The 131,776-nt window shown below is 41.9% G+C and overlaps 7 protein-coding genes across 22 annotated transcripts; 3 read left to right on the top strand and 4 right to left on the bottom strand.

Moving 5' to 3' along the window:
• Positions 1–12,922: 12,922 nt before the first annotated feature.
• LOC125884913 (helix-loop-helix protein 2-like) lies at positions 12,923–14,751 on the bottom strand. The gene is made up of 2 exons (XM_049570194.1): positions 14,180–14,751; positions 12,923–13,442 (listed from the first exon to the last, which is right to left on the bottom strand). The coding sequence occupies exon 2, from the start codon at positions 13,395–13,397 to the stop codon at positions 13,026–13,028; it is 372 nt and encodes a 123-aa protein (XP_049426151.1). The 5' UTR covers positions 13,398–13,442; positions 14,180–14,751; the 3' UTR covers positions 12,923–13,025.
• Positions 14,752–47,307: 32,556 nt separating this feature from the next.
• hpxb (hemopexin b) lies at positions 47,308–53,119 on the top strand. The gene is made up of 10 exons (XM_049570225.1): positions 47,308–47,456; positions 48,376–48,422; positions 48,583–48,663; positions 48,870–49,030; positions 49,114–49,267; positions 49,548–49,763; positions 49,872–49,964; positions 52,108–52,238; positions 52,340–52,487; positions 52,665–53,119. The coding sequence occupies exons 1-10, from the start codon at positions 47,392–47,394 to the stop codon at positions 52,889–52,891; spliced, it is 1,323 nt and encodes a 440-aa protein (XP_049426182.1). The 5' UTR covers positions 47,308–47,391; the 3' UTR covers positions 52,892–53,119.
• A 10,492-nt stretch (positions 53,120–63,611) lies between these two features.
• Positions 63,612–71,227, bottom strand: LOC125884786 (gap junction alpha-3 protein-like). The gene is made up of 5 exons (XM_049569975.1): positions 71,183–71,227; positions 68,700–68,761; positions 67,173–67,261; positions 65,668–66,230; positions 63,612–64,645 (listed from the first exon to the last, which is right to left on the bottom strand). Exons 3-5 carry the CDS (start codon positions 67,239–67,241, stop codon positions 63,808–63,810), a joined length of 1,470 nt encoding a protein of 489 aa, XP_049425932.1. The 5' UTR covers positions 67,242–67,261; positions 68,700–68,761; positions 71,183–71,227; the 3' UTR covers positions 63,612–63,807.
• Positions 71,228–73,633: 2,406 nt separating this feature from the next.
• LOC125885122 (gap junction beta-6 protein-like) lies at positions 73,634–78,337 on the bottom strand. Of its 3 annotated transcripts, XM_049570579.1 has the most exons (7): positions 78,274–78,337; positions 78,110–78,158; positions 77,347–77,518; positions 77,043–77,195; positions 74,283–74,431; positions 73,985–74,191; positions 73,634–73,861 (listed from the first exon to the last, which is right to left on the bottom strand). In XM_049570579.1, the coding sequence occupies exons 3-7, from the start codon at positions 77,515–77,517 to the stop codon at positions 73,783–73,785; spliced, it is 759 nt and encodes a 252-aa protein (XP_049426536.1). In that variant the 5' UTR covers position 77,518; positions 78,110–78,158; positions 78,274–78,337; the 3' UTR covers positions 73,634–73,782. The 3 variants fall into 3 exon arrangements, with proteins under 3 accessions (XP_049426536.1, XP_049426537.1, XP_049426538.1); XM_049570580.1 differs by having other exon boundaries at positions 73,761–73,861; positions 73,956–74,191; positions 78,110–78,301; XM_049570581.1 differs by having other exon boundaries at positions 73,782–73,861; positions 73,979–74,191; positions 78,110–78,301.
• A 3,990-nt stretch (positions 78,338–82,327) lies between these two features.
• On the top strand, positions 82,328–84,449 carry sap18 (Sin3A-associated protein). Its single transcript, XM_049570577.1, has 4 exons — positions 82,328–82,505; positions 83,664–83,773; positions 83,922–84,044; positions 84,158–84,449. Exons 1-4 carry the CDS (start codon positions 82,434–82,436, stop codon positions 84,312–84,314), a joined length of 462 nt encoding a protein of 153 aa, XP_049426534.1. The 5' UTR covers positions 82,328–82,433; the 3' UTR covers positions 84,315–84,449.
• Positions 84,450–84,886: 437 nt separating this feature from the next.
• On the top strand, positions 84,887–87,729 carry rtraf (RNA transcription, translation and transport factor). The gene is made up of 8 exons (XM_049570582.1): positions 84,887–85,052; positions 85,552–85,676; positions 85,944–86,043; positions 86,342–86,422; positions 86,556–86,644; positions 86,736–86,804; positions 86,945–86,993; positions 87,131–87,729. Exons 1-8 carry the CDS (start codon positions 84,992–84,994, stop codon positions 87,283–87,285), a joined length of 729 nt encoding a protein of 242 aa, XP_049426539.1. The 5' UTR covers positions 84,887–84,991; the 3' UTR covers positions 87,286–87,729.
• An 88-nt stretch (positions 87,730–87,817) lies between these two features.
• Positions 87,818–130,362, bottom strand: nid2a (nidogen 2a (osteonidogen)). 14 transcript variants are annotated; one of them, XM_049569891.1, is made up of 42 exons: positions 130,046–130,362; positions 128,608–128,793; positions 128,249–128,365; positions 118,006–118,107; positions 117,549–117,688; positions 116,298–116,430; positions 115,860–116,192; positions 115,157–115,268; positions 112,650–112,689; positions 112,370–112,479; positions 112,110–112,243; positions 111,891–112,002; positions 111,253–111,453; positions 110,936–111,166; positions 105,742–105,888; positions 104,863–104,991; positions 103,062–103,187; positions 102,613–102,749; positions 102,415–102,520; positions 102,145–102,278; positions 101,918–102,023; positions 100,905–101,038; positions 100,692–100,797; positions 100,345–100,478; positions 100,122–100,227; positions 99,399–99,532; positions 99,190–99,295; positions 98,831–98,964; positions 98,644–98,749; positions 97,900–98,033; positions 97,682–97,787; positions 97,080–97,213; positions 96,883–96,988; positions 95,260–95,389; positions 95,075–95,175; positions 94,803–94,975; positions 93,584–93,713; positions 93,314–93,485; positions 91,275–91,432; positions 90,562–90,685; positions 90,353–90,465; positions 87,818–88,886 (listed from the first exon to the last, which is right to left on the bottom strand). In XM_049569891.1, the coding sequence occupies exons 1-42, from the start codon at positions 130,250–130,252 to the stop codon at positions 88,876–88,878; spliced, it is 5,595 nt and encodes a 1,864-aa protein (XP_049425848.1). In that variant the 5' UTR covers positions 130,253–130,362; the 3' UTR covers positions 87,818–88,875. The 14 variants fall into 14 exon arrangements, with proteins under 14 accessions (XP_049425848.1, XP_049425850.1, XP_049425851.1 ...); XM_049569893.1 differs by lacking the exons at positions 97,682–97,787; positions 97,900–98,033; XM_049569894.1 differs by lacking the exons at positions 99,399–99,532; positions 100,122–100,227.
• Between the last annotated feature and the right edge of the window lie 1,414 nt (positions 130,363–131,776).

Here is a 131,776-nt window from a genome sequence, read left to right as displayed (position 1 = left end):
CATCTTATGCTTGAACTGTTGCCAAACCTCAATAGCAGAGCCTCGTCTGGAGTCTTCCTCACTGGTTAGCTATGGATGCCAAATCCAAAAAAGTAAAAGTCTCTGAATAAAATAGAGAATTTAATAGAGCATGGACAGGTTTGTTTGCTCTCACTGACAGCTCTGCAAAGATAAAGTACTAAATAATCATAAAAAGTGCCCTGCAGAGTAGCCACCTTGTGATAAACCATGAATGCTCATTTAGACTATTAGTGTACGCTTTTTTAGACTTAATAACCTGTTTTACCTTCATTAACCCTTTGAAACCTGAGCAAATTGGCTTGATTTCTTTTAAAAACATGGGAGGAAGGCTATGAACAACAAAAGAAGAAATAACCCCCAAAACTGTCAAGAAATGAAAATGAAAAACAAGAAAATTAGTAAAAACAGTCATAATAATTTTGTAACATAATTCTAAAATGTAATAATAATAAGAATGATTATAAATATTTCCTCCCTATCTTTTTAAATAATTTTCAAAATATTTTATTTATTTATTTGCAATTTGTGGGACATTTCCTGACAAGTTGCTCATTGCCTTTTTTCCCCATGTTTTTGAAAGAAATCGTACCTATTTGTTGAGGGTTCAAAGGTTTAAAAGCCTCAAATGTGTTTTGCAACCCCACACAGATTTTGGCTCTTTTAATAGTAAAGGTTGCTGACCCCTGAAATAAAGCATGCAGCAAAATGTAAAGCAAAATACTTTCTTCGGGTATGTTTTCAGAATATTAAAATAATCTGTTTTAAATAATAATTTGTGGCTGAGATTTTTCCACAATTAAAGTTTAATCACAACATGGAAAAGTCTTAAAATTTAAATAATTTCTTTTTCATTTGGCTGCAACAGGACAAGTTTTTGAAAAGAGAATTTTTGTCCTTTTTTAAGTTTTTCTTATCCTTTTTGTAAAGTGATTTGAGTGTTGTAAAGACACACCCCAACATTTTTGGTGTTCTAGTTTGTATCTGTTTTTCAGACCTGTATTTTTATTCACTTTACTGGACCTTATTTGCTTCTGTATTATTTACTTTGACTCACTTTAATTACCTTTTGCTTTAGCTGTGTTTTAAAGAAGGGTCAGAAAACGGTTATATGTAATGTTATTAAACTCTGTGAAGGTGATGACGCCGTCTGTATGGACTTTGATATAACTTCATAAAAAAGAGAAATTAACAAAAAAGCTTTCAAATAACATCATCTGTCCACATCACAGTTGTGTAAGTTTCATTCATATTTGACCTTAATTACTTTCCAAACTTGTGATGTGTTATTAATACTAACAGTTCTAGTATTACGGTGTACAGCAGTTGTGCATGTTGATTTATTGTATATTCATATAGTGTACTATATGATTTATGATGAATAATATGATAGGAAATGAGTTGTTATCTATTTTTTTTCTTGGGGGCAGACGGCCAACAGATTTATTAGATTTATTAGATTAATTACTGGTTACCAACTGGTGGGTCATGGTCCAAAATTGGGTCACGGCCCACTGTAAATGGACCACAAGTGACTTTAAAATGTGTCAAGTTTGTAAAAAAAAACACACTTTATTTCTAAGTACAGTCAATTTCCAGCATGGAGCTGTCTATTTTGAAGTGTTGTTTCCTGCTGTAGAGTGAGTGGCAAACAGACAGCTACTTGACAGAGACAGCAAACTCACTCAGTGACATGGCCAAACAAGTATTAAACTGCATGGGCCTCAAACTAATGACGAAGGAAAAATTCAGACCCCGTGGCTGGACCAGTTGGGAATCAGTGGCCTACATCACCATCATACTTTCATGTATGAACAGCACTAATTTGATCATATTGACCTCTTAATGTTCGCCCCTCATGTGTATAAAATTCAGAAGAACGAGGTTCCCCCAAAAGATGTAAGTGGACATATAGCAGTCCATGACCTTGATCCATTAACCATCACTTTCCACTGGTCATTGTCTGGCCAAAAAAAGTATTCTGACCTTTGACCTGAAGCTTAGCTACTTAAAAGTGGCTGCAAATGTAAAATAAATGTCTATTTTAATAGGAAATAAAGTAATATTGCAATTTTTTTTGGAAATGCTGATGATTTGTGATCGATTATCCCCTAAAGATCAAAGCCATTAGAAGCCATATGTCTGATCAGTGATGTCGCTGTAAACAAGCAGATGGGAGCAGAAAATGGCAGCATCTCACAGAGCTGCTGTTGCCTCAACAAGTCGTAGATCTGCTTTACATGGATGTCACACGTTCAGGAAAACAAGCTGCAACATCTTCTGTTCTGTCTCCAAAGACAGCACTGGTTGCATTTTCTGTACTCAGCAAGCACACATATTACATAAAACCAAACTTGGTTTTAGTGGTTAAATTCTGTTGTATAACAGCATTGCGAATATGAAATTCTATTCAGCTCACAAACTTCACAAAAAGACTTTTTCCAGAGAGGTTTTTTAAATATTTAGACAAGAGCCAAAGCTCCCTCTGTTCTGCCATCCGCCCACGCAGAGGGAGTGTTTTTGTCACAGCTCATGAAGTTGAACAAGGTAAACAGTTGTCAGTGATACAAGCGCTCGCTCACTCAGAGCAACAGAACAAAACAGTGGAGTGATAGCAATCTGGCCTGGACACAGTCAGTGAATGAGACACAATGAAGTCACTGAGGCCTTGAAGCAACCTCTTAAAAGAAAATGTAAACAAATATTTCTCTTTTCCGTCTGTAACTTCCAGCCCTTTAATAACGGAGGACATTTATTTGATATGTGACACTGCCCCTCCCCTACTGCTTTACTGCTGTAACTCATTGTTACAGGAGGAGCTTGGGGGCACTGGTGTTTTTATTGACATGAATACAGGAATGCGTTATTGTCCAAGTGTCTCCTGAGGATACACTTTATTTATTAAGAGTTGCGATATGCTCAGTTTTGGAGATATTTTTAAATAAACTGTGGCTTACAAGAATCTATTTGGAGGAGTAGTTTCCATCTGGAGGCCAGAGCCCCGCGAGCTACTTCAAGATAAACCTCAGTGTCAGGATACATTAAAGGTACAGCTGGTGGCTTTTATTAAAATAACTTTTTTGGTCATATTTGCTGAAACTGTCACAATATCCTGACAGTACATGAGACAGTTATTAAGAAAATCATGTTTCTCTGGCTCCTCCCAGTGCTCCTAATGGCATTTGCAAGAATCTGCTGTGCCTAAGTAAAATGACCAATCAGAGGCTGCAGGAGAGTCTTTACCACAGTGTCAGTCACTGCTTGTGCTGCGTACAGGCAAAGATAAGAACACAGAAGAAGACCCGCTGTCACTTTAGCCCCGTTCCCACCAAACACTTTCAGTATGGTACCCTTGGCACCAAAAGTAACCCTTCAGACATTTCCACTGCAAACAGTATGCTTAAATATGGGTGGTGTTATTGTCACTCACTGCAGCATCCAGCGCTCGGGCTAGGTACCCCAACAGAGGGGTGACCAAAAATGGTAACGGCACAGACCAGTTCCATTGATACCATCCACAACTTTTTGCAGTGGAAACAGAAAAAAAGCGTACCAAACTAAACCGTACCGTACTGCTCGGTGGAAACAGGGCTTTCCAGTGGTCTTGGGATGGGCAGTTAGTTGGTAGTGGTTGTTTCTCAGCCATCCTCCTGAAGTCGTGCTCTATAGATATTGAGCTTGACTGAGTGAGAGCATGCTGGTGGAGGGGGTCAGCGCAGTGTGTCCATGAGTGGTGATTGACACTCATTAGAGACTCCTTCTGGCTCTGATTGGTTGTTTTCATTCAGGCGCCGTGGGTTCTTGCAAATGCCATTAGGAGCACTAGGAGGAGCCAGAGGAGTCTGATTATTTCAAGGTTATCTGTCTCATGTACTACTGTCAGGATGTAGTACATCAATTTTTGCTCTCACTTCTTGTGAATAACTGAATATTTTTACCTTTTAGGTCAAAACACTCTTGCTTGACCTGATCATGAACTAAACACAGTAATCATTGCTTCATTTCAAAAGGAATGGTTCAGTATTTTGACAAATGTGCTTAATCATTGTCTTGCAGGGAGTTAAATGAGAGGACTGAAACCATTCTCCTGTCTGTACTGTAAATGTAACGCTGCAGTCAGCAGCATTTTAGCTTAGCTTAGCATAAAGACTCTCATGTTATTCAAGATGCAAGAAGGCGAATCAGCAAATTTCCTAAAATGAATGAGCTTCAGTGGGTCACAATCCAAAAAGAATGGGAACCACTGAGTTAAAGGAATGAATGGGAAAGTTCTCGCAGCTGGAGCAGTCCAGATGCTGCACCCTGATTGGCTGACAGTGCAGCCAGCATAATTAGAATTACACAAGAGCAAAATGCCTGAAAAACTGACAGTTTTTTCAGAATTACTTTTTCTTAAATATTATTACAGATTCTGCATTTGAACATTTTGTGCGTTTAACATCTGATGTATGTACATAAGTAGACACATTTTCCAATTTCTAGTGCACCTTTGACCTCAGTAAGTATATCTGCTTATATAAAGGTTACACAAAATCAATTAAAACATACATATCCAGCAATTGATTTCACATTACTCTGCTGTTGCTGCCATCCGTCCTCTATTGTGTCACGAGACAAAGGGGGTCTCCGACCAGTTCATTCAGACTCCAACACACACACGAAAGTTCAAACCACAAGGCAACAGATGCCTGCAGCAATTACACGGCTGTATATGAATCAATATTTTGTCCTCCTTTGAACTGCATCCTCACCCCAACACACACACACACTGCACACACCCTTAGATATATCTCAGCCCCTCCTGAATACAATGGAGGTCATGACTGGGACACGACCCCTCTGCTTCCCCATGAGAGAGAGCCAAATAAACAGCAATGCTGTGTCAAAGGATGGGGGATGGAAGATGAAGGATGTGTGTTTGATCTCTGTCTGTATTTGTGTAGAGGCCAAATTTAAAATTCAGCAGTGGTTATGTTATGTTTGCATATTTAAGAAAGGACTCCTGCCATTCAACAATTTGTCTTCATTTTCTATGGATGAGCAGCTTGATAATACTGATGCTCTCTCAGAATCTGTGTGTCTGCAGCTGTGAGGCATCGTAGTTTAAGATTAGTGCGCCATCATGTGGCACTCGGCCGCCATTACATGAGCTCAACGCTAAAAAAAATAAAAATTAAAACAGTTATTTGCTCTGTCTGCTTATTTTGGTCAGAAGTAATTTCGTAATTATTTTAGCTTCTTTAAAACTTAAAAAAGTTCATTTAATTAACATAATTGTTAAAAGTACTTAAAAAATCCATATGTACATGTTAACAAAGACCTGGATGCCCGGATGTGTGAATCAATCAGCTGCAGTGAAAGCAGTGAAATCAGATTACACAGCTGAATGGCGGCGCGAGGTACCCTCTAAGGCACGCGCGTCGTGTGACGGCGAACAGCAGCAGGAGCAGCACGTGCTGTCACTTTTTCACGTTTATTCAAAGCGGGAAGCGCGCGCAGATGGCCCCTATTGAAAAGGCAAGGTGGGGGCCCCTGAGATCAATTCAATTTGGTGTCCGGAAGATGGATGGATTCCTCCCCAAAGACACGGAGTTTATGAGTTTAGAGAGGTTTTTTGGTAAATAGGGGAGAAAAATGAACGTGCGTAAAAATGAAGACGAAGTGGGAAGAAATGCGGTTTATGAGACCACACGCATGCATGCATACACACACACACACACACACACACACACACACACACACAGGGAGAAAGAGAGAGAGAGGGTGGATGTCAGATTTTTCAGACCACTTTACAGTCAGCCAGATGAGATTCAGGGGCCAATTACATTCAGTGTGTGACAAATAAGGCTTAAAGGCCTAATGCCAGTAGGTGTGTGTGTATGCCACTGTATGGTTATGTGTAAAAGCTGGCTATGGAGATGAAATGACATTTAGAAAATAAATAAATAAAATATTATGTAGTGTAGATTCATAGGTTGCATATAGATACACATCCCATTTATAGCAAACTTCTCTCCTTCAAGCACACAAAAAAGGAAAAGTTCAATTCAAGATTGACTTTCAATTTGTAACCAACTAGTATAAAGTGTCAGCAGCATAACAAAAACATAAACAGATTTAAAATACTCTTTCAAAGCAACATCTGCTGTTCCACTGTATAATTATATGAATGAAGCATGGACAAAATGCAAAATAAATAGCAAGTTTTCAGTATGAGACAGGTCTCAAAGAGCCAGGGCTGGACCAAAATGAGAAAAATGACTCAGGGCCCCAGACCCCCAGGAGCCCTAAAGGCCTCAGGATGACTAATTGTGACAATACCTTTCGTTTAACTGGTAATTTTTTTTTTGCAGAAAAATGCACCACTATTATAACAATATAACCCGAATGATAAGGGCCATGAAGCTAAAATAAACTCATACTGAACACAGGTAATTTTGCCCAGAGGGCCGCACAGCAGGTTGAGTAAAAACTGCAAATAATGTGAGGAGACAAGAAGAATCAAATATGGTAAGTGCACTTGAAGTGTTAAGATATGAAAGCCGTTCTTCTTTGATGATAAATCAGTATCTATTTTGATGATCTATATACAATTTAAGTATGTTTGCAAGCAAAATTCACTGATTCCAGCTTGTAAAATGTGAATGTTTTCTGGTTTTCTTTGTCTTTCCATAGTGAGCTGGATCTCCTTGGGGCTGGGACTGTTTGCCAACCAAAACAAGACATTTTAAGACATTATCATGGGCTGTGGAAATGTGCATTTTTCACATTTTGCTGACAATATTGCAGCCCTAATACGACCACATAGGTGCAGATTTAGGAGGACTTTTATTGTGACAGTATTAGAGACATTTACCCCATAAACTGACGCAGAAACTGCACAAATTGGTGCATAGAAATTCACCAATGCAGTTTGATGCTCAAAATTTTCTGGCGGAGGACCCCCCCAAACCCTATGTTTCATTTCCCCCTTAATTTTGAAACCAAATCTACACCCTTGTGACCATTCTGTTCTGCAATACTGATAAAACCAGGAATGCTAAAATATTTTGATGAATTAAGTTCAAGACAGGGCAGCGATGAGCAAATAATTCATCTTTCAGTCATAATAACAGAGGATTAAAGTTGAGATAATGTCTTTATGATGCAGTAATTATAAATCTGCATCTTCCTGTATGTGTGTGTCCTCTGAGACTCAAAAAAGGGACAGCAGGATGTTGAATAAACTCCGCTCCTGACTCACAGTGACTCACAACCAATGAGGCGTCCACAACAAAGGCCCAACAATTGGATTTAAAAGATCTTAACCAAATTGAAACCCAATGAATATCACCGTTTTAACTCGCCAGATTGGGCCGTGTGCCGGGGCCTAATGCATGCACACACACCTTATGACAGGCCGGCGGTACAGATGGTCAGAGCGTGAGTCTGAATGAGAGGGGGACCATCCACGGCTGCTGACGCATTGTGGGGGGACGTCGTCTTCAATACAGCACTTAATGAGAACAGACTGACTCTTTCTCCCTCCCCTCCCCTCCCCTTCTCCTTCCTCCGTCCATTCTATTCCTCCCCCCTCCTCCTCCTCTCTCTCTGATTCTCCACTTCTCCTCTCCTCTGCCCATTTCCATCTGTTTGGAGACAAAGGGCCACGAGCCAGCTCGAGCCCCGGGACCCTGCTGGTGAAGTAGGCAGGGATAATACGGCCCATCCCGGGGGCTGCATTTCAACACATGGACCAGGCTTTGTACTTCTGCTGCACGAGCACCCTTCAAACACACACACACAGGGATGTGCACGCTTCACACACTCTCACAAGCACACACCTCTATGAGTGAGGCAAGGGGAAAGAGTGGGGGGGGGCAGAGCTGCAATATTGACGGGGGAGTTCTCGCCTTGAACATGAACACTTCCATAATACCCAACGACGTGGAGAATAAAAGAGAGGGCGAAAAAATGAGGCAGCACCAAAAGCCCCAAATGTTGTTCCTCGTACTGTGAACATATGGCTGTTTGTTGTCATACTCTTTCTCCCTGTCCAATTTACACAGAGCTAGTGAGCTCTCAGAATTAAATGGGTGTGTGTAGAGCACTGTGTGTGTGTGTGCTGCTGGCTTTGAGTGTACCTGAATGATGATGAGGAGAAGGATGTCCTAACGCCGATAATGGCCGCTGTATAATCCCCTGCTGTCTGCACACACCTCCTGACATATGGTCACTCCTCGGCCTCCACCATTACATAAGCCCACAGTGCAAAGAGGGTGGGGGGTTGTGGTGAAACGTGGTACTTTCTCACACACACACACATACACAAGCATGCACCGGCCACACTGTCAGCCAGGCTGTTCAGTGCCCTCAGCAGTTTGGGCTTCGCCTGTCACTTTTCTCTCCCCTGCCCCTTCTGGGGGTTTGTAAAGAATAAATTGAAGAGGACTGATGCTACGGAAGCTTTTGGGATGAGGAGCACAAATGGCCTCGTGGTGCTTCACGACGACGTACAGATGGACCCCTCCATTCAATAAGCTTGAGCAGAAGTCTATCTCCTCGCCATGCCAGAATCGCAGAGCTTGTTTTGTGTTCTGAAGAGGACAATCTGTTGATGCAGCATATTGGGGTTCTTTTCTCCTTTTTTTTCTGTTTGTGTGTTTTTGTAAAAAGCATTGACAGAGCGGTCTGTAATATTGGACTAGTCAGGTTTGAACGATGTACAACAAATGTTCTCATGAAAATCAAATGATTGTCAAACATTGAAACGTAGGCAATTAGTGTTTCTTAGATGATGCAAAGTGCTGTCAGAGCCAACATCAGTTAAATGTGCCACCTTTATTTTTGGACTTGTGGGATGGCCGTCTGCTATTGTGACATATTTTTACTTTTTGCGTGTGTTCAGACAGAGCAGGAAGCAAATTTTAGAGATGGCGTGGCAAGTGGGTGCAAAGTGACGGGAACTAGCAGTGGTGGATCATACTGTAGCAACATAGGTGGCCTCTCCAAGTGTCAAGCCCCTCAATGTAAGAAAAATATGATCCAGGTTGCCAACTGTGCTAGGTCCGGCACTGGTTGTCAGCTAGCTTACAGCTAATGTCTCTACAGTTGGTGTATTGGCTGCTTTGGACGAATACAAAAGGTCCAGCGGTTGAAATTGGTTTGAATCACCTGAAGCAGAAATTTGCCGAACAGTGGCCAGTTTGGCGCTGCTGTAACAGGATGATGACACAGTGTATTTCCCTGCATCTCTTTTCAGTCAGTTGTTTTAAACCAGCCCCGAACTTTTCAGCTACTATGACGAACTTGTTGGGAAACAGTTGCTTATTTACACGCCCAGCAGTTACAGAGTAATACTGGCGTTCATTTTTAGGCTGCGTTTCTCGCCATTTCATTGTGTTTTTGGTCTCTACCAACTCCTGAGAGAAACATCTGCGTCTTTAGCCGCTAAATGCTCCGCCATGGTCACTAGCTGGTGGCTGACTGTGTCTGTCAACTGGTCTTTGGACCTTTTTGAGAGTGAGAGTGAACCAAAACATTGAAGTTGGACTGGACAGCTAAACGATAAACTGAAACCATGGGCAAATAATGAAACAATAGGCCCCTGGGCTGAGATATGCAAAAGGCCCCACCACCTCTTCTACATAAGAGCAAGACGCACAGACTTTGTGGTGTCTTCGCTTTGTTTTTTTGTTGTTTTCTTGCATCTCTTTGCAGTCGTTCTGCATCTTTTTGTGGTTTTGTGTCTCTTTAAGGTACATTTGTATCTGTTTTGGTTGCAGCTTTGTGAAGTTCGTCTCCGAATTGTCAGCCTGACATGTAATAGCAGCCTTGTCGCCATACAAACTTTCTCAGCCCGTGTGGGTGCAGCTGAAGGTAAAAACAAGACAGTCAGGCAGATGACTGACAAACTGACAGATGCGAAATAGAAAAACCCGACACACAGGAGGCCCTTGAGCTGAAAGGCAAAGAACATTTCATGCTACCTTCAGTCTTCAGATAAAAAGATTTGAAACGAGAAACGTGGCTTGCTAAAACCTCACTGCAGCTGCCACCTGAGGACAGACACATAGATAGATAGATAGATAGATAGATAGATAGATAGATAGACAGACTTTAATGTTTCTAATGGTACATATTTGCCATAATGCATTCTGCATTTTGCCGTCAATTGCAGCAGCTTAACTGGCATTTCCAGGGTGAGGGGTTCGATTCCCACTGGGGCCCCCCGTGCTCGTGTAAAAACAGAAAAGCTTCACTCATGATAATCTAATGTGTCTTGGATAAAAGCATCCACACATCCTCCACATCTCCTGTTCTGTAACTCGACTACAAGCTTTTTATAGCGCAATCGATGCGACCGGGCGTATATATCACAAATGAATATAAATATTTGGATCTTTTTGTTCATACCATTTGGCAATATTACATCTCGGCGCTCGCTTGCTCATAAATTTCCATCTCTCCCATCCCTCCTCTCTCCCCGGGTTTCCCACGGGAGGTGCCAGACGGCCAGTAATTTGGTTGTCTTGGCTCGTCTGGAGTAACACCTGCCCCCTCTCTGGGGAGGGAAAGAGCCTTTCAGCCAGGAGCACACATGTAGGCTACCACTGCCTTTAGCTGCTGACCACTGTGTGTGTGTGTGTGTGTGTGTGTGTGTGTGGGAGAGAGATGGAGAGAAAATGTGTGTGTGCAGGGTGAGTTTTCTGTATGGGTTTGCACTTATTTTATCTTGCATTGTGTAAGTGTGTCTGTACAGTAGGCTAAACATGTGTGTGTGTGTGTGTGTGTGTGTGTGTGTGTGTGTGTGTGTGTGTGTGTGTGTGTGTGGGTACAGTATTTTCATCTGTATGCTAAACTGGGTTTGCACTTATTTCACCTTGCATTGTGTGTGTGTGTGTGTGTGTGTGTGTGTGTGTGTGTGTGTGTACAGTGGGCTAAATGTGTGTGTGACTGCTAATTTGCATGAGCACTTATAGCGCTCCGCGTGTGTGCATGTGCCCGCGCGTCAACGTGAGCCTGACGTCATCCTGTGCCGTATCCATCATTCCAATCAGCTGAATATTAGCAGCTGTCGCTTCTAGCTGTTGGCTCATTTTTTCTCTCTTACATTTTCTCCTACAAACACACACGTGATTTTCTTTTCGAAATATTTAGAAAACAAGAAAAGGATTTTTTTTTTCAAGTATTTCCGTTTTAATTAAAAATAACACCGGAAAATATGAAAAGTTTGTCCATTAGAAACCAGCTGTCACACGACACCTCTACTACAAAAGATCTGCATAAAGCAACAAGTAGCCTACACAACCCTGAAGAGACAAAAAATCTTTGGATAGAGGATATGTTTTTTTTTCTTCACTATAAAATTACTTATTGAATTTCGTCATACAAAGCAGAGACAAATAAATAAACCAAAATATAACATCAAAACATTGAAGAGAATAGATTCAGGCTATTTTTCGAAATTATTATTATTTTTTTTTGGTAACAGCAAAAAAAGAGGGTTGCATCTGAATGATAACCCCCTTGGTGGTAGAAACTGTTTGTCATAATTATTCTCCACATTTTTTTTTCTTCTTAAATTTAATGCAAATTTCTTAAGCAGCCCAAATTCTTATTCTATTCGAGCAACCTCTGAACACAACAATTTAGGGAAATAGACATTTATGGGGCCACTGAGCCCCATTTTGAAGTGCTTATCGTTGCTATTGATAGGCAACAGACGTGACATTAAAAACAAAATGATAATGACATACATCAAACATACATCAAACAAATAACTTATGCTATGGATTAACAGAAAGTGCCATTTTTTTTAAGAGTAGAACACCATCACTTTCCAAGTTTCACAGCCTAAAATATAGAAGCAACAAACAATATACATTTATACAAAAAGACGCCAGCCTATGATATCAACATAAATAAATAAGCCTTAAATATTAACACAATTAAATAAATAATTCCATACACTTTTAAAAAATGATTAAGGTCACAATTTTATATGTCATAAGTGGCACTTACGCATTTTTTTCCTTCCTTTACGGAAAACATCGTCTAAACTAGATCTAAAGCAGCTATCGTTTACATCCTTTCATTTCGATGTGGAAAATGCCCCAGTGTTTGTTTTATTAGACCTCAAATTGACACAGCGAGGGGAGGAGGTCGTTTTGAATATTTCAAATCATTTATTGGGGTGATTTTTTAAAGTTTCCCTGAAATCCAAATTCTTGATGATAACCCTCCACATGTTTCTCTCCCCTGCATCTCCTCTGGGAGGGGGAACATGGATGCCTGCGGGGCTCTTGCAGGCAGCCCATCCTCCCCCACTGTACGTCGCATAATAATAATAATAATAATAATAATAATAATTATTCTCATTATTGCATCTAACAGCTCAAACGACTCTGCGCTTGTTGCTTTTGTTCAGTGAGCGGTCTGGACTCAAAGTTGAGGCTTTCACTCGGAGCAGTTTTCCCCTACAACTTTACACCATCACCGCCATCAGGATAACCAACACTGGACTCACACTGGGGGTCAACTCAGTCAGCTGGAAGGTATGGCAAAGCCCCAGCATCCGGGACGAGATGCTTTTATTTTGGTAGGAGAAAGTGTTTAATTTTTTGGCCCTTTTTTTTAATCAGATGATTTTATTAGAAATTAAAACTGCAAAGATTTGATCATGACACGTGTGTTAGACCGATATCTCAGCTGATATTGTCATTTTTTATTTGCAAGTTGATTAAAATCATGCATGAACAAGGCTATATATTATAAATTAAATGTCCAGTCAGCCTTTTTTTAAATTTCTAACTTGTCTTATGTGGCAGAAAAAGTTCCTGACTCATTTTTTTTCACCTTGCAATTGACATATTTCAATATCAGCTGTGAAAGGCTATAAAAATATCTGCTTTAAACCCCCCCATTATCAGTCGACCCTATCTGCCAACCTCGCCATACCCAATTGACGCCCAGCACGCGCCTGAGTCCAGTCAACCCAAACCAAAGCACCTCTGTCTCTCTCACTTTTAAACATCCAACACGTGATTGAGATAGGAGATGTAGCATATAGCCAGTCTGAGGATCTCGATCTTGGAGAGTTTCTTGTCCGGGGGCAAGGTGGGCAGTAATTTCCTCAGCTCCGCGAAGGCCACGTTGAACGCCTCCACCCGGATCCTCTCTCTGGTGGCGTGGGCCGAGCGGTACTTGGCCGTGGCCCTCCGCCTCCTCCTCTTCTCCTCCCTGCTCAGGGGCTGGTCGGCTTTGCATTTGGCCCTCTCCTCACCCTCCGCCGGCTCGTCTGAGGTGCAGCCGGCCGACTTGAGGCCGTTGAGCATCGTCTCCGGGTCGGACTGAGTCCAGGAGAGGTCCGCCTCAGCCTGGTCCGGGCTCAGCATCATTTTTATTCTCCGGTGTTGGCCCTCTCTCGTCCTTAGGAACCTGTACTGTGGACACAAGCAACTATTAAAACACTGATTTCATCCCAATTTCAGGTAAATCTGCACCTGAATTACTATTAGAAATATTTTTAAATACTAAGTGTCTTCTGTTCAGGATCGAAACTCACAAAAACACACAACAGTGATGAAAAATATAAATTTAATTTAATCGTTTTTACTGTTTTCTGCCACCCCGAGGCCCCAGCATGACAGACCCCACAGCGGGTGCCCGTCTGGGTGCCAGGGCCCCCCATAAATCCAAACGCAGACTACATTCGTTGCATAATAACATTAAACTCAATAAATAATGAATGCCTCGGAAAAAATGGCGGTTTTTTAATTTATTAAAGCCTAAAAAAGAGCCGAGCAATTAAGGAAAACATCACGTTTTCAAATTGTTTGTTGCACATAATTATTTATTATTTGATAATCCTTAAAAAAGAAAAGAATTATGCAAGTTTTAGAAGGAGAAACTCCCTTTTTTAGTGAATTACCATAATCAGAATTGGCCATCTGTCACAGTGTGATGAACACATCTGCTTGGCTGAGGCCACAGTGACTTGACAGCATGGAGGCAGAAGACGGCAAAAATAATGTTGACATCTGCTGGACACGAAATCATTGGAGCTATTGTGCTTTTATAAAACGAGGAAAGTAAAGAAAAAACAGCTGATCGAGGCGCAAACATTTTAAAACAAAGTGTATGTGTGTAGATTTCTTTATTTCTAAATTGGAGTACTCACCTTGACAAAGAGTTGGGAGGCAAAATCTTCTGGAGAGGAACTTAAAAACGCTCAGCAGCGGAGCCTCAACTCCAAATTAACTCATATTCCACAGTCACAACCATCAGATGTTCAAGAGATGCACCTTTTCACGGAAAAGAAATAAATAAAGAAACTAATTTGACTTTTTTTCAGGTTGAAACTTGCAGCATGGGAATCACGCAGGGGTCAAACGTCAAGCAGGGGAAATGTTTCTGCACATCAGAACAGTTCCGAAGTCTTACAGATGATTAGATCAGAAAAAGATGGAAGAAAATAAAGATAATGATGATGTGAGCAGGGATCAGTCAGCCCCCCCCGTGTGATCCCAGCGATGGAGAGACAATAGAAGAGATGGGCAGATAGTGGAGAAAGTGCAGCCGGGGCTACTGGTCCATGCGCCTGTGGAAGATGGGGATAAAGGGGCGAGATAAGCGAGGCTCTCCCGTGTCAGGATGGAGCGGATCGGAAGGCAGCTCACAGGTAATCCCCTCTCTCCTTTTTCCTCCAGTCTTTCTTCCACCGAGTGTCATATGCGAGATAAGATCCAAACGATCCCGACTAATAAAGGCTCACTTCAGGGACGGAGGGGATGGAATATATTTGAGGAATGGTATTGTCTAACGCCGCCCCCTCTCTCTCTCTCCTCTCCTTTCCCTCACACACACACACACACACACAAACACACACACACACACACACACACACACAAACACACACCTCCTCCCTCTCTCTTCACGCCCCTCAGCCCTCAAGCGCTCAACCTCCCGTGGGAGTAGTGGGCAAAGGGAAAGCAGAGATGTGTGCATGATAAAAGATGGGGAGAAAAATAAATAAATACGCGTGTCCGCGTTTGTGAGTGCGTGCACGTGCACAGGTTTTTCAGTGAGCAATTATGATTAAGAAAAAAATAACGTTTTTTTTTTAAGTGCAGGTTGAGAGAGGAAAGAGAGGGAGATATTTAACTTTTAGTCCATCCTAACATGTCTTTATTTTTCTACATTTATCATTAAAGATAAGATCAGAAGATAAGGGATCAATTTCCCTTAGGGAGGGGACGATTTAACAACATTTTAGTGAGGGAGGCTGATGGAAAATTCAGACATAGCCTCCCTGTTTGTGTAATTTTGGCTTTTGGAAAATAATAAAAGTAAAAATCTCTTTTTAAAAATTATTTTACGAATGTTTTTAGCCAGCATCTGTGTTTTAGATGTATAGTTTTGTCTGCTGTCGAACATTAAAAAGAAACTTTATAAAAGATATTTGATTCCTTGTTTCCATAGTGATATTGTGAATTCACTCCTTGACATGCCCTTTGAATTGTCACTACTAGTTTTTAATTATCCATGACATAGGTGTAGAAACATCAAGGAGTAGAGGACTTTTATTTTGACAAATTTAACGCAGCAAATTAAGTGTTTGATGCTCAAAACTGTCTGGCAGAGGGCCCCCAAACCTCCTCCTGTCACATGTGCCCCCTCAGCGTTGAAACCACAGTACGCCCTTGATTACTGATAATTCAGACTTGGACATGTGCAGTTTTCTGTAACCACACATGGGACTAAGACTTTTGCTTCAGTGGCACACACCTGGGTCTGCTTGATTCCAATTTGAGTCAATTTGGGCTAAAAGTGTTGATGATAAAGACTTAACAGGGGCAAACGTCAGTGTTGCGAGTCATTTGAAAGACAGATGAGATTAAGAATAATAATTTTACCCCCAAGGGAAGACAGCAACAGTTAAGAGGAAGATAGATAGGAAATAACGAAATGTTAACCTAACCTTTTTCATGTTTGATTTATTTTTTTCTCCTTTCATCTTGACATGTCACTACCAATGTATTTGAGACAGAGAGGAATAGAGAATAGGGAAGAGAAAAAGAGAGATAGAGGGAAAATCTGATCTACACATAGTAGATCACCTAAAGCCACCTGACAAGCTCCAGGCCGCCGCAGACCACCGTTCAAGGCCATAAAACAACAAAACTGGTTGTTTTTAGTGAATCATTGCTGCGTTTCCAGTGCCTTTTTTAGGTGACCTTTGGTGACCTGTTGCTGTTTTTCCAGTGGGGATAGTGCCCTGAGAAGCCGATGCTTTTTATTGAGACATTGCTGCATCTACAGCAGAGATTGTGCCCCCAAAACCAGGTATTTTTAGCCACAGCATGATCTTTTCCTAACCCTGACCACGTGGTTGTTATGCCTAAACCTAACCACACATTGCTGAAACATAAAGAAATATTAAATATATTTCAGTGTATCCGTTACTGCTGCCAACATGTCTTGGCAATTGGGTTTTCAGGGTCCAAGGGTGAGGGGATAAATCTGAGGGGGACAGAAGAAGAAAAGCAAAGTTGGAATACAAAAGTTTAGCCTATGTTCATCCTGTGGACTCTTCACTGGTCTTTGCTTTTAGGATAATTCGACCTCTTCACTCCATAAACAGCACTAAACAACAGCAACAGTGCTGACTGAGCTAACTGTGCTAACCAGGGAGGGTGGGCACTACCCTTCCAAGACAATGTTATCCTCATATCAGCGCTAACCACTATGTGAGCACAATGCGGAGCAGAGACGATGAACTAGCCAGTGGGATCTGCTCACATATTGCTTTTAGCAGTGCTATAGTATGTTAGTCTATATTAATGTAAGGCTTACTGAAACAACCCTGCAGGGCCAGAGTGACACTTTTTAAAGGAAACTTGATGGAAGTTTCTCTTCTCTTCTCGCCCTCCTCCCATCATGCATCCCTGTGCCTGGTGGCACCACCAGCATCGGGTCATCAGGGCACGGTTCCAGAGGAGGGGCAGTGGCCAGTAAGTGTGGGGACTAGCTGCGCCTAACGAGGTGATTAAAACGATAAGGGGAAGCACGGATGACTTGCCGTGGCCCGCAGCCACCGCCATGCTTATTGCCACCACCACCACACACACACACACACACACACACAGTGAGTGAGAGAGAGAAGTACTACCACAGTGCCAGAAGGACCATATCAGTGGAAACTCAGCATGTGTGTGCGCCTGAGAGAGAGAGAATGTGCGTGTGTGCACATGTGTGTGAGATGACGGACAGCTAGCCTTGGGCTCCGGCCGGGTCCGCGGAGTGTGTGTGACACAGAGAGACTCACAGCAGGGTGTATCGGAGACATGTCAGGACCAGGAGACAGAGGCCTCCTGACAGCTGGAGCCCACGGACACACACACACATACACACACGGCCCACCACCCTAATTGCTTTACAGACAGAGAAGTGGAGATAGTCTATATGCTTGGTGGTCTGCGTCGTCCCGGACCCCTCCTCCGTCCGCAAGGCCCTCGGCCAAAGACATGAAGGACCCCTCCAAGGCTGTTTTGTTTGTGCCTGCTGCAATTACATCCCACAGCTGATGTACTGACTGTGGAGACAGCGAGGCAAACTGCAGGGTGGTGTAGTCACCAGAGGATGGTCATTTCAGTCAGAGGGATGACGCCTGGTTTAGTCATGACGTTGCTGGTAAAAGCTGTTTGTTTGTGCGCACTGAACCTCACATTAGATCATAGCTTTGTTTTACTGCCACTTTCAGGAGCGTCGGGAAGTTGAATTCTTTTTCACTGAAAGGTGAAACAGTTGCATTTGTCTCATTTGTATGTGATTTTTTTTAAATAACCCATATGATGTGAAAAGCAGATGGCCCCCACTCATCCATGAGTAGATGCATGATTCCTTCTGCGTGTTGATTCTGTTGGCAGGTGTAGTTCGGTAGAAAGAAAATAGTTCCTACATGAAACTGCTCACAACAAGGTCTGTGGATTATCTTAAGTAACCAGGTTATGATTTCTGGAAAGAGACATTGATGTTGAGTTTTTCAAATGTATTTTTTGGTGCTTTGAGCCGCCCAAGCCAAGTGCCATCTAGTACTATTATATTGGAGAGAAGGCATCTCTATAGTTGGCAACGCACACCAAAACAATTTGGACTGATAAATAGCACTACAGGTAAGAGGCAAAATATGTGTTTTTGATTTGAGGGCGAACTGTCCCTTTAAGATTGTGGAAAACTTAATTATCTAGCACCTAGAAGACAAAACACACACACAGTATACCCATCTATTGACAGCTGGTCCTTTTCGCACAGCTCAGTGTGCTTAAAGAGACCATTACTATTGCATTATTGCAATATTTAGACCCCCTGTGGTTATTTGAAAACCACGGTTGTTTCATTTCAGTTCTGGCAAGCTATTGAAATGAACAGATCCAACTTTTTACACCTCTCGAAACAATCAAAAGGCTCCATTTATTCATTTTAGGGTGAAATATTCCTTTAAAAAGACCACCTCAGGAACACGAGTTTAGTCTGGGTTAAAATGCCCTCTCACTGGGGTTCCCGTAATCATTCAGAGGTGGGAGACACACAGGAAGCAGTAGACTGATTTATGGTTATGATTATTCTTCGCAGGGCTTATATCACCGATCCAGCTGAGGCCTAATATTGCAGAGTTTCTGCGGAAATAAGATGCAAATATGAAACCTGAGTTTTTGGAAAGGATCAAATTGTATTTCAGGCCACGGCAAAAAGACCATTAAAATGCTTTTGTGTGTGTGTGTGTGTGTGTGTCTGTGTCTGTGTAGGTGGACGTCAATTTAAAGAAGCTGTCAGCAGAAAGTTGCAAAGTGACGAGACGACTGTAATGGAGTTATTTCTCTAATCAGTCAGAGCTCAGTAGACCCCGCAGCTGTCTGAGCCGCTTGTTACAACAAAAAACACCTTGAACCTGCGTGACACACTCCCACCTGTCACCTATCACACACGCCACACACACGCGCGTACACACAGTTTTGAACATTCAGGGAGCAGTGGGATGGAGCTGTGAAATGGGAAGGATTAGTCACTTTGTCAGGAGATGTATGAGGCTTCTCTCAGGTGGACGGCGAGCCACAGGGGGCATCTGGGAGAGGGAGAGGGGAGAGAGAGGAAATTAGAGGCCGGAAAGAGAAGACAGAGAGGAGCAGACATGGAGGAGAAAAATGAAAGTGTGCAGAAATGAAGACGAAGGGGGAGAAAATGCAGTTGGTGAAACACAGAAAGGAAGTTGCGGAGCGTTTAGCATCAGGAACTCTTAATTTGACAGCGATGTAGCTCTCCTCGCATTTGCATCACTTACATCACTCGGACACACACTCACGCACAGGGGAACACTCTGGGCAGTGTGTGAACGCCAACTTGTCCATGTGTTGTGGTCTGTCTTTTCTTCCAGGGTAATGAAATAGGCAGTGGCCTGGACCCTGGCCTGGTGTGTGTGTGTGTGTGTGTGTGTGTGTGTGTGTGTGTGTGTGTGTGTGTGTAGTAGGGGGTCGGTTCAGGCCTGAACAGGAGGTGGGATCCAGAAAGCTGGGGGTCTCATGTGAGAATGTGGCCATCGTCAGTGCTGCAGTGGCAGGCCTCGGCACCATCTGTGCTCCCAGCAGGGCACCCAGCGCGTTCTCCGCCACCCAGACACATATGGACACACAAAGGTGCTCACTTTCTCTCATGGACGTGCAGTCACACACGCTCACACACACACATACTGGGAGCAAAGCACTTGGGACTGAACAGTGTGAGATGGGAGGAAGGATGATGAGTTTGTTGATTGCGCGGTGAACAGGATGATCGTCGTGTCTTGTTGATGATGCTGACATAAGTGTGATGACTTTGGAGAGCAAGAGGAGGAATTATTAGTCAGCAAATGACCCAGCTGTGCTCGGCAGTTCATACAAAGCCACGTCTTTTATTCTCTCATCACACTGTTAAAAGTTATGTTCTGCATGGATATGGATTATATGTTGTCTGGACTTCAGCATTTAAATACAAAACCAAGCCAGTCTCTTTCTTCAGGGATAGTAAATGAGTTCAGATAACTTAGCTTTAGCTGTTAACTTTAGTTCTTAAGGTGTGGAACCATTCTACGGTGGCCCTGAGGGTCAAAATACAATATTTTTCAAAATTAAAGGTAGATGGTAGGTAGGTATGTGGAATATGAAGCGGCTGGCGAACATAGCTTAGCCAAAAACACAGTAAACAGTCTCTAATGCTGCTCATCTGAACTCCATTTTGGAGCCACTGAGTCATAAATCCAGTCCTTGCCTCCATCTCTTCCTCTCCATCCCTGTTCAGCACAGACCTACATTTTCTATCTCCACAGCCTCCCATACCTCTTCCTCCTGCCCACTGACCCTCCTGTCTTGGCCCCCAGCCCCCCTCTGAAGCTGCACCTGCCTCATTTACTATGTTGGTGAGCTCTCCTCGGCCGCCCTGAACCTCCATTTTCCTCATACCTAGCACCCCAGCCGGCTGCCCCTCTCTCTTTGCCTCCCTCTGGCCCCGCAGCCTCCCCCAAGTGGCCCCTGTCCCTCCATCCAGGGCCTCCAGCTGGCTGATGAGTTCATTAGGCCCAGAGCTCTGCCAAGGAGCATGCCGCTGTTCGGGCCAAACCGGGAGGGCATCAGGAGGCCCCTGGTGGTCATTGGGCACAGGCCATGGCCATTGGAGGTGGGACAGAAAAGTCCCAGAATGTCCCACATGTCGATATTCAGCTCTGTGTCCATTCTTGGAGCCGCAGACTGTTATTTTGTACATTAGCAATCTGGTTCAGGGCTTGTTTCTCCCTGAAACTTCAGCGGGATGAGCGCGAGGCGTTGTGGTTTGAAGGGGTCCACATAAACAATGAGGGAAACAGATTTCTAATAATCCCCACAGGTCGCAGTGACATCTGGCCCCACACTTGAGCGTTGGCTCAATTAATTCGGGAAACACAAAACAAAAAGCGCCGGGGGCAAAGATCTGGGGGGACTTAACAGGCCGCTTTGTATGTGTGTGTGCGTATTGATTGTGGCATTTGATCAAGTCAACTGCAGTGCATGTGTGTGTGAATTTTGTTCAAATTAGTCGAGGTATACAGCTGCTTTACTGACAGAGATAATCATGCTCCTCTTTTTCATGCAAAGATCTTGTGAAATAACAAAGATGGAAGTTAGTGCGAAGATTTGAACTTTTCTTCCATAATCCCTCTCTAATAGCTATACCTGCAGCTTTCCCTCGACTCTGCGTCCCCTCCACTCTCACCTTTTCCCTCCTCTGTCCTCTGCCTCCTTCTTCTTGGCGGCGGGTCAGCTGGGGTCGGGGCCTCCGTGGCTGGGCTCAGGTGTAGCCTCAGCTGGGCAGGAGGGGGGAGGAGTGGGAGAGGAGAGGAGGGGAGACAACAAGGATTCTGTCCCACAGGCGACCCAAGAGGGAGTCTGTCAAAAAATAGGAAACAAACACGTGCATTCACGCAAGTAAAAAAAAAAAAAAAAAAAAGAAAAAACGACAACAGCTTTGTCCCTCACCCCTCTTTCTACACCTCCCCCATCTTCTCTCTTCCCCTCTTTCTCTCTCACTCTTTCTCTCCTGGGAGAGGCCTGGCCGGGCTTGGCCTGAACGCCATCTGCTGCATAATGTAACGGGATGGAACTCCAAATCCTTCATTTCCACTCACTGCCTGTCATCTGCGTGTGTGTGTCCACTCGTACAGTTGCATATGCACACGTACGCTGAAAGGGTGTGAATGTTTGCGCGCGTGTGAGATCTCATTTTACGGATGTTGTGACATTAGCTCGTCCAGCGATGATGTTGAGTGATGGGTTTGATGAAATAAAAGGTGACGCCAAATGTGTGTGTGTGTGTGTGTGTGTGTGTGTGTGTGTGTGTGGGTGGGTGGGTTTTGTAGAAGGATTACTCCGCTGTTTCGAATATGCAAGTCCAATGGTTTTCACAGCAGAGTAAAGAGGGACGACTCATCCTCAGAGGCGACATCATGGCACGGCTGAGTTGTTTTCCTGATCCATTTTCAGATGTAACAAAAAGTCTTTAAACGCGACAAACTCCTGGGGAATCTTACGAGTGGCACCTTGCCAGAGATGTCACAAATTTGCTTTTTGTTTACAAGTCAACAAACAAAAGTGCACACACACAGAGTCGTGTTTAAGTGCCCCACCCCTCTCTGCAGCGCTGGTAACCCGGAGGTGCAAAGAGTTGTCCCTCCAGGTCCCCGTGGGGCCACTGTGAATTGGGGGGCCATCTGTTTTCTGGTAATAAGCTTTCTCTTCATTCATCCTTCCTCTCTTTTTCCCCTCGTCCTCACTTCTACTTCTTCCTCCTCTCTGTGTTTGATTCTGCTTTATGTTTTTGGAAGGTTTTCTGTCTCCGCACGCACACGCACAAAGACATAAAAAGACGCAGACAGACCGAGAGATCTGCTGCGAGACTGCTTCTGGATATAAACGCGGGCTCTAACGCTGCAAGTTTAAGGGGAACAGAGACATGGTGAAATATCACAGTGTGAACCCTGAACCCTGACCAGCTATCCATGGCTGTTGACATAAAGTAAACGTGACACATCCCTCCTCACATAAACCCGTACACCCCCCTCCAGCTGCTGGGCAGGCACTAAAGTCTGCACTACATTTCTTTGTGTCTCTGGTATTATATGGTGACTCTGGCAACATTCATAAAAAACACACGTCTGATTTTTCAATCTGTATTTGGTTGTTTTTCTTCATTTGATTCTGTTTTCTGTTTTGCAGCACCTATCTGTATTTTTGTTGTGTGTACTCACTTTGAAGTGTACTGGGCCTAATGGGTTCTCAAATTGGCAAAGATGTTTTCTTCATTTGCTTTTGTTTAGTGGCATCGCATCGAGCTCTCAAGGCCACAGGGTGTATTTTTCAGCAGTGCCAGACCTAGCACATTCAGCATGGTCCCCAAATATTACTATTATTATTGTTATTATCTTTTATATTCATTTTATCTATTGCGAAAAGGAACAAGAACTAACAAGAAATCATCACAAACACCGTGGCTAACAAATAATGATAAGGGCTGTTTTGCTTGTTTTTTACTTGACCATTTTCACAGCTCAACTTTTCAGTTTAGACAGATTTTGCGCATAAACTACCATCTGTATATTGTATTGTCTCCTTACAGTCAAATACTTACATGACATTAGACAATAGTGACATACATATTACCCAACAATCATATTTGTATGTCTGTATATGACAAAAATATCAAAGAAAATAAGAAAGTATTCATTTAACTGAATGATTTTTTAAATAGTTTATTTATAGTAATTATAGTAAAAGCAAAATAAGCATACAGATTTGTCACAGATTGCTATTTCACCCCTCAAAAAATCTGAACTAGGTCATTACAATGACCCAGTCTTCACCCGACACATTGTTGGAGGGCCTGAAATCTATTTTTTCTACAAATAGTTTTTTCCCCAATTCTAAATCAATAAATAAAAACTAATCAGTTTGTGATATTGTTGCGATGATCAGTTGTATTATTCGTCTGCAAAGCACATCTGTAGCACAGGAGTTGTATTGAACTGAATGCACCATCTTGCCACTGCTCACAATAAGACTGACAGCCTACCCTGCTCCCATCATGCTCCTCTGCTGGAGCCGTCACCTCGTCTCTGACGACTGCCTGATTGTTTAAGTTTTGGTTTGGAGAAACATTTGGTATTAGATGGCACTGGATCGATCAGAATAGTTGCCATGGCTACGGTGTGATGTGATGGGGAGAGGCTGAAGGGGAAGGGAGCAGGGAGGAAAGTGGATTTAAGTTCACATCCACAACACACACACACACACACACACACACACACACATATATATACACACAGCCATACATAAACACACAGCAGAGAGTGGCAATTGAGTGTGAATGGAGCGCCGTCCAAGGTCCAGCTTTAAAAGTGCACTTCGCTTTTATAACTTCCCCTGCAATCTGTATGGAGCAGGACAAAAAAACAACGTGTTTGCAGCTGTGTGCTGCTCCTGCATGGGGGCACCAATTCAACATCACACAACACACATTTATGTTTCATTATGGGCTGTGCATGACAACATCCATATGTCATCTGATATTGTTCATTATCCCGGCCGTTGCATTATCCGATTTATGCCTTCCTATGGCAGGTTTCAATACAGCCGAGTGTTATATCATGATTATGAGCGGTCTGGGTGCTGGGATGCTGTCTGCATCTCATTGAGGCAGAATGAAGTGGATCAATATACCAGAGGGGGCTGAATCAGGGGGTCTGCATGTGAGTGTGTGTGTGTGTCTGTGTGTGTGTAGACAGACAGCCTTGGGAGATCAGAGTGCACAACTGCTTGCGGCTTCAAACAGTGTCTCTCTTTCTGTCTCTCTCACACACACACACAGCTGTTTTTTTTTCACTGCACACACAAGCACAAAGTGGACTGTTTTGATCGGAGCAACATTTCGGCGCAGAAACAATATAATCACACAGTATATCAGCCTGCGACTGCTTCTTTCTCCCCCTTTTGTTGGTTGCAAACTTCATGAAGCCATATTTCTTCGGTGACGCAGCAGGCAGGCAGACAGGCAGGAGTCGGGCGCTCGCTTGCTCTCATTTAAGTGCAGATTTACAAGCTGTTTGCGACAGGAGCTTAGGTGGCTTTTCAGGATGTGTTCTGCCTAGTTGGGAGGAAGCTGCCATGTGAATACATCTGTCGTGTCATCCAAAGTGCGGCAAACAGGCTGTCTGGCTTTCCATGTTATGAAATTGAAAAATCAGAGCCCTGTAATAGCTCAGGTGCATTGTTGGTTTGTTCTGAGGAAAGGATTTGTTCTTGTTGGAGGGATAGTTTTATTACCTTTGCACACACACACACACACACACACACATATATATGCATGCACCGCTGTTACCTCGCAATTACACTAATTTAATGCCCCATTCCCCTCTATTAATCCCGAATTCTGTCCACATTTTTATTCTTGCTTTAAATGAAGGGGCTGCCACATGCATCACTCCAAACAAAAGGGAGGTTAGATTTATTCTTCATTTGGGGCAGTGTGGGTGGGTGGGTGGTGGTGGTGGTGGTGGGGTTCATGCATGGGCATAACCCGGCCCCTAAAGGAAGGCCCCCGCTGCCAGCTGCCAGCCATAATTAAGCAGCCCTGCCGTGTCTATCACTGATTATGTTTGACCTGGCTAATAAGGCAAGTGTGTGCCACCTACGTGTGGCAGGAGAGCACCACAGCCTCCGTCACAGCCCCCATTGTCCTCTTTGAGATGAGGCTATTAGATTGATGTGTTGCTGATGACAAAAACGCGTGTGTTGGAAAAACATCAGCGGCAATAATATTGTAATGCAAATGTGATGTGTTAAAAGAAAAAAATTCAAACTCCAGAATGTCAACTTTTCGGTAACCAAAGTTATAGTCCTTGTGATTTACATGAAATCAAACCCCATTTTGATCATTTTTATGGCCATAATTTTTCCTGTAATAGCCATTTAATGTATTAACATTTAGTAATTACCTCACCATATATTATATTTCAGTATTAGCGGCGGAGTCCGCCATTCCCACATTTGACCCAGACTGCTTACATAAGAATGAAGGATTCACAGAAACCAATGCAACATGTAATCCAATATTAATTTACTGCTAATGTTAAAGGAGCTGTATGTATCATCCAGAGATTCAGAATCTGGGAGCGGAATTGTCTCCATATGGCTCTCAACATGGAGGTGGCTGATTTGGCGGCTAGCAGCTAACAATAAGCAGTATTTTACCATTGTTGAACCCAAAGGTGGGCACTATGCTTCTGTGATGATGTTGTCTCGTTATCAGCAGTAATTATCTTATGAGCATGATGCAGAACGGTGGCGATCAGCTAGCTAATGGGATACACCCACAGGCATTCACATGGACTAACATGCACATGTTGTTGATTTGTCTATGACAGAAAACAACAGAGTAGCTCGGATTACAACACTCAGAAGTAGTGTGACTTCATTCTCTGCTCAGGACGCCATTACTCAACTGTATCTCTACTTAGCAAATAGTCGTTTGCTGCTGTATTAATCTTCGGAATGTAACATGTAGGTAGGTAGTTTGCTTCTTTTCTTTGTCTCATGTAAAAGTAATGCAAAGTCTTTGGCTTTTGGACTGGTGGTCAGACAAAACAAGATATCTGATGATGTCACCTCAGGCTTTGGGATATTGTAATGGCCATTTTTAGTAATTTATTTCACTACTATTTTATAAACATTTTGAAGACCAGACAATGAATCGATTAACCATGACAGTACATGCAAGAAGTATCAGATTGGATTAAAAGCCAGGGAAAGATTGTGAGATCTATCAAATGAAGTGAAAACTTAAAACTCACCAAACCTGTTTAGACAAAGTGCAGATATTTACACAAAGAAAAGCTTCATTCTTACTTATGAAAAGATCACTGTCTTCCCAAATGGCAGTCCCAGGGAGGGATATCCTTTAGTAACTGCCTTGCCTGCATGTACGGCAACATTGCAGCAATCAGTATAAATTAATAATAAGTGAATCAAAGTGCTTAATTTAACGGAGGCTATGAAAGATTAATACCTGACATTATCCAAGCTGCTGTGCTGTAAGGGAACCACCCATGCCTGAGGTAAACCAATCACATTTCTATGAATATGACATTAGACACATTGATGTGATGTGTTACATCAATGTCAGCCGGAGTCTTGAGTACAGCAAGTCTGGATAGAAAGTCCACTGAGTGTGACTGGTCTATTTCTGTCTCTCTTCTCTCCCTCCCTCCTCAGTGGGTCTAGAGGCGAGAGATCAGTTCAGGGTGGAGGAGAGCTGGTGTTTGGCCTGAGGGGCCCTTGGACACAGATTCTGTCATTGTCCACAGCTGCCACTCCGCCCCTCCCTCACTCCCTCCCTTTACCCCCTCCGCTCTGTGGCCATCCTCACCTTAAGGGCATCCCCTGCTACCCCGCCTCCCTAATGAAGAGTGACACGCGTCCAGAGGATCTGATCTAGTCTGAAACCGGGCCCTTGCCTCCTCTGTTTTGTCTCCTATTATTGACTGCGGTGGCTCACACTGAGTTGCGGTGATGAGAGCGCCATATACCCAAGAGGCATAGCTCCCAAATCAGAGGGGGAGCTCAAAGGGCAGATGCAATTGTATGGAATCATGAGGACCTAATTGTCTTTATTCATGAGCTGTATGATTGATATTAGGGGAAAATGAGACACTCTAATTGTCCTCTTATATGAGAATTTCTGACTGGACGCTGTGTGTCTTGTGCATGCATCTGTAAGTGTGTGAGTGTATGTGTGTGTGCACTACTGGGTGAGATATCAAATTGACAACTCCTAAAGGGCATCTATGCAGCGGTCTCCCGACATATCACTTGAAATAATTCATGTTGTCCTTTCTGACAGTTTCTTGCCTTTCTTACATCCAGAGAATCCAGACACAACATTATATCAGGAAGAAATGGATACAACGTCTTCCGTTTGAAAAAAAAAAAGGATGGCAAGCACCTGCTCTGCTTTCCCTATGGCCTGTGTTTACATACAGTGGCTACTCAGGCATGGAAAAGGACTTTAATAGGAGAGTAAGATATAGCCTCCACCTTTTGTTTTCCCTTGAATTGAATTGAATTTCCCTGAATATTTGTGTATCATCAACAAAGAACAAAAAGTACAAACCTGGTATATCCTCTTCCTATACACTATAGACTTCCACTGTTGTTCAAAAGAGAATAAAAACACACCATTAAGCCACAGTGTCACACTGGGCAATATGTTTCTTCATAACCATGAACACACACACTGTAATTTTGATTCAATCCAACATCCACAGCTAAAAATAGCCCCCAACGACTGCAGTATTTCCCCCTGTTTGTTTTTGTAACTTCCCCAGAACTACAGTAACCAGCAAATCAATAGATTTCACTACATCCATGTGGTGCAACACTCTCACGTGCTGCCAAAAATATGTGACTACATGCACTGTACACACTACAAGTGCCAAGACTGTGAGCGCACTAGATGATGCGTGAACAGAAAACTAATTATGAGACCAAGTGATCTACTGTTAGCAACATCAGCATTAGCACGAGTTTTCTGGACACCGCTCTCAACATGGAGGTCCCTGAGCTGGCAACTTGCAGCTAACAGTGCTAATTCCATAAACAGTGCTAAACAATGTCAATAGTGACGAGTGTTAACCGGGTAGGAACTGGAGGGTAGGAGCTAGGCTTCTGAGACAACGCCGTCCCAATATCAGTGGTAACCAATGTATGAGTGCAGGGCAATACAACGGCAATACCAGTTACCAGCTACCTATCCCAGTTTACCACAACAAACCACAGAGAAGCTCAGATTACATCACACACAGGGGTAACATTACTGCATTCTCTGCCTCATTGATATCTTTACGTAGCAAATGTTTTCTGCTATATTAATGCTCTGAATTTCCCATACAGAAACTATATGTGGACATCTTTGACTGCAGGTTGAATCACCATTTAATTTGAAGGTGGAGTCAGTGATTCTGAAGAGAGGTTTGGGTTATGGTTATTGGGCTGTTGGGTTTTACCACCAATCATGTCTGTTCACAAAGCTCACCTGAGACTCTCAGTCTCAGTAATAGGCCCACTGTGGATCTGCCTGTCCGTCTACCTACCAACCTACCTACCAACCTATGTGTTCCACACGAGGCATCCAGCTGAACCATAATTGGAATCCATAAGGGAAAACACCTTGACTGGCTCAGGTAAGTGTAAACTAATGTGTGCGTGTGTGTTTATGTGGGCCAACGTGCACACAAACACACACCAAATGAAGATGAAAGCGCGGTGTGCACGTTTATGCATGTATGTGTGTGTGTGCAAATGTGTGTGTGTGTATGTGCACTCACCAGTGTAATGTGATAAGCTCCAGCAAAGCACATACCTGATGCCATTAAATGCAATTTCCCCTGTGTGTCAGCTGAGCCATTTGTCAGCTGCTAACACTGCACGCTTTATTAAAAACCTCATCCGCTTCAATTAACTGCGCCCGCAAAGCAGTTTAACTCCACTCTAATCCTGTAAAGATGTTTAAACAGGCCTCGCGTACAGTAGGTACATCATTTCAAACCCTGTCAGTGTGTTTTTTATGATTTCCTTTAGTCCCTTTACTCATCACTTAAAGTTAGGGTTCAGCTCAGGAGGGAGTGAGTTTAGTGTGAGTGTGCAGATTTTGTTTTTTTGAGACAGCTGAGAGTCTCTGTGGTTCGGCCTCTGCAGTGACATAAGTTGTGCTGGGGCATCATCCTGGTGCTGACACATGCTTTCATGTACACCCTTTTCAGGTAGTCCATTGGCTGCCTTTATTTGCTCCCTCTACATTACACGACAGTCGAAACATTATGAGGCATGTCATATAAAGACTGGAGTGAAATTTAAGGCTGTAACTGTAAAATTAAGCTTTAATTTTTGTCTAATAGCTTGCAGCTGTGTCCCTCTATGGTTTGTCTCTTTGCTTAACTGGGTTGTGACTGACAGACGGCAGGGTCGTGAGCAAAGTTACATCATTTTGTGAAGGAAAAACAGGAATCAAAGAAACAGAGAGGAGAAGGTAAAGGACTGTTTATGTCATCGCAAACATACAAGAGTTTCAGTGAAACATTTCCTTCTTTCTGAAACCACCAGTCTAATCAGCGCTCACTTTATACGCTGTTTTCGGTTGTCATCTGGCCCAGTGGCCAGAAAAAAAATGTTGCCTTTGCACATGTATGCAAACTACAAATATGTTACATTTACTCACTATCACTATGTTTCCAGCAGCTTTTAGGCATGAAAAGTGGTTGTTTTCTGCAGAGACATTGTGCTTTTCCTGCTGGAATAGTGGCATGAAAAGTGGTAGTCCTTTAACCAACACATCAGTGCTTTTCTTGCAGGCAGAGTGCCACAAAAAGCTTTTCTTTTTTTTTTTTTAACAGAGACATTAATGCTTTTCCCGCTGAAATAATAACATAAAAAGTTGTTGGTTTTTTTTACCAAGGCATTGCTGCTTTTCCCGCTGGGATTGTGCTCCCGAAATAGGTAATTTCAGGCTGAAATATAATCTTTTTCTAGCCATTGTCAAATGGTTTTTGTGTGTAGACCTAACCGCACATGAACCACAGCATTATTGAACCATAAAGTTTTAATGTATCTGCTACATAATAACATGCAAATGTAATGTAGCTGCAGACAACTGCAGAATGTTCCCTTTATAAGGTGTTTATTTTGTACCCTGTAGCAAACAAAGTTAGTCTAGACTTGCAGTTTTCTGCACTTTGATATCAGATGGCAGGTTAAAACTGCCTGTGTCTAAAGTAAACATCAAAGTTTGTATATGAGGGTCAGTCCAAACCAAACCCATCATCAGAAAAGAGCATTGATTTTGGATGATTCTACAAAAACCCAGAATTTCGTCAGCTGACAGTCATATCTGCACGTAACAGCCACAGCAGGCCTGTTAAATGAACTGTCGCCGGGACAAAGTAGGAAAATTGGCACAAATACCAATCACACCCGACATCTATCATATATTTAGTCAAAATAAATGTAATTTGGAGCTTATTATTTTATAACACTCTCATGAGATGCGGCTTCGCACCAATGTGTATTACTGTGAGCCAAAAGAGCAGCAACAATGAACTCAGTAGAAAATTTGGATCAGCAGCCACACTACTTTCCGTGCTGGCACTTAACGTTGGCACTGGATGTAAAACATTAGGTGCAGAATCGTCCAATATGGATGTTATTCCTGGGGATGCCATGCTGAAATACTACCCTTGAAGAAGAGAGGAGGAAGGTCTAAAACTGCTTCCCACAAGGACACCACACATGCTCTTCTGCTTTCTTCTCTCTTCTTTCTCTCTCCTGCACACACATATTCACACACCCTCTCTTTCTTTCTCTCTCTCTCTCTCTCTCTCTCTCTCTCACACACACACACACACACACACACACGGTCATGCCAGCAGGGAGGTGATGGTTAGCATGGTGCTGTCACTAGGGGATCCTGGGTGGGGTTTACAGGAAAGGGAGAGGTGTAAATTGGGTGAGCGCTGGGTGCAAAGCCTTGTGAGTGAAGGCTTGGTCCTCTTCCTCTTGATGCTTTGTCACTCACTCACTTACACCCCGAGAGATACAGGTGGTGGGTAAGGTGAAGATACGGGGGGGGCGGGGGGGGGGGCTGTGAGCTCCTTTGTGTCTTTCTTTAACCCCTGTGCCTGCTGTCCTTGTTTTTCAGTACTGTATGATACATTGGATTTGATTTCAGAGCAGAAAAACAAGGCAGAGTGAGGGTGCAAAAGTCCAGGAGAAAGATGGGACTTGGGCTTGTGATGGTTGACCACGAGTAAACAGGTTTACCCATAATTTCATATCTATCAACTTGACGGTGATGAAATTTGAAAGTGTAATCAGCGAAACGAAAGCTAAAGGCGAGCAGGTGTGACTTGCCTTTGATCATAACGGAGACCAATTGCAATTAGACCCAAAATGGCTTGACGGAGGTATCAGGGGGCCGCTTGCAGATTATGTATTTTTAATCAGAGTTGTTAGCATCTGTGATGGATGCCCATTTTACTCACACCAGGCTCTGATGGCATACGTCATGTTTGCTAGCTGTGAATTACTTCGGCGTGTATGCTGTCCATTAACTGCATGAGGAAGTGCACATCCCCCATCAAGTCACCCACGATCTCAACCGGGGTATGCTGAGCACCTGGGAAACAAGAGAACTTGTTATTGAGGTTATTTATCTTCTTCAGGCCAGTTTTATTCCGGCACACCTTCAGCACAATTAGAGCTATCAGAAGTCATGCTCTTTTTCCATTTCCTGCTTTTCATTTTGTCCAGTAAGTGTCACAGAGTCTGCATGACTACATAAACCATTACAGTAAATGTAAACGCTTTGTTTTACACAAGTACTACTTAAGTCAAGCAATGGCAGAGTCACACTATCTACTAGTCACACACGATCTGATGCTTGATAGAAACCCCAACAGCCAATTTTGTCATAGCTAGAGCCCAAAGGGTGTGCTTAGTGTGGGCGGCGCTCGGGTACAGCCTAAACCTGGGCTTTGACTACATGATTTTGGAGCCAGTATATCCCTGATTTACTCCCGACAATCGGAGGACAAATCCGGTCTGGGACCTTGGTCAGTACTGATGTTCAGCCCAGATTTCCTGGTAAAGTGAAACATTTACAGATTGAATCTTAAACCTCATGAACTGCTCACAGGCTTATCAGGGCCACCCCGATAATTTCAAACATTTAGGATTTAAAACCTGGATGATTACAGTGATGATTAGGTTGGTACGGAGCAGCTGATGGTGTTGCCAAACAACGCTAAACATTCTAGCTGTTGAGGCTAATGCTAGCTAGCATACTACCACTGACAGAAAATAAATCTGACAGTTAAAGTTTCACCTCCAGTTCTCGCTGAAGAATAGACAGCCCTTGTTGACTATTCTCTCATCCACACTCGTTTTGCCTTCTGCTTTTGTTTTTCACACTAAAGGTGTCGCGACACGTCAGTGTCCATTTGTCTGCATCTGCTTCCCCCTGAGATCACATGAGATGATGCATTTATGCTCCCTGTGGCATGATGATATCCTGTAGTGTGTGATGCCCCAGTATTTTCAAATCTTGCAGTGTGGGCATGTTTGAGATTGGAGAGAAGAACATCTGGATTTTGAGACTCCTGCAGTTTGAGCCTGGCTTTAAGTACAGCAGTGGTGTGAGCTAAATGCTAATGACAGCAGGCCAACATGCACTGCTGGGAGAAGGTTGCCTTCTTTCTTGGTTAGGTTCAAAAAAAAGATCGTGGTTTAGGTCAAAATGCTTGTTCAGGAAGCCCTGAAGGCAAACTTCTCTGATGTGCCCATAAGACCCAGAATGATAATGCTAACATGTTGATGTTAATCAGGCATAATGGTTACCATCTCAGGGTAGTGTGTCAGCATGCTAATGTTACCCAGTTAGCACTAAACAAAGTACAGCTAAGGCTAATGGGAAAGTCATCAGTTTTGCAAGTATTGAGTCATGAACCAAGGTACTGCAAAAAATTGAAACTGAACCTGATGATGGTGCTGGATAAAAAGTTGACGGATCAAAAAAAATGTTGCAGTTAATCTTTAGGGGACCGTTAAGGCCAAAACACACCGGCAGCGTACGACGCACGTCAAAACAGCCGCCCCCATTATTTTCTATTTGCAAACCCACACCGGCGGTGGCTCGACGTGCATCGACGATAGCGGTACTTTACGCTATTGTCCTATTCTTCCAGCGTCTCCGCCCTCGAAAAAGCGCTATTTTGTACTTCCCAGCCTAGCAGACTGGAGTGTGCAATAGACATCTGGTTGATGCCCCGCAGTGCAACACTTTTTGTGTGTGTTGGGGGCGGCACTTGACTCAAGTCAATGACGCCGCCGGTGTGTTTTGGCCTTTAATGTCTAAACCAAATTTCAAAGCAATGCTTGTTGAGATATTTCTGTCTGGACCAAAGTGGTGGACCGACCAACCGGCACATATTGCCATACCTAAAGCCACCCCTGGTAAAACCTGTCACACCATACAGACTTTACATGACTGAGCTGCCATTCTTTTAATCACAACTAAACGGCAGGATTACATCACACCTATTTTAGCGTTTTTACGCTGGCTCCCAGTCTGTTGTGGAACTGATTCTAAGATTCTATTGATTACATTTAAGCCCTTTGGCTTCTTGCTGTTCTTCATACTGGTGCCTTATGTCAGTATGTCTGTCTGCAGAGTCCCAGCTTGAAACATTTAGCTGAAGGTAAATGGTTCAGCTGCAGATTTCGCTGGTTTAAATGCACCTAAACTAAACACAGATTTGATAGGCTCTCCAGCATCAAGGCTTCACACCTCCACAGTGACCTGCCTGGGTAACTGAAGCTTTCTGAGTCAGTAACATCTTTTTAATATCTTCTTAGCCATGATGAAATGATGCCTTTACAGAAATCCCTTCATGTTTTGCAAGATCCAGTCATAGGCTCTCTCCAGAGTTACTCTTCTTCTACAAAGGCAGCAAGTGCTGCACAGGAGGTCCTGATGCAGTGTTAAGTTGGAGAATAACATTGTAAAGTAGTGTATAGTGTCATATACACATCATCATTTTATCTATTGCTGTCAAAAAAAATATAGAGTAAAGCTGCCTTGAACATTTGGTGGATAAAATGGCAGCTGCAACCTTTTTCAACAGTATTTGAGATTCAGTCTTTGAAAACCATCCAGAGAAAATATTCTCATTAAGCACAACTTATTATAGTTTACGCAGCATAAATATTCCATATTTACAAAGACTGAAGGCTGTGTTTGTCAGTGTGAGAGTGTGTGTGTTTGTGTGTGTGGCCCCTAACTCGACCATGTGCTAACCCCACACAGCTGCAGAGTCCCCTTGAGGGTTTGTCGCACAGGCAACAGAGGAAGGGTGGAGGAAGGGGGGGGGGGGACATGGACTGAACACTCTCATTTCCATGCCGCACTGTTCTGGCAAAGACATTGTACACCGCTGTGGATGTGCGTCTCTTGTGCTATTGCTCAATCTTTTTAGGCCTGTCAGTTAGGGTTTTCATCAGACAATTCTCTGGGCGCAGAGGTTGGAAAGCTGATTGTGTACTTCTGTGTGGCAAATGTGTTCTGTGTGTGTTAATGCATGTACAGGAGATAAAGATACTCTTCACAGGGAATTAAGAGCAACAAAATCTGATTGTTTTCTTTATGCCGCATCTGAAATATGGACACAAATTAAGTCCAAGTGTCTTTTCATATGACTTAGCTGAATGAAAATGTTTGCTGTGATGAGATTTGGCATTCAATACCTTCATAAAACTACACAAATCTTTTTTCTGTCGACTTCTTTTGGGCATAAAGCAGCTCAGAGTCCAGCCTGAGAACAGTAATGGAGAAACCAAGGAGTCTCAGGTTCCTCAAATATCCCTGTCAATCAAACGCCGTTTCCTCTGAGTGCGTTTTCTATCTGTCAAGGGTCATAGAGAGTGAGGATGAGACCCATTCCCTCCCTCCCTCCCCCCACTCCTCCATCTCTTCCATCCCCATCCCTCCCTCCTCTCCATGCTCCTTAGAGGTGTATCTCTACCTTGTGCATCACGTCTGGGCATGACCTGTTGCTAGGTAACCCTGGGTCACAGCTGCACAGTATGGCAGACCCTTTTTTTTATTTATCAGTGAGTTATGTGGGAGACGGGGGCTGTAATTTATTAGTTTGATATTGGGCAGGCAGCGCAAGTTTGGGATTGTAAAAAGAAGAGACGGCCTATAGCTCATCAAAATGCTTATTCTGATCCCGGGCCTCGGTCCGCTGAAGAGATTCACAACAGAGGGGATCACAACATTATAAATTCATCTGCTTTTTACTAAGAAAATCAAGCATCTCCAACAACAAAGCCAATGATAATGCACTTTCCATGCTGGTAATTGAACAGATGTGGTCAGAGCTTTGAGGACCGAGAAAAAGGAATTCATCTCAGTACAGTATGTGACTGATTCATGTCCAAGGATGAAGTGGGTGCCAGTGGCAGTTCTAGACTGTTTCAAAAGGAGAGGCCAGACTGAAGCTACATGCAATTTTAGGGGTACCAAATATATTAAGCAAAACTGTTACATACCACCACCACCCCTGTGGGTTTGGTTTGCCAAAAGATTAACAATACACACCTAACAATAATTACAGTTTTAATATATATTTATTTATCACTTCCCATGAATAATTACAATTTCCTATCTCTGTAGATAAAGTGGGATAAAAATGTACAATTGCAATATTTAGATTGATTCAGTTAACAAATTTTGAAATAAAGGACATTCAAATAAATAAAAAGCCAAATTAACAGCAAGATATGGTGAAAGTGTGATCTGGCAATCAACTGGAATGTAGTTTACTCAGCTTTTTAAGGAATAGTTAGCTCAGTTTAGCTTTACATACAGCTGGAAACATGGAGGAACAGCAAGGTGAGCTCCATCTGATGTTAACAAAATGAGCCAACCAACACCTCTGAAGCTAATTAATTAACATGTTATGGTGATCACAAGATTCCAGGAAGTCCTAGCTATAAATAGTACATAATAGCACATAATCCCAATTAAACCACAGCTTGTTATTTTTTACACTTTGGTATTTGTGTGGATTAAACAACAAGATATAACGTTTTTATTTGTGATCTTAATAAGTGTGTTAGGCAGATTTTGCAACCTTCAGACGGAGCCAAGCTAGCTGTTACCCCCTCTATCTAGTCTTTATGCTAAGCTGGACCAACCAGCTGCTGGCTGTATATTTACTGGACGTATATGAGATGGATGTCAGTCTTTCCTTGTCCCAAAATATGAAAGTATTGCATTACAAGTTAGTAGATGAGGAAAAAAATTAATGTCTTATGTGCAATTCTAAATCTTATGGCAGCGAGGGCAAAAACAACTTTGTGTGGTACTTAATAGCACATGCTAACAACTTACAAGCTAAAGTATGGTGGCAAACATGGTAAATACATGGATGTATAAAGAGAACTGGACACAGCATTTGAGGCAGGGCCCCATTCATTCCAATGAAAGATGCCCGGTGGCACATGAAGCAAGAGTTTGACTTTCCGGGTGAAAAATTTGTCGCATCTTCCACATTATTGGGCCCACTGGGCAATCGTACTACAGACTTTCATGGCACAATTTAGCCCTTCAATAACTTGAATGGGGATAAAATTATAAAAATAAAAAACTTTTGAAATGTTATTGGACCAAAGGGATCAGGTGGTGATGCTCTATAAACCTGTAAGTCGACGGCAGTAGCTCAGTCCACAGGGACTTGGGTTGGAAACCGGAGGGTCACCTGTTCAAGTCCCCGTCCGAACCAAATATGGAGGGTGGACTGGTGACTGGTGACCTCCTGGGCACTACCGGGGTGGGCACCGAACCCCCCAACTGCTCGGGGCACCTGACCAAGGCAGCCCCCTCACTCTGACTTCTCTCCACTTTGTGCATGTATAGGTCCTGTTTGTGCATGTGTGTGTCTTTCGGACCTGATGACAAAAAGAGTGAAAAAATTGAATTTCCCCTCAGGGGGATTAATAAAAGTATATAAAAAATAAAATAAAAAAGTCTATGAGAAAAGGTCTTCTTGGGCCCAGTGGCTTCACATACTAGACTAACAAGTGATAATTCCACTATTTGACCTTGATGAAAATTGGCTTCAAAGCTTGACGCTGTTCCTGGGGGGCTTTGTAAATATACTTGCTGCACAGAAGCACAATAGCATTGTCACTGTGAGCATGTTAGCATGCTGATGTTAACCTTTAGCGTAAAGCACTGGCAAAGCAAAGGCCTGAAAAAAACAATCCTGTCTGAGGTGGGCTGCAGTTGGAGATATGCCTTTATATATCATAAGTATATGGACTGTTAGATTTCGTAATATCAGCAGTTATTAAAGCAATGTTTTGCAAACTGGGCATTGCAAAATAAATTGTCAAAAATGAGAATTTGTAGTTTTACTTTTTGTGGCACACAGGTGAGATTTAGGCCTGTTATTGTTGAATCTGTGTAACTCAGAAGGTGTGTAGCAAAATACTGAATTAAATAAATTTGTGATTGTTGCATATTTAAAGGTTTGTGCTTATAGTAGTATCTGGAGCACATTAGGCATTCAGTTATAGTATGTAGACTGTTGAGTATTTGTGTGTTCAGAGGAGACTCCCTGGGAATTTCTTAAGATGTTTCCACTGTATCTGATTTGTGAGTATTTAAAAAGATTGTTTGTTGGAAGACTGTAAAATAAGACATTTTGGAAACATGAAAAAAACTGTACTTATTGTTTCTTGGAGGAATAGCAGATACTAACCAGTTTATTATTATTATATCATTTACTCCACAGTATTCTCATTGTTCATAGTGCCACTTTATCACAAAGCCCTAAAATTAGGTTGGCAAATGTTAGGACAGACTGCTACCATCTGAAAGTTTTACAGTTTTTGCAACACTTCAGTGTGATATTAATTTGCAATGCATCTGCTGCCGTTGACTCAACCACAAATCTACCTCCTCACCCTGACGAAAGCTCGCCATCGCATCCCGGGTCTCACCCACAACACTTTTGTTAGATTCCTCTCCCTAATGTGTGTGTGATGAATATTTCTCAGATGCTTCCTTTAGGCCATATCTGATCAAAACAAATGCACCTGCACTTTTTTTCCTCCCTTCTTGCAACTGCAACTCCCCCAGGACGGGTAAAAATTGACTCCCTGGCTTCCTCCACCAGGCAATTACGTGCCATCTGTTCCCATCTTGGTTGTTCCAGCTCGTTTTGTTTCTGCGATTGTTCGTCTAATATCATAGGCCTGAAAGTGTTAGAGAGGAAGGGGGAGCAGAGGAGGGGGACACAAAAATGAGGAGTGGCATGAAGAGGAATTAATCGAATCTAACAGCAGAACCAGATCTTCCCCTCTGAAAGGAGATAGTCCCACTAGAACGAGGACCATTACCATATTCATCACCTAATATTGCCTGCTGTATGCAAAGTAGGAGAGAAGAGTGCAATATGACTTTCTTGACCGCTTTTCTAATTCCATCTGTGAAAAGCTTGCAGACTTGTTTTTTAATTGTTTGTTGGCAACAAGTCCACTTAGTACCTGCTCTGCTGTGATGCTACCATTTGCTTGGGAGTGTTAATAATACCCCATTAACTTCCCTGTCATATATTGCACTGATATTTATATATATGTGGTTGTTATGCTGCCATGCTGAATCACATTATTGTTTTGTTACAGTAACTATTGGGCCCATTACTCTCTGCCACGCACACAGGCTGGAAGCCGTGTAGATTTAATTGCAGTGATGTTGCAGGCGAGGCGAGCAGCTGGATTGGAGAGTTTTAACAGTGATATCAATAACGGAGCACCACCTTAGGCCGATATAATTTTCTGTCTCTCCTGACAGAGCGGAAGATAGAAATAATCAGTCACAACACCAGCCAGGCAGCCTGTAGGACCTCGTGTGACATCCAGCAACAGTGATGGCTCAGGACCCATCTGTGTCCAGGGGGCAACGCTGAGTGTGTGTGTGTGTGTGCGTGTGTGTGTGTTTGTGTGTGTGAGGATAATTGGTGAGAAGATGTTGGATCCTATAAGAAGAGGAAATCTGTTACACTGCTTAAAGGCTTATACAGTAGATACCCATGTGATCAGTGGCCTTTATGTTGTGTTATATGACTTATAAACAACAAGTTCTGTGCCATCTAAAAGTCTTGTCAGTCCTAATCAACATTTTTACTTAAAGCTTGGTTCTTAAAGTCTCACTCCCAGGGTGTCAGCTTGGTCAATGGCCCTCAGTGTCAGACAGGGACGCACAATGCACCCTTTAGCGCCTGCATGAGATGCAAAAGGGGATGAAATGTAGCCCAAAAAATGAAGAGCAGCCTGATAACAGAACACAAATCAAGGAATTTTATTCTTTTCCGAAGCATCCTCGCTGCACAGATTTTAAACTCAGTGTGAATATGGAATAATACAAGCAAACATATGAAGGTAAATCTGTGTGATTCTCTTGTTGAGTCTAAACCTTGTTAAACAAATCTGTTGTGATTGTCCTGTGCAGACCTGCAACAGACTGCGGATATAAAACTACAGCTGAGAGAACACCACCCACAATGCAGGCAAGTCAGCCATCTGCAACATCTTATTCAATGTGAAAATAACTAGTTTAAGTACCTTCATATGATAAAACTTAAATTTAAGAAGTATTTTCTTTCATTAAGTTAGATTTTGATTTTTTTAGAGGACTTTGCAGCACTTCTGCCTTTGTGCAGATGGACGACAATGCTATATGATTGCCCTTCATGAAGGCCTGCTTTAGTGTGAATCAGTCAGATTGGATTGTTATAACTGAGAAGATTCATTAGATTTTACTGACATGTATAATTTCTTATTTAAAGCATATTTGATTGGAGAGAACACAGTGCAAACACTGTGCAGGTCAGTCTGTTTGAAGCTTTGTGTTTGCTGACATCTAGTGGTCAAATAGTGAAACGTGAATTTAATTAGTTAATCTGAACCAATCTGTCAGTAAAACAAATGTGGACAACAAGTGTCTGCCTCACAATAAATCAATAAATTCAAGTTCATTCATTGTACATTCGATGGTAGTTATTACTTATGTGGCTTTAGACTGTAAATCTAGAGAGAGAATCTAGAGAAGATCATTTCAGATTTTCATTTTTCCAAAATATAAAGATAACATTTGTAAAGGTTTGGCGTTTTTCCAGTATTACTTTTCATTTTGGGATGGAAATCTGTCTCAAGACCACATTTGAAGGACACATCTTGGACTCAACAATCGTTTTTTGTCTTGGCCTCAGACAAAGACAACTCTGGATTTCAAGACCAACCAAGACCACATCTGCAGGCTATCACCAAAAAGCCTTCGCAAAAAACCTCTGCAATGCTTTTTGATTATTTTATCAAGACATTTCTCATGATAACTTTACAGATACACACTTATATACAGTATGGGGATAAGAGAGGTGAATGACGAGGAATCTGCATTTATTTTCTGTGGGTGTTTTTATGGGGATCTGGATCTTTTAGATCAGTTTGAGGAGTGCCTATTGGTTACATGTTCCACATTTTATCATAATTGTCATGTAGTGTGGGATTCAGACTGGTCTGGTCTTGGTCTTGACTCAGTCTGAACCCCTCCAAGTCTTGGTCTTGACACACTTTCGTCTTTGTCATGACTTTGTGTTGGTTTAGGTGGTCCTGACTACAAAGCTGGATCAACAGATATCACTCGACTTAAATTAAATCTCACATTATACTCAAGACCTTCTGAATCTGCTATCACTACCAAAACTAATTCATGTTTGCATTAGACAGCTAAATCTACACGATAAATATTTTCTGATACTATTTAAAGGTTGTTCACATCTATGTGCAACTGTTCAGTTGTGTACCACCCAAAGTGTTCATTTTTCATGTCCAGGTCAAATATTAATTTGTTCATCTGTGCACACAAAGTCAAACTGGAACATAAACCTGTGCAGAATGCAATGAAAAGAAAGAGGGAGGGAAGGTGTGAGATGGGGGAGTGACGGAGAGAGGTGGAGGGAGAAAGAACTGGAGGCTGCAGGACAGAGCAGAGAGAGCAGCAGAGGAAGACGCACACGCCTGGAGTTCAGGTAAGACACTTTTAACTTTGTTTTTAAAATGATATTTTTATGCTTTAATCTTATATTTTGCTGTTACATATTGCATTGTAAAATCTGAATAAAAACTTGTGTTATGCTTTTGTACTCAGAACGGAATTTCACAATAAAAAGCCTTTTGTTCGGGGCAGTTTGCCACCTGCAGATTTCTTTGTTTTAACTGCTTGAAGTATAAATTTCAAAGAGGCCTTTACCTGTGAGCAATATGCTGCGTAACTTGTGGTGAATGGCTCCATTGTTTAGTTTCGATACGCTGGAATGCTCCTGAACATCCTGCATAATCCTCTCAATTATGAATGGTATCATTTATTCTATAGTCTCAGCACCTCAGCGAAGGCCGTCCAGTAACTTAGCAACGAGCGCCTCTCATTCAACATTAAAGTGGGGTAACATGAGAAGACCCAGTGGCCTCACTCCAGGAGAGTGACAGGGATTTGTTACTGTCACATAACCTACATTTTCCCTCATTCCAACAAACAGATTGATGACTCTTTACCTGTTGACCTGTGAGTGTATTAAGAGTAGTTTTGACATTGAGATTGTACTCAAGATTATGTTTTCTGTGATTCCTCCTTTTAAGTTCTGTTTAAGGTCAAATTATCTGAGGAGGATAGAGCAAAAGTCACCAGCAGATAACATCTTAAACATGGTTTCTAAAACATGGGAAACAGATTTTATCCATTGACACTCTCAGGTCACATGTTTCCAGGGGGACTTTATTGTGAACATGCAGAGGTAAACTGACACCTCACCCTTTCATCCTTGCAAAAGCCTTGTTGTTTTGCTACAGGGGGTAAAAGGCCCTCTAACTAGGTCTACACTGTGAACATATACACACTGGTGCCCAACAATCACCAACTCAGAATATGATACATTTTGCGTGATCATAAAAAAAGAAAGAAAGAACTGACCCCCTTCCTGGCAGTGTTTCACATACCTTGTGCTGGTGGTGAAAGACAGACTTCAGTTTCAATGCCTTGAGCTGATAAGCGCTGCTGTTTCCACCAGAAGTGACAATGAGAGTCTTGTGCTGCATTCGGAAGCCACAATTCAAGACTGTTTCATGATGACATTAAGAGAAGTGACTTGGAAAAGAAGACTCATAAGCCTCACTGCCTCACCTTGGCATACAATGACCCTTCAATGACTTTAAAATGTCAAAAATAGCTATGAATAGTGACTAAATGATAACTGGTAATTCAAGGCAAATGGAGATTAACATTAGATGTGCTTCAACAAACTGTTGATTACCATCCAATTTAGGACAGTTATTGTTGTAGTAATCAGCAGCTGCCAACAGAGTAGAAGTCTGAATACAATGCTGACCTCAGGGAAACAGGACAGTGGTTACCTGAGAGCACTTTAGAGTCTCGTGAGAAACTGAATATTGTGTGGGACAGATAAAGTTGCAACGAAAGGGAACCTGTGTCCCAGTTTTAAAACAGTGCAAGAAATGTGCACAAGTCCTCGCAGGGTTTATGTGATACACCAGAGTCAACAGGTAGGTCAAATAGATTTCCCAAAGGACTGAGAACTGAATTAAGAAAACATTACAGGATGAATGTTGTAGTGCAGGGCAACATTTTTTTTTCCAAAGCTGGACGTGTTGACCAGTGGCGGCCCCAGAAATTTCACAGAGGGGGCGCAGAAAATCTTGGGGTGACACATCAAAACCAAAAGCCATTACTGAATTTTAGGAATTTTATGACGCTGATACCACTTCAATTTGACAGTACATTGACAGTAAGGAACAAAAAACAGAAGGGGAACAGGCCTTCTTAAATGTAGGGGAGATTAGTTGGTACCCATAGAGATATTTTGAGGTGAGATTTCAATGGACCCCTTTGTCAGTTGTTCCCATACCAAAATTTTGGCCTAACTTTGGAGCATTATTTCGCCCCCTTACCCAACAAGCTATGCCAACATGGTTGATACAAATTTATGACTTAAGTTGTCTAGTTCCATAAGGTACCACAACCTTTTTGCTTGTTTCAAAATGGGCACATCACAGCCTCTAAATGACAGTAATATCAGCCTCCAATTATTTTCAACTGAGGGGGCCAGTGGGGGGGCCAACAATTGTATCAAAGGGGTCCCCACCGAACTGAAATTCTGAAGCTGTTTTTGTAGAGTTTTACAAAAGCATCTAACTATATGTTATAATTCTTTGAGGTGCTTTGTTGTAAGGGTTTTAATTATTGTTCTTTTGGATTTTCTCTTTACAGAAATATACTCAAAAAGCAAAGAGAAGTGAAACCCCATTTGAAAAGAGGATAGTTCAAATCTACCATCCACAATGTTAATGCGGTCTCATTCAGAGAGAAGAGCTCTTCTTGGGTTCTCAGCCCTGTTGACACACAGTACTCCAAAGACAGATATCACCTCTCCACCTCCCCTATCCTTCAGCCCACGGGAGTCCATCTTTACACCCATGTCCCTTACTTCACCACCTCCATGGGTGACTCAGGCCCTTTCCAACCTGGAGCAGGGAGAACGAGAACTGCAGAGCCTCAGGGAGCGACAGCAGGCCGAAGTGGAGGGGATAAACCGTGAGTTGGACAATGCTGCGATTGAAGCTCAGAGAGAGGAGCGCCGCCTCCTTGAGAAGGTCGAGCAGGACCACAGAGAAGCCCAGCGGCACCTTAGTCAGGTGAAGAGGGAGAACGCTGCAGCTGTGCGAGTTGTGCAGTCACTTGTTGACCAGCAACTTAGAAAAATTGGACAACTGAAGGAGCAGATACAAAGATGGGGCAGTACGGCTGGTGGATCCAACAAAAATCAGCTCCAAAGAGGAGTGGCAGAGGTCACCCAACCTTGGGAGATCTCCCTAACAATGAAAAGGGTCAGTTTCTTACCAAGCCCAGAGTCCAAGACCTTTAGCTTGGGGGAAGTTGATGTTCGAGAGCAAGGCATGACCTACCCAATTGGTGTCTGTGGTGTCCAAGGACAAAAGTGTGCCTTGCACTCAGGGGATACAGCATTTTCAAACATTACCCCTCTTGAAATTCGAAAGGAACCACAACTCAACAAAGCTGGACAAAGGTACAGTCCAGAGGAGAGCAATAAGGCAAACAGTGGGAACATGCGCGTTGTCCGGAAACTACGTCTGTCAAGCTCTACAGAGAATGAGGAGGATCTCAAATCCCCCACTGTAAAGTCCCCCACACCAAGACATCGTGCTGTATCTGAGTCATCTCAAGATGAGGAAGTGGATTCAGTGTGCTCAGACACACAGGGGCAAGATCTTTTTCTTGCTATCCCACCTGTCTCCAGTCAAGGAGAATCTGAAGGTGATGAATCTGATAGTAGACAAAATGGTACAAAGAGACGCTCCACACTGAAGGGTAAGAGGAAGCAAAAGGCTCTTGTCTTGGTCTCATGTGAAGAACCATCCTGCCCTCCTGAGGAAATTGATGAAAAAAGCAGTGATGTGGCAACATCTCCAAAGACTGGGCGCAAAGGTTCACTCTACAGGCGCAGTCTCGGAGATCTTTCTACTGGAAATAATCATTTTTCTCAACACGCTCTATCCAAGAAAAAGACCTCAACTGAATGCTCAATGGACAGTGGAAGCCCTCCATCTCCAGTGGACAGTGAGGATTCCTGTTACACCTATACTGTCAATACTCCAGATAATGGATCCCTCAAGCAAGAGCACTGCCGCTCAATGTCCACTGCTGACCTCTCAGGTAAACGCCCTTTAATCAATGGTGACAAAGGGGAGCGTGGAGGAATCAGGAAAGTCAACAGAATGCGTCTTGCCTCTGAACCTTCAACTCTTGAACAAGGCCGAGGAAATGGCCCAGAATCTGACAGGAACATCATGAGTTCTGATGAACGACAATCAAGATCTCAGACTCATGTTACACAGGGTTTAAATTCAAACCGTGTGAGCAGATCTCTGTCCATGTCAGCCATTGAAGGCGACAAATTACACCAAGGCAAGGAATCACAGCAATACAGCAAAGACAAGAGAGGGGGAGTTGTGCCAGCTTTGGGGGAACTGGAGGAAGAGGGTGGTTCAGCTGCACTTGACTCCGCATATCTGGTCAAACAATTTGGAAAACAAGGATCTGGTCGCACTGACTTCAACCTACCAAGTGGTGTCCATGCAACTGTCAAAGGGCAACTATTTGTGGTGGATTGTGGAAACGCCCGCATTCAGGTGACTGATCTCCAGAAGAATGTTGTACAACAGGTGTCTCCTTCAGGTTCAGAAAGGTCTTCCCGCATCTGCAACTACTTTGATGTGGCTGTGAACTCAAAGGGCCTCATTGCTCTGACCTGTGCTGCTGAACGGGCTGTGCTGGTGTTCAGCCGTCATGGACGCCTCCTCCAAACATTTGGAGGCACACTGATTGGTTCCACCAATGAAGAACTGGATGCTCCCAGAGGGGTGACTGTTACCCGTCAAGATGAGTTCTTGGTTGCCGACATAAAGCGTGGCACCCTAACTTCCCTCAAGCTAGACCCCAAAACTGGGGCCAGATTGGAGCGCACAGTGGTGAGTGGGTACCACAGACCCTACCTGGTGGCAGCATGTCTCACTACTGGGCTCATGGCAGTATCCGAAAGAGGAAATGAGACTGGACGTGTCCCATGTATCCGGGTCCTGGAGCCAGGCTGGAACACTATCCGAATCCTGGGGGTGTGTTCTGGCCTGGGACCAGTTCTGACTTGCCCTTGGGGTCTCTGTATTGACAGTGATGGGGATGTCCTGGTGGCAGACTGGGGCAAGCAGCACCACCGTGTTCTTCTCTACCCATCCAAAGGTGTTGGCTGGCCTCTGGTGAGCGACAACCTGAGCAGCCCAAGGGGCCTGGCACTGCTCCCTGACGGCCACATGGTCATGTCAGACAGCATGAATCATTGCATTAAGATCTATCGCTATAAGTGAAGAGGATGACAAAGGTAGAGACAGAAACAAACATGGATAGAGTTAAGACTAATTGATGTGATAAAGTGAGAAGGTTAAATCTGTAATAGCAGGCAATATGCTAGGGAATTTATAATGCAAGTTTCTTTGAGTATAATTTACAGCCTCTACCTCCTACTTGCTTTAATTTGACAAGACCTTGTTTGATGAGATTTTAATTGGTGATGGTACTTTACGCTTTTTTCATTATAATAATCAGTAGATACAAGGCTTTTGTAGCAGATTAGTGTAAATTCTTTCCATCTACTCAGTACAGATGATACAAGTAGCAAATAAGTATGAATGCATGCTCTTAAATTACCCTTTAGTGTTTGAGATGTATTTTTGTCTTGAATAATCTACAGTAAAGCAAAGTAGCCCATAAGGCTGTGTGCCTGAATATATTGTGATTTATGCCCATATTGCAAAACATTTAATGAATCAATAATCAAGACACATTTGAGAATCAAATCTCACTGTAATCAGCAGATAAAACAGTTTAGTTGTAGTGTAATGATTTTTGTACTGTCAATTTCTCTGGCTAAAAGGAATTAAACTTGGTTTTAAATCTGTTTCTGCATGATTTGTTCATGATCTGCTATTGCCCAACCACACCTTACCACATTTAACCTCAAAGGCAGGTTATTAGCATTAAGTTTTTCTCTGACGACAACTTTTGCCGCAGAACGTCTGTATTTCCAGAAAAGTCTGTCACCAAATAAAAAAGGGAACAAGGGGGGCTTACTGGCCCTGTTCTGATGAAAGTGTAGTTAACAGATGCAGTTCGAAGTGGTGAAATCTTATCCAAACAGATCAATGATTTCATGTGAAATCCACATCAAAGGCAAAGTTAAGCTTCGCCTTTTACTTTCTGTCCACGTAGATTCTCAAACATTAAATCAGCTTTATTAAAGATAGATGTTGTGCATATAGAACACAGATTGCGTTGCACATAATACTGACATTTTTAGGAAACAATCATATCTTCAAATAACTAAATTGTAATGCTTGATCATAAATGATTCTGAGAAGGATCATTTGACAACGTGTTCATGCAAACGCACATACCCAGTTTCCCAACTTGTCCACCCACTCACACACTTCAGTATAAAAGGGCTGGTTCAGCTCCTGCACAGCGCCTCTCTCTAGTGAGACTCCACATCAGAGGACTTCATCAGGACTGCACACCATGGAGCTGATCTCCAAAACTCTGTTTCTGTGCCTAGCACTTACCCTCGCCAGTGGACTACCTACGTGAGTATTACTGAAGTCTTATGTTATGATGAATTAACACTCAGAATAGGTAATTCAGGTCAGGACGTGCTACTTATTATCCTGATCTCAAGATCCTTCCATGCTGACATCATGTGCATGTTTCAAGAGTTTTCCAACCTGTAAAGAAAGAGTTCTGTGTGTGCAGATTTAAGCTACAAAGACAAACCTAAATGACCTGCCCCTGATATGTGGTATGCAGCAGTTTAAAAGGGGAACACCATCGAAATAAAGAATTCCAATATTTTATTTCCATGGCCTTGGAAAGTTCAATCAATATTTGTGAACTCTCTCCCAAAGCCAGAAACCAGAGAAGTAAGACTCAAACTTGTGATGTCATAGGGAATGAAGTTTGGAGCTGCTCAGTTCCTTTTCAAGTCTCTTACTCGTTTTTCTGCTTTGTATTATATCAAGAAATACAGAGGTTAGAAAAAAATGACAAATATAACTTAATATAATGCAAATCAATACAACAGTGAATGGTTTCCTGTTTCAAAGAGATGTTTGAGTCAACTTATGAGGTTGTACTTTGTTTCTCCATTTCTTGGTATTTTCTCTTATCAGTTCAACCATGTCAGTTGAGGTCACAACCCGGTCTCACATCAATAGTGCACAATGTATTAGTTTCACAATCATGGCCTTCGTGAGCTGTCTACGGTCTTTTTTTTTTTTTTGGCTTATTCTTTACAATTGGTCTGCAGTGGCGATGTGCATGTCGTAACTCTATTTGCTCATGCACAAAGTTCACCAGTTGGATCAATTGAACAAATACAAGAGTGCAAAGTCATCTTATCACCTTGGCAGTGTGTCAGTGATTGAGTCCCTGTCATCAGGACTCAAGGATTTTTGAAAATGAGATGCGATGTGATGGAAAAATAAGCATCTGTTTTATCATCCACAGGCCCGCAGACGACCACGCAGGCGACCACATAGACGACCACACACATGGTGGGTTTTTAATTAGCATATCAAATCATAAGCCTTTGTCTGTTACATAGCAGCTGCGTGTCAGAAATAATCTCACAGAAACAAGCCATTCTGTCTGATGATACAGATTTTCTGTTTTTCAGTTGCAATAATGGTAACAAGAAATTATCTCCATGTTTAGAGGGTCTACCGGACCGATGTGAAGGTCTTGAGTTTGATGCCATCACTCCTGATGAGAAAGGAAACACTTTCTTCTTCAAAGGTGTGGAACCTTCTTTGTACAGAATGATGGACTTTATTTTCTCATGGCATTATTTAAGTTTCTATATATATATATATATATATATATATATATATACACACACACACACACACACACACATATATATATTAAATATATATATACATACATATATACACACACACACGTATATACATATTCAAATTAAACTGATGTTTTCTTTTCAGGTGGCCACATATGGATGGGTTTCCAGGGTCCAGCTCATCTCTCCAACGAGTCCTTTAAGGAGCTTGATGACATCCATCACATCGGCCATGTTGATGCTGCTTTCCGCATGCACAGTACAGATCCCAATGCAGAAGACCATGATCACATCTATTTCTTCCTGGTATGATCCACAGATACTTTAATTCTGTTAAAAATTTAGATCGAGAGCAATTTCTAGACTGTCCTGATACTTTTGATCTCCAGGATGACAAAGTGTTCAGCTATTACAACCACACTCTGGAGGAGGGCTATCCAAAAGCGATGCATGATGATTTTCCTAATGTCCCCGATCACCTGGACTCTGCTGTGGAGTGTCCCAAAGGAGAGTGCCCTGCCGACTCAGTTCTGTTCTTCAAGGGTATGTTGGCATTCACTGCAAAAAATATTCATCTCACTAAATCAGGACTATAATTAAGCTGTAAAATAGTGTTTAAAATAAAAGAAACAATGGAATCAGTTTAAGAGAGAAGAATTTAACAATGTTTGACTGAACCAGTGGGTTATCTCAGTATTATAAGGATAATTCTGCCCCCTCGTGGAAAAAATTAGCTGTAGCAGGAGTGTATTTTGTCATAATGTTTTCATGAGCACACTGTGGAGCTAACTGGTAAATCAAACTACTAATTTCACCCCCACAGGACATGATGTGCATGTTTTTGATATTGCCACAAAGACAGTGAAGACCAAGACATGGGACCACCTGCCAGTCTGCACCTCTGCCTTACGCTGGCAGGAGCAGTACTACTGTTTCCATGGACACCACTTCACCAGGTTCCACCCAGCGACCGGAGAGATTAGCGGTAGGGACTACCCCAAGGACGCCCGCAGATACTTCATGAAGTGCGCCAACTTTAGTGAGTTTATCCAGAAAAGAACTATCAAATTTATTTTAAATCATTTTGTACAAGAAAAAGAAACGGTCTCTTTTGGGTTAATGTGAAATCTTCTGTGTTTGACTGCAGGTCATGGAGGTAACTATACAATCCCAAAATGCAGTGACGTCAAACTAGATGCCTTCACCACTGATGATGCCGGCAAAAGTTATTTCTTTTCAGGTAAAGTAAAAAATAAATAAATAAACAAATAGAAAACATGAAAATAGTCTTGAAAGGAATAGCCTATTTCAACATTTTGGGAAATACAGTGGTCTATTTGTTTTTAGAATTGAAATAATTAAGCATGAAGCCAGAGCCAGGAGGCAATTAGCTTAGCTTAGCATGAATACTAGAAGCAAGCATCAACAGCTAGCCTGGGTTTTGCCAAAATTAGAAAACACAAGTAATTACTTCACAACCATGGCTGTATATGGGGAACTGGATACAGCGTTGTAGGCAGGACCCCGTCCATTCCTGTGAAAGCTGCTCAGTGGCGCATGAAGCCAAAAACATTTAACTGCCTCGTATAAATTACACAGATGATCAGTGCTGCTTAGGACCATAGATCAAGCACACAGGCTTTTGGTTTAGCTGTCTGCTAACTTGATTGGGGATAAAATGATTAAATTGTGCAGCTCTTCAGGGCTTTCCAAGTGTTATCAGAACAATGGATCAAATAGTAATAATAATAATAATAATAATAATAATAAAACAAACCATTTTGTGGGGGTTGGAAGGTTAAAAAAAAATGTATCCACTGATTCACAGATGCCTCTTTCACAATGTAAGTCTATGGGAAGAAGTCTTTTTGGGCCCCACGGCATCACAGGACAGACTCAGAAGTTGCAATTCCACTGTTAGGCCACTATGAAAATTGGCTTCATCGGCTGGCGCACTCCCGTGGCACCTGCACCTAACAACTAAATATCCAACCCGCGTGACATGCGTTAAATGCAAATTAGCAAAAGTTACCATGCTAACATGCTAAACTAAGATGGTCACCATGGTAAACATCATACCTGCTAAATATTAGCATGTCAGCATTGTCGGGAACTGCCCATTGGTTCGACAGCCCATTGGTTCAACATCCCATTGTTCCGACCATATTAAACCCATTGTTCCGAAGTCCGTTCCGAAATCATCATGATGCCCTGTGGTTAAGGTCTGGTTAGGTTTAGGCACAAAAACCACTTGGTTAGGGTCAGGAAAAGATCATGGTGTGGGTTAAAATGAAAAAGAAAGTGACAAACACATAAGCCGTGAGCCTGCTCTGCCTCAAGCTGGTCGCGGCACACCATACGCCCGCCGCGAGCCGTTCAGCACCGCGGACAGTCGGACTAATGGGATGTCGAACCAATGGGCTGTCAAACCAATGACATGGACCCACATTGTCAATGTGAACATATCAGCATGCTGACATTAGCAATTAGCTCAAAGCACTGTTGTGCCTGTGTACAGTTTTGTAGCTAGCAGCATCACAAACAGGACATGATGTGTTAATTAGTGGGCTGATTAATAGAGGTCCTGTGAGAAGTAGTTTTTAATTTTGGCAAGGCTAGTTGTTTCCACCTGTTCCCACGGTCTTTATACCAAGCTAAGTGCTGCAGGGATGACGTTTATCTGTAGGGTGACCTGGAAGTTAGCATCGCCCTAGTTCTCTGCCCTGGGGTTTTTCCAAAGGAGTTTTGATTATTGCAGAAGCCAAGACCTGAGGCAATAATCCAGCAATATCAATCCATGGTACGTACACATTTTGTTCAGCAAGATAAGTAGATGTACCCGCCAAAGGTAAAAAGCTAACGTTTAGGCTATAAAAGGCCTACACTGAGGTCGCATGACTTAACCTTGCCCCCACAGCCTGGCTGTAAAGCCATGTTCGGTGTGATGACGGCCTGTGGTCCGATTTAATCACTTTTTAGCAACCACCTTTTTTAAAGACGCATTAAAGCTGCAAAATTCAAGAGAAGGATATTTCCTGACGTATTTTCTGTCAAAACATGAAAGTCTCTTGAGCTTGTGTTAACATCTTATTTCAGGCATGTAAACAAAAACACATAAAAAAAACCCACTGACTTTGAGACAAGGGAACCAGAGGTGCAAAAATGAAAACTAATTTTCGCACTTAAGGATTCACTCCTGCAGCACTTTATTAGGGAGTGGTATTGATCCTCTTATGTAACGTTTGGCAAAAATGTAAAAAAACAAACAAACCCATATCTCCTAATATGTCAAATTATTTTTTTTTTTGGATTGTTTGTCCTGTGAAAATGTATTTTGAGCTTGCTGTAAAGCTTTCACTAAGACTTCAGTTCAATCTGCTCAGGCTCCATCTACATGCGTCTGGACACCCACCGTGACGGCCTGCACGCCTTCCCAATCACCAGGGCGTGGAAGGAGGTGGAACACGGGGTGGACGCTGTCTTTTCCTACACTGACAAACTCTACTTGATTAAGGTAGACCTTGAAGTTACCACTAAAAAAATCTTGAAAAACCTCAGACTATTATCTATCTGCATTAAAGTTGAAATAACTCCTGGTCTGTCAAACACCTGCAGGATGATCAGGTTTACATCTACAAAACAGCTGCTCCCTACACCCTGATTGAAGGCTATCCTAAAACCCTGAAGGAGGAACTTGGCATTGAGGGACATGTGGATGCTGCTTTTGTCTGCAATGCTGAACACACAGTGCATATAATCCAAGGTAATGTAACAGAATGCTTATTTATCTTTTTTGTGAGTTTCTGGGTTTAACTTGTTCTGAGTATCGACAAAACTCAGGCGGAAAAAAAAAGATCAAGATAAAAACAAATAGTACAGGCCTAAGGGTTATGTTTGCTCACAAGTGACTAACAAACACATATTTTTTTACTTCAAACAGAACAGCACCTTCGTGATGTCGACCTAACTGCCACACCCAGGGCTGTGACTCAGGACCGTCCCTTGCCCTTGTCCGGCATCGATGCTGCTACATGCGATTCTCAAGGAATAAAACTGTACAAGGGCTCACAATATTACAGCTTTGACAGTGTCATGTTAATGACTGCGGCCAAAATGATCCCTGAGGCCCACCCTATTACCAATGAACAAATGGGATGTAAAGATTAGGAGTCAGGGATGAGAGAATGTTTCACAGTCATCTGCTTACTTTTGCTTAAACTCCTCATTCCCCTCCTACACACAAAAGAGTTACATCTATCCATCCAAGCATACTGGTATTGTGGAATGGAAGTCATTTGTGAAGTGGGGAGTAAAGACCTAAATGTAAGATCCTGGAATAATCCTCCCATGCATAGTGGAGTTTGAGTTGTTCAATGAATAAAATGTGGGAAGCTACTTGTGTCAGTTTCAGTGATTATTATCTTTATTATAAAAAGAACATTTAGAATTTGTTTGATATTTTTAGGTTGCACATGTGAAACTGATCAAAAACAGTTGTGAGGAACAAAATCCAGATGACAGAGTTTGGCCACTAGAGGACCTACTATACAAATGAATGTGTCCCAGCAGAATAAAATGAGGGGATTAGATTCACTGTGAACCCGAGTCAGCTGCAGTAAGAGAGTCGAGATGCAGACACAGACTGAATGTGTGAACATCTTGAGGAGCAGGCCTTTTTGCACACATCACATTGAGACATTTCACCATATATATCCAGGTTGCAACAGTGCCTATTTTTTACCCAGGACATCTGTGCCATGATGATGTCACACTGGATGGGTACTTGTATACAGGGTTCTGTGCATCCTTAAAAAGACATTTGAATTAATGAATGAATGATAACACTGAAGGAATTCAAACCAGGACAAGTTTCAGATGGTTTTAATCTGCAATCCTCTCTGCTAGACACCATTTAATCTCCATAACTCTAACACACTTAAAAATGGAAAGATGTGAAGAAGGATTTTCTGAGTCTTTTTTTGTTTTGTTCCTGGCCGGGCTGCTCAGAGCAGAGGATCCACTGTCTGCTAGCTAGCTGTCACTGTATATGTGTAAAACTGTCTATTTAACCAAAAGTTTATGGCGTGGCTGAAACCGTTAGAAGGCAATGCATGAGTTTTAAACTCGACACAGTGGAAAACAAGGCAGTGGAATCTCACATGCACATTAGGAAACACAAAATTGCCAAGAAAACGCTGGATGTTTCCCAGTTTTGTTTTACCCTCGTCTCCACCATGAGACAAAAAAAGTCTTGTTTTAATGTTGATATAATGATAAACATTTGGGCAAACTGTCCCTCACCCAAAGTAACTGATGTTGCTTCATGTGTTTTTTCTTTTCTTTTGATTTTGGTTGTTGTAAAACTGGTCTTAAATTAATTCAAAGTGGCACTGAAAAGTCCTTAATCTAATTTGCCATAAGCTGTAGGAACCCCGTGTGTAGTCTACATGCCTCATTTGTGAGTGAGTTTTTGGTCAGCCCAAACATCCCTCTGTTTCCCTTGAGTGCTGCTACAGTGTGAACATTAGGGGCACACCCTCTCCACTCAAAGGCTGGGCAGCACAGATCGCTAAGGACAGCAAAACATCAGAAAGCTGCATGTTCACCGACACTCAAAGGAAATAATGCTCAGGTAACATCAGTTGCACATGTAGCTCTGTGCACTTGTGTGCACATTGCAGTGTCTTTGTCTTTTTGTGATCCCTGTCCTTATTTCTTGGCACATTGGTGGTCTTGTTTTCTCCTTTACTCGTGTTACACATGAACCATTTCAGAGATGTGCTGTTAAAGGAGAAGAGGTTGTTGGAGACATCACATTCAGCCGCAAAGTTTGGCAGCTCAGAAAAACTGAAAAAGGAAACTCCATTCCTGTGTTGAGCTTTTAATGATTTCCATTGACGAGTTGCAGGTGTGGGAAAAGGTCTGCAGGCAGGTGTGATGCTCCATGTCGTTGGCCTCAAATTGCTGGTGGCCACAACTCTATTTCTTACAAAAAAAGAGATTGGATTCCTTCAGTTATCACAAGTGACCCTGTGAGCAGCCATAGTGCTGCATAAAGCATAACAGACTTCATTTTCATGCAGACTGAGAGTGAAGCACTTCACCAGCTGAGCCACAACAGAATCCCAGACGGATTTGCTCCCAATAAAAACAGAACATTTTTTGATGTCCTCACTAAAAAAATAAAGTCAAACATTCCAGTGTCCTATAATATATATATTTTAATTCAACTTTAAATCAACCAAGCATTCAAGAACAAGGCTAATATGGTCTTTGTTGGCTATGTGGTTCATTGCTTTATTTATCATCTGCATGTGTGTGCTGGTGTTTTTTAAATCTGTCTGAAAGACAAAATCAACCTTGCCATTTCCACCCTCCCAAACTCAAAGCGTTCATGGCCAAGATGTCCAAAAACTGTTGGCTATTTATTTAAGAGTCCTGGTCTCTGTCATTATTATAATATACAGTATTTTAACAAATGCTCCATACTCATATTGGACCATGTGGACCAACAGCCTGCAAGAGTCCAGAGGTCGGGACGGCATTAGCAGGCATTCAAGCCCTTTTCACTCCCTGGAGAGGTTTTTGTTCAGCCAAAATCCCTGGGACTTTCAGCACGCATAAAGGAAGTGCTGGCCTCAGCACAGCTTAATGGGCGAGGCCATGGACACACACACACACACACACACACACACACATGCATGTGCATATAGAAACAGCACTGCACATACACACATGCATAGCAGACATTACAGACTGATTTCATCACACACACACACACACACACACACACACACACACACACACACACACACACACACACACAGCTGCCAGCCATCACATCATATTAATAAACAGACCTATAATAATGCTAAAACAGTAAAGATGCAGTTTATTTTACTTTATTTTGTTTGTTTTTTTTATTGGAAAAAAAAAAGACCTTCGCCTAAGGTAGACATTAGGAAAAAAGAATGGAAAGGATTCATCCTCTGGAGAGCATGAATCTGATCAATAAATCCAATTCCAATCTGCATATAAGAATTTCTCATGGACAAATTTTGGCCAGAGAGTGGTACGACAGCAAAGTGCACAGGGACACCAAAAACATGTGTCACATCCAGTCATTAGTTTTCAGTATCTTGATTTAAGGCGGAACTAATGTTGAATAAACCGGCAGACATCGTCATGTTAAGGCACTATCTTGTATTGTCGCTCCAGTAGCGCAGCACAATTGCTGTGTTTACATGCATAAAATATTCTGTTGTTTTTCTTCCCTTATTCCAAAAAACCCCCCAATATCCTCCTGAGACCCGAACTTTTGTTTGCTATGCTTTTTTAAATTTCTCCGAGCTATTTGGGATCTGTATAGACCCGCTAAGTATAAAAACCTAGACATTGTCAACAATAATAAAGTCCCAATGTCCTCATAGGAGTACTTACTAATTAGCAGTGTCTTAGCTTGTTATTGTTGCTAAAATTTGTCAAATTTGTTGCCATGTCAAACTCCAAACATTACTAATCATAAATAAACAAGTATCAACCATAAAATGTGATCAGGTTTTGGGACCTTGTCCACTTTTGTGTCGGCATCAGCTGTGGACTCACTTGGCAGAGATGGCTGCCATCTTGTTCTTACATGGATTAGTGTATTGTGCTCTTATTACCACAAGATGGCACACTAGTGTCCACGAACGAGGACAACAGGTCTGAGTTAAGTAGAACAAAGTATAAGGTCAAGTTAACCCAAAATGTGATGTCCTCATATGAGGTCACAGGGTTCCAGGAGGATATACGTATGAAGCTGTTTACAAGGCTAATGAAAATGAATATTCCGAGAATACTCCTGTTTACATGCAGCCATGCATACTCCAGTTGACGTGCCCAAATGTGTCGTTTATCACGTCAAAATGTGGAAAAGTGGAACGGCTGGAGCAACTTTTTACTCAAAGTTTTCCAGCAATAGACTTGTGACTGTTTGAACACACCCTCCGTCTTTCATTCTATCGACCACCTTCTTGAAAAAGTTGGCATTGCAATATTTGCACATATCCAAAAACCTGTTGATATCCAAGTTTAAAAGTGGGTGTGTCTCTCCTTCTGAACAGAAATGTGGGCTTTTCTTTTGAGCATGCATTTCTACCCCAGCCTTGCAAACTATTGGTTAGTTATTTTGTGTATAACGTATCCATGACAACACACAGAGCTGACCGTAAACAGTGGGGTATGTCACAAATTGCAGTAAAAACCTGAACATTTTTCGAACTAATGGGGCTTTGGCATTTTGGGCCATCGGGTCAATAGGATGGCACCATCTTAATAGGAAAATGCTACATTTGGAAAAAGGCCTAATTCGGAATAACCAAACAGAATGTGTTGCTTACACAACCCACATCAAGTTCAGATTATTTTCATATTCAGAATAATGATGGAATATGGACGTGCATGTAAATTGGAACACTTAAAATTCTTAGTCAATTTTGAAATCATGAGTCATTGATTTCACACAGAAGAAGAAAAAAAGGAGAGAACATATCAAAATAGAAAAAGCTAACCATGACAGTAAACAGGTATGGTACAAAAAGTTTATTCAGTAACAGTTCTGTAAACATCTGAGGTAAATGAACATTTACATCAACATGTTCTTTAACAAAAGGTTCAGACGCAAGGCACTTCTCTTCAAAGACAGTCGTTTTACAACGGGAGTGATAGCAGGGGTTGTTCTTCATTTCAAACACGTGGGAGTCTGGGAGTCTGTGTCCCTGCTTGTAGGGGCGCCGTAAAAATCCCATTACACAACTTTGGTTTTCCATCGTGGGATTTTTTATTCAAGGCACATCCGTGGTGTGAAAATTGGAATAGCCAAAAGTCTCTAAATCAGTATTCAGGACAGAAAAGAACAATCACTTTAGATTAATGTCTTGTCCATCCCAGGTCTAATTTGAGCATGTTATTTCCATAAATAAACAAAAATATGTTAATATCCCTCCCCCAAGGACACCCTTTTTCTTTTCAATATATAATATCCTCATCTCCTCATAACAGTGGTCTATAACTATCTGTGCAAATCTTTATCTACAAATCAAAGGTACTAAGAACAGCTTGGAACAATAAGGTTATGAAAAACATTTCAGCAATAGAAAAAAGTCAAATGAACCTCTTTTAGAGACGAAGCTCAACGTAACATCTTTTGGTTGGAGCCATGATTTTAAGGGTAGGGGTGAAGCAAAGCTCTTTAAAAATCCATCATGTATTGTGATATCTTTGGCACAAATATCTTTGGTTTGTTAAATATCTTTGGTTAAATCTTACACATCATGATTTATTAATTCTTTTCTAAAAAACAGATGATGTGCTTCAGCTGCCACAGTGTGCTGAAGTTGTTTATTGGCACCTAAGTTTGATCAGAGACATGTAAACATTTGACAGCAAAGTCAGTAAACAGTATAGATTCAGTTTATGGTTCATCCTGTCTTCAGAAAATGTATTGGACTTTGGTAAAAAGTGGCTGATGTACCATAATTTAAGTGCCTCTTATTGCATCCTGCTTCTCATCGGTCACCTCTTATTTAATAGTTAAATGGCTGCATTCATGACAAGCTGGAAATTTTCAAATCAAGAGTTCCACAAATGAATCTTGACATGCTACAGATCTCTGTGCCAAAAGCCTGGTTAATGAAGCCACAAACTTTCTGTTCATACTCAAATCAAAGTTGAGCTTCATAGCGCAGCTGAAGGAGGACCACACAGTGATCAAATGTAGCAAGACATTTTCTTGCCAGTGCTGGAGAGCACAGGTGGAACACATAGCACTAACAATGGCTCTGTTTGATTTGGGTGCTTCAATTTGCCATGTGAGTGAGCCAAACAGCACAGCGCATGTCCCTGCAACAGGAAGAGCTGAATGAAATGCAACAATTAACAGTGTCCGCAGGCTGGACCTGTTAATTGCATACTAGATACATGAAGCTTTAATTTTACACCTGTTGTTACTCTACAACAGAGAAACCAAAAGTTCTCTATAGTGATAATAAAAAATGAAATTAAAGAAATAATAGATAAAATACAAGCCAGTTGCCAGAAGCAAATCTTGGCATTGTATGTTTCTGCAAAAAAAAAAGAATATCTTACACACACACACATATATATATATATATATATATATATATATATATATATACGTACATAAATATATGTATTTGAGCCAAGCTACTTCACATGAGGAGGAGGGGATGGAGGATGGCGTGATACCAAGGCGAGCTGCCAAACAGCTGACAATTCACTTTTTAAGACCAGCAAATGTGACAAAAGCAGTTATTTTTTTAACAAGACATCGGGACAAGTCTGATCATGTTTGTGGCAACAAAAGTGAATATTTTTTAACGAGGCATTGGGGCATGTCCACCTGTGTTTTTTTGCGACCAAACTGGGTATTTTAGCCAAAACATATTTTTTTCCTAGCCTAAACCAAGTGGTTTTAGTGTGTAAACTTAACCACATGTTAATCTAACACATTCTCACTCCCAGCTTGTCATATGCCGACACTTTGTCAGTGGCCCTACACATCAAATGATGATGCTTTAGGTATCTCTCAAGCGTCAGTTTTGGATGCTTAGGGACGGTGTGTCAATTTAGGCTCAATACCTGTCTTGTGTCTTTTCAAAATAAACTTTTGTTTTTGCAGGAAATGTATAGTTTCCACTCGCTACATGCATGAAAGTAGGCACAAAACTCCACTATAAGGTTTGCGTCCTCATCTTAAGGCAACAAAGTACATGGTTGAGTTTAAAAAAATATATTATTCTTGGCTTTAAATGAGTATGTTTGTTACTAACATAGTCTAACATCACATGACATATGTCACATACCTTACGGGACATATGTCACTGGCATAATATGCTACACATACTTGCACACTATGTTGTTATTAAAATGACTCAATTGATTGACTGAATTGATTTCACATGATACATGGACAGTGGAGTTTATTTGACCCATCCACCCATCTTGCTCTTTATACTCTGGCAGTTGCTCGAAGCGTCAAAAAATGCCAGCCCCAAAGGGTGCCTCTATGCGTTATTATCTGACGCTGAGGGCCACTGAACAAGAATTGGTATTTGACGTGTTGGTAGCTTAACCAGGTTAGTTAATTACAGCATTGTCACGACATAAAATTGAAAATTGAAATGTAGGAAATGTGTGTGATATCTGTGGTTTGCAGAAACATACGATGCCAACATTTATTTTGGTGATTGGGTTGCGAGGTACCTCAACAATCAGCTAGATATGTTTAGGGAATAGTTGGGTTGAGTAAGGTTGATACCACTGTCATACCTGTGCATTAAATATGAAGCTACAGCCAGGATACAGTTAGCTTAGCTTTGCATAAAGACTGCAAGCAGGGAGAAATTTGCAAAAAGCCACCAAACTATTCCTTTTACAATTTCATATGTAAAAACATCGAGGATACCAGTTTTGTTAATGTGCAATAATTAACAGCATTAATAAGGTGTGATAGATTTACAATATGCAATTGACATTAGCAGTTTAGAAGTTAGCCTCAGTGCTAATTCTGAGCTACCTTGATTTACTTAGGCCCTGGCTGTTATAGCTAAAAGCTTTAAATGATTATTGAGCTCATACACATTTTCCAAGTTACCTTGAATGCAGATGGGCAGCATTCCTGGAACAGTGATGAGACCAGTTTTTTAAAGATTATTTTTGGGTGATTTTTGCCTTTATTGATGGGACAGCTAAGATAGACAGGAAAGGTGGGAGAAAGAGGGGGTAGACACACAGCAGAGGGCCACAGGTTGGAATTGAACCTGGCCCTCTGCAGATGACTCAGTTTATATGGGGGGCACACCCTACCAGGTGAGCTAGAGGTCGCCCCACATGTCTTTTAATTTGATTTTTTCTTTTTATATACTTTATTAATCCCCAAAAGGAAATTCAATTTGCATATGACCATTTAACAGTCAAACATTAATCAAGGCACTCTGATCAGATCTGACTCAGCATGACAGTCTTCTTCTACGGTGATCAAACCCAGGACAATGTTGTGGGTTATTTACTTGATGGTAAAACATTTTACCAGACCTGGACACAACTATAAAAACAATGAAGACCGTGAGATGTGGTTGAAAGCTTCAGAAAAAGCAAGTGGACCTTGAGTTAAGATTATATTGCCTAACCACAAAAACAACTTTTTGTTTATATTGAAATGTTAACATAGTCAATCAGACTTTTTTTTTTTTTTTTTAATTTTAGTTTGGGTATTTTGGTTGTTTAATGCTAATTCAGGCACGTGTGATATAATTAGTACGTGTCTAGTATTCTAGTCGTACCATTTCAAGTATCTTATGTATAATCATCTATCTGCTCAGAAGTAAACACAAAGATATACAAACCCAAAACGCTGTTTGCCCCAAACCACTATCCTTTGTTAACTTGCTAATGGGGTGCACTTTTATTCCTGAATGAAAACATTAACAATTTAATTTAATGCTAAAGCTTTAAAGCTGTTGGGAATTAAATCAGCAATTTATGTATTTTTTTTTTTTTGGCAGGAATTAATGAGAAGAACAGGAAAAATGAACATTCCTATGTGGGATGTCTGTTAAGAACTGACAGAGAAATAAAAGTTAGCACTTTTTGAGATCATATTACTTTCTCTTTTTTGTTTCAAAAAATCTAAAAGCTACTGTATAATCTACAGCTAGTCTAGAAAATTAACTCCTACACAGAACAGCTAGGGGGAACTCGACAGTTCTGTAACACACTGCAAACACAAGCATCAGAAAGAAGGTGTACTGGTTTTAAGCTCTGTTCAAGCTGCAAAGCTTAGAATCGTTGTAAATGTAGTTTAAGCCCTTGACTGTGTACTCTTTTGAAAAAAATTCTTATTAGTGGTGCCCCCAGAACTTTTTCATTGGGGTGGCCAGATGGGGCCACTGAAAACCGTGGGGTGGCACACCTTGAGTTAAGGAATCACATAGTGATATACTTTGGTGTCTTATCTTACAGTTCATGTTATTATCTGATGTGCAGAGACTGATACTGGTACAGTTAACATTTTGAGTTCTTGTTTTCATGTGTTTGTATCTTTTCATGTTAGGCAATTCATTGTTCTTCAAATAGGCTGGTTTTAATTTTCCTTAAAAAGACAAATATGCAGCTTTAATTTGAGGGAGTACATTAATTATACAATGAACAAGCCCTTTCAAGTTTAGGGGAGACTCATGGGTACACACAGAACCACCCATTTTAATTCTGATACCTTGAGGTGAGAGTTCAAGGGACCCTTTTAAAAATGGCCATGCCAGTTTGGCCAGCCTAAATTTGGAACATTATTCATCCCCCTTTCCAACAAGCTATGCCAACATGGTTGGTACCACCAAATTAGCACACAACAGCCTCTGAAATTCAGCTATGTCGGCCTCTAATTGTTTTCAATTTTCAGGGGCCAGTGGGGAGAGCAGGAATTGTATCAGGGTGGCCACCATGGCCCCCCCTTAAGGGTGCCACTGATTCCAGCTTTGGATTTTTGCATAGCGACCTGTTGGTCAGAAAACGCTAAAGCACTTTTGGCGTAAAAGTCTCTATAAATTGCAGCTTGACCAGAACTTTTTAAAATGCATCCTGTGGTGCCTATCAATACTATTATCATTATATATTTACATATTTATATACTTTATATAGTTTACCCTGATGTAACTGCAGAGATGTCATTTTGTAAACATTGAAACATGATTAAGGGACCCAAACACACACACACACACACACACACACACACACACACACACACACACACACACAGCCTGTGAAGCCTAAGGACCATGTCTCAGGGTGGGACTGCTTCATTGCTCTCCTCCAGTCGTCTGCTCTGTCCTAACGTCAGTGCGTCCCTCTCTTCATTGAAACTACAGGCCGGGTGAGCGTACCGTACATGCAGACAGACAGGTTCAACGCGACACATGGACTGTTCAGCTCCATCATCACGTCACAAGAAAAATAAAAATAAAGAAACAAAAGTGCAAACCTCTCCTCTGATGTCTCCCAGCAAAGAAAGATAGATGAAAATAAAAGAATATAGTATTGCTGCCTCTACGCTCCCAAACTCATTAGTTAGTCCAATCATCATCATCACCACCATCATCATCATCATCATCATCACTAGAACCTTTCCTTATTTGTGTCTGTGCTGGCTATATGTATATATACGGTGTATGTGTGTATGTGGGTGTAAGTGTTTGTGATCCCATTTCATGGGCATATTCCTCCCCTGTCCAACCTCTCCAAAGAAGAAGTGAGAGTATGGCCAGTATGGTAAGCAGCAGTCATGTTGACTCTTATTTTCTCCCTTTGCGTCAAGCAAGTCATCATTTAAAGAAAGAATTAGGTGCTGTAACACACCTTCTGGCAGCCATGTTGGAGAGCTTTGGCTGAGAAAATGCTGATTGTATTGCTTCAAGGAATAGTTACAATTTTTTTGTGTGCTAACATTTCAGCTAAAACCATGAGTTGATTAGCTTAGCAGAAAGACAGGAGGCAGGGGAAACAGCCAGCCTTTTTATTTTTATTACTTTTTCCTTCATCCTTTTTTTTTAGTTAGTCTTAGTCTTTTTTTAGTTTGAATTGGCTTCCTTCCTCCCCTACACATATCAGTGTTGCTGCTGCCTTTTCTAATAACAATTTTTGTCGTTTAAATTTGATATGAATAAGTATGATGCTTCTGAATATTGGATGGACCCACTGTGTGCACAGCATCTCTCCACTGCTCTCCAAAATAACTCCAGATGTTTCTGCAAAGCCCCTATTAGCTGATTGATGTCTTACAAATTGAGAAGATTGTGTCTGGCCAAACTCTCGTTAATCCCTACTTCTAGTTCATAATACTGAGATTTAAATAAGCAGCTGCCTCCAGCTGAATGTGGTAACGCGTTTTGCACGTTTTCCTTGCAGGCATGTCTTTTGCTGGAGGCCATGCTTGTGTGTGGTTTTATGCTGTTGTGGAATAAAATGTAGGTTTTCTATGTGAACACAGCATGTTTGTGTGTAGATGTGTGAGTGTGTGTGTGTTTTAGCTACACTGCCAGGTCATCGGGGCGAGCTCGGACGCCACTGCTCTTGCTGGCCCGATTTGGCTTCCGGATGTCTCTCGCAGCAGCAGGAGGCTTATGCATCTCCGCCTTGGTAACCACGGTGAAGTCGTCATGTGGAACCATAGAAGGTGATGTGTTCTCCTCATCCACTGATGTCTCCTCCGGTGCGATCGGGGAAAGAGGGGTGTGACGAGGGAGTGTAGGAAACATGGAGTGTTGCTCCCCTTGTGGAAGTGGTGGGGTGGCCTCCTCATGAGGGGAGGAGGAGGCGGAGGTGGGAGGAGAGGGAAGAGGAGGAGGGTAGGAGGAGGAGGATGAGTTTTTCCCATCCACGTTGTTGAGCTCCAGTGCCATGTTGTTCCAGTTCTGCTCCATTGCCCTCAGCTGCCCGTGGCTCCCGACACGCACTCTGTCGCCATAATAAGAACTGGGCAGGGCCTCCAACAGGAAGTCATCTGGGTGGAACGCTGTGCCGTCCATCTTCAGTCTGGTGGTGTTTGGGCTTACGGGGATCACTGCAGGGGAGGCTTCAGTTGGACTGTAGGCTCCTCCCTCCGCTGCTCCAGCCCCCACGACATTCACGCTGGCGTACGCTGGCAAACAGTCGAGCACTGATGGAGAGGTCTGCTCAGGGATCGTCTCTGCGTCTCCAGGCTCGTCTCTGCCCAGCATCAGCGACTCGCTGTCAGGTACAAACTCATTGGTGACCCCCTGCTTGACCTTCTTCCAGCCCAGGTGGTATATCTCCAGCAGGTTGAGGGCCAGCGAAACACAGGCAACCACCAGCATGAAGATGATGAAGATTGTCTTTTCAGTGGGCCTGCAACAACAGATGGACAGAGACAGATTTAATTCACAGAAAATGCATGAAGAAATAGCATCACAAAGGAAAGGAAATGTACAACATTTTACGCACATGGTGACAATGCTTTTTATTTGAACTGACTGTTCCCAACATGCCCAACAGAGCAATCATTGCTTAGCAACAAGGCACAGCCGGCCTGTCAGGCTTCGGTTTTTGTGTGTTGTTTAATGCTGCAATCCAATGTACTCAAAACCTGGAAAAAAACAACCTCCAACACGGAAAAGTGCAATGGAACGGCCGCTCAAGTGACCAGTTGAAGTGGGGCCAATTCCAAGTGCGAAACTTGGGCAAGATCCATCTAGCCTTAGTTTGCTGACAGAAACGCACCTGACGTCTCAACATGGTGGCACACACTGTAAACTGGCAGAAAGACCTTTTAATCAATTATTTTACTTTATGTAGTGTTTGTGTTGTGAAACGTGCTGTAACAATGTTGTAGCTGACATTTCAATGTAGTTGATTTAGGCTTGATAGAAGTCTTTACGAGGATGTGTATCTCTTTCTCCGTCCAAATGAATACACCCAGCAATGTGATGCTATTGGTGGTAGTTCACACTATCAGTTTACAAAATTACAACTTCCGACTTACAATGGATTGCAGCAAAATGTACCAGTAAGACAATGAAGTGCGATCCGGGAAGTTGGAGGAACCAATTAATGTGTTTAAAGGCTTGCAACAAGCCAAAACACTGCACAGTGAATTATAATACTGCAACATTTCAGCCAGGACTTCTCTGTCTCCTTTTGTGGGAAATCAATGACCAGTTGTTTCAGAACTTTCAAACAATAAGCATGATAAATCACTGTGAATGGCCACTATGTCGTGCAAGAACAGAAAGCTTGGTACGTGTAACAACAGTAACTACGGGGAACAGGGCTAGATGAATGGTCAATTTAAGCAAATGCACAGAGTAATATGAAAACATTTTTGCATTGCTAATGAACAAGCACATAAAGATAAAATGCTACTCTCTAACCTGGAGATGAAGCAGTCCACAGTATTGGGGCAGGGCCAGCGGCCACATTTATAGAGCGGCCTTAGGTGGAAGCCATAGAGGAAGTACTGTCCCAGGATGAAGCCCACCTCAAACAGAGTCTTGAAGATGATGTTGAAGATGTAGGTCCTCAGTAACGCCCCGCGGATCCGGATCTTCCCATGCTCATCACGAATTGGAGGCTTCTCCTTTTTCCCACCACCACCTCCTCCTCCATCCCCGACCCCGTTGTGATAGAGAGGGTCGTGGTCCTCCTGGTGCCGTCCGGCCTTTCTGAGCTCCTCCTCCCTCTCCCTTCTCTTCTCCTCCATGCGGACAATGTGTAGCACATGGCCCAGGTAGATGAGGGTGGGCGTGGAGACGAAGATGATCTGCAGCACCCAGAAGCGGATGTGGGAGATTGGGAAAGCCTCGTCGTAGCAGACGTTCTCGCAACCGGGCTGCTGCGTGTTACAAGTAAAGTCAGACTGCTCGTCACCCCAAACCTCTTCAGCTGCTGCGCCCAGCACCAAGATGCGGAAGATAAAGAGGACGGTCAGCCACACCTGAGGAGGAAGGAAGTGAGGGTTAAAAAACAGAGCAGGTAGCCAGATATCCTAGGAACTCCAGCTAAACTTAGTGTGGCCAAAGTCAGCTGTGCAACCCTGTCACCGGGCAAGAATGGTGTCTAACTATTGTCCATGTATCTCACAAAGATACATGCATTTGTTTTTTTCATAGCAATAATATTTCTTGGTTTGTAAGAGAGGGTCGATAATGAAACCGTGTCACCATCTGGCTGTCTGCCCCACAACCGCACTTTTTGGCACCCAAATGGGAACATTTTTTGCCAGGGACACGATGTCACCATCAATACAATGCTTGCTGGATACCCTCTAATGTGACCCACAGGAGCATTTCCTGATATCGCACCCTTAACGCTGTCATACCTAAACACCACAAATGATTGCGGCTTCAAACACATGATTAACATTGAGAAACATTGGGAAAAGTACCTAGTTAGGTTACGAAAACACATCAAGGTTTGGGTTGAAATAAGTACACTTGTTACTAACATAACATGGTGTAACTTAGGTGACATACGACACAAATACCACATGACATACTACATTACATAGTTATAATAACCAAGGCTGACTTTTCAGTCTCCTGGGTGAAAGTCCTGTGTTTTTTGACCCACCTGTCCACCCTGATATCTTCTCTTCCCAGACTACCTAGTTATGTATACTGTGTCACCTGACTTCCTCCTTTACTCCTGTCATAATTACTATGGCCATTAGAGGTCATTGCCTAAATATAACTGTACATGGGTCATAATATGCTGCTTGTACAAACAACCTATGTGGTAGCATATTTGAGGAGGACAGTCCTACAAATTACCAAGAAGATGGTAAAATATTCTAAATTGTGGCCATTTAAGGATAATGTGAGAATTAGGGGTAAACTCATTTAACATTCATCGAGTTAATCAATAGTCAATCAGTCACCTTTCCAATCACAGTGGAGTGTTCTTGAGCATTCTCCAGCAGCCGCCCTAGAAAGCTCCAGTCACCCATGCTTCACTCGATTATCTAGCCTGGAGAGGAAAACAAGAGTGTGATGAAGAAGACAAGACGCAAAACGAGAGGAGACGCAGGAGACAGAGAAGATAGCACAAGTACTGTCTGGAGACAGAAACCAGAGATAAACAGATTGTGAAGTGATGAAAACTTTTCCAATAGTTTTCTTAACAAAAGACCAAAATCATTGCACTTTGTCTGTAGCACTCTGCAATAAGCCCATTTGTTCCCACTGAAGAAAAAACATTTAAAAATTGGGTCACATATATACTTTTATTGTGAAATAAAATATTCAGCGGTGGACTAATACACACTGGGACTAATGATGGCACCAGAATGGGAGTGACTCAAAGGAATGCCATGTTCATTGTCCCCCGAGGCAACAGCTTAGCTCTTTGGTTGATGATAGGCCACTGCCTACCTAAAAGTTACGATAGTTTATAACAAATTAGTTTTAGGAGACTCATTTTCACCAGCCCCATGACTACTCTGTACTGAAAACCTTTTCAGTAATAGAACAGACGAGGATCCAAATGAAATGTCTGTTACAGGTTTTTAGGTCAGAAGGGACAACAAAATGCAACCTGATCTCACCCTCAACTTGTCAAATACTGACACTCGATCAGTGGCCTTCGGCATCAGATACTGACATACCGAGGCACCTTTTAGAGGCGATGTGGGATGCACCGCCATTTTTTATGCACCAAATAACTACCATAGCATAAAGAAAGTCCTCCTATGACGGGTTGGAGGAGAGATGGATGGGTCAAACAAACTCCGGACTTTCATCTCTCATTCATCTCAAAGTCAATTGAGTTATTTTAATAACAACATAGCCAGGGATGTACGCCACGTAACGTTATCACGTTAATAACAAACATAATTATTTTAAGCCAAACCATTACTTTTTTTCAAAACCTAACCACATAATTTTGGACTGACATCATTGAACCAGTCAAAGTGCTTTTTACACCACTAGTTACATTCACCCTTTCACACACTGGTGGCCAAGGCTATCATACAACCACACACCGATGGAAGCATCATCGTGAGCAATTTGGGGTTCAGTATCTCTCACAAGGATACCTCGACATCGAACCGCTGATCTGCCGATAGGTGTACAACCCGCTCTACCTCTGAGTCACAGCCGCCCCAGTGTTGGCAAGGCTACCATTTTGTTCTCTGAACCTAAGGAAATTAATCTAAAACAGTTTTTTTTTAACCTATGTTCTAAGTTTGTTTTGAAAAGAGACTGCATGCATTTAACAAGTGGGAACTCTACGTTTCCTGTGAAAACAGATGTTTTTAAAAAAAGTTACATTGCATGGAACGAGTATAAATTGACATGCCATCCCTGAGCATCCCTTGACATGCAGAGCTGCTGACGAAGTGCATTGCTCTTTGACAAACTGAAAGTGAAAAGTATCAAAATAAGGAAAGGGAAGGCGGACTTACTAAAATATTGTTGTGTTGTCAGTGATAAATCCATCGACCAGAGATCAGAAGAAAAACTATATCTGTAAAGGAGAGACAGAACACTCTTGTCAAATTCAAACAGAAATCACACAAAATTCTCGTTTATGGTCAAACCTCACATACAGCATGGATTATCTCACTGCTTTTAGTTCCTGAAACACTTATTCTTCATGAGCTACTAAAATAATAAACCAGAGCCAGTCAAAGTTTGAGATCTGCACGGAGTCAATTTATCATAGCACGCAACAAAACCTCACATTTAGTGACTCAGTACCTACTAAAATAAGGACTAAAATTTGTATGCATTCATCCATCACAAAATATAGGGAGGACACTATGGTTGTGGTGCTTTTATGAGGAAGCTGACCTACTGAACATAAATCTAAAGATAGATTAAAAGTGTATCCATACATCTGTGTGTCCTCTGCAGATGTAGATGTATGTGTATTTTTGCACGTATGGAAAAAGTGCTTTGTGTTGCCTTTCTTACTTTTTCCACATATACATTTGCTTGCAAACGTCCATGTATTTGTGTGTGTGTGTGTGTGTGTGTGTGTGTGTGTGTGTGTGTGTGTGTGTTGCAGAGCTGGCTGGCTAGTGGACAATGGCTGGCCATCTGTGGGAAGTGAATGAGTGGATAACAGGTTGTCCCGGTTGAATGCTGGACTCATCACATCCCAGGAATGCTGAGGAGGGCAAATGTTTGCCTGGGATCGACTGATATGTACGGACTCACAAACACACACTCAAAGTTACAGTAACACACACTACGCCACCAACGTGAGGGCAATGAAACTTATATTTTACTTCTAAAATAAAAGTTACGATCACAGCTTCTGTCCTAGAAGTAAATCAGCAGTCTGAAAGTCCATAAAGGAAATATAATAGTCTCAATGAAGTTGAGTTCTGTTAATTCCCTTTACTACAATAAATGTTCCAAAATCTACCTCAACATATTCAAACATCTTTGCTAAATTCACAAATGTTCAGTGACTTTCCAAACCTTAGAGCTGAACGAAGGGAGAACAGTCTCAGTAAATAAATGGACTAGTTACTGTAACTGTCTACTGATCTCACAGCGGCATGTGTACATGTACATGATGTGTTGACGTGATGAAATACCATCTGTCACGACAGACAATAGCGAAGCTGCTAGATGGACATTGTCCTGGCTGGGGTGTGCTTTTGATGGATCAGAGGTCTTTGTGCTAAAACAGCCCAAACAGTTAACTCTTGGCCTGCCGCTCGCACCCTGAAAACCTTTTTTAAGATACGCAGACAGTAGCAATGTTGACACCAAAGACTAGTCTGTTAATAAAGTCAGCCTGATTTTGGTTAAATGCACATCCGTAAACATAATATAAGTCGGTCAGATGAACCGAGGTAAGCTTAGATAATGTCAGGAGCTGGGTTACTCCATGAGTAATGTTGATTCTTGGAAGAAATGATGCTACAGATTAATAACAGCTCAGGGTCAGCAAGTGTGCAAGGGTACACACAAAGTGCACAGTGTGTAAAAGTGCATAAAAAGATTTTTAACGATGCGTAAAAGTGTGTAGGCATGCTTAAAATTGCACAAAGGGATGTAATGAATACAAAGAATAAATAAGTATAATGTTATATATAATATGCAATACCATAAATGTAAATAAATGACTAAATGTGTGTGAAAGTACAGAGCAGTACTATAAATGTAGATAAAGATAAAAGAAGGCAAACTGATGGAAAGAGTTCATCAGCGTGTCCAAGTGTCGGACCCCAAGAAAGTAACATCCATCCCAAAACATCCCAGAATAAACAGGGAATATGGTAATGGTCATTTTAACAAGAGAGTAGTTAAGAGCAGCAATATGTTACTATGGGAACTGCAACAAAAAAACATTGGTTGCCCATTAGGAGCACTGGTTTTAAGCAGGTTGTGTACATTTTAAAAACATAGTAGTATTAGCCGATGATAAATAATAAAATGACATATTTATTTTTATATTGTAAATTGTGATAAATGCAAAATTGTGATTTTTGATGCTTTACCAATCTAGCTTCTTTGAATAAATACAAAAATGACCAAAAAGTTGCTCCAACACACTTCATGAGGCAGATCAAGAAAACAGGGCGGCTAACACTGAGAAGACAAGCTGTCAATTGGCATTGTAGGTTAGCTATAATACATCCTAACTGACTGTCAAGGGCTCAGGTTGATGTGTTTTAATTGATTATAGTAAAGGAAATTTAAATAAAAAAAAAAAAAAAGGAATTTCAAAGATTTTATGTTCAGTTTTTATCATAAAAAAATATCCTAAATCAATTCCTGAGATATTAGTGGCTTCCTGTCTGCCGTCTTTCCCACAGTGAAGTGAACGCAACATGAGAGGTGCTGATAATCCAGCAGGTGGAAGGATGATAATCCCTCCTCTTCCCTCCCACTCCAACCAACACCATCACTCCAGCATCCACCTGCTTACCGCTCTCCTCTGAAACACGTCTCCCTCCCGGCAGCGCGCTTCTTCTTCTCCTCTCACTTTGTTTCCTCCTCCTTCTTCTTTCTTTGACTCCCACGGGAGGGCTCGAGGCGACCAGGCGAGGAGTAGGTGAGATTAGTGGGAGAGGAGGGGGAGGGAGAGAGACACAGAGAGAGGAGTACAGAGAGAGGGGGAGAGAGAGAGAGAGAGAGAGAGTAAAAAAGACGAGAGGCTAGTCTAGTCTAAAAAAGAGCGCGTGTGGAACCTGTCCCGCGAAGGCGAAGCGCAGCGGCTGCGTCCCGCGTGGCCAAGGCCATCCGCCACTGTCACACATTGGTGTCCCCGTGCATGGGGCGCACGAGGGGGGTTGTGGTGGGGGGGAAGGTATGTGCTTGTGTGCGCGCACGCGCGTGTGTTTGTGTGTGTATGGAGGTATGGACAGGGGGCAGAGGCGACTCCATCACTTTACTGACAGGACAAATTTAATACCACTTTAAAACTGTTTACAACAACTACTACTGCTACTACCATTACCAGGCTACTACTGCTACCACTACTACTAACACTACTATTACCAGGCTACCACTACTACTACTAACACTACTAACACTACTATTACCAGGCTACTACTGCTACTACTACTACTACTACTAACACTACCATTACCAGGCTACTACTACTACTACTCCTCCTACTAACACTACCATTACCAGGCTACCACTACTACTACTACTACTACTACTACTACCACTACTATTACCAGGCTACTACTATTGCTACTACCATTACCAGGCTACTACTGCTACCACTACTACTAACACTACTATTACCAGGCTACCACTACTACTACTAACACTACTATTACCAGGCTACTACTGCTAATACTACTACTAACACCACTACTACTACTGCCAGGCTACTATTACCACTACTACTACTACTACTACTACCACCAGGCTAAGTATTACCACTACTACTACTATTACCAGGTTACTACCACTAGGCTACTATTACCGGGCTATTACCAGGCTACTACTACTACTACTACTACTATTACCACTACTACTATTACCAGGCTACTACTACCAGGCTACTATTACCAAAGTTCCAATTACTACTACTACCAGGCTACTATTACCAGGCTACTACTACGACTACTATTACTACTACTAATACAAGTCTTCTACTACTACTACTACTAACACTATTACTATTACCACTAATTCTACTACCAGGCTACTATTACCACTACTACTACTACTACTACTACTACTACTACTACTACTACCACCAAGCTACTATTACCAGGCTACTATTACTACTACTACCACTACCAGGCTACTATTACCAGGCTACTATTACTACTACTACTACCAGGCTACTATTACCAGGCTGCTCTTACCACTACTACTATTACCAGGCTGCTACTACCAGGCTAAGTATTATCAGGCTACTATTACCAGGTTACTCTTACCACTACTACTACTACTACCACCAGGCTACTACTACTACTACCGGGCTATTACCAGGCTACTACTACGACTACTACTACTACTACTACTACTACTACTAACACTACTACTATTACCACTACTTCTACTACCAGGCTACTATTACCACTACTACTACTACTACTACTACCAGGCTACTACTACAAGGCTACTATTACCACTACTACTACTACTACCAGGCTACTATTACCAGGCTACTATTACCACTACTACTACTACTACTACCAGGCTACTACTACCAGGCTACTTTTACCACTACTACTACTATCAGGCTACTATTACCAGGCTACTATTACCACTACTACTACTACTACTACTACTACAATACTACTAATACCAGGCTACTATAACCAGGCAACTGCTACCAGGCTACTATTACCAGGCTACTATTACCAAGCTAGTATAACTACTACTACTACTAGGCTATTAAGCTTTTTAAGCCACAAACTGCTTCACCATGGTCACTTATTATGGGGTGACATCACCTCTTCACCAGACATGTTTTGTGACTGTCCCTCATAGGAGGAGACCATGGAGCTGTCAGAGGTGGTGCAGTTGCTGCTGGCCACCAGCAGAGGTCAGCAGAGGTTAATACAGTGGATCATTTGATGCCTCTATTGTCAATGAAAATATGTGTGTTGTCCTGTTCAGTCAATTTCATTCCAATACAATACAAAGTATTCCCTGACTTAGTAATTTTAGACCTCCAGACAAGAGCATTATTATTATCATGTCATTATTAAATCAAACTATTGGACTGAGACACAGTTACGATAAGATGAAACTTTATTTGAGGTACATAAAGTAGGAAATGGTGAGTGTATTTATATCCAATTAACTCAAGTACTGACAATTAAGAATTGACATACAATCTCAGACACTATAGTATCATGTAAAAATACAGATTTGAGTTGACACTGATTCCATCCTCTCCACCCTTTGAGGTTACATTTAAGGTATCATAGAAAATGTTCAATGAGTCCTATTTACACACGGTTTGTCATTCACATGTGTAGCACCTAAGCTTTAAAGATTTTTAAGTCTTCGGAAAATCTTTCTTCTGCATGTATCGCCCACCTTGCTGCTGCTTCCTCAGGTTGAGACAAGTAACTTCTGGTTTGTCTTATTCTGCTTTCTGCATGTTTTCCTCTCCTTCTGACCACTGAGACTCCTGAAAAAACAAGATGTGACATGTGGACTCAAGGACTTTCTGCATTTCAATAACCCACATGAAAGATGGAGGACTTCGAATTTCAATTAATCACCTGACTGTCTGACTGATTAATACCTCTACCTAGTGACAGCCTTGGCAACAAGATATGCAAGCTCAGCCATGTTAAGGACCATGCAGATAGAGGAGGAAGTGGCCATGAAAATGGTGAAGATGGTTTTCTCGGTGGGGCGTGAGATGAAGCAGTCCACCAGGTTAGGACACGGCCACTGATCACACTGCACCAGCCGTGGCATCTGGAAACCATCGTACACCACGTACAGAGCGTACCTGGAGAGACAAAGACACATACTGTGTGGAGACAGGAAGCATCTGATTATAGCAAACCCGAAATATTATGGAAAAGAGTGGCAGATCCTACATGAATCCTCCTTCAAATAGCAGCCTGAACAACAGGCTGCAGGCATATGTCCACCAGAGGGCGCCAGCTATAGGGAGTCTCCGTTTCTTTAGAGTCTCCAAATCTTCCTCCTGGCCTTTGTTGCTGAGGAAAGCAGCTCTGCCAGAACCCTGTCACACAAGATGACATAACATGACATGACAACACAACAGAGAAAAAAAAAACATGATAAAACAAGACATTACAAGATAAAACGTGACATGATGAAGTAAGACTTGGCAAGATAAAACATGACATGACAAGATAAAGTAAGACATGACAAGATAAAACATGACATGATATGACAAGATAAAACATGACATGACAAGATAAAGTAAGACATGGCAAGATAAAACATGACATGACAAGATAAAACAAGACATGACATGACAAGATAAAACATGACATGACAAGATAAAGTAAGACATGACATAATAAAACATGACATGACAAGTTAAAGTAAGACATGGCAAGATAAAACATGACATGATGAAGTTAGACATGACATGATAAAACATGACAAGATAAAGTAAGACATGACAAGATAAAACATGACATGACAAGATAAAACAAGACATGACATGACAAGATAAAGTAAGACATGACATAATAAAACATGACATGACAAGTTAAAGTAAGACATGACAAGATAAAACATGACATGATGAAGTTAGACATGACAAGATAAAACATGACAAGATAAAGTAAGACATGACAAGATAAAACATGACATGACAAGATAAAGTAAGACATGGCAAGATAAAACATGACATGACAAGATAAAACAAGACATGACATGACAAGATAAAACATGACATGACAAGATAAAACAAGACATGACATGACATGACAAGATAAAACATGACATGACAAGATAAAGTAAGACATGACATAATAAAACATGACATGACAAGTTAAAGTAAGACATGGCAAGATAAAACATAACATGATGAAGTTAGACATGACATGATAAAACATGACAAGATAAAGTAAGACATGACAAGATAAAACATGACATGATGAAGTTAGACATGACATGGTAAAACATGACAAGATAAAGTAAGACATGACAAGATAAAACATGACATGATGAAGTAAGACATGGCAAGATAAAACATGACATGACATGATAAAACATGACATGATTAACATGACTTGACAAGATAGAGTAAGACATGACAAGATAAAACATGACATGACATGATGAAGTAAGACATGGCAAGATAAAACATGACATGACAAGATAAACAAGACATGACATGACAAAACATGGCATGACAAGATAAAACATGACATGACATGATAAACAAGACACGACATGACAAAACATGGCATGACAAGATAAAACATGACATGACATGATAAAACATGATATGACAAGATAAAACATGACACGATAAAACAAGACATGACAAGATAAAACATGACATGATAAAGCAAGGCATTACAAGACAAAACAACAGTTGAGGGAAAATTAGTTAAATATAACTAGATCTGTCTATTCTAAGAAAATATAAAGCAGAGAGGATCAGAAAGTGTTTGAGGAGGTCTATTATGTCATATTTTTTGCTTGCATGAATAGATGAGTCCCAGATCAGGAGATTCATAACTCTCCTGGTTCTGTTGAAACTGAAATACAGGAAAAGCTCATTGTGAGAGACACTAGCTTGGAAGAGAGGCTGAAGCACCCCTGTCCCTGTGTGATAACTCTGTATCTTCTATACAGAGGTGTGGAGGTGAGATGTCTTACTTGTAAGGTGCAGTTGGTGGAAAAGGATTAAAGAAGCTCAGGGATGATCTTAGGTAAAACGATGAGAAACCTGTTGCTGACTACAGCTAATGTGTGTTACTTTAAAGTTTCCCTGAAACTTTACTGGCACATGATCTTGTATTTCAATTCAGTCTGAATACTGACCAATCAGGAACATTAAGAAGAGCATAGCATGGAAGGTTTAAAATGGAGCCAGAGAAAGTATTGTTTGTCTGCAATCTGGATGGAAAACTGGTGGTCTGATCCCAAGCTCCTCTAGTCTGGAGGTTGAAGTATCACAAATAGCCCTAAATTGCTCCACCAGTGTGTAAATGTCTGAGTGAATGTAAAAAGTAGTATAATAGCACTTTGAGAGACTAAAAGGGCTTATACAGTGCAAGTCCATTTACCAAGCCCATCAAGTCAGTCATCACTTGACTGACAGAAACCACCCAGCATGCACTTGTCAATTCATAGCCTCCCACTTCCAATAGGGCTTTTCCATGTCAAAGTCAGGTCCAAGCACACCTGATCACCTCCACACGGGTTGCACTGACGTCAAATGGGCTTCGTCAACGTAAACCTAAATTTTTCAAGCAATTACCGAAAGGTGCAAAGCAAAATCATGACAATATCCTGAAACATTCATGATGATCACTCGCTGGCTTCTTTTCTACTTCCAAGTCTACTGCTCGTGATCAGCACCTCACTACAACCCCTTAGTGTGTATTACTTTACTATACGGTAGGTAGCTGTCTACAAACAACTGGTGCACATTGCAATAGTGAACAGCACCAAAGAGGGCGCTGCTTGGAAACATCATCCATTCAAAGCAAGTGCGTCGTCAATTAAAGACACATTTTCAAACAGGTAGCCTTGTATGGAGATGCAAATCCCTGCTGAGCAAGACATGACAAGATAAAAGAGAGAAAAGACAAGACACAGGAACAGTCTCCCCCCAGGATGGCAGACAAATGAAATGGTACACACACCTGTAGGAGTGTCTTCTTATCTCTGTGGTTCCGATAGGCCACATACATTGCGACTAGGAGTGTTGGCGTGGAGACAAAGACGAGCTGAAGACACCAGAGACGGATGTGTGAGACAGGGAAGAACTGATCATAGCAGACGTTTTCACAGCCAGGCTGAAAAACAGACAGCAATATAACAGTTTAGTTGCTTTATATGTGTTGTATACACACACACAGGTGAATCACATCTTGATGACATGACATCCCACACAGCAAGATGACATGGTGAGAAATTGGATATATTACATGTGTCTGGGTGCCCTACCTGGAGAGTGTTACAGGTGAAGTCAGACTGCTCGTCCCCCCAGACGCTCTCAGCAGCAACAACCAGCACCATGACCCGGAAAATAAACAGCACAGAGAGCCAGATCTTCCCCAGGCTGGTGGAGTGACGGTTTGCCCCGACTAACTGAGCGTACAGCGCGGGCCAGGACATCCTGGGGAAACAGGCCGACACATGAGAATGCAATACTATCAAACTAGCTGCCTGTATAGAAATGGATTTATGTACCAGGTTTGACTGGTTCCTTTGAACTGCTCATCTGACAGAAACACAGATGGAAATTGAGAAGGGAGGCGGTGGCAGAAGATGAAAGCAGAGACAGGCGATGAAACAAAAGAGAAGTTTGACAGAAGAAGAGGATGAAAAGGAATGAAAGTGAGAGGAGGAGGAGAGAAGGCAAAGAGCCAGAGTCCATGTGAACTGATGAACCTCTCTGCCCACTGTGGACTGTACTGAGCAGAGCCCACTCAACTAAAAACACACTGAACATACTGTACAAACCCACACTACTACAGTCCTCACTGAGCCGCACCATTCACAGTCAACCACTGATTGATTATTGGTTCACTGATTACTGATTGTACTGATACAGCATGATGGTATGCATGGCGTGTTAATTAGGAGCAATTGTTGGTAAATGCTTCCTGAAAAAGTTAGATATGTAGAAATTGTGGGGATAAAAAAAGTTTTTATTTTCTGAAAATCCTCTTCCAGAAGTGATTTTGTCAAAAAATACTTGTCCTACCTTGTGTCTGCAGAGTCAGGGTGTTTTCAGGAAAATATTCCACATGGTCCTTTTCAGTAAAAAACAAACAAACAAACAGCTCACTGTCACATCACTGCTGGTATGATTCAAGTGAAGCAAAACTGAATCAAATCTAGGTCTAATACACTGAACAAAAAACAAACCTGCAGCTCCTGTTTCCTCTGCATCAAAGAAAAGATGGGTCTCCAACGTCAAGTCAGTCAGAACAATGTGAGGGGATTTCCTGTGCAGGTTTTCAAAATAAAACCTTACAGCGGCAGAGCAAGAGGCAACAGAAGTATTACAGAAGAAGACATGGAGATAATATTCATAGAGAAATGTAGCAAAGGCTGCACAGACATTGATAATAGACTACTAATACTATATATACTGTGTTTGTCACTCTGAATAAATGTGCAGACTACTAATGGGATTGTTTTGTGAGAGTTTCAGTAAATGATAAAGGCAGTGAAAGGCTAGAGGAAAATCTTGAAAAAATAATGACCTTAATGAGACCTTCATCAGTCAAGTTAAAGCCTTCTGTGAAACTTTAAGTCTCAAGCCCAAAGCAAGACAACCCTGATGACATCATCTGTTTTTTTTGTTTGTTTTTATTTTGCAAAGGCATTATGCAACAAGTAAACTTGAATTAACAAGGTACCACAATTAAAGCTGGGGTAGGCAGATTTATTTTGCACCTCCTCTTTGCCCTGTTTTAATGCTTTAGAAAATCCCGTCATGGGAGACTCTCTTCTCAGAGAGCGGGTGTTCCTATTGGCTGTTCTACAAATATACATCCATGTGCATGTCCTTTCAGTCAAAGCCTGATTCAAAGGCAAAGAATCCCACAGAGAAAGTTACTATTGCAGCATTATCAGCAACTGCCTACACTGCAAAGCACCCAGAAAGGAAGACAGACTTACCATAAAGAGAGTTTTAAAGAGAGTCTGACAATAAACAAAACAAAATATGTTTTAATATCTGCAAAGTGTTTCGGAGATTAAGAAAACATGTTGCTAATAGTTTAGCCTTCTGCTAACAGGATCCAAAGGCTCACGTGTGCAGCAAAGTCAAGTTCATGTTTTTGTAGCTAATGTTAACTAGAGCCTCACATCATTGTGTGTCCTTTGCCTCACTTCCAGTTGCTACAGACCACCTTGCCAAGAGGAGAGCAGGCAGCAGCCCTGGAGACCGACCCCAGTCAGCAGCCGTGGCAATCCAAATCCAGCCAATGCAAACTCCAGCTCCAGGGGACCAGACAGCCCGACTCCCCGATGGATCAGCAAACTTTCTGTTGCTGCTGTTTCACAAGTTAGACCCAATGGCTACTTGGGGGTTTGCACTGGTTGAATTCGAGCAACTATAGCTGCCGACAAAAGGTTCATCTCAGAGCTGCTGCCCGGTCCCCTTGCAGCAACAAGAAGACCAGAGCGAGGTGGAGGGACCGCAGGGTGGCTAGCTAGCTTAATCTTGTCTAATTTACAGTCTGACAAACACAGAGAGAGAGCGGGGCAAGGAGGGGCTGAGTGACCTCTACAGTGGCAACCGTAGAATAAACCAAGATTAAATAAAACACTAAGTTAATGTATGAAGTGCATGCATATGCCTGTGGTCGTCTAGTAGGAGGGGCTTAGGGTGAATATTCAAATTCTGCTGTTTTTTTTTTTAGTTTCTTTTCTGCCTACCCCAGCTTTAATGTCACAGTAAGCATTTTCACACATTACACAACTTTAATTATATTAAAAGGTCACATCTGCAGTTCCTACATGATGCCCCTGCAGGGTGGAAGTCAGGAGGTTGAAAGAACAACATTGCTTTGTAGTAAAAGGTGTGTGCATGTCTGTGTGCATGTGTGTGTGTGTGATCCCTTTGTGGCTGTAACAGGACACAGGTAGAGAGTCAAAGTTACTTCTCAGAGCCCAACCATCCCTTGGCAGCAGTCAGCCTGCCGGACAGTGCAGCTCTGTGTGCTGCTAATGACTGTGACCGATGAGCTTTCCCCACTGTTTGTTGATGTGTGGGAGCAAAACCAACTTCCTCAGTTTACACTGTGGGTGCTCACAAAACTGAAATGAATACATCTGAGGGGGCTGCGACATTTTCAGCATATTCTGCCTGAGCTAAAATGTTTGAATCGGCCTGTAGACATGGGTGTACCAGTAGAGTGAGTTTTCATTTATAATGAAGCAAGAGTTGCAGACGCCGTATCAAGACTCTCCTCTGAATCACATCACGCAACATGACCCTGCAAAATGAGCAGCGATGATGTGAAGGGGCAGGAAACCGTCCGGGGCTGAGACACAGAGGGCGTCAGTGATTCTAATGGAGTCATTAGGGGAATAACAGCAACACTTATTCTTGATGCATATCAGTGAATGGATATCAGTGTCAGGCCCAGCCTCAAAGAGCCACTGTTTGATCTCTCAGTCAGGACAGGACTAAAGGAAAAAAACACAGAGGGAGAAAGGCTGGCGGATTGTTTCAGGCGAGTCACACACAGTGAATGAGTAGGGAGACAGAGAGAGAGAGAGGTAAAATAGAGCTGATTGTTAGAGTAGCTCCTGATCAGGCAGCCAGCAGGAGAACAGAGGAGGCCAGTGTCAGGATACACACACTGTACAACACTCACATATGATACCCAGAGAGCTGCACACACGCACTCACACACTGTAATGAGTGAGGGGGAGAGCAGCATGTGACTGGATGGCAGATCTCAGTTCTGTAGGTGGACTTGGTGGACTGATCCTGGATCAGCCACTCCAGTAATTCTGCGAGACGTCCTGATGATTTGTGTAACTTTCAGGTTACTAACAAAGCTTGATACTCATTTTTAACAATCCCAGTTTCTCAGCAGATGAGAAGCAGGCTATGTAATTAACTTGATATTATTATAGCAAAATGTTATATACATAAAATGATTTGGCTTAAAAGACAACCCTTCTTTTATGTCTTTAAAGATACTGATTTTAAAATGTACTTGACTACTATTGAAAATTTAAAGGTCCAGTGTGTAGGATTTAGAGGGATATATTGGCAGAAATAGATAAGAATATTCATAACTCTTTTGCATTAGTGTATAATCACCTGACACTAAGAATTGTTGTGTTTTCGTTACCTTAGAATGAGCCATTTATCCACATGCAGAGCAGGTCCTCTTCCACAGAGTCCACCATGTTGTTTCTACAGCAGCCCAGAATGGACAAATCAAATGCTGGCTATACTTGACAGGTCCATTCACGTTTTCGCGTCGGCCACCCTGTTTCTCCGACGTGCTTTGCACTCAGGAGAAGTTTCTGTTGGTTGCAATGTGCAACCTCACCACTTGATGCCACTAAATTCAACACACAAAACTCAAACATTATAAATTGGCAACAACTATTAGATTATTTAGACATCTCAATTTTATTTATTCAGCAAACCCTGAAAGATTTTATTTTGTTATGTTTCTTTCTTTCACCTTAATCTCTTGCACACATTCTCTTATACATATTATTACTTATGTTTGTGCTTGCGTTGGCCAGATTTCAATGTTGAACAGGGGCAGAAGCTCAGTCCATAGGGACTGGGCCTGCGCACCGAAGGGTCACTGATTCAAGTCCCCTGTACGGACCAAGTATGGAGCGTGGACTGGTACCTGGAGAGGTGCAAGTTTGCCTCCTGGGCACTGCCAAGGTGCCCTTGAGCATGGCACTGGACCCCCAACTGCTTTGACATCTCTTCATTTAATGCATGTATAGGTCCTGTTTGTGCATGTGTGTGTATTTTGACCTTTTTCTATTTGACAACAGAGCGACTGATAAATGATATCTTCTTGTTCTTATTATTAGCATTATTACAGCTTACTTTCGTGTGTTATTCTATATGTGGGCTAAATATGTGTGAAGTTTTTCTTTTTTAAAGTGTGCATTATTGAGGATGACATATTTGCAATGTTGTTATGCTCGCATAATGACAATAATATTCTTGAATCTTGAATCTGTTGTAATTGAGCTCATTTTTACATCGCTTTTACATTATCTTAATATATTTTTTAAATATTTAGCTGAGTGTAATAAATATATTCAATAAAGTTGAATTTATTGAAAAAAATCTCTCAGGCTAGACTGCTTTAAGCCAAAATATTTGTAGCCATGCCAAACATGATGCATGGAGACTCACTCCGAAACACTAGGGGGCGATAGTTATCGCTGGCTGAACGCCACTGAAACGACACCGGAAACGGAAACGGCTTCGGTCCCATTCGTTGCTGCAGCTACGATAAAATACTCAAGCAAGGTGGCAAAAGTCGGTACCGAAGTGTATTATATATCGGTTAAAAATAAGAATGGCCCTTGAATCCCGCATCACACAAGAAGAAATCAAGAAGGAACCAGAGAAGCCCATCGACCGAGAAAAGGTGCATGGCGGGAGTTTGTTTAACGTTAGCTTGTTTACCTTATCAGCGCTATCGAAGCTAACCTGGTTCTGTTAGCTAATGCTAATGCTAACAGTTTAGAGACTTCGGGACAAACTCTGAACATTATATCATGATTAAAAAAATGTAGACCCGTATGTCTGCTTTCATTCAATGCCATAATAATGTTCTGGTAATCACCAGTAAATAAAAGGAGACTGAACAGTAGCCTCTGCAGCATGCTAATGCTAGCGTGCTAGCTAACCATGAATAACGTTATATCCCCAACCAACAGTTAAAGACAATTTGTAGCTCACTAAATACATTGTTTACCTTGAGACTTTAATAGAATTAGTTGACTCAATGTTACCTACGTGACCTGGGGAAAAAAATGCAATTTAAATACTTTATTCTTATAGGTCGACATACAAGACCAGTAACATGTAAGTCTCTTTCGGTGTGTTCGGATATATTCGGCATGAATATAATCACAAGCAACACCCATCTTTTTTTGCCACATTTGTAACTTACCTGAGCTCAGTTTTCCTGATGGGTTAATCGCTTTGTGTTTGTGTATTGCTCCTAATAACTACAATGGTACAGTTGGTATAATCGGTGTCATGAGAGGGATTTGAGATGACACAGGTTGCCTTCCACAGGTGTTTCCAATGTGCTGTCCTCCATTCATTTGGGTTTGATAAAGCAAGTTCATGGAGTACACTATGTGTACCTGTATATTTATACAGATACTATTTAAATCGGTACTATGAAGACTAATAACCCATTTCAACACTTAATGAGGATAATTATAATAGTGTTAATACCTACATTGAATAAGAATATGTTGTGTTGTAGTTACTCGGTGTGACCACAAAGGGGCAGCAAACTAAAGAAACCACTGTCACCAACCACTGTCAAACTCAAAACAAAAGAACGCTATTTACCGAAGACAGAGATATGACCCTTGTGCCTGTGTAGTGATTCATGTTGACCGTTGCAGTGCCACAAAACTGGATTACTTAAAGGAATCAGTCTGTCCCAATTAAAAATGAAAAATGTTTGTCGTTGTCAGATTGCCTGTGTTGTCTGGCACAGCCAGCTCTTACTTTATTCTTTACTTTTTCTATATACCTTTATGTCTGATGCTTACTTTTGCTGCAGACCTGTCCCCTTCTGCTGAGAGTATTCACCACCAACAGTGGCCGTCATCATCGAGCAGATGAATTCGCCCGTGGCAACGTCCCCTCCAGCGAACTGCAGATATACACATGGTGAAACTGCAAATATTTGGTTTTTTTCGCATGTGTCAGTTAAGCATTAGTTGAGTTTATATGACAGTAAAAGCTCCTTGTTAAAGTAGTGTGATTCTAATGTACAGTTTGGCATTGGAACAGGTCTCTGACTCTGTGTGTTTTTCAGGATGGATGCTACTCTGAAGGAACTCACCAGCCTGGTGAAGGAAGTGCATCCAGAGGCCAGAAAAAAGGGGACCAACTTTAGCTTTGCCATCGTCTACCCTGATCCTAGAGGGAAAGTGTACAGGTTGGTATCACACTCCATCTGCACTAGTTGGACTCATGGATCAGGCCACTTGCGAACCAGTCTGGTGAATTTGTCTGCTCCTATATTGACATATGTGGTGTCCCTCCTTACAGGTTGAAAGATATTGGCAGCACTGTGTCCGGCAGAAAGGGTCCAGATGACTCCATGACGTTGCAGTCCCAGCGCTTCCAAATTGGAGACTATCTGGACATAGCGATCACACCACCAAACAGAGCCCTGCCCCTTAACACACGCATGAGGCCCTTCTAATTCTAAACATGAAACATAAATCAACACACATCAAACTGTTCTTTGTTTGTTTGTTTTTTCCATTGCCTCATCCTGGATGGTTTTTGCCTCATTTTTTAAAATGTGAAGTGTAATAAAGTTGTGATTTTTTTCCAACGTTTCTGCTCCTTTCTGTGTAACATACTGTGAACTGTAATCTCCCCATTTGATCAGGTTTAAGATGGTCCAGATTCCAACAACACATAACATATTTGGAGTCAGAGCGTCTGATTTAGAAGTTTGTGAAAACAACTAATGCACTTAATTATAACTGCTGTGGGTTCTTGTAATTGGGGAGCGAGTGTGCAATGATTTTAAGTATGATCACTGCCTTCAAATATGGTTAATACACAGTTAGTTAAATGCTACGTAAAAACACTGGAATGTTACATTGAAGAAATTTCACAGAATATAATTGTTTTTTAAAGTACTGGAAACACAAAATATAGAGTTGGTCTAGAAAATTGGTGTGGCAGTGCCACAGTTGTTAATTCATTTTCGTGTGGCGCTAGAGAACTTTATTTTGATAGTCACAGCCGGAAGTCCAGCCGCGCATGCGCAATGCCACATATTGACAGCTAGCTAGCTAGCAGAAACATCTGAGCTAGCCGATTGTTAGCTGAAGAAAGCAGCAGCTTAGACACAAAGTATACGTTAAAATGTTTCGGAGAAAATTGACAGCGCTAGATTATCACAATCCCGGAGGATTTGACTGCAGAGGTGAGAAACAAAACTAGTAAAGGAGCTCTTAAATTTAGTCCGGTGAGTTAAACGTGGAGCCGGCTAACATGTAACGTTAACGTCATGCAAATGCTGTCACTGGAGACAACGAAATGCCACTCTATTTATAAAATATTGGCTTTGTTGTGCTATGTGGCTCATAAACCTGTATATCTGTTGGGACACTGGGTCTTTTACAACCAGTTATACACGACACTTTTATTCGGCAGTACTGATAACTGAAGAACGCCCTTGGTATTTAACCACCTATTGTGTCCACAGTTGTATTCCAATATAGTTTGAATGCATTTTTTAGAGCAATTTGGCAAGCATTATGTAATAATGTGAAATGGCATTATATGTAAATATGCTCACTTGGATTTCGGGTATATTGCTGGGCTACTGTTAAAGTAACGTTAAATGCTCAGTAAGTGCTAGCTAACAACATCTGCATCCTGTTAAAAATAGCTACTCAGCAGTGTCTGTCCTTTCTGCTCAGATGAGACACAGTTCAGGAACTGCATTGTGTGGCTCGAGGACCAGAAGATCCGACATTACAAGATAGAGGACAGAGGAAACCTGAGGAACATCCCGAGCTCAGACTGGCCCACAGCCTACCAGAAGGTGAGGCCACTTTTTCGTCCATTGCCAAACCACATTTAAAGGGACAGCATGTAAGATTCAGGGGCATTTAGTAGCATCTAGCAGTGAGGACTGCAGATTGCAACCGGCTGAAACTTCTCCTGGGTAGAAATCCTTCAGTTTTTATTGCTAAGAAAGTTTTAATTGGGAGTCACATTATTTGCAGAGGTCTCTTCCCCATTGTCATGGAGCTGTCAGTGCCTTCTTACATGCATGATATGTCATTGAATGTTTTGTTTGTGTGTGCAGTACCTGCAGGACCTGAACTGTCCCTTTGGAGTCCAGGAGAAGCAGGAGGCTGTGGACTGGTTACTGGGCCTGGCTGTGAGATATGAATACGGAGACAATGGTGAGCTGGCATTACGTGCTTGTCTGTTGTTATAATGATAACAATGGTGTCAGTGAAAAGTTTTGTAGGGTAGATAACTCTGGCTACAGGATTGGACTGTGCTGTAATACTGATGCTAACCAGTAGATGGAGATATTATAAAAGGAAAAATGTTTTCCAATGACACCAGCTCACCAGTCAAGTTATTCTTTCGAACACTGACAAATGAATAACGTCAAACAAGTTTAAAATAATCTGTATAAGCCTGTTTGGCTCCTCACTTGACACGTTAATATGTTCTCTGTTGGTCTCTCCTCAGTGGACAAGTATAAGAGCTGTGAGCCACTGGCAGCCTCTGGCAACAGCGACAAAGCAGTGGACCCTCTCGTCAATCTTGACAGTAAGAAGAAACACCTCTGCTCCTCTGCCTGTCCTTGCACTTTGATCTCACACATCTGTTCTTTTTCTTTTTGATTTCTTCTCCTCTGTGCTCCAGGTGAAACATGAAGTCAGCTTTTGTTTGTGTTTTTCAGGTAGTTCACCAGATTTCAAATCAGGAGTGATGGCGCTGGCCAACATCCTGCAGATACAACGACATGACGACTACCTGGTGATGCTCAAGGTGGGTGTGTGCTCATTTATTATCACTACATCCTTATTGAGTAGAAAATTGTCATACTAATCATTTTTCTGTCTGCATGCTCTCCTGCCAGGCTATTCGTATTCTGATCCAGGAGAGACTTTCTCCAGAGGCGATCACTAAAGCCAGCCACAACAGAGAGGTACTGTAAACTTAAAGAATGATATCTGGAGATTCTTCTATTTACAAGTCCTATAATTAAAACCTTAAAGTTAATTGGGTGGCTCAAATGAGTCCCAGTCATGTATATGTGTTACATGTGTATGTTTCTGTGGTTCTCAGGGTGTTCCAGTAACTTTAGACAAGCACATTTTGGGTTTTGATACTGGAGGTGAGTGCAGCTTTGTCGATGAAAGAGGTACAGGAAGGGCAAATTCTGGTGGGACCACCAGAGAGGTCATTGGTACAATAGTGCTTTGATGCAGAGCAGTATGAACACAAACTTAGCTGAAATAAATTTCTTTCCAGATGCCACTCTGAACGAAGCGGCTCAGATCCTGCGCCTGCTGCACATCGAGGAGCTGAGGGAGCTCCAGACGAAGATCAACGAGGCCATCGTAGCCGTTCAGGCCATCATCGCCGACCCCAAGACAGACCACAGGCTGGGCAAGGTGGGCAGATGAGAGCAAGGATGAGGAGGATGATGCTGGACGAAGGGAGGGACTGAACCACGGGAGTTTTAATTTGATTTTGAAAGGAAAAGCCTGTCTTCGTTGGACGTATGAGTTTGTTTTTTCCGTTGTTGCATGAGATGAGACCAATCCGATTGGGAACTCGGAGGAAATATGAGCAAAAGCCAAATTTTAAGATGCTGTTTTTGATTTTCGTATTGCAGCATAAATGAGTTAAGGCCAAAACACACACCGAGGTACTTATTACTGCTAATATGTTGGTCATTCAGAGTGGCTGCCCTGCAGTCTCCCTCAGCAGAAACCACAGAGAAGCTTATGAAATATTCAAACTGACAGTTACATTAGTGTCTTTTGTTTCAAGATGGAAGAATACGTTATTTTGAAATGGTTTACATTGATGCTGTGTGGGAAAATATATAAATACAGCTGAACACACTCTGGCTCCTGTGTTTCTTGTGTGGTGGTAATTTTCCCGAGGAGCATCAGAGCTGAAAGAGTAACAAAATAATCCCAAGAAACGGTGTCAAGTACCAAATCACATTTTATTGTTATAAATATCACATCTTATAAAAAGATAAAGATTTGAAAAGTAGTAGTAGTAAAAATATTTGGCAAAAAAAAAGAATAACGTCCTTTCATCACGTGTGAAATACAGATTAGTAGTGCAGAGAAATATGGCAGGACTGTCGTCGCTGGGATCTGACCGTGGCCACAGGGCTGAGGGGAAGAGATTATTACGAAGAATCAGATTACAGTAATCTGATTACACAATTTATTTCAGTCTCAACAGTGGCGGTGATTTTCCTCTTAACATGTTGCATGACATACTCAAACATGTATTTTCTTTAATTGCTAATTCTATTTCTAATCGGGTAAATTAATGATCCCACTAATTATTGAAGTACAAATTGTTGCCGAGACTTCAATGAAGAGATTGCTACCACTCATTTCTGAAAGTAATATCGATCTTCGCATCTCTCGTCAAGACTTGAATAACAATCTCCCCCAAAACAGTTAACTTTTCTGTTTCCCCGTTTTTGCATTTGTCCAGAATCTACTCTGAAAGCTTAACAATGATACTGAATATAAAAAGCCACTGTGGCCAGCGGACCAAAAAGAAATGTGATGCTCAGTTTCACAACAAAACTTTGGCTCGAACGGTTTAAAAGCTCTTCAGGTCATTCTTCTTTGGCTTTAAAAACAAAACAGAAAACCTACTCTCACACAAATTTTAAAATCTGATTCTGTAGGTTTAATTGGTATAAAACAAAAACTCACGTACAAAAATACAGTAGAAAAAAAACAAACTAAAAATGAGGTATAAAACAAATTTACAAAACATTTATTTTGGGGTTATATCTTTTAGGTGGGATAATGGGGTCGGGGTCAGGGTGAGTGGAGGGGTTGTAAATTTGCTCTGACGGTCGATCTGGCAACAGGAAGCCATCTTGCTCCCAACTGAGTGTCCTTTTTATTACCGAGGGACACTGGGGAGGGCACGTCTTGAGGTGGTCCTGCCCTCTGATCAGGAATCGCCCCAGAACTTTAGCACCAAAGGACCCTGCAGCTGCCAGTCTGTCGTTAGTGGCTCCCTGAGACACACAAAAATATAACGTTGACACATATATTACATTTCTAGTGGAAGTCTAACCTCTTTTTTTCTTTTAGTTGATAGCTCCAGGTGGAAATGAAGAGTCAAAGGTCTTCCTGTGTGAATCCAAATGTAGCAGGATGAAAGTTGGAGTGCTGCAGTGGTGTAATGACAGAACAAACACACCCTCCATCCTGAACAAAGCCCTACACTTAGCAACCTGAGGCGACTGAGAATTATCTCCGTAAAGAGCATGTGTGTGTCTGTGTTCATGTATTCAACAATAACAGCTTTTAAGCCTCTTACAGCCAGCTCCCAAACCCTTAACAAGTGTGTTTTAGAGCTGTCATCATGGTCACAATTACACCACACGTCCACGTCTTTGAAGCAAGCGGCTGTTATTTAGTCTGAGGCTTTGGAGAGCGTTAGAGGACGTGCAGACATGACATTTACAGCAACACACACGAGTGACAGCCATCATTCGGACGCACAAACTGAGCTGAACACAAACTGAACACAGCACGTGTGTGGAGCCAAGGTGCTACTTTAGGGATTATTGTGTGATCAGAGGGCTACTTTGTACTTTCAAGGTGTTTAACACAAAGCTTTGAAAGGACTCGAAGCCATCCGCAGACATCAACACATCAAACATGACACACAAACACTAAATACAAGTAGAGGGTCACACACAGCTGTGTAATCATTGTTCTTGTGTCTATTTCATGGCTGCATGTGAAGTCACCACACACACACACACACACACAAAGTGGAGTGGAGGGTGTGAGCCAGCTGTGTGATGACTGCTCTCTGGGTGCAGGGTGATGAAACACAAACTTGGCTTTCCTCAGACAACAAAGGTTGCATTTACATCAGCCGAAACAATCCGTTTTTTCCCCTCAGGGCTCGGCCTCTTAATGAAACTGGCAGATTGTGTTTATGATGCTGTTTTCCACCAGGACCATTATACATCCAATATTCTGGTAATTATTTACACTATGTCTAAACTATTTGTCTTCGATTTCTAATTTGATTTATGTGCAGTGTCCTTATAGTATGGTTCACATGAAACACTGTAAGATCCCCTCCAGTTATGTTTTGCTACGCCGTGTGTGCAGACATGGAGTAAGAAGTTCATATATCCTTTGTTTCCATGAGACTTGAATTCAACATTCTCAGCCACCACATCCCCGTGTAGGGTTAACCGTGTTTTCTGTCTCTGCATAAATGCAGCCTTCAGGGTTAAGGTGACATCTGGTGGGAGTTGGCTGATGTGATGACATCACTGCACACAAACCAATGAGCTCACTGTCTGGTGCACCTTAAAGTCAGCGTGTGTGAGAGAGGGGGCGTTTGGTTGTGATTATACAGGGCCAAAATTATACATCTCAACAGAGTCTGAAAAGTGTGTGCGCGTGTAAGTGACAGAGAGTGATAGTGTGTGTGTTTGTAAGACAGCGAGGTACCCACCTGATAGACATTGGGTAGTTGCTATGGCGATGCCGTACAGGTGAGAGCGCTGGTCAGGCAGGTATTCATCAGTGATCTGACTGGTGTCTTTGCTCACTGCGATCACTCCATCCCTGCGAGGCAGAGGACACAGACAGAGGCATTAAGAATGGGGAGCACTGATTGGTGATCAGTAATGGACAAACAGGAAGACAGATAAAGATGGCTACCTCCTCCAGTCAGTGTAATAGAAATGGTTCCTGTAGTAGACCATGCTGAACGGGTAGTTGAGACTGGGGTGGACCACTCTTCGACCCGAACCATCCGGGGACACACACTCTAAACGCTTTGTACCTGACGCACAAAACAAGAGAGGAACATGGATCGTTATTATCTGAAGCTTATTGCTTTTTAGATACTCGATACCTGCTCGTGTCTTTTGGGGAGAAAAATAACAGAGATAAAATCATTTTTAAAAACATATATAGGAGGTTGTAGCACTTTTTAGCCCTTTGCCTTGTCTGCAGATCTTACAAAACTATGATTTTGAAAAGTATCACCCCATCCCTAGAGAAAAATACTCCCTTGAGTATAAGCCACGTTTCCAACATACACTTCTCGTATAGTACCCTTAGAAACGTTACGTAACCTGCACAGATATGGACCCAAACCCTAGATTGGTGTAGTTTTTCCACCGTAAACAGTATTCTTAAATGTAGGCAGGTTGTTTCTCACTGGGTGTGCTGGGTACCTCAACAGAGAGGTAACGAGAAGACAGTAGGGAATGAAATGCTTCTATTGGTACCATCCACAACTTCTGACAATGGAAACGCAAAAACAACCACTAATATGTATAACAAACTGAACTGAACCGCACTGCTTGGTGCAAACGAGGCTCTCATGGCAGAAGTGGTTGACCAGTGGTAGTAGATGTGGTGTTTACCTGCATCAGCCCAACAGATTTGTCCAGAGGAAGAGTCATACGTAAGAGCGTTTGGTAAACCGATGCCGTCAGACACCACCACCCTGCGGTTCTGACCGTCCACTGACGAACTCTCAATCTTAGGAGCCTCTCGGTTCCAATCGGTCCAATACAGAGTACTGCAGAGAGAGAAACAGGAGGGGGGATTATAAAACTTATGACTCTTAAACTTCATTCTTCAAATCATTCAGCTTTATCTTGGCTGAATTTTTTGCGTCTGTGGGTTTTTGCATGGACTTGTTTATGGTTCTGAGCGCTGGGATCTGGCTAATATAATGAGACAAGAGGAAAACCACACACACACACACACACACAGAAGAGCGGGTATGTTAAGGTACAAGGGTACAGGACTCGAGGGACCAGCTGCCTCATGCTGATGAGGTCATGGTCAGGTTACTCTGAGCAACGTGCGACCTTTGACCCCAGCTCTCCCTGCGCATTCTTGTTTCATCTGTGTGAGTCAGAAAATATGGACCACACTGGCTGATGCAAATAGACACATTCCTCACTTTGAAACAAACTTATTCCTTGTATTTCTGACGGATATGTTTCTGTGATGAACCAGATCATATTTTATTGTTTGCAACATTTCAGCATTGTTTGCAACATTTCAACGATAGCGGAGCTTTAGACAGAGCGTGTGTGGGCTGTGTATGACGCCACGCTGCATTTCGTCTGTAGATGATGGTGTACATGTGGGCAGTCCACTGGGAACTACAGGTAATACACACCACATGAGCAATCAACTCACACACACACACACACACACACCGTGTGTTTATGAGTGTGTACTTTAATCAATTTCATGAATGTATGGGTGAGCAGATGTTGGTGTATGAGACACCGATACACGTGTGCATGCTTTCATAATGTGTGCGCACGTAATTTCGGCGTGTCTGTGGCGCTGTGTGTGGTTATGTCTGTGTGTATGTGTGTGTGAGGGCAACATGTGCAGGCTCAGAAATCGCAGAGCACATGCTCAATCATAAGTCTACCCGTGTGAAGCAGTAATTACCTTTAGGACTTGGCTTTCTGTCAGAACACACACACACACACACACACACACACACACACACACACACACGTACTCGGCCCTCAGTCAAAAAATAAACTTTAAATTGTCAAACCAATAATGTGCAACACACATTTGAGGTTTATGATTTAGGTTATTGCTGCTATGTTTAATTATTTGTATCGAGCACATTAACACACACACACACACATACACACACCTGTTGATTCTGTGATTAGTTGCACTGATAAAAAGCAGATGTTATTCCTGGAGAGCTGACTGATGACGGCCTCATGCTGTCGTTGCCTGTGTGTGTGTGTGTGTGTGTGTGTGTGTGTGTGTGTGTGTGTGTGCGTGTGGGACTGTCCAGGATTAATAGCACCAGTAAATCCAGTCCAGTTTTCTTGGCTCAGTTCGGTACAACACTGTCAGTGAGAGCAGTAAAAGTCACTTATACGACAGAATTATCAAACAAGCCGTACTAAAGAGAGAGACTCCACCCTGAAACCAAAAACCCATCGATTTTCTTGCAATGGCCCGCCTCATAGTGATGAGGTCATGTTTAGAAACCAGACTCAACAGGAATCCTTTCTGCAAAATGGCTTTAAATATAATCTGCACTGTACTAATGAATTAGACACAGGCCTTGTTGACTCATAGCCTGTCTGAGGACTTAAATATGTTTGTCATGGTTGTGGTAATGGGCTGAAAACCATCTGTGCCCTCTCCTGATAGAACACCCCTCTGTATACAGTGGAAGCTGTATCTTACTCTGCCTCAGCGGAGCTCCTCCAGGATGTTACACTTGATCGTGAAGGGAATGTGTGGGTGCTTGTTTGTTCGTGCTCAGGGAGGAGATTTGTACATGTTTGCAAATCCAGACTAAACTGTCCAAAGACTTCAGAAGTGGCAGGTTGTGTAGGTTGAAATCAACAAAACAGACAGAGAGGCAAAGACAGAAGCTGGTGGAAAGGCAGAGGGGCTTTACCCAGTGGAAGAGACCACTATGATGGCTCGAGGGTTGACCAAGTCTGTGTCAAACAGCGTCCTCCTCCTACTGCCGTCCAGGTTGGCGCTTTCAATCATGTCAGGGTTCGAGTCGACCCAGAACATCAACCTGCGTTTGACATCCACTGCCAAACCCTCTGGACTGACTAGATCTACATGGAGCAGGGACACCACAGAGAATGTTTTGACATCATCTAGAAACACACAACATTTGTTACAGAAATTAAGGAGTGTAAATGTGAGCTCTTACTTGAGCTAATGAGAATCTCTGGCTCGGCACCAGCCACCATTGACGCTCTGTTGATTGTTCTTGCAGACAAATCTGTCCAATAGACTTGGTTCTCTTTGCAGTCGTAGGCTATACCGACAACTATTGAGCCCTGGACACACACATATGAACATAAGCATACAGACTATAACATACGTCAACATAATTACAGCCCCATCATTATTGACCTTGTGCGGTTAGCTCCTGTTTGTGTTTGTTCTATCTCTGTTTTGTGTCTTAACCTTCTGTTTTCAGCCCCGTGTCTCTTGGATGCCTGCTGCTTACGATCTGGCACCTGCTTGCTACCTTTTTTTTAAAGCCCCAACTCACCTGAGCGCTGTGCGGGTACAAACCACTAAACATCCTGGACACAGAAAATAGAAGAAAATGAGAAAATACAGGCAGAGGCAGAGTCTCTGCAGAAGAATATACCACCACACACTAAGTGTGTACCACAAGTGATGATTGAGAGGGATTACTTCTGTATGAGTCCAAACATTATTTTTAGAAAAAATCCAGCGTAGTATATCTTTTGCACTGTATTAAAATGTAAAACAAGTCAGATATTTGTTGAAATGCATCTGTAAGGTCACAAGCAGGATATGTCCTCCCACATAACATGACCCATTCCCATTTCTGGTGTAGACAGGAAGTTAAAAGGTGAAACAATGGAGTCGGAGCACCTGTTAAAACACATGCGGTCCATCACTGTTCTTTTATGCTATTGTGGAGATAACTGGCTTTCAAATAGGAGATATTATCGAGTTAATTTTGTAACCTTTTTCATCCTTTAAAGCTATACTATGCAGGATTTTCCTATACAACACTCTCAGTGTGTGGCTGTGTATTTATCTGCAGAAACACTGCCCTCGATGCATTTTTTCTTATTTTCTGATGGGTGTGTACTCCCACAGCACTCATAAAAAGGTAGTGACCAGGTGCCAGACCATAAGCAGCAGACACCCAAGAGACACAGGGCTGAAAAAAGACAAATATAGTGAGGCCAAACACCAAATGAGAGTGAATCTGGGCTTGGCTTTTACTTTCACTTTCGCTGGCGAGCGTGTTCACAAACAGCAACTGACAATCGTGCATAGTATAACCTCAAACATCTTTATGTTTTTGTCGACTTAAAACATCTTTCTAAATAACTGAAGAACCAGTATGCATGTAAGTGTGTATCTATCCATTCATCTCTTACATGTAGGGTGAGTAGTGTTTTAGACCGGCTTGCATCTAGTCTGGTCCCGTTGAGAGGCAACGCTCCTATTTTCTGTCCCTGAGCATACAGCAGTGTGATGTCAGTGTGTGTTGGAGGGGTCACATCTGGGCGTGGCAAAGGGCGCATGGTGGGCGGGGCCACTGAGGGAAGACCTGGGACAAGATTTGATGTGACAAAAAAAAAGAAAGTGTCAGCCATGATTGGTGGCATTAACACTGGAACAGACAAAGATAAGATGTAAAGATGCTCACATGCAGGTTTGACGACATCATGTGATCGGGTGCCAGGGACCTCCCGCCCATCCTGGTCCACACACCAGCAGTAAGTGGTCTCTCCGTAACACTGGACTGGACTAAGGGACAATTCACTTTCTCAAGTAATTTGTCATTAAAAACAATTTCAACTACTGTTTGTGTGTGCGTGTGTGTGTGTGTACCTGAATTGTCCATCCGGCTCGCACTGAGGCACGTACTGTTGTGAGTCGGGCTTTCCACCATAATGCTCAATCAAACTGGTCCTCCATCGCTCACACACACTCTCAGGGCGCTGGGTCGGAGCCACAGGGACTGAGGAGCACACCAATCAAAAGACTTAACACTGTTACCGTGTTTAAAGTTAAATATAATGCCACGTGGTTTAACATCACAATTCAGATCCCATTCTGTTGTAATTTATCCTTCTTTAATTATATTCTTCGGGTGCTATCTAGCTGGAGTTTATATCACAGTGATAGGCAGAGTGTTTGATTAATGGTGTGGGGAGGCCCAGTGTTTAAAGAGGCACACACACATATACACATCTTGCTTTTGTCAATATTGTTTACCTTGTAAAAGCTCTTTAATAACTCACTTTATGGGAGAGCTTTAAAACTAAACCTGAAACCACTTTAGGCTTCCACTGATGTTTATACAGGCCTCTCTCTCGCTCGCTGTACATTCATAAGGTGAGACTGCAGTTGCTGGACTGAGAAGGAGATGAGGATAATATTTGAAAGCAGGGTGAGAAGAGAAAAGCTCTATTGTGAGAGATCACAGAGGTTAAGGGAGAAGACGACTAACTAAACAATCAGGCTGATGTCTTGGTAAGTTTTTCCAGCAGGATTTATCGTCGTGGCGGTTAGCATGCTGCAGTCCAGTCTTATGAATCACTTGGTTTTACTTCTATTTGCTGTTTAACCACATGACCAACTAAATTTAGTGGTCGTCCTTCCCAGAAATCGACAGCATGTGGATAGTCCATTCTATCAACGATATTTCAATCCTCTGGGTTGGCAATGAGTTGTATTACTTATGTGGGCATATAAAAAGAGTTTAATATGAGTGTCTGATGCCTGCATCACGTAAACTTCTACATTTGGTACAAATGTTATTCAAGAATCCAACTAAAATTGTCAAATTATGGGGTTGCATCTACACAAATAATGCTCCTTACCTCAGCTCCTGATCTGGAGCAGAGGATATGAATAACAAACTTTAAATGAGCAGGAAATGCCCTTGCCTCCCTCATCATGAACTATTACAGAAGAATCCTTGAATACGGCTCCAGTGCACTGACCAAAGAAAAAACACTGAGGTTGTGCTGTGCAGCTTCCAGGTGTGACTGAGTGCAGCTGAATAGAGGGCAAAGCAGAAACCAAGATATGTGTTCAGATAAGTTTTAGGCTGAGCAAACGTACAAATCTACAAGCATGTATTTGCCTGTGTAGCATCTGTAGGGAGGGTGTAACACGGTTTTGTCACTCAGCTGGTCAGGCAGCCTGTCTTGTTTTGTTTTGGTTGCCTGGCAACGCCGGCTGCTCATCTTACCACGAAATGACCACTTCAGATGTTTGAATGGTCATAAATGGAATTTATAGCAAGAACTGAATTTATAGAACGGCCTCTGTGTGTACATTAGAGTGTGAGTGAGAGGACCACAGGGTCACACAGAGAGAGAGAGAGACAATCAAGTGATGGAAAGAAAAGAAAATAAACATATTCTTTAGTTATATTTCACTTGGACGCCCAAATACCTGGCTGCGTCAAGATTTGTGAAACTCAAGCTGTGATAACAGTCTCACCTGGTTTGTCACAGTCTACACGTGGTGCACCAGGTGGTGTCCTGGTTCCTGTTCTCTCCTGTCCGTTACTGTCCACACACCAACAATGTCCAGTGGAACCATGACACTGAAATACACAACAATTAAAACCATTACTATCCAGAGGAAGATGAAGAGAAAACAAAAGAAACACAAAAGACACCTGTCTGTTTGCAGACCTGTCGAGGCAGATATTGTCCGTCATCATCACACTGAGGTACATACGCTCCAACTCTAGGATATCCCTCTGGACTGGTAGTCTGAGCTCTGTCTCTGCGGTGCTCACAGTGAGTTTTAGGACGCTCTGGTTCATCTGGAAAACATTTACAAGTTTACAAAAGTTATTAAGTAACACCCACACTGTTTCTAACAAATGTGAAGTTGCAGCTCCGGGTGATAGCTCCTAAATCCACATCAGCCCTGGTAAGTTATTAAGTTTTACTGAGTCAATAATGATTCACAGACTGGCCTTTTGGGTTGCAGTGAGCCTTGTTATATAGGGATCTCCTGTAGATCTGTACTATACAACATTTTAATCTGCTTAGAGGCTTGCTCAAGCTCTCTTCATATGCTATATAAACTGTTAGAAACCCCCCTCAATTATGTTCAGAAACCCCTACAACTCATGAAGAAATGATGTGTTATCGTCCTGCACCTTTACTCAGGCCTCTTGCTTCTTAGCTGAGATGTTACAACCTGATGCACATCTCCACCCTAAGAGTTTGGCTAAATCTACAAGTCACCCAAATGAGACTTGGGCAGCTAGAATTAGCAGTCTCACCTGGTTTGTCACAGTCTTTGCGTTGTGTGCCAGGTAATGTCCTGGTTCCTGGTCTCTCCTGTCCCGTACTGTCCACACACCAGCAATGTCCAGTGGAGCCGTGACACTGGAGCAATAAAGGAAGATGATTTAGGTGTTATGTCTACAATTCTATTCATGGTACTCCAATTAATATAAAGCCACAGGTAAAGCAGTGAAATCTGTCAGAAGATGTTTACCTGCAGTGGTGTGTACTGTCCATTTTCATCACACTGAGGGACATGGGCTCCAAGTATAGGGTATCCCTCTGGACTGGTGGTCTGTACACTGTCTCTGTGGTGCTCACAGTGAGTTTTAGGATGCTCTGGTTCATCTGGATTAGAAAGATTGATAAATATATAAGGGAACACATGTTAATAGCAAATAGAGGTGAGTCACTATGTTTTCTTACAGACTTTAGTAATATCTTCAAAGTACAAATAATTGTTTAAGATTATATGACCTCATTTTTGCTTTTGCTAATGGACTCTCTCTTTCCTCAGTCCCTGACCTCTTTTACCTTTTACAAGCTTTCCACTTTTAAAAAATTTTAAGAGGTTGAAGTCTGACTGTGTCCTGGCTGCCTGGCTGCATTTACTGAGAGCTGTGCATAGAATGTCTGTTTTTACCAGTCTTCTGCACCGGGGTACCACATGGTTCAGTACTGAACCCACTACTATTCCTCTCCACACTAGATACTTCAGCTCTGTTGCGGCAACCCAAAATCTTTCTGCTACTGCAAGATCTACTCATATCCTGCATGGACTACTGAGAATCCCTTTAGAGTGGGCTCCTAAAGTATTCTCATTAGTCCCTAAAGCTCATTTTGAAAGCAGCACAGTGTTTGACTTTACCTGCCATAGATTATCATCATCCCCTTCATTCCAGCTTCACATTAAGCTGAGACCTGATACTTAAACATGTCTATGAAACAGCAGTCTCACCTGGTTTGTCACAGTCTACAGTTGGTTCACCAGGCGGAGTCCTGGTTCCTGCTCTCTCCTGTCCTCTAATATCCACACACCAACAATGTCCAGTGGAACCATGACACTGAAATACACAATAATAGTAATCATATGACAGGGTACAGACAGAGGCAGCATGTCTCTATACATTAAAACCAGATTGTACCTGTTGAGTGGTGTATTGTCCATTTGAATCACATTGAGGGACAAACACTCCTGGTATAGGATATCCCTCTGGACTGGTTGTCTGAACACTGTCTCTGTGCTGCTCACAGAAGGTTTTGGGACGCTCTGGTACATCTGAGGATTTCAGATTTAATATTATAATAGTAAATAACAACGCACACCTGAGTACAAACCTTAAGACTGATACTCCTCAAAGCTAGTAGCTGACATGTAACCATTAAAACATATTTCACAAGGGAGCCTTAATTCCAGTATGCAAATACTTCTCCCTGAAATCATTCTTCAGTGTATGTTATGTTGTAGCATAAATGACACAGAGAGAATAGACCATTCCCTTACCTGGTTTGTCACAGTCTTTGGGTCGTGTACCAGGGGATGTCCTGGTTCCTGCTCTCTCCTGTCCCCTCCTGTCTACACACCAACAATGTCCAGTGGAGCCGTGACACTGGAGCAAAATTGATATTAAAATGATGGTTACATTTCTTCATATTACCCAAAGCCGCATGAAATTCATAAATATAACTACTGATGTGTCACCAGATGTTTACCTGCAGTGGTGTGTAATGTCCATCATCATCACACTGAGGGACATAGGCTCCAACTATAGGATATCCTTCTGGACTGGTGGTCTGTACACTGTCTCTGTGGTGCTCACAGTGAGTTTTAGGACGCTCTGGTTCATCTGGGGAGATGAAGACGACAATAACAGGATCATATGCATATTTTTTTACAGCATGCATAATAGGAAAACCTTCCTATCATTTCAAAATGGATTGGTAAGCATTCAAATTCACCAAGTAACACAAGACAACAATTTGTTCTTGTAGTTTTTCACTGCTGATATATACCTGTGTCAACTTTGGGTTTATAAAAGAAAAAATGACAAGATACGGTTGCAAGTTGAAAGTATTTTTTTGCTTCATGTAACTGTTTTACTTAGACGTCATGTACGTTTAACTTCCCACCACACACACTTTCTTGCAGTGATATCACCTGTTTTTCCAGGCATTCCAAGGCTGTGACCCAATAACCTCAACGGTGCACCACTTACAAGGTTAGACATACACTCACGTAAACGTGCTGTCAGTTCGACTTGTCATAGAGTTGAGGAATTACGGGGTTCACAGGTCAATGTTTAGCTACAAAGCCCTGGAGAGCCATGACATAGTACACCTGCTGACGCTGGTACTGTTACTGCAGATAACAAAACAGTTTGAAAGACTCATGGGAAGCTGAATAGAGGGAGAGATCTGTCTGTGGTTCTTTCTTACCTGGTTTATCACAGTCTGTTGGTGGTGCACCAGGTGATGTCCTGGTTCCTGCTCTTTCCTGTCCCCTACTGTCTACACACCAGCAATGTCCAGTGGAGCCATGACACTGAAAATATATACTTGATTTAACACATGCAGTCAGATTTATATATCAAGAAAAAAATTCAAACACAGTATCAGTTTATCTGCCTATCAATTAGCCGATCACTTATTAGATGCTGACCTGCAGTGGTGTGTACTGTCCTTCTGCATCACACTGAGGCACATAGGCTCCAACTAAAGGATATCCCTCTGAACTGGTGGTTTGTACACTGTCCCTGTGGTGCTCACAGTGAGTTTTAGGACGCTCCGGTTCATCTGGGGAGCAAAACATAACAACTGTTTACACAAGAAATCTTTAACAGATAACACAAATGACTTTGTGAAGGTGGAAAAAATAACTGTGCTGGGAGTTTCCTCAAAATTAGATTTAATTTGCTAAATTTGGTTTGCACGGGCAAAACAGCAGCCATTAGTCTACATGCAGTGTGCACAGGCTACCAGCCTGCAAGCTCTTCTAAGAGATCTCACCTGGTTTGTCACAGTCTTTAGGTTGTGTACCAGATGGTGTCCTCGTTCCTGCTCTCTCCTGTCCTCTTTCATCCACACACCAACAGTGTCCAGTGGAGCCGTGACACTGAAATAACAATAGCAGTAACCAAAATGAATTGATGTATTTTCAGCTTCAAAATTACAGTAACGTTACTGACTCTTTCATGGAATAGACAAATTGCAAACACTAACTTGTAACGATCTGTACTGTCCATCATCATCACACTGAGGTACATAGGCTCCAAGTATAGGATATCCCTCTGGACTGGTGGTCTGTACACTGTCTCTGTGGTGCTCACAGTGAGTTTTAGGACGCTCTGGTTCATCTATAACAAGAAAGAGGGACTTAAATAATAATGAAAATTACAAGAATCTGCTGTTGAACAAATGTGTAAAAGGTACGAATGCTGTCTCCCAGAAAATGGATTATGTGATGTCTCTGTCATGCTGGTAAGCTCATTAGCATTAACACTTGTACATACATTAGCATATACATCTCATACATCTTTTGACCCCATCATTTCCTATTCAACATAAGCTTCAAGACAATTTGTTTGTTAAATTTTTAGCATTTAAAAAGTGCAAAGTGATGTCTCTTTTAAAGTGAAGTTTCACCAGGATGGTGTCGTCTGCATGTGTGCACATTTTTTGTGATTTGGACAGATATACAACACTGGATAAAAATTTAGATCAGAAACTAATGTGTGAAAAGTACATTCTTAGTGCGGTGAGTCCACATTATTTTTTGCCTCACTGGATTTCAATTGACCCTTTATGAAGTCCCATCATCTAACACAGACTAGCAAATCACAGCATAGCATTGGCCAGCTCCAGACAAGGTCCGACAACTGTACAGCTGTGTTACACATTTCTACCAGATATTCTACATTACAAACTGGAGGTGTGGAGTTTAAAGGACATGGGTGTTTACCAGGCAGGGAGGGAGTACTTAAAGATGCCACCCAGTTGCATTAGGGGAAATGTAGGTCCCTGTGTTTTTGGAGCTTGATCTATACTAGCGACTGAAGTCAGGATGTCTCTGCTGCTTCGATTTTGATCATTTTTCTGTCTCTCACAATTTCCCTAACTTTACAGAAGTGGAAAAACTAAGTGATTTTGTAGATTAATCAGACCAAGTTGTTTTGCAAAGAACCCACTCAGAGAACATTTATATATTGGGATGGATCTTGAGGAATGTTCCTCACCTGGTTTGCTACAGTCTGTGGGTGTTGTACCAGGTGGTGTCCTTGATCCAGCTCTCTCCTGTCCATTATTGTCCACACACCAACAATGTCCAGTGGAGCCATGACACTGCAGTCAATAATATCAGCATTAACATCAGTAACTTCACACTGTATTTTAATAGTATTTAATTAAGTCTTTCAGTTGAAGGTGATAAAAAGTCCTTTCAAACTGTTAGTCTGTGACAAACCTGCAAAGGTATGTACTGTCCATTAGAGTCACACTGAGGTACATATGCTCCAAGTAAAGGATATCCCTCTGGACTGGTGGTCTGTACACTGTCTCTGTGGTGCTCACAGTGTGTTTTAGGACGCTCTGGTTCATCTGGGGAGATAAACATGAACAAAATAGAAGGAAATTAATTGATAAATTAATCTAGTTATTCTCTTGAAGACCCAGCTTCTAAGAAAAGAGTTTACAACAATGACTGTGTGTTTTCATCAGTGGGTGTTTATCTCACCTGGTTTGTCACAGTCTGTGGGTGCTGTACCAGGTGGTGTCCTGGTTCCTGCTCTCTCCCGCCCCCTTTCATCCACACACCAACAGTGTCCAGTGGAGCCGTGACACTGTAATTAATTACTCCATATCAGTATGTCACCTAACTTAAGTCATCAGTCAGCCATACACGTTACAGTCAGTCAGTGCCACCTGTACCCACCTGCAGGGGTCGGTACCGTCCATCAGAGTCGCACTGAGGGATGAAGGCTCCGACAATCGGTCGACCACCGTGTTCTGCTCCACTCTGCAGGCTGTCTCTGTGCTGCTCACACTGGCTCTTTGGGCGACCTGTCTGTCCTGTCGACAAATATTACGACATATATACATTTTATTATTGTGTTTTTCTTTCCTCCCATAACTTTGTAGTTCATTTATTTTGGATGTGTATTGTTATCAACACAGCATAGCTGTCAGTTATTTCCACATTGCATACTGTTACCCCAAAGCATAGATCCTCAAATGTCTTGTTTTGTCCACAGCCCAAAGATACTCAATGAGCTAACATAAATATTCACATTTAAGAAGCTGGAATCAAAAAAGAATTGACTTTTTTCCACAAAAAACAATTCTAAAAGTGATTAATTTAATTTCAGTGTCATTCTTACTAACCTTGCTGTTGGGAGCAGAAGAAACCATCACCATAAAAGCCGGGCTGGCACTGACACTGGAAGGAGCCCAGTCCATTGATACATCTGGCGTCGATGTGACATGGAGAGGTGCTGCATTCATCTACATCTAAAAAAAACAGAGAGAGCGAGAAAAAAATCAACAACCACAAATGTAGAACACATCATCAATCACACACTCATCAAATTGGAATTTGGGAATAAATATAAATCCCACTAACTCCGCAAATTTACAGTGATATATATATAATGGGCTGCTGGCTAGAAAATAATTCACTTCAGTGTATCTTATCAGAACTTAGTTTGTAGTTTTGGATCATTTTACGGCGTTATGTAAAGTATCTGTCGAGAAGGGAGGTAGGGAGGGTTTGAAAGAAGTTCATCAAAAGTTCACACTGACAGGTGAAAGGAGGACACACACCGGCAGGACCTCTCTCCTCCACACATTCCAAAGCAAAACACACATTGTGTCATTGCTCCATTTGTCTTTCACTTTCACCCCCTCTCCTGTCTTATCTCACCCTCTCCTTCTCACATTAGTCCTCTCATTCCCACTCTTGTTCTCACATTTGTCACCCATCCTCCCCTCTCGCTATTTCCTAGCTTTTGCAGCTGTGCGTTACTGTTGTGGAGGAAATTTTATGCCTGCACTTGGACAAATATGTGGATCTCTTCCAAATATTCAGCTCCTTTCGGAACATGCAGTACTACATGCTCTAAAAAATCTCTTATGTGACCAACAATTGTAACAGACAATGATGAAGATGGGAGAATGACACGGTTGCCATTGTGATAAAGTATAGGCTTACAGAGGATTCATATTTATTTGCACGTGAAGAACGTCACATACATCATGATTACAGTGTATGCAGGAAGACTGAGGCTGACACTGCTTCATTCAGCAGAAAACAGCTGGATGTTCGTGATTCTAAGTGACGTGTTTGTAAAGTCAAGCCTTTATGTTTAATGGCTTCAGCCGATATCTCTGTTGATATAGTTTTTGAGCTTTAAAGAATAATTAACAGGTGTTGAAACGTGTTGAAACAATTTTAACAGACACAAAACACATAAAGGTGGGGTGGGAGTCTGGGTGCTTCAAAGTATTACTGAGCAATTGCCTTACTGGGAATTACTATGGCACCTGTGATTACATCAAAGTATCAGGCTAGTATACATATTTTCTAGGTTAATTTTTAGCCACACTAGCTGCAGGGCCCCAGGGAAAGCAAAATCAAGTCTGTTAGTTGGTTGGTTCACTACTTCCAGACTGAAATATGATAACTTTTGGACGGATTACCACAACATCTGGTGCAGACTCCAGAGAATGAATCCTATTAATATTTGTGATCCCCTGATTTTTACTCTGGCATCACTATTAGGTTGACATTTTTTAGGTGAAATATCTCAGATTTAAATTGATTGCCATGAAATTTGGTACAGACATTCATGTTCCCCTTAGGATATATTGTCATAACACTGTTGATCCCCTGACTTCCCAGTTCATACCATTATCAGGCAAACAAATTCATATTTCCAGTGAAATATCTAAACATCTGGGTGGATAAATGGTGGATACTAGAATGTAATGTTACAGTAGCAAAAACAAAGCATCTAAAGTTAGCTAACATTTGCTAGTTACTATAAGCTACTGGTCATATGAGAACATGAGGCAAAAACAATGAGTGCAAAGGGTGTATTTTATTGCTTATGAATTCTGATTTGTGCCCATAGATGCCCCCGGAATCCCACACACTGGACCTTCAGTGCATTTCATTGCAACTCACCAACACAGGTACGTCCGTCAAAGCCAAACTCATAGCCGCTCTGGCACTGGCAGCGGTGGCTACCAGGTAGATTCATGCACTCAGCATGAGCACCACATGAACTCAGGCCCTCAGCACACTCATCTATGTCTGTGTGAGAGAAGAAGAGAGAAAGTGAGACAGTTTTTCTCCAAACTCATATGACTGCAATCCAGGAATCCCAATCTAACAACATGTGAGTGCAAACGCTGTAATTAAGATTCATTACTGGTGCTTTTAGTGCATATACATCGCCCGCCTGCTTGTTTGTGTGGCTATAACATGTGCCCCCACACCTGGATTCTGGACTGCACAGAATATGTGACCAGAGAGATACACTGAGGCCCAATCATGGGAACTAAGACCGAGCCTGGGGCTTTCCTAGTGCTGTCAGCAGGAGGGAAAGACCTGCTGCTGGGCTAATGACAGGACATGCATCACCTTAAAGCCATGGAAGTCCCTGTTAACTACAGAATTAAACTGGAGAAGGAGAGGAGAGGAGAGGAGAACAGAGAAGAGAAGAGAAGAGAAGAGAAGAAAAGAGAAGAGAAGAGAAGAGAAGAGAAGAGAAGAGAAGAGAAGAGAAGAGAAGAGAAGAGAAGAGAAGCAGATTATTCCTTCCATTCAGCCTGTACTTGACCCCTCTGCACTAGATGGAGAGATGTTGATGAAACACAGACACGCAGCCTTGAACTGTCTTGTAACTGTCTGCATGTGTTTGTATGTGTACATGTGTGAGGGAGGGAGACACCATTAGACAAGGCAAACTGGAGGGAAGCACCATAAAGCATTGTCAGTGTTCTTCAACAGCACGCTGTACGTGCACATGCATGCCCGTTTGAAGTGCTGACTGATAGATACCGTAACAGTTGCGTCCATCCCCTCTGTAACCAGTAGCACACTGGCACTGGAAGGCCTGGCCCTCCAGTGGGATACACTGGGCCGTGGTGTCACAGTCGTGGTTTCCAGCGTAGCAGGGGTTGACCAGCTCCAGTCCTGTTCCCTCAGCTACAGAGAGGAGAAGAGACAGATTAAATAACATGAGGGATAAAAGAGAAAGCGAGTGTGTTAGTGCTGATACTGAAGCTGCTGGTATAGAATAGTGCTAAAATAAACCTTAAGAGACAAACAGTAACAAATCTTCTAAGTATTATTTGTGCATCCAGAGACACATGACAAGAAACATCTATTGCACGACTGCACCAACTCCTCAACACTCCAAATGTCCTGAATTGAGATAAATTGAGATCTGGATTATCCGACAGTCAAAGTCGAATGATCACAGCAATGATCCCGGCCTAACCAAACACACATGTGAAATCACTCCACACCAATTCCCATAGGACGCTTTCTTCTTAGGAAGTGACTCCCTTCATGTTCTCAATATTCAACATATGGACAATGTTAGACACACGTACACATGAGAAAGACACACACAGACAGGGGGATGAGTGAGCGGATGTGTGTTCAGGGTTTCCTCATACCAAAGCTCCGCTCGGACACAATTTAAACGGCAACCCTCAGACTAATATCTGGAAAATGAGGAAGAAAACAGCAGAGTAAAGAAAACTGTGGGAGATCATTAGAAAAGAATGTGGAGGACTTATAAATATGCTTGGGATTATGTGAAGCAGTGCTACAAAATCAAAATGCTCCAGAGAGCACTCATCAGGCTGGGTGGCACAGTGGGAATCAAGCCACAAATCCTGGTGGTGATTCAGCTTGTGCCTTTCTCTACCAACTTAATCTGATCCACTGAACCACTGAAATAAACTGTTGTTAATTATAACTGGTTTCGAGCTATAGTGAAAATATTTATCTGATCATTCGTCTAGACTGGCTGTGGATTTGGTGTCCCATGACTAAAATAAAGCTCTAAAAATGTCAAAAGTAATGAAAAATAAAGTGTTTTGACTTTCAAAGAAAATTCTGTTGTTGCATTTGTGGTCAGATAAAAGAAATACAGCATTGGTGATGGACGACTGTTTTTACATTGTCTAAATATCTCCCCTAAATACCGCACAGTAGTGCGGTTTTCATTTAACAACCTTGTTGTTTCTAAATATAATTCCAAATATGGCATTTGTATTAAGTTTAAACTAAGCGTTTTTGATGTCTGTATATAGTTCGGCTGAATTTTAAGGATGCCATTGCCATTAGAGGTTTGGAGTCCAGCTGATCTTTGTGTCTACATATGCGCAGTTTTCCACAAGAATAAGAAAAGCAAACCACCAAAAAGAAAATTTAAAAAACTCTCATGACTAATATCTGGTTTTAATGATGTTTATGTGTTTTAGGGTGGATTTTTTCTTTACCATCAGGGGCATCATCCACTGTAAACAACACACACACACCTAAACAAAATTAAACACACAGACACAGCTTGCTTCCATCTCCTTAGGCCAGTTTTGGCTCGTTATCAAAGAGAGAGAGAGACTCTTCAAAGTCCTGAATGTGGCCGGGAAGAAGGGGAGATGAGAGGGCGAGATACACATGGATGGGAGAAAAGACTGAGGGATAATTAGAGAGAAAGAGAGAGAGAAGGCGAGCGGGAGAGAGGGGTGGAGAACACAAACACACGCACACACATACACACACACACACGCATGCATTACACACCATCAAAGCAATGACTGCAGTTTCCCACCTGTTGCTTCTTTGCTTCTTACAAAACTCCTCCACACACACACACACACACACACACACACACACACACACACACACACACACACACACACACAGGCAGCTTTTACAGGGGCGTAGCTATAGCCGTATCAGGCTGGCCAAGGTGCACTGCCTTCTCTTTTAATCCAGTGGAATCACCCTTTAAGCAATGCCATCTATCATCACTGACTCTTACTGACACATCGAAATGACCTGAAATTTAAGAGAGTGGTGTTTAAAGTGACGAAAGTAGCATCTTAATGAGCCTTCAGTACTTCTCAGGCCTCGCACTATGAACCACACGGCCTCTGCTGCTTTAATCTTGACCACTCTTATTCAAATCTGCCTCTCACAAATTCCCTCGCGGACTTCAGTTGCACATACTGTGACACGTTCATCATGTAAAGTCTGCTAGGACAGAGACTGCAAGCTGCTGACAGAAGGGCTTCAAGTCTGTTCCACTGGTTGCCAGGGAAAGTTTCGAGCAACAGCTCCAGCCAGTCATGTACACGGTGATTGCTGCTGTCATATTTCTTGTGGAAGTTGATAAAATGCCTCTACTCATCTGTACCAGCAGATAACATGACATAAATCTCATGTGTAGGCTGTTTTGTGACTGAACTAAAAGATATACATTTTTATATAGCATATAGGTTACACACACACTATACTATTACTAAATAATATTAAATTGGGTAGTACTTACATCGGAAGACCTTTTACTGTTTTTTGGCCGACTTTCTTAGCCTATATATTTGGCATTACACTGCACAGCTTTTAGTTTATAGGGTAGACTGCAACAATAAAATTACACTGTAACCTATTTACAACAAATAATATTGTACTTTTTGTGTAGCTGCCTTAATTGTCTTAATTAAAAATAAAGACAAAAGAAAAAATAATTTTGAGATTCATTAGAACCTCAGATTATATGGTATGACAGCTAGTAAGATATTGATAACACATTCTCAAGTCAGGTTATTTGTTCTCTCTGTCTGTTTCTGCTGGTTTCTCACTCTTTGTATCTCGCTCTTTGTGTCTTTATCAGTTCAGTGCCTTCAGTTCTTCTGCAATCTCTGATTCTCATGACATCAGTGGGCAGCTATTCTGCCCGGCAACCCCCCCGATAGAAAATCTGTCATTGGCCAGGATATTATTTCCCAGAAAGTGTAAGACCACTGAACACACACATGCTCCCTCTCTCTCTCTCTCTCTCTCTCTCTCTCACACACACACACACACACACACACACACACTCCACTTAACTCATGTTTACAAAACCCCCTGATCCCCGAAAGCTCTTCCAGCTGTGCTCTGGGTGTATCAGTGCGTGTGCATGTGCATGTGTGAGATGTGTCATCATAGCCTTTTTAATCAACGTGTTGACGTTTAAATGACAGAAACCTGGTCTGGATTCAAAAACTGGGGGAACAAAATCCAGTCTCTCTCTGCCTCTCATCCTCTTTAGTTTCCTGTCCATCTTTTGAGGTCTTGTGTCACTGTCTCTATCTGGTTTTCATCAGATAGAGTGGGTAAAGAAAGACTGACCGCTGTGTGTTGACAGAAAAAGAACATGACACATGTTCATGCAGTATTTCTATACACATTTCCATATTTGTATCGGTCTCTGTTTATCTGTTGGTATCTGGAGAAAGGGAGGGTGCAGATGATGCAAGAGAAGATGAATGGAGCAAAGGAAGAAAAGACAGAGGGGTAATCAAACATAATTAAGAAGAAGAATGTGTGCTTCTGTCTGTGCTCAACTTCCCATTGACTGGGATCTTTAGGAAACCTCTGTTTCTCTGGCTGATGTTGGTCAACTTTGAGAAACCAAACTCAACAATAAGGTGCACATTTTGCTCTACACACTCTCATATTTATTCATTTCTCTTCATTCTAAAATCTCATTGAATACTGCTGTCCTCCATTCGGTTTTCACTGCTCAACCAGCTCACTCTACACTTGTCCAGATTTAAGCCATAAATGCCACTCATAATGAACAAACCAAACTAGTCAAATATCCAAAGTCAGCTGTGACGCAAATCGCGGTTACAATGATCCCTAAGAGTGGTGTAGTGTTACTGCAGCCTTAAGTAGACAATGAACCCAGAACAGCAGAGGTAATACGGACATTTCAACATTGTTCTCTATGGTTCCAGTGTATAATTATCCCTCAGCTTGCAGCGTGTGTGTTTAAAGCTAAGCTCTGTCCAACTCTGCGCCGTGGTTTGGCTGAGGTTTCTGTGGCAGCATTGCAACAATTACTAGGTGGCCTGGTTGCTCGTTGTGGCCCTGGAACAGAAAACCTCACGTTTCAACGCCTTCAGTGTGTTTGCCCACTAACAGATTGACAGGGATTGTCTGGAATGAAATCAGGTACTCGGCTCTCAACATAAATTGGCCAAAGTTGGCGAGACATCATCAGGTAGCTGCTGTCCATGTGATGGATGTGACTCCCTGACCCCATGTAATCTTCATACAAGATTACACTGTTTTTCATTCACAATGTATATTTGTGTTTGGTGCATTACTGCCTCTTGTGAATGTTTTAATGACAGCTGGCTGAAAAACAAATTGTCACTCAGGAACTAATAGCTTCTTTGCATCTGATGTCATACATCTGTGCATTGTCCAGATGGAGGGCATGCAACTGGAGGCAAAGCCACTTTAAGTCCCACAAATAGAAAATAGCAGCAAATGTGGATCAAAAACCTTCATCTTCTAATGTCAAACATAAACGTTAAAGCATTGTGTTTAACGTGCCTCAGGTGGGATGAAATTGCAATGTGCTGTGATAGCTTCTCCATGTTTTTAGGCATGACACAGATTTTTAACAGCATTTCACCAGACCTCTGGGAATATAAGTTAGCTAACATTACCTAGTAACGTTAGCCAGACAGGGGTGCATCTATGTACAGAGTTTAAATACAAAAGACAGTTATACTCAAGCACATTCACTCATCTGGACACAAACAAGAAGGCACTTGTTTCAGTCATGGACCCAACTGCACACTTTAAAGTTATAGTCCACTAGACTCTTGTACGCTTTCATTGTGCTCTTTATGTAAGGTTAGGAGGTCTGGAAGGCAAGGTAGTTTGTAATGACGATTGTGTTCACACCGAGCAAATCAGTCAAGTTGTGGAACAAAAAAATAAGGTTAAGTTTAATCTAATTTCTTTCAACCCAGTTGTACACTCCTTGAAAGCCTCTGAAACAGTTACATATCTTTTCAAGACTAAACCTAAAAGACTTATCTTTGATTCTACTTATAATAATGTTGTCATTATACGTATTTGCCTTTAATATTAATAAGAAGACAAAGAGGAGGATACTTGTGTGCAATTAAGTATTTCATTAAACCAAATTCGATCTAATCCCAGTTTGACTCACCTCCAACTGGGCTGATCTTGTTGGTGATAGCATATCTCAGGATCCGCTCCTCCTTGACGTACATCACAAACACCCTCTCCATGGTGATCTGCAGCGTTTCCTGGACAGCGGCACGGTTGTCATGTCGACAGTCTCGGTAGGTGATGTTCTGCTTCAGCTGGAAGGAGAAGGACTCTGAGCCTCGCTCTGCCGAAACAACTGAAAACTCCCTGACAGAAGTGGAGGTGGCCACTGGGGAAAGACAAAATGAAAGGAGTTAGGGAAACGGAGGCATCACATGTAACACACAAGCTGTCTCTTCTGGTTGTTATGGTTACCAGATGGGTAGTACTGGTAGGTCTCCTTGAAGGGTTCCATGGTAACTTCAGCCGCAGGGGGCAGGAAGGGCACGTTGCCATTGATTACAGTATCCACAGTGAGGTGGTTGTGGTCATCAAGGCCACGGCCCGTCTGGATGATTGACAGGCGCTGGTTTCCGGGGTAGAAGATCACCTCTGCACGCCGAGTGAACTCCGCACCTGGTGATAAAATTATTCGATCGATCAGTTCTCTTCCTGTTTGCCTATTTATAGATTATTTAATTTCTTACTGCAGACACATCAACAGTGCGGCAGTTGCATATAAAAAGTGGAATGTCTGCAATGGTTAAATCTGTACAGAACACACATGCAAGCTCACACAAACACACACACACACACACACACACACACACACACACACACACACACACACACACACATACACACACATGCAGCTGCTTCCTATTAGAGAGGGGAGGTGGAAGCCTGATATCACATCACATCCCTGGAGACAATACAGCTGGCTGGGAGACCGACAACACACACACACACACACACACACTGTAGGAGTTCCCTCACCTCTCTACAGATGTGCTCAAGACTCAAAATGTACAAGGCAACACACTTAACCAAACACATAGACACACACAGTTTACCTGTGATTTTGAATCCTGCTTGGCTATTAGGCAGCTCCAGAGCGAACAGCCATCCAAACAGCTCTCCTATTGGTGCAAGTGGCATCAGAGCCCAGCCCACTGGCTCTGGTACCTAACCAATTGGCACAGAGATTACAAAGAGAACTCAGACAAACCAGAAAAATTAAATGTGGATGAAGAGAAGAGAATTCATACCAAGTTTTTAAAGCAAACTCCTACCTCACTGATGGCAGTGTACGCTCTCCCATCTCCCACCACGATGTAGGCATGAAGATCAATGTTGTTCAGCTCCACTGGTGTCGAACCCACAGTCACTGTTCCGCTCACCTTACCACTAACACGCTGTGGAGCACCTGGAGGGGCAGCACAGGGATTACAACGAAAAACAACTTTAACATTTAGAGAAATAATAATGCTACTACATTTTAAAAATGCAATAAAGTTAATGTCTCTGGGTGAGTTAATGACAGTGCTCTAACCCTCAGGGAGACAGTGGCGTCCATTTCCATAGAAGCCAGGCCGGCAGTGACAGCAGAAGCCTGTGGCGTAGTCGGAGCAAAATGCATTCTGGGAGCACTGCTGTTGGAATCTAAAATGAGAAGAGAGAGCAATGGAAGACATGTTTAATGCTATTGATGAATATTTGGATTCCATTATACAGTCACCAATTCAAACAATCAACCACTACAAATAGTTAGAATACATATTTCTTACACCAGCAGCAACAGGTAAATATCACACTATCTAGTCTTCACATACCTGGCACATGTTTCCTTATTCTCTGTAGTGTAATGAATCACTAAGAGACAGAGAGAAAATAATAATGATTATGAATGACAGACACAAAACAATAAATATATTATACTATTCTGTCTTGAATCCACGATTCTAGGAGGAGAAAAGTGTATATGCAGACCATTATCATCATTTGCAATCTTCACATCAACCTGTATTATTAATCTTTCTTTGCACTCTTTCTGCATTGTCTCCTACGGTCATATCTCGCTTGAACTACGCTACATTGCCTCCATGATTTCTAGTGGTACTGCTCCATTTCATCCATATCCATGAGCTTTCAGAAAATGTGCGTAATATGGACGAAAGGAAAGCATAGAACGAACAGAAGGCTCTAAATGTTAAGCATAAATGAGACTATTGTGACAGGCACAGGGTCCAATCCAGCCCACTGGATGACTTTGCACATCTAATATTGATGCACTTGTGAAGACCAAGATTTGTAAATGGTTTGTATAGCTGATAACTTAACTTGCTTCCTCACTTAAGTTTGATGTGGTGTTGCTAATATTACTACACAGGACTGCAAATGTATGGAAATATGCACATCATGACAGGGAGTCATGACTAATTGTGGAAAAACTGACGTTATTGTTGAAATTGCACATATTTTATGCTTAAGACATCTCAGGCTGTTCATCATCTGTTTTTAGGGTGTACTTCTTCTTTACACTGACAGAAAGAGGAAAAAATGGAAGTATTGTTATTTATAGGTTATTGTGTAATGGTTTTACTGGTCTGGCACACTTGAGATTACATATTGCCCATGAACTAAAATGAGTTTGACACCCCTGGTTTACAGTATTTACATCATACAGACATGCACGTGTAAATTGAGACAGAACATTAAAGGTTATTTCCATTTAAGTACAGGTGGACAGAAAGAATAAGACAGTGGACCAGACACAGGGAGAGGCACACACACACACTCTCAAAGACACACATGTCAAGGCACTACTTGGAGAAAAAACAGCTGTTGCTGCCTCCCACACCCACTAATCCACTCACATGCACACAAATTCACTGTTGCTTCATGAACTCCAAAAGACATCTGAAAGGCACAAGTCTAACCTCAGAAGGATAAAAATCACGATACATTGATAAAGTAATATATATATATAATGTATTGTACAGTATACATAGTTCATAGAAGTATTAATACATGTGCTGTTCTCAAACACTCAGGGATGATCATTTCTTCCTGAGAAAAAAATCCCCTGACAAACAGGAAGTGATGAACTCTGTTCTTGATTTATTCAAAATAAACAAAAAAAGAAGTGGATAGTCAGCATGAAAAGTGGCAGTCACCACTGCTGAGCAGACAAAAAGTTACATTTTCACCCACATATCTGACAATATTTCTCAGACCACTTATACACACACACAACTGTTAAGTCTCAAAAGGGATGAAAGACTTTAAATGTCTCTAAAATTACATCATTCGTGTAACTCAAGAGCTAAAACAGTGCAGTAACGATTAAAAAACAAAGATTTCTCAATCCTGCTTGCAGTAATTTGCACTGGATTCAAAACACCACATACAACTTGCATAACTACCGAATGAGTGCTTTGCTCTCTCCAGTATTTCTTTTTGTGTGTCTCTCTGTTTCTCTTTCAGTAAATGGCTGATTTGGGATCAAAATGCAGCATTCTATCATCCTACCGGGCATTACACACACAGACACAGACACACATACACACGCATACAGATGAACACAGGATGTCCAGTTGTTTTTACAGGAACTGTACAGATGCAGGAGACAAATGAATGTGCTTTTACACATATAAACACACACATGTGCCAATACTACGGAGTGAAACTCAAGTACCAATATCACAATGTATGTATGCTCTGTCTAAGTTTCATAGACAGCTAACCCATGACAGCACTTGACCCATGTATGAAGTCTTAAAATCTAGATAACCTTAAAACAACCAAGGATAATTGATTAATGTGATGCAAAACATCTTGTTTTAGATATGAGAGCTGTCTTAAATACTAGACAAGGGATTGGCCTTGGTCTTAAAATACTGTGATTCATTTCTGGAAAATGCTTAATCTGTTGACAGATATTTCTTTGCCTCTTCTGAGAAAATTTGTATTTCATCACTCCAAACTGAGTTAAACGCCCTAATAAGATAGGCTTTTCAACCCTTACATAACCAGGCAAGTTGACTGAGAACACATTCTTATTTACGGCAAAAGCCTGTGGGAGTAGTTGCAGGGGAGGGAGTGTTGAACACACACACACATACACACACACCTGGGAGCTGCCCAGCACAACGGTAGTATTGTACTGCCAGCTGCTGAGCAGCTCTGTGGCTGAGGGCAAAGTAATGCTACCCTCCTGTTTCCCAAAGTGACTATCCTTTCATAAGTTAAGCCGACAATATATGCATATAATATATATATAATAATATATATATGCATATACACAGATATTTATAAGGACACATAGTTTGTCTCTTACCTCCTGTGTCAAAATCAACATCGTCTTCATCCACGCTGACCACGTGACCTCCAGGGGAAAGAGGTGGTACACTTCTGTGAGGGGGGTAGACATCCACCACCTCCAGAGGAACCTACAGGGGGAATTGGCTATGTTTAACTTCAAATATATTTTTCCTGTTGTCTTTGAGAGCCAAGCCAATACTTTTTAACTCTCTCCAGATGCTATAAACCAGAGAGCTATGATCCGTGCATTCTTTACATATTCTGTACAGTATATAGGGTATAATGAGTGCAGTTGTGTCAGTGTTTCGTTGACGCCACTATACTGTCTCCAAAAGAGCATTCCATTATAACCACAGAATTTACAAAAAGCGACTTCAATTTCAAACCGTTATTACAAAACTCAGACAGCACTGCCAGTTTAAATCCCTCATTTTTCAAATCCACTACATGTGATGTTTTCAGAGAATTTAATCAGATTGCCACACAGCGCTGCTGTCTACATGAGCATTTTATGAATTCCTGTCATGCAACACAAATGTGATGTAGAAGCTTTGAAATGCTTGTATTTCAAGTGTTCTTTGATTTTAAAAAGCACTGAAATGCCAATAAAACCCTGATTCCCGTTTGTGTTAAAATGTTCCTTTACACAATTAGGTGTTTACAGTAACATACACACAACATGTTAATACATTTCATCTGCACGAAGGCTTTGGTGTTACCTGTGGTTGCTGTTCCTGAGTCTGCCGAGCACCTCCCTCTGATTCTCTTTCTGGATGATTAGGAGGAACATACTGCCTCTCTGCTGGCTCTGAACTGTACCTGGGTTCAGAGGTCAGTGGTACATCCTCGCTGCCATGTGACACCTGATGACCAGAATCCTCTGAAGGTGAAGAGGGAGCATCTGGTGCTGAGTGGTCACCACCAGCAGGAGCTGGCTGGAATGCAGGGTTCCCACCAGTCAGAGGATAATCATCATCTTCCTCCTCGTTATAAGGGTCAAGAGTGCCATCTGTATATTCCTCAAACTCACCATACTCAGGGGTGGTGGTGTCCTAAAAGTAGAAACCATGGAGGAGTCAAAGGGCTTTTCTGCACGTGTTCTCACAAAAACAACTCTTGACGGTACATAAAATGAATAAAAATAAAAGCAAAATTACCAGGGAGAGGTGAAATCCTCCAGTTGGTGGAGTAACAAGGAGGCCACCAGTGGATGCAGGAACAATGTTGTCGAAAGAGTAACGGTTTCCAGTGTGGAAAAGCCAAACCCCAGGAATTCCTGTATTACCAACCCTAGAGAGCAAGAAACCAGTAAAGTGTGAGCACACAGTCCAGTCTGAGTGCATTAGTAACTTCACCGGTTTATATTGTGCTTGTACTTTTCCTGCAATGACATGTCAGAATGTGAATTATTTTCAGATGCAAAGCACACGCTGGAAAGCATATTGGAAGCTATTAGCTCAAAGATAAAAATTAATGTTAACAGCTGTATTTTTTTAGCTAGTTATCAAATTGCAATCTTGTTACATAACTCTTTTGTTAGCTGACTCTGACTATAAAGACATTTATTTAACAATGTATTATATTAAAGCTAGCATTAGAGGTGTGTTGCTCGTTAGCAACAACAGCTAACAGTTAACGAACAACAGCTGCTTTGCTAAATTAGCCTGCTAGCCAGTTAGTAATTAGCCAGCTACTGTGCAACATTAACTTTTTTCCTCTGGCAACAATTTACAGTTTTATAGAAATGTTTATAGAGATAAAGATTCCAGTGTCACAATACTAACCTCAATCTTCTAAACTCAACTTTTACTTTCACAACAACAGTATTTTTTAGATACTTCAGTTTTATTCAGATATTTCTTCTTTTCTCGCCATGTGGCTGGCCACTTTTTGGTGTGTTGCTTGTTCGCAACAACAATTAACAGTTGATAAACAACAGCTACTTTGCTAAATTAGCCTGCTAGCCAGTTAGAAATTAGCTAGCTACTGTAGCTTTCTTCTTTGTAGAATGCAACGTTAGCTTTCCTCTCTAGCCACAGTTTACAGTGTTTCATAGACAAACTTGCTGAAACATAAATTTAAGTGTCACAATATTCAATCTTCTAAACTAAACTTAAACTTTCAAAAAACAGTATTTTTCAGATATTTTTGTTTTTCTTGCCATGTTGCTTGTTAGCAACAACAGCTAACGGTTAACTAGCTACTGTAGCTTCCCTCTTTGTGGAAAGTAATGTTAGCTTTCTTCTCTAGCCACAGTTTATAAATAAGTTTATAGAGATACAGATATCAGTGTCACAATATTAACCTTAGTTGTAAAATTTGAACTTTTATTGAAGCAACAACAGTATTTTTTAGATAGATTTCCATATTCTTTTTATACTAAAGAAGATTCAAGATATTTTGCTTACTGGTAGAGGTTTTTAACACTCTGCTCATCGCTGGTGACACTGTAGTGAGGTCCCTCAGTCCGGGAGAAGATCAGGTATGTGACTTCTCCTCTGCTGAAGCCAACTCTAGCATGAAGGTCTAGCTCAACATTATAAGGCTCCTGGAAGCAGAAAAGTACAAGAAAGTACAAGATTTTCCACAAATAATTAGATGGAACAGTAACAAGCTGAGAAAAAGCCTTTTTCACAGAAGACATTTTGATTTGTAACTGCAGGAAAAGCACAGGTGTAAATAATTGAAATTAATGATGGCTGAATTCCATTTAGCTGCTTTGATTTCAGGGGCCTGGTATCATGCATGCTGGCTTACTGTCACTCTCATTCATTAGTGTTATTTGTATCATCTGTGCTTTTTCCTACACAAACATGTCAAAATGTCTGCTAAGGAAAGTTAGGGCCATGTATTTAACTAGTTTACCTTGGGGCGGGTCCCAAAGAAGTTCAGGCCACCTTCAGGGTAAAGGAAGAGAACGTATGAATCCGTCTCATCGTAACCAATGACTGCCTGGAACGTATTGACCTACGGAGAGAGAAGAGAAAGAGCATCAGTTTAATCCAGAATGCTACTGATTAAGATAATATGGTCATTACATGTCCCTAAGTTTTTGCATTGCTAATTTTGTTTTAATTTTCATTTGCTCTCAGTCAGGTCACCCAATGTCTTCAAAGCAACTGAATTAGCTGAGTTCCCTCCATTATATGGTGGACGTGTGCATCTGAAGTCTTTGGAGATGCTGGAGAATTAAACATTAGGGGCTCCGCAACTCCTCTTTAAGGTTGTCAATAACTTTCTTAACACATGTTAGACCTTAAACACCTACTTTCTCTGGTCAAATTTAAGTATTTTGTTTTAATTTTCTGCCCCAATGGCAAAAAGTAAAGCAGCTTACTGGTTTGAAGATTGTATCTATTAATCATTTCCAGTTCTACGAGAGTCCGAGGGATGAGGTCACCTCCTGTGTGTACACAGTCGGCCCAGCTCAACCACCCTCAAATTATTCTAGCACTAACTCCTCATATTTAAACTTCACACCTCTCCTCGCACCTCCTCTCTCCTCCCCTTTCCTCCTCCCTATGTCTCCTCCTCTTCCTCTGCTGGAATTCATGTTGAGACTTCTCACTCCTCACAACCCCCTCCGCCAACCACCACCAATTACTGGCACACTGAGGGTCTAAATTTCTAAACATCTAATTTTCACAGATTAGGATGAAATAAATGAACTGAATAAGTATGAGTAAATGAATCGGGGCACTTTTCCCACCTGACCTTCTTTTCAACACAGCGGATTTGGGGAACTTTTTTTCTACGTGCATGCGGTGGTGTCCAGCCCACTCTAAAACCACAGTTAAAAAAACACAAATTTGGTGAATGAGGGGAAGACTGTGAGTGATCCCATGTTGTTTTCCTTAGGGACACAATCAGATTATCTGTACGCATATACACACACACACACACACACACACACACACACACACACACACACACACCTCGGTCTCTCAACCCCCAGCCCAGATGCTGATCTCCACAGCTGTCTTCCTGTGTGTCTGGGCATCTTTCACGATGATGTTACGACATACAAACCAGACATCGTTATAATGTGAGACGTGGGGTGTGCACACGTACACTCTTATACAAGCACAGATGTCCCTCCACCTATAGTCATCTCATGTGAATGTATGTGTGTGTTCCTAATTGTTTACATCAACATCTTTAAACTATCTTGTTGTTTGTGGGCGGGGAAGACTTTGTAGCCTCCAGGCTCTTTGTAATTACTGAGGAGGGGGTCTTTCTGTGTTTTTTTTTTTCTTTGGGAGGAGAGGAGGCTGGAGCTACGAGAGGGGATCTGCTTTTTCTTTGTCCTTAATATCCTCTCTAAATGTCTGTATTTTTTTCCCCCTGCTATCCCTCCTTTTTCCTGGGAGGAGACAGCGAGGGGAGAGAGATGAAAGGATGCGGGGGGTTGGCACAGTTGGGGGAGAGGCCCTGGGTCTGGTTTACAGTGGGAGAAATATGGGAAGACAGAAACGAAGATGCATTTTCATTCAAACACTTACGAAAAGTTCAGAGAACAAAAGAAAGCGTGAGTTTGTGTATGTTTCCATCAGAATTTTACATTTCTGTTCCCCATCTATATGTTTTAGTGCCTCTGTTAATGGCAGTGTCACTGTTGATCAACACATTGTTCCAGACTGAAATATCTTCACAACTACTGGATGGCTTGCCACACAGTCTGATACAGACATCCACGGTCCCCAAAAGATACACTGGTTTATCACCAAATACATGTGAAACTTAAGACGTTCCCATCAGTTTCAGCTGTACTTTGTGTTTAGTGTGAAGTAGCCAATTTTAGCACTTTTACACACTAAGCTAAGATGGTGAATGTGCTGAAAACTCTACTGTGTCATTGTGAGCATGTTAGGTGTTGACATTAACTTCCAGCTCAAATCACTGTGCCTCAGCACAGTGTCAAAGAGCTGCTAGCATGACCATGGACTCTGATGCCACATTTCCACAGCATGGTGACTCGACATTTTTTTGGTACCACCTCAGTCAAGGTTCCAAGCAAGCTGAGCCAATACCAGGTGGACTTGAAACACCGCAGACCAAGTGGTGACCTCCGATACTGAAAAATGAAGCAATTGTGAAAGTGCCAAGAGTGAAGTTCCTCTAATGGCTGGAGGCCAGGGAGAATTCCCATAGACATTTAAGTTTAAAATGCACAACTTAACAGCAGAAATAAACAGGTTTACAGCCTGGTACAAAAAACAGTTTTGGTCTTTATAACTAAAAATGCTCCCAGCATGTTTCTATGGCAACAATATAGTAAGGTAGCTAATGCAACGCTACGTTAACAGAGGGTTGACTACACAGTTCACAACAAGCTTACAACAGCACGGTAATAAAATCACAACACTCACAAGCAACATCCTGTCTCTGCTGGACAATCTGCTCTCACAGATGGACTTTTGCAACTTTGCTGTGATAGTGGCCTAGCTAAAAAAGCTGCAGTGACATCACCAGCACCTTTCTGAAAAGGTCTGAGATTTTCAATTTGAAGCTCTCAGAGAGACCAATGCAAAAGTTTGAGAAAGTGTGTCTTTCTCTTGGATTGTAATCCTTTAAATGCTGTTTTTGACAAAGTGGCTACTTTAAACAATGTCGGTGTTCCATTGTATTGTGTACAGGATAAAGATCTTTTTGGAAAATACACTTAGATGTTTTCCTAAAGACACTTAGATGAGAAGATCAATACTGTCAATGTCATATTTGTCAAGCAGTAATGAAGCTTGCTCTTGCTTATTAAGGTGTGCTAACAAGAGAGTAACTGTTAAGAAAATAAACATTTTGTTAAATGTTAAACCATTCCTTTAATTTGTGCTGTCTTCTCCATCCCCTCTCTATCTGTGTGGTCATTTGCTGCTGAGTCTGTCTGTGCGTAAAGTTGTCCTGGTGTGTTTTACAGACTCACAGCTGGAAGACAACAAATTGCAGCCAAGACACATCAAAGACTTTCAGACAGTGTGTAGCCTTGTATGTATGTGACACACACAGACACACACCCATGCTCACAACCCTCGACATCCCTACAGGCATTTTGTTACACCTTTTTGTGTGTCCTCACACTCCTTACACGGACCAGACACTCATTAATTGTCTGTGGGACCAACAAATGTTTGCTGTCAGGGTCGTCCTTTAAGGTTTGGGTGGTAACATCATCAGTCTGCTACGTTTATCTAATACACCGCAGGGGGTTAGAGAGTCTAAAAGTACCCAACAGATTAAATTAATATATACAGGAAGTTCATTGAGATGGCTGAGGGGTGCAACTAAACACACTTAATTTATTTATACGAAATTCCAAGCAAAAAAGCAAATATTTCCCAAAATGTCAAACTATTCTTTTAAAGTAGGCCAAATGGTAACTTTTGCGACCATGAAAGATGTGTGTGACTGTAGTATACAGTAAACAGTGTAGGTCATTAGACTTTTGGGATAGTCCAGATTTTTTGCAGCTGGGGTTGTATGGGGTGCTTAATAGTCAGTACGCCCCAAGTTTTGAGAAGCAGGCTGGAGTGATGACACGTAAGCTAAGCAATGTGCTGCTGTGGACGGGGGCAGCAGCAAAACATATTTTAGCCACCTAAAAAAAATCTATAATGGCTTACATATAAGCTATATTTAGGAAGTTTTCAGTTAGTTAGTTTGTGTTATTGTGTGACTTTGATGAATCCAAACTAACCCCATTAAATGCCAAAGTTACAGAGTAACACAAGCAAAAATCGAGGGAGCAGTAAACCAGCAGCTACTGTGTTCAGTGATGTTTAATCACTGTTTTTCTTAATGGAGTCTGGCTTTGAGGAGAGCGATATAACAGCTTCAGTTCCCTGTGGGATATTGCAGTCTGATGGTAAGGTAAAGCGATGAACATATTCTAAATATATTGTTCACTTCAACTCAAGCATGTAACTTTAATATGTAACATAACCTGGCTTCATTAAACTTTTGTATCCCCGAGAGCAGCTGCAAGCATTTATTAGGTCTCACTCGCTTTAGTCTCGCTGTATTTTACTTTTATTTGGTCGTGTTTAGTATTTGTTTATTCATTGGTCTCGTTTGCTCTCTCTTAGAATAGTTTAGTCTACTCTGCCTTACTAAAGGCAGTTTAATTGACTTCTCATCTTGCCTGTGTTTCGCATAAGTGACTCAACACACTGTAACAAATGTTCTGAATCATCCTGTAATTATCTAGAGCTGGATCCCACTTTGGTTAGCCTGGAACATCCCGAAGAAGAGAAAGACGGAGAGAGAGGGAGGTCTGGATGAGCATGCTACACTTGTTTGTTGGTTGCCGGTTTTTCAGTTTGTCGGCCGCAGCACAGCTGCAAACAGGCAGAGAGAGACAGAGAGCAGCTGCAGGCCAGTTGCCAGCCTAGCCAGAGTGCTACAAACGGAACTGCCTGCAGCGTGGGAACTGGCACACACACACACACACACACACACACACACACACACATACATACACACACACACTCTCAGCCCAGGCTTGTGGCCAAGAACAGTCCAGTCAGTATTTCACTGTTGTCATATGAAAATCTCTGCTCCGGTTTTTTAGGTGGCTTTCCTGTTATAACTTCAGCTGCACTCAAAAGGATTCCCTCCTGCTCTTCATAAGCACGAGGAAATTGTACAACTTCAGGGCTTATGAAAGCTTTTCAAACCTTTTTTGATCAACTCAAGAGCACATGGTGGGTAAAACCATAGCTGCTTTTCTTAGATCCTGAAAGGTTTGTGAACATGAACATCTCTCCCGCAGCTACAAACCAGAGCACTATGACTCTACTAGTAATTAGTAAAGCTGTCCAAGTTTTAAGTCCAAGTCTCAAGTCTGTGCCCAAGTTAAACTCATGTGGCTATTATGGAGCTGTGCAGCTACAAGGATATGGTACAGACAGGCTAAATGGTTGCTGATGGACAGAATCTGTCCCAAGGCAGAAGGACAGAATAACATATGAAAGCTGAATTTCAGCGAGACTCTGCTTTGAACCAAGATGAACATATTTCAAGGGATGCCCCCTGTGTCACTGCAAGGGGCCCCCCAGAAACAACAAATAACACTAATAGAAACAATAGTTCCTATTGTGCTACAGAAAAGAAGAAAGACAGGGAAGAGAGGAGGCCAGAGGAGGAGAACCAAATAGCAAAATGAAAGGCGAGGGCCGAGTCCAACAGAGAAGTCCATTTATTCATTCAGTCAGTCTCATCTGACCTTCACACAGCGGACATGTAATGTGCTGTTCAACCTACAACACTTTCTTTTTTTGCACATACATCTTTGAAGAGAGCTCGAGGGGAGGACGAGAGCAGAATAAAAGGGTCTACTGTGGTAAAATGTAAAATCACATTCCACTTCAAATTGCTGCTCATATACAGGAGCACGCAGGATGTTAATATGAGGGCGGTAATGCAATATTGTGTTTATTGTAAGGTATGCTTTCTACTGTCACCCGACCATGTTCTTTCACATGTTTTCATATGATGGGTTCAAAGAGTTCAAGATTCACTGACTGTCATTCTACAACTCGGGATTGCACAACAAAATGCAAGCTGTAGTCCCTTCATGCTACCCAAGATGATCTGTCACAGAAGATGACAATTACAAACTGTGCCAGCGGGATAAGTAGTACACATCCGGTCTTCTAAATGGGCGTGGTTGTCTGTTTTTGTCATTTCATTTTGAAAGATTAATAACTGATATCAAGTGAGTACAAGATGATTGTTGCCAGATCTAACGAGAGTGTTCATTTTCTCCTGATGTGTCTTTGTGAAAAATGCCATCTTATTGTCAAAATGTTCGGAAAATATGTCCATTGTAAAGAATGGGTTACTTCAGTGACTGTGGGGCGAAAGAATTCGTCATATTCTATGCTCACATTCATTTCTCACATTGGAATGAATAGACTTGGGACCTGACGCTGGTCTCCCAAAGGGACAGGGCAGTGGCGAAACACATGTGACACAGGGACATGAAAAAGACTCTTAAGTGTACCATCTTATTTATAAACCGTCTATAATGCTACAAACACATACAAATAAGCTATTTTTATGGTGGACTATAGAGGATGCGTTGAGGAGAAAAGCTGCTCTGTAGTCTGGAGGTACAACAGCAGATACTTCTTTATCTCTTGCCTGACAGCAGCTAAGACCATGGACCCCCATTTTTAGCATGAATCCCACCACAGAACATTCAATTCGATGTTTTAGATCTTCTAATTGAGACATTTAATCAATTACCCTCTGTAAAATATTAAAACAAGCCTAGCGTCTACAGACATGCTAGTGTCTCTGTGAGCTGTAGTTAGACATGCCATACTTGGAGCTACATGCTAAGGTCAACATGCTAACTTGCTAAAAACTGATACTTATCTGCTGATGTTTTAGCATGTTAACATTTGTTTATTAGCACTAGACGCAGAGTGCAGCTGACGCTGATGGGAATGTCATTAGCTTTGTTGGTATTTGGTCATAAACCAAAGTAGTGGGCAAATTTAAGTTTTGACCTGATGATGGTCCTAGGTGAAAAGTCAGAGGATCACGATGTTCACTGGGATTAATCACATGTAAACCGACATGCAAAGCGAAGGTAGTCTGCCGAGTCTCACTTCATATTTATTGTACAAAAATGAAAGCAATATCAACTTTCATATCTGAACACAGCCTAACCGACTTCAAAGAACTGGTGACAACGAAGGCCTGTGTCACCTCACATCGCGTGTCTCAGCCAAAACACTGCACTTGAACACACCACAAAATACAGCCAACAGCCAACAACCATGTAACTATCATACCAGCAGGTTGCAGTCGTCTGTATTTGTCATTCAAAAAGTGAAGCCACAAGACCGACAGGATGGATTCAAAATGCTAGTTAGCCAGTTAGCACATTAGCATCACAACCAGATGTTGAAAGAACAATTTCCGTGTGCTAGCCAACAATAACACAATTATTTACGAGCCGTTTGTGCTAAAGAGCGCAATAACAAGTTTGTTCAATCTCACGCCCTCTTGACTTTAGCTGTTTGTTTGCTTTCCTCGTTACCGTTTCCCCACTTGAGCACTGACCTGAACTGCCAATCAGAGTGATTTCTCTCACTAACAGGCTCCGCTGGCCCTGCCACCAATTCAAAATGCTGAATTGACGAAAAAGCCTCTCACAAGGGCTGAATACTGCCATCAGTGCGGGACACAATACACTAGGGTGACAGATGCTGACTGATGGGCTAAAATTGACCGATGGCCAATTGTTTAGTACATTAGGGCATAACTTTTTTGTGGGTGGTGCAGCACTCCACAGCTGAGAAGTTAATTTCGGCTGCTTAGAATAATGACATTCATTGGAGTGGAAGGTAAACTGTGTAACAGCATCCAGCAACATGACAGGTGTTCCCATGAAAAGAGGGATTAGAAATATGCTGCTCAAGGTAAAGCCCGGTCAACACCTCTTAAAACATGAACATACAGAAGGCCAGATTCTCTGTAAATGGCTCTGGTCATTAGCAAATTGGGGTTACTTGGTAGCAGACACAGCAGAGTGTGTGTTATAGGTTTCAAGTGAAGTAATTACTTTCCAATTATGATAATAGCCTCTTTAAGACTAATTTCATAGAAAACACAACCCCATTTTTTAGGGATGTGAACTCTCTCCCTCTTGGGATCTACTTTTCTCTCCTCTATATTCCTTCTTGTCCTTCCCACGCTGCTCCTCTCATCTCCATTTCCGACCCCCAAACACCACACAGTCTGGCCCCTCCCCCACCCCGTCACCCCAAATACACATCCCGACAAACACACACCTCAGGTTAATCAGTTCACACACACATACCACTCTACCCCCAACGCACCCCACCCAGCACCTCTGGCTAATCACTTCAAAGCAAGATGCTATCAGTCCGAAGAGAGACCCAGTGAAGCAAATCCCAGACTGCTTCAATCTGACAAGCCATACAGACCCTCAAACAACAACACAAACTCTTTCCCAGCACAAAACATGTTGCAATTTAAGAGGTGGACACCAAATGCTAATCAGCATTTAGTCAACACTGGACACAGACACTGAGACTTAATTCCAATATGTAAGGCTTAAAGTAGATGCAATGACTTTTTGTGCATTTGGCAGCAATGCGATCACAATGAGCCCCAGGTACTGAGATCGGTTGTAAAAGGCTTAATGCAGCGTATCCCCACTGGACTATTTGAATGTTTAGCTTTTGATCAATCAGGAAGAGAGCAGGAAGCATAAAAGAAACCAGACCATGAGAGTAAACAAAAAGGACAAACAGATGAGAAGGAGGGAGAGATACAGAGAGATCTCCTGGGGTTTTTCCTTAAATCTGCCACTCCCTTCATCCCTCTATCCCACATGCTACAAACCAGGAACAACAAAGCACTGTTTGTTTGATCGATAAGTTCAGTAGGCCTGGCTTTACTTGGAGCCTTTCCCATAGATGAACTTACAAAAAGCCTCTAGTGCTCCTCTAGGTGACACTTTCTGTTTGAGGTCCATAATGTCTTAGGGAAAGCATCTGAAAAGAACGTGGTCGTATTCCGCAAAGTCTGCATTACAAAGTACAGATGCAAAGTTTGAAAGAGGTTGGATCAAGTGCTCAAGAAGTTTGACCAGGCCCCTTGGAAGTGCACTAGGCTCTGAAGCTCTAGTGGCCATCAGTGGAATTACAACTTCCCAGTCCGTCACATGATACCATTAGGCGCAAAAAGACGACTTGCATTGTAAAAGACGCTAGTTAATCAGTAAATACGTTTCTTTGAGCATCATGACCCCAGCAAAATGACTTTTTTAACTATCAGGGTTTGATCAAATTTGTCTGTTAACATTTGACAAGGCTAAAAAAGCCACAAAATTAAATAATTTTAGCCCAGTTTAAGTTAGCGAAGTGCTAAACCTGACGTAGCCAGCTCAGGCGACCAAAGTTTCTAGTGTGCCTGCTCTATGAGCCCAATGATGCAGAGGCAGCGCCAATCATTCAGGTAATTTTATACGCAACAGTTGAATGTTTTCTTCTTATTACTCCACTGAGCGACTGAACAGGTCCTGCCTCCGACGCTGTATCCAGTTCTGGAGCCTGACCCATGCTAGACTTAAAATGGCCCATTATTTTTTTTAACATGTCTCATTGGAATCACCAAATTTTATGAAAGTGACGTACTACATCGCTTGAGTAGTCCTTTCATTACTAAATTATATGCTAGCATCACTTAAAGAGTCTTTCAGTCAGCCAACAGTGGGTCCACTGAACATGCAAAAATGTGAAATTTGTCGCCAGGCAAGTATGCAATTTAACAAATGTAGAGATAAAATATTTAAATATGAATAGTAAGTGGATATTTACTTGGATTTATATCCAGCTTTTCTCCCATCTTCCCTGTAATTAAAATACAGGCTTATTATTGCCAGGACAATTCCGAAGAAATTCAGAGAAAATTTCGGACATGTAAATTAAAGTGTCATCCTACTCCACAGGGGTGCAGGAGAGTTCAGAAAGGAGCGTGAAGGAACATAACCAGAGGTAAATATCATACATGAGGTGAAAGGGACAGGTGCATGCCACTGTTCCAAGAAAATTGGTTTGGGGCTGGAGACAATAAGAATGCCAGAAAAATCTGGTTTTGTGCTGTTATGTATCAGAATATGTAAGAAACTAATAAGCAGTGAGGTGAAATTAGGTTGGTGGAGAGGAGTGATGGTAAACCAAGTTATTCACTGGCTGACGAACAGGGAGGGAAGTGAAGTTTAACAGAGCATGTGAACATTAATGGTCAAGGCATGTTTGTGTCTACCTGTGTGTGAATTGGAGGAGGGGATAACGAGTCGGGAGGGGGCACTTTGATGACCCTTAAAGATGACCTCTGACCCCTTGAAAAGGTTAAGAGGCAGATTAGGAGGGTAAGGGGAATTACAAATAGGCCCCCCACCCAAGGCTGATTACAAGTGATGCACATCTTCCAGGAATTTGGGATTGTGTCTCTCAGAAGAAGGAAGACATACTTGTGGGATTCACGATGATAAAAAGAACTCATCCAGTCATAAATCAACTCTCAGACAAACAAGAGGGCTTAGTGCTCTCAGTCCCTCCATTCATCTTACCTTGTTTGAAGATCCACTGGTTCGAGTTTGTTCTTTATATGCCGCGACATTCTCCCATGTTGCAACCACAACATGTGTGGGTGTGAATTTTGCATCTGGGAAACCCCGATGTACTTCCTGGGTGAGCAGATGAATGAATGAATGGTTGATGGAGGGGAAAACAGTAAAAAGAAAAAAGAAATCACAGAATGTATAATGGATTGAACTAATAGATGAAGAACTGAAAAGAGAAAAAATCCAGATCTGTAGTTAGGTACAGTGCAAAATATGTTCTCTCATTTCTGCCATGTTTCAAGACAACAGAAGTCTGTAGCCAATTTTCAATCATACATTTTATTTGATTAAACTTATAAACAGACCTGGGCCACTCTGTTGAGCACACTGGGCGTCTCGGTCACACGGTAGTAAATCTGTCCTTGCCCTCCGCTGGTGTCAATGTCAGCCAAAAACGGAGCCACCACAGGGAAATCTGTGGGGAAGTCGTCATCTACGTATTGCTTTTCCATCGGCAGGTCCTGAGCTGATATGATACCATTGGTAGCCACCTAGAGACAGAGAGTCAGTAATTAACGATATGTACTGCAGTTTAGTGACAGCTGCCAGTGTATTCCTGCAGACCACTGACTATTTCATCATAAAAAACAATCCTCGAAGAAATATCTGGAATACCATCACAAACCCCTAATGAACTCGTATCCCCTCATAAACCACTGGAACCTCCTCGTGGACCCCAGGAACCACATAATGAACCCCTAGATCCCCCTCATAAACCACTGGAACATCCTCAAGGACCTCTGGGGTTCCTTCAACGATCCCTGGCCCCTGATTACGTGTCCCACATATAACAGTTAGTGGCTTTGCTCTTGATGTATTATGCTGTGTGATAGAGCATGACACATTCTGATGATATGTATGACAAGTGTCGTACAAAGCAACACTCAGTGGTTTGTAGCGACATGTTGAGTACATCTAATCACTGGTGGAACGGGGTACATTCCACACAGCTACTCAAGTGCTTAAGTACAATTCTGAGGTACAGTATCTGAGTACTTCTCTTCGATGTTGCAGCTGGTGAAGGTGGGGCTACGTTACATAGTGCTGGGTTGCCTAACCTATAACATTACATCATAATATATTCGTTGATCATATTTTGTATTGGTAATTGGAATCTGGAAAGACACTACTAAATTACTTTAAAGGAGTACAAGTATAAAGCAGGTTAAAATGGAATTAAAGTACCTCAAAACTGACATACAGTACTTGAGTAAAGTTACTTTCTATAACTGTCCAATTACATAGTAAAAATACACTGGCAGGGGACATTCTGCAAAATGAGCACCAATACTTTTATACTTGGATGATTTTACTTAAGTTTGATTGCTGTAGGTGTTGTAGTTTAGTAATTTTATAGTTAAGTACTACAAGTTTTATTTCATCTTTCACCTCTGGGACTACAGTTATTCTCTAATCTCTTGGGTATTAATTGATTTTTAATTGGTTGTGATTTTAAAATATGTAAACATTTCTTTTCTGTTAAATAAAACAGATGATTATTTTCATCCAATCCGCATAAGGGAATCATTTGTGGTCATTTCCATCACTCATACATGCTAATAAATCGCTCCATTGGCACCATTAAAAATAGCCACCGGTCTACTGTGGAGCTGATTCAACAGCTGCAAACATCACCTGCAAAACTTTATAGAAGTATTTCACGCTTTCACAGCCAAAGAGCTGTGCGGTCATAAAAACGTCAGTAACAATCATGCAAATGAGCATTAATTGAGTTCTACTTACATATAGCTGTGAGAAGAGGGTGTCGTAGAAGTATAAGGGTTTGGGCAGGGACAGCACTCTGGAGGTTTCATCGTCGCCCTCTGCCAAAATCAAATCTCCACTCAGAGTGCCATAAGGAAACATATCAGCCCTCTGGATGGCTGTAACCACACACACGCTGCAGCTCCAGCACAGCAGACACACAGCCAGGATTTCCCCTCTCTCCATTGTAGAGCTGGGGGTGATTGAGCAGCTCTGCACTATGAGAGGGAGCAAAAGGAGAGAGGTTCAGATGGACTCAGAGAGGGCAGCAGAAAGAAGGAGAACTCTCCTCCTCTCCGCCGAGCCTCTGATACTCTGCAGGGAGGGAGGGAGGAGTTACGGCCCGCTCTGATTGGCCAGAGGCGGGCTGAGTGACAGCAGGCCCGGTGCTGGAGGTAACATCTGGCTCGTATTAGAGAAAAGACAAATAGAGCGTTTTTAATCCGGATGTAACTCTATCTGTTTCACAACAATGAAAAAGAGACATTGTGTAATTTTTACACACACACACACACACACACACACACAGGAGAATTTCACTGAAAGACATTTATCAAGATACAAGTGTAAGTGGACACGCCTGGGGACGTATATTTTCTTAAAACACATTATACAGACTATAATATGGTCCCTACAGATTAACATCTGCAGTAAAACAAAGTATCTGCAGTGAAGTGTTTGGATATTCAGATATCTACAATCTGTCAACAGTGTTAACAACAGCAACAGTGCTGACCGAGCTAACACTGTTTACCAGGGGAGATCCAGACGGTGGGCGCAAAGCTTTTGCGGTGATTCCATCTCGATATCAGCAGTAAGTGCACCATTTGAACGCATCTTTATCTGGCAAATAGTGGTTTGCCACTGTATTTATGCTCTGAATACCTTATGGAGCTCCTTTAAAGAGGCAAAAGACCTTATAATACTGTTATATTTAGCTCCTATTAACAGGGAAGCTCAACTTGCTTTACTCCGGGGCCACTTTTGCAAAATGACAGAAGGCAAGGGACCAGTTAATAAACAAATATTAATTTATATATATATATATATATATATATATATATATATATATATAATCAGCCCAGAAGTCTGCTTGGGGGAAACATCAGGGGGCAACCTGGCACCCCATCACAGACCAGATTTGGCCCATGGGCTGTAAGTTAAGTTTTACTGACCAATTATTTTGCGTATTTCGAACTAGTTTTTTCCTTTTGAACACATCTCAGTCAATCATCATTCACGCAATTTACTTTACATTGTTATTCTTACATCCTTTTAAGTTATTCACTCATTAAAAGCCGTAAGATGCAACCATAAAATACTTAAGCTTGTGCTCCACCTAGTGTTGCAACAGAATATGGCAGCATGCAGTACAGCATGCAAGATATACTCCAGCAAATTGGATTTAAAACTCACTAAAGAATTCTCTATACTTGTATCTTTGGGTTTTGGACTGTTAGTCACATCAGACAAAACAAGATCATCAACATCAGGTCAGTTTAAATTGTATAGATTATTCAAAAGGCTTTAAAATCTGTACAGCATACAACACCCTCCATCCACAGACTGTGAATCAGATTTTTAAAAAAGCTCCCACGAAATGGAAGAAACCGCAGGATGAGCAACAGAGGAGGGATCACTCTCCCAGGATGGACAGACACACTAGATGTTGTGTGTACAGAATAGACAATAGTAAAATTAGTCTGTGCA

The sequence above is a fragment of the Epinephelus fuscoguttatus genome, linkage group LG24, assembly GCF_011397635.1.
Source record: "Epinephelus fuscoguttatus linkage group LG24, E.fuscoguttatus.final_Chr_v1".
Classification (NCBI taxonomy): domain Eukaryota; kingdom Metazoa; phylum Chordata; class Actinopteri; order Perciformes; family Serranidae; genus Epinephelus; species Epinephelus fuscoguttatus.
The sequence above is the reverse complement of the archived record's forward strand: the minus strand, read 5'-3'. Positions and strand labels throughout refer to the sequence as shown.

What these genes read in the sequence shown, in the direction of transcription:
- nid2a (XM_049569891.1), bottom strand. Translation starts at nt 130,252, where the DNA reads ATGGAGAGAGGGGAAATCCTGGCTGTGTGTCTGCTGTGCTGGAGCTGC. An exon ending in CACAGACTGTAGCAAACCAG is followed by an intron (nt 101,039 to 101,917) that starts GTGAGGAACATT and finishes TTCTTGTTATAG; the next exon opens with ATGAACCAGAGCGTCCTAAA. An exon ending in GACAGTACACACCACTGCAG is followed by an intron (nt 100,228 to 100,344) that starts GTCAGCATCTAA and finishes ATATATTTTCAG; the next exon opens with TGTCATGGCTCCACTGGACA.
- rtraf (XM_049570582.1), top strand. Translation starts at nt 84,992, where the DNA reads ATGTTTCGGAGAAAATTGACAGCGCTAGATTATCACAATCCCGGAGGA. An exon ending in AAGCCAGCCACAACAGAGAG is followed by an intron (nt 86,805 to 86,944) that starts GTACTGTAAACT and finishes TGTGGTTCTCAG; the next exon opens with GGTGTTCCAGTAACTTTAGA. An exon ending in TTTGGGTTTTGATACTGGAG is followed by an intron (nt 86,994 to 87,130) that starts GTGAGTGCAGCT and finishes ATTTCTTTCCAG; the next exon opens with ATGCCACTCTGAACGAAGCG.
- LOC125885122 (XM_049570579.1), bottom strand. Translation starts at nt 77,517, where the DNA reads ATGTCCTGGCCCGCGCTGTACGCTCAGTTAGTCGGGGCAAACCGTCAC. An exon ending in ATAAGAAGACACTCCTACAG is followed by an intron (nt 74,432 to 77,042) that starts GTGTGTGTACCA and finishes CTTGTGTGACAG; the next exon opens with GGTTCTGGCAGAGCTGCTTT. An exon ending in CTATTTGAAGGAGGATTCAT is followed by an intron (nt 74,192 to 74,282) that starts GTAGGATCTGCC and finishes TTGTCTCTCCAG; the next exon opens with GTACGCTCTGTACGTGGTGT.
- LOC125884786 (XM_049569975.1), bottom strand. Translation starts at nt 67,241, where the DNA reads ATGGGTGACTGGAGCTTTCTAGGGCGGCTGCTGGAGAATGCTCAAGAA. An exon ending in ACTCCACTGTGATTGGAAAG is followed by an intron (nt 66,231 to 67,172) that starts GTGACTGATTGA and finishes CTTCCTCCTCAG; the next exon opens with GTGTGGCTGACCGTCCTCTT. An exon ending in GTGGACTGCTTCATCTCCAG is followed by an intron (nt 64,646 to 65,667) that starts GTTAGAGAGTAG and finishes CTGTTGTTGCAG; the next exon opens with GCCCACTGAAAAGACAATCT.
- sap18 (XM_049570577.1), top strand. Translation starts at nt 82,434, where the DNA reads ATGGCCCTTGAATCCCGCATCACACAAGAAGAAATCAAGAAGGAACCA. An exon ending in AGCCCATCGACCGAGAAAAG is followed by an intron (nt 82,506 to 83,663) that starts GTGCATGGCGGG and finishes CTTTTGCTGCAG; the next exon opens with ACCTGTCCCCTTCTGCTGAG. An exon ending in CCTAGAGGGAAAGTGTACAG is followed by an intron (nt 84,045 to 84,157) that starts GTTGGTATCACA and finishes CCCTCCTTACAG; the next exon opens with GTTGAAAGATATTGGCAGCA.
- hpxb (XM_049570225.1), top strand. Translation starts at nt 47,392, where the DNA reads ATGGAGCTGATCTCCAAAACTCTGTTTCTGTGCCTAGCACTTACCCTC. An exon ending in CTCAGTTCTGTTCTTCAAGG is followed by an intron (nt 49,268 to 49,547) that starts GTATGTTGGCAT and finishes TCACCCCCACAG; the next exon opens with GACATGATGTGCATGTTTTT. An exon ending in CACAGTGCATATAATCCAAG is followed by an intron (nt 52,488 to 52,664) that starts GTAATGTAACAG and finishes TACTTCAAACAG; the next exon opens with AACAGCACCTTCGTGATGTC.
- LOC125884913 (XM_049570194.1), bottom strand. Translation starts at nt 13,397, where the DNA reads ATGATGCTGAGCCCGGACCAGGCTGAGGCGGACCTCTCCTGGACTCAG.